Genomic DNA, 114578 nt, shown 5'->3' with positions numbered 1-114578 from the left:
AGCGACTGCTTTATCCTGGTCAGTGTTGTGATGGACCTGAAGCCTATCTCATTAACACTAGGAATGAGACAGTTTTCCACTCTGGATGGGGCACCAGGGACATTCGTTCACATTTATGTTACAGTTAAAGCAGGAGGTAGGAAACTGGAGAGTTCATGGGCAAAATACATGAAACCACATACAGGCACAGAATCGAAGCAGGTATCTTGGATCTGTGACGCAGCAACGCTACCCACAGTAACCACCCACAATGCTAAATGTTTATAAATAAGCAAAGATTTTTTTCTGGAATAATTCTTTTTTTGTTTATTTCTTTTATTTAACAAAGCTACAAATCAATTAGAAAAATGAACTAATTGAATAGAAAACAACTGATTTCCACCCTCAGATCTCTCAAATTAAGTTGCTAGCCATTAAATGCTAATCAGAGTCAAGATCATATTCCAATGCAAATATATAAAGTGTTATAACCACTTAAAGTGACTTTAAAGGTTTTTTCGGCTTGCCGCACCAGAGGAACCCAAGGTTTTATATACAGTAAAACCCTATGACAGTGTTTCCCCAGGAGAAAGAAATCCAAGTAGAACGTGTTTTTTATGTCTTAACTATTGACTAATTTATTTTTAATTAATGATCTTGTTCATAGTAAGTCATGGTAAGAATAATTGTCAGGTACGAATTTGACCTCTGATTGTTTGCCTTAAAGAATCAAATGAGGAAATGCATTAAAGCCTTGACAGGACTTTATCAGTGGAAAATAAATCTGTAGGAAGTAATTACGTCAGAACCTAATACAATCAAGTGACATCTCTGTAGTGTGACTGTTTAACAACACACAGATCATTCTTTAAGAAGAATCGTAGTGATCAAATCTAAATTTTGGAATATTTGCTTTAAAAATTAAAAGAACAAACAACAAATCATCAACAAACACTTTGCTGGCTAAACACGTGACCTGAAGAGCATCAGCGAAATGTTTTATTGTGATCTCTCTGTAAAGTCTTTCTTCAGTAAAGTTTATGTGGTGTTTTATTTTACAGTATGTAGGCCTGTGCGTGAGAGTGCTCAACATACTAAAATGTCATCTCTGTTGACATAATCTGTTTGAACTCTTCGTTTTTGCTAAGTAGGGCTTTATTGGCCTTTTTTCTGCTTGGCCGCCTAATTGACAGAGCCATTGGCGAGAACGTAATCTCGCAAGGAAGTAATTACATAGATAGCCTTGGCAGAATTGTCTCACAACCTACATGAGCTTCTTAAAGGGGGGAAGAGGAGGGGGGAACTGACTGGTTAGCAGGGATGCAGAGATGATTAATGGAGACATTTGTGGCCACCCACACTGAATTTCAGTCGGTAACTCATCATCACGTTCGTCTTCACCATCAACTACAACATTCTGGAAGTTTGTGGAATGGTTTATGGATTGTTCCAGTCTCTTTTTGTGAGATGAAGTCTACGCAACAAGAGCAGTTCAACTAGAATGAGTCTACACTTGAGTAGAAAGCAGGGTAATAGCTTGGAAAAGACCAGGCATACTTCCTGTGGCGAAAATGACTAGCTCAGTACCACTGCATGTTCAAAGGTCTTTTGTAGGAGTATTCTCACAGCTGAAAAACTTACGGATAAGTGCCCATGGCAGCAATCATAAAGGAGCTCTGGCAGACCTTTCAAATGAAACGAAGACTATGATCTTTTAAAGAATTATTCCTGTCCATGCAGCTTACAGTAAATATTTATCAGATAATGAAGAAGATAAACTACTCATTGATTCAGTAAGCACAAAATGCTCACAGTTTGTACGATCCGACATAATAAGCTGTGCTTTTTAGGCTCCTTTATAAGGGAAAGTTTTGCTCAGCTTCAGAACAGCATGTAAGCACAAATTTGAAGCATTTAAAAAGTCAACATTCATATTCTTAGGAACTTGAGCTTTAAACGGCAACAATTCCCTGTATTGTATTCAAACATTTACAGCATTTACAGCAATTACACCCTTATCCATTGCTACTTACATTTTGATCTCATTTTATACAACTGAGCAACCGAGGGCCTTCTCAGTGGCCCAGCAGTGGCAGCCCATTGGACATGGGAATTGAACTCACAACCTTCTTAAGGCCAAACGTACATTTGGTTTGGGGTGATAATGTAATATGTAAAACAAGATACATCTGACTGCATTTAAGACATTTTCAGTTGCTGAGATTTCTTTTGTACTGTATTGAAGAAACTACAGCAGACTATAATTAACTCACATGTCTCTAAAGTATATAAATCCCTGTGCAATGTACTCAAAAAATCCTAGTGTTTCCTTAACTATACAAAGAACCCTTGAAGATTCCTTTTTGTCCAGTAGTGAAAGCTCGGTCTGTAATTTATAATATCTCATATATTTCACTGGATGTTAGACTATATAATAAACTGGTTGTATTTGTTTTAAAGTCTGTTCCAATGTGAGAGATGGTATTTACCCTTCTGTCATGGCCTGGCATCCCATCAAGGAAAAACGTCTATTTTCATCCCATCGTATGAAAATAGACACTCTGGGATTTAAGAATTTAAGTTTTTCATTAGTTTTCTATCTTTAGCTAGCCTACTTGTAACAAAATTTTTATAGAAAAGCTCCAAAAAAAACCAAATGTCTTTAAAATAAATGGTGATATCAAACTTATTTTTGCTTTTTGAGACTTTAAAATGCTTCTTCATAAAGCATCTAAAATTCAGAGCTGTTGTCTGTAAGTATTAAAATTCAGTGTAAGGTTAACTGTAAGGTTAACTCAACAGAGGTCTCATGTCTCACACTGAAAGCCAACAGTGTATTGATTAATTTGACATCACACTTGAAAAACATTATTTATCATGCATTGTTTATATTGATAGAAAATGTCTGATTATTTGATTTTTATCCCAGCAGCAGGATGGAATGCGAATGCACTGGTAAAAAGTGTTAAGAAAAGAAAACATTGCTAAAGTAATGACAATAAATAAATAAATAAATAAATAAATAGGAAGCTATGCTTGACTGGTCCATTTGACCAGTTACCACTCTTCTAAGATAAATACTGATATTTTCTTTTCCACCATCAGAAGCATTCATTTGCCGTAAAAGACTATGTAGTTGTGTTTATTCTAGCTGAGAAAAGATTGCTGCAGCTTAACCTCGGCTTGGAAATGGAACTGGATTTATTCTAAATCATGTTTGTAGAAGAAACTTGCATGACTATAATTTGAAAGCAAGCAGGTCTGCTATGTTTAAAAATATTACGTTATTTCCAGATGGCTGATTACTGTGCATGACATTAATTTGCAAATATTTAGCTTGTACAAGGCCCTACAAAGCCCTGCAGACTAATGTGCTGCCCTGAGACCATGCAAAGAGTGGTGAGGATACATGTTGAACAAGAAAGGGCAGGCGGCGGGCCAAACGATGTCTTTCCTCAAAGGGTACGGCATTACCAACATGATGTTTTAGTAATGAGCCCGAAGCCATATTTGCGTCTCTTCCTGCACTGCATGGATCACAGTGGGTCGATAGGAGGATAGAGTCAGGGCAACGGGGAGATCAGACAGAAGCGGGGGCAGAAAAAATAATTAATCGCATTCGTCTATAATTAATGACTTTCTCTTTCTCTTAATCAAAGAAACACATCCTGAGGTTATCAATGAGGATGCATGGGAGAAAGCCATAGGCTGTTTATTTAGATCATGCTTGTGTGTAGGAGGTCACCCACTATGACATTAATTATTAACGATTCATGGCATGTGAAGGGTGGAGAACAACATCAAATACAATAATTACATATTGTCAAGACATAGTGAAACATTGGTTAACATTATTTGCTTCCTGCCTTTTCAGGCAGGACTGCCTGGTTTGGACTGACTGACTGGTTTGAGTAAGATGGCCCATATCTATCAAACGTAATTATAACCATGATCATAACCTGCTGCTTCGCATGTAGACGCCCTAACAACTAACACTCAGTATGCAGATCTCTTTGTAGAAGCCTACAGTTTCCTTAACTATCCACATTGAAATAGTTTTTTTTCTAATAGTGTAAGCTTTGTCTGTAATTTATAATAACAATATCTAACATATTATATTGCATTTTAGAGTATAATGAAGAATCTAGTATCTAGTCAGTACTTTTTAACATCTATTCCGATGTTCAATGCTTAATACTGACACCAAACGCATCAGTGTTTCAGGTATGCATGTTTTAGCATGCAATTGTACTAAATAAACATATTTAATAATAATTTTGTCCTGGTTAGGGGTTTGGTGGATCCAGAAAACTGAGTTCAAGTCAGGAGTTCACCCTCTATGGGATCCCAGGCCATCACAGGAGGGTAGTTACAGACACTCTACAGATTTCATGAGGTGTATGTTTGGTGATACAGATGTTCAAAATCAAAAGTTATACCAACCAATTCTGAAATAATTCTTTGTCCAGTGACGATGAGTAAAACCTTTAGAAGTTTCTCCTTTGTGTTCTTGTTCAGTAGAGAATAAAGTGATTCAGCCTGTCAAAGGATCTGGTTGGCAAGATTGGTTCAAATAGCCAAGAGCTCTTTACACCTTGCTAACATCATTTGTTCATAGACAGTTTGCTCTCTGGTGAGAAAGAGAAAACGTGAATATGATATGACAGTTGATGTGATGGAGGCTGGCAGATTAGACTGATGGTCACAATGCTGGACTCAATAATAGCAGGGTGCTGTTAAGGGACTCACTCTGGGTCTGCATTAAAGAACACTGAGACCATTGATCAGTAAGATGTCAAAGAAGTAAGCTCCTGTTACAACACTGAGTCAAGTCTTAAGACTCCAGTATAGTCACCAAGTCCAGATCCATGTCACTGGCAGCTTCTGAGACATTCAAGGTCCAGAAATTTGGTCTAAGACAAAGCCTGGACAATTATGCTTATTTCAAGCTTGAAATTTTGTTAATTTATAGTACATAAATCCAGAAAGAAGCAAAATTATCTACAGCTAACAGAATAAAAAACTTTAAGCTTAAAAATATTAGGAAAAGTAAAGGAAATAGTAATAATATAGTCATATATATTATACTTTCATAGAGAAATAAGCAACAAAGGGGTGGTATGATGCAACACAGTAATTTCTTCCACCAATACCACAGGATTGTTAAAGAATTATTAATTCTTTTTCATTAAATTTTCCTATTTTTAACCAGTGATAGTAATCCTTGTTATATGGTTATGACCTGTTCTGCAGGAACTACGTATTGTGACATACAACTCATACACACTGTGTGAAGGAAAATCAATGCGTCATTAATGAATTGAAACCCTAGATAAAGAAGATCACACTGAGTTATGAATAAATCACTACACACGCAGGGAGCTAACAGGAAGCTGTTGATGCTCTGATGGCTGTAACTAGCTATGAGGACAAGAGGTTCTCAGGATTTTAGGCTTTTTAACAGCATTGCATAGTTGTTTTTTGTCTGAAAACTCCTTTTCAGGTCAAATTAAACATGGGATGGAAATCACTGACATCTTAATAATATAGTGGAGAATGTCTGGAGAACGATGGACAAAAACCCAGTCAACAGTAATGTCTGGATCTTAACTGACCTCAGAGCAGCCGAGGAGGACGCTTTACATTTGCCTGTAGACTTAATCAGCCATTATGTTTGGCTTTCCTGAGATGCTCCTCTATTACCTCTTATTGAAAGGTAAAGAACACAACATAACTTACTTATATTTTACTTTAATGTAACAGTCATGTGGGAGCACTTTAAATAAATAAAGAGAAGCAATGAGAAAAGGAGGAAATTAGAGCAATTTAATGAAAAATGGAAATATAACCTTACAGAGATCAAACAATTACAACTTCAACTGTGTTTTGTATAATAATATCCTTTACATTTTGTTTACTTCTGTTGTAGATTGTACGAAAGTGCCTCACTATCAACCTGACAAAGTTTGGAAGCCTGACCCTCATTTTTTGTTACAGTTCAATTATTATAACGTCTGAAAAATCTCTGATTTAACAAATTAATTGGTCATAATCCTCTTCTTAGTAGGTATGCACATGAATTTCTGTCATACAGTATCAAACGCTCATCTCCATTTGATAAAGGACACTGCATTGAAGTGCTGAAAATTTGAAGCAACCTTGATTGCCGGACTGGAAGAAAGGATACCAGGAAATACGATTTAGATTTGTGAACTCACAGGTCTGTGAGTTGATCATGTGTGTATAGTGAATGCGTGGCAGAAGCAAACAGGCTGTGTGTGTTCACCTCCCATTGTGTTGGCAGCCAAAGCGAAAGACCTCAAACTCCTAACACTTTGCGCTGGACTTTTGCACAAAGAGCATGCAAAGACTTATTACAGTGTAAAAAACCTGTGTCTACTGCAGTATTACAAAACACAATTGCTGAAAGGATGACATGATGCTTCTGCAGCTTGTCTTTCTCCTCAACACAGATTCACAATGGCTTTTAGGGTTACAGGTAGAGGAGAGAACAGTACATGACGTTCAAGTCATTCTCAGCTTTCTTATTTCTCTTTAGGTTTTATTTAATGTCTAGAAATGGACATCTCATTATGTAGGAAAACTAATGTCTTATGTTCAGAGAGACATGGCATGTTAAAAACAAGCGTGGCTACAAAACATCATAATAAATAAAAGAATCCAGTAAGATTAAGTAAAAAATACAGATTGGTACGTGCAAAGTCATTTATCGCTTATGAGACTACAAGAAGGAGCCAAAGAAATATAATTTATAGTCAAATAGCACGTCTTAAGTAAGGTATAAATTGCATACCCTGTTGTTATAGGAAAATGACCAATGATGGAGTTTTGTGATTGCCACCACTGGTCATGATCTATATTATTCTTCTTACAGATTGTGTGTTTTTTTTCTCATCAATCATTGTGCCCATTTATATTTACAGCATTTGGTAGACTCCCTCATCCAAAGCGACTTATATAACTCATTTTATATACCTGAGCAAGCAGGAGATAAAGGCCTTGCCCAGGGGCTCAGCAGTAGCACCTTATTGGACCTTGGACTGGAACTCATCACCTTCCAATTGCTGGTCGTACACGTTTAATCACCAAGCTACAACATCCACCTTATAATTTACTTTTAATGCTAAGTAAGGCATGTGAAGTTAGATCCTGTTGTCACTTCATTCAAGCTTAAAAGATAAACAACATTTGCAGCTTATCATGATACACAGATAAACCGAAGACCTCGTTCCAAAAATAAAGACAGAAAGCTTCACATTGTTATGACTAATAATAATAGGCACGTTTTTTAAATCCATAAAAGAAATAATCTAAGTTGTTACTATTGAAACATATCAGTCGTTAAGCACATAAGTGCATTAATATAAATCTTTCATCCTGTTGACAGAACTGCTTTTATAGGAAATGATATCACAATGCAGATAATGCTTGTGTCTGATAATGCTTGTGTCTAACCCTAAGGTTGTGGGTTCAAGTCTCGGTCCGGCAATACCACGACTGAGGTGCCCTTGAGCAAGGCACCAAACCCCCCCAACTGCTCCCCGGGCACCGCAGCATAAATGGCTGCCCACTGCTCCAGGTGTGTGTTAATGGTGTGTGTGTTCACTGCTGTGTGTGTGTGCACTTTGGATGGGTTAAATGCAGAGAACGAATTCTGAGTACTTAGCTGTATATCCACTCACTAAGGACAGACTCCATATCATCTAAAACTAGTAATGAATGAATTTTACAAACATATATGTTCTTTGGTAATGTAAAACCTATAATTGCTTTTGTTGTAACATTTTTTTTTTTGGGAGACGTTTATCGAACCTTTATGGAAGCAGCCTCAGTAGTAAGTGCTTTTAGAAGAGGGGGGGTATGGCTGGCAAGGGAATGACTAATGATCACAGCTATAATGTATGTGAGAACAGGAATTAACTTGTCTCTCAGACATTCCACAACATTAAATCAAACTATGTGATTTTCCTGGTCTTTAGTCGAATAACATGGAAGCCACCATGTTATATTTATTTAAATATATGAATTATAATTCTTTAGAAAAAAATACTCCAAACATTTACACCTTAACAAGGGAAAATATCTTGAATTATAGTTACAACAATCCATTATTTCTTATTCTTAAATAATATTGAAAGAAGCATTCTTATAAGGGTTATTAAAAGCCAGAGCAGAGACCATGTCACAGTGTGCATGGACAGGCTTCTGCAGGGCAGCAGGGGATTGATGGCAAGTGAAGTCTGAGGTGTGATATAACGTGTAAGAGAACGTGTCAAACGGGGAGGGGAGCTGACTGAGCGACATGGAGATGCTCTGAGTTGCGTGCTGCTCTCTGCTCTCAGTGGTGACACGACAAGGCCAAAAATAAAGGCAGCAAGAAGAAACCCGGACCTCCCCATTGTACGTGAAACTTCAGACAGTCTCCGTGCTAATTGGATTAATTGGTTTTGATGCACCGAGGGACTTCGCAGACACTCTATCTGGCTTGGGATAAATCACAGCAACAAAAGATTCTGGAGACATGCTACCGGATCTCCATTTATTAAGTGCTTTCATTAAAAGTATATATAATATATATAATATATATACACACACATATATATGAATTGGACTGCTTATGCACATTAAAAATAGCAAGGTCTCAGAATAAAAGGGGTTAAGATGTAAATCAAGACCAGTGAGACCTAAATGTCTGTAATTTCTACAAATAGTTGAACAAACCTGAAAAGAAGACTTCAGGCAGAAAATCTCTTCAGTAAGGAATAAAAAAACAAGTTGATCACTTCACTTCAGGAGTCAGTGAGGAATAGATCAAGGTGGATCCAGAGCCTGTCATGGGGATGAGGATGAGGTAGGAAAATACATTGGAAAGACACCTTACAGAACACTATGCACACACTCATTCACATCCAGACATTTTAAAGTTGACAATTCACCTACGCCATGTTTTTAAATTTGGCATGAAGCAGGAGAAAAGCCACACAGACAATAACCCAAGCTCACAATACCTACAATAACTATAGCAAACCTAAAAATAATCTAGCTGTTACACACACTTTCTTCATGCACACAGTTTTAGACAGAGGAGTTCTTTTGAGAGTTCTTCAGAGATTCTCAGTGGCATGTGGTATTGGATGGATGCCAACTTTGTTCCAGAAACAGCTCAGTTGGGTTCAGGTTATGTAACTTCACAGTAAAGCATGTGAAAGCTTTCACGCTTCCATATTAGTAGGGAAAAAGGCAACAATGTGACTAGCAGTTTTTCAAAATTTATTTCTTATCAGTTATATAGTCCCCTCTGAAACTATTGGAATAGCATGACCAACTCATTTGTTTGTTCTGTACACCAAATAATGATTGGTTTCAGATCAAAACATGGATATAAGGTGAGAGTTTATGATTTTAGTATTTATTTTCTGGTCTTTACGTGGAGATGTATTAAACAATATAAAACAAAAACTTCAGGCAAGCAAAAGTATAGAAATAGATAAGTAAATAAATGTGAATAACTGTTTGGTAGCATATCCATTGCATGCAAACTGTTTGCTCCTTTGTTTCTACTTTTGTGATGCTTTTTCAGGCTTGTAACCCAGCTTCATCTTGTTGTTCTTCAGATGGTGAAATACTGCTAAGTTGTTTTGGTTGAGGTCTGGTGATTGATGGCCAGAAAAAAACTTTAACTTTTTCCACTGATGAAGTCCTTTGTTGAGATGACAGTGTGTTTTGGATCATGGCCTGTCTACATGATGAAGTGACTCTGAATTTAAATGAATTTAAATACATTTCTCTTTAATAAATTTTTCTCAGACAAATGTTTCTTGTAAACTTCTAGAAGCAGCCATGCAAGCCCAAGCCATGACACTACCTCCACCATGTTTCACAGATATTGACTATGATATCTTCACCCCTACCCTGTGACTGTTGTTTACGGGTCTTATTTCACAGCTCTCGCAAAGAGTCTGTCACCAGCTGTTGTTGTTTTCCTTGGCCGACTTGTTGGGGATGTGTTGCTCAGTACACCAGTTTTTTTTTTCTTTTTCAGAACATTGCACTGGCTATGCCCACTGTTGATCAAATACCTATCACCTATGGCTTCGAAATGCCTTACTTTTCACCCATAGACAGCCTTCTAATCTTCATGTTAGCAAATCCTTTATAACAACAAATGAAGTTGTCACAGATGAATCTGGTGGCTAAAACCAAGAGTGGATATTCAGAGTTATTTATTGTTTAAATGATCAGTCAAACAGGACACAAATGGGTAACACGAAACACCTTCGAGTCATATGTACAAATATTTTTGCTCGACTAAAAACTTAGTGGTCTGATACAAAATAAAATATAAATACCAGGAAAAAAGCTGAAATTCTAAATTGTCTTCTCATAGTCATTGATGTCACCCCAAATGTATTCAATCTACCTTCAATGTACAGCAAAAACAAATCGCCTTGCTGTACCAATAGGTTTGAAATGCCTTGTTCAAATTTGGTATTAACCTAAAATTTCCCAGAATGGCCAGACGAGGCCATTTAAGCTAAATATTATGTGTGTACATTTGTGCCCAATAGCAACAATTAAACAAAGTGTATATAGTCACCAGACAGCATTTTATAAAATAAACCATCAGGCACTTGAATTAGCTAATAGAAGAAATGCTCACACGGTCAATGGCAACCTGGTAACACGGGATACCTTGATGTCAAGGCTGCATCAGGACACATTAGCGTTCACACTACAAATATACTGTGTCCATATACATCATATAATACCAGGACTGAGCAGCGCCTTATACTAATTTTAAATCCTTGGCGTGTGTTGTGTGTTAATTCAGAATTAATAGCATCCTCATGTATTAAAGTACCAACATTGTACACCCTTCTGTAGTCAATCAAGACAATCAAGACAATCTCAAACACCATCACTGGGTTGTTATGTATTCTACTCACTGTGTTCTGCCATTCACACTATGCCATGTGACAGGATTCAATCTGTGAACCTTAGAAAAAACACCACTCTGGTTTTGATTTGGCTCTTCAAAAAAGCTATCAGAGACCGACACTGTTCTTCTTCCATTTTCTACTCATTGTCTCTCAGGGTAGAGTTGAAAACAGTGCAGTGATGTTATTGGATGTGCATTTAATCATTTGCTCCTTGTCTTTTAAAGAGGTAATCAGTCTTTTCTATCTATTTTTTTTTTTTTTATTTGAAGTCCATTTCCCAGAAATTTCCATTTCCCTGTTGGGCACTGATCAGCCTCTTGAGCTGTTTGTCCTGCAGGTGGGATATTGTTGGATTAATTTGGAAAAAACAGGGATTGATTTTAATGTTATTGCCAGTAAGCAGTTATTTATCATTTTTAAGCTTGTTTTACAGGGTTTGACATTGTGATTGTTTAACTTGGATTTTAAAAATCCTGAGCAGAATTTGGACAGGTGCAATAGTAGTTTTTGACTTGTGCATCCTACCATTCTTTAATATTACAGTAATTTAATCAACAAAAGTTGATTAAAAGCTTTTTAAAATGCTCTCTGCTCTTTGCGTTTCTAAAATGCTAAGTGCTCAGACCATGTTTCATCAACTGCTCAGATTAAGATGGACTGAATATTTTAGGACCGTTAATTGAAATTTGTTCAGTTAAGATTGGATAACCAGGATAATGAGTAAAAGGTGAAAAACTAATACATTTGTTCTGGTAAATTGTTTTGTGTAAGAAGTGCTTCCTAAAAGCAAAAATACTACAACAAATATACTGTATGACATAAAACATATTTTACTGCTTGTAAATGCAGTAGTTTGCATTGCATCTATTTCTGTAAAAGTCTCAATTACTTTACACAAAGACTTTAGCATTAAGGGCTAAAGTTCAACAAAATTTGAAAAGACTCCTAAACCTAATCATTAATCATGAGTACAATCAGGTGTCTCTGAACAAGAGAAATTACCAAACTATAGTGGCAAAAAAAATCTTTAAATAAAACATTTTTAAAAATATAAATTAAAGAAAATATTTTTTTTCCTAAAGCTTGTGAACTGAGCCAATATATGGCAGAACTTCTTAGATAAACCTCAATTCTCAACAAATGTTCTCAACATTCATAGTTATCACTAGCCAGCAAGCTATCATATTCTATTCTGACAGAAATTATGAGTATTACAATTAATTATAAAAAACCTAATTTAACACTACCAGCAATTAACACTAACCAGCTAGCTAACATGAACTATCTTGAAAGAATTTGATACTTATAAGCAATAATAAATGTTTATTTATAAAAATAACTAAAAATCAACGATCTAGTTAACATGACCTCTCGGAATTTGTAAGAGGAATATATTTATGATAAATGTTTCCCATGTTCATCTCTAACAATAACAAGACATGTCCTAATCTGACAGATTTTCTATTCATAATATGTATCATAATCATTCTTAATGCTAGCTGACATCTCACAGAATTTCTGAGAGAATTTTTTTTTATAATAACCATTAATCATTAATGTTCACTGCTAGTGTTAGTTACAAGGTTAAAATATACTAACAAGAGATTTTAGAATAATCTTTGAACTACAATTGTTAAATTACTCAGGCACATTAGAAGCCATGTCTGAGTCTATACATGATCTTAAAGACTTGTCAAAGGAGTTGAATAACACTTCAATCCCTCTATCCTTTGATCAATTTTAGCTTATGCTACTTTAGGCTACACAAGGACAATGACAGTGAATGTAAGAGTAAATTGATCTTCTCTTGTTCTCAGGAACCAGGCATTGACACAACTGCCAGCAGTGATCAGGAGCTCTAAATATACACTTGCCCTGAAGGAGAGAGAGGCTAGCGCTAGCCTATGCACTGCAGTGTTCCCTGAGTTGCCTTATGTCTCAATGGAAAAGAAGTTAATGAGCAAAGTGAAGACATCAGGTTTAACCAGTGTTTTCTGTCATGCATCACTAGTTTATTTTGAAAATCTGCACTCTTTGAAACATCATAATGCTTTAACAATATCAAAAACACACAAGTTATCAGGCGGACCACTCTGCATCCTGAAAAAAATCATTCTGGGTTGTGTGTGCGTGGGAGAATATAAAGGTCTCCAGGGATCCTGAGGAGAAGCTGAAATGTGTTTAAGAGGCAGTCTCACCACTTACTGAAGAGGCGTGAATTAAATTTCTTTGTCCAGTGATGTGCACTATCCTTCTTCTGCATTTATTTCCCCTTTAGAAAATGTTCAGCTCACATTTGCACTGCCATTGTAGTATCTGTTTTAATGGAATTAGTAATTAAAACATATATTTATAGCCCAGGGAAAAAAGTTGTTGTGGTGTGGGTTGGTGAAAGGTTTGAAATGGATAAAAGCTTACACTAGGAATTTTTACACCTTGATAGCTTTTTGGGTAATTAGTTATTGAATGCTCTGCATATAAAGTTGGAGGCTTGAAAAACTTGCACCAAAGACCCTGGAATTTGTTAAGATTCAATTACATAAGCAGTGTAAGCAACTCAAGGCAGCTACTTACATAAAAATTAATCAGAATCAGGTTAATTGGCCAAGTACTGGCTGTTCAAAAAGACCATCAAAAGTACAGACACAAAGCTATACAGATAAATTAAATAAATACCACAATATACATAATGCAATGTATATAATGTATACATAGCAATGTATATAAAGTTTGCTAGTGCATTGGAAATAACAGTAGTGTACAATGATTAATGATTAGTGTACATTGTTTTTTCATAGTCACGTTTCAAGTTACCATGTTAGCACCACAGAAACTGATGAGACATCGGTTGTACAATATTAAAAAAAGTAAAATACTTTACTGAAAGCATGTGCAAATTTTCCCTTTTCTGAGCCCAAAGCTAAACAATTTACATAAATGTATGCAAAAAAAAAGATCTTCTACAGCAGCCTAGATGGTTCTTGTTTAAAAATCTGAACTGTGGCCAAGGATTTCATACATTTATCACAACTCTATTACTACAGACATTTTCAAGAACTTGTCCATTCCATTAAAACTCCCTGGTTCTGCATCCAGACCTCAGTTTGCCAGTTTAGTTGATACTCTCTACCGTAAATCCTCAGTTCTGAATGACTTAATTTCTACAAACTCCAAAAATTTAGTTCCCCAATAGTCACTCCCTTGCAGAAACAGTTATTGCTCCTGTAGACCACTTACAGGCGAATACAGATTAATTCACAAAATCAGCAGATGTTTGTTCATACAATAAATATGAATTTTTACACACAGACCACAGACAAAAATAAAAAATGCAAAGTTTGGGGAAATTCTGGTGCTTTGTCATTGGTGTATTGCAATGACTGATTTGAATGGCATTACATGAAATGAATCTTTTTTGCATCTTTTTTGATAGAGCTGTAGAGCCGTTTGTCTTATTACTGCCATCACATTTCTGCATTTTGTATGTGTCTGCTTGGTCCTGCTGACCTCTCTCTCTGGCAGTGTGTTCCTCAGCATCGATCAGAAATGTTTAAGGGAAATTGTGGCATCCGTGGGATCAAGCCGGGCCAAGCAATAGAAGGAAAAGAGATTGGAGAGGATTTAACTTATGCGTTTACTGATTGCAGCAAAGAGAGCAATCTTTACCTCATTGTGTTTTTTTCCTCATTTCTCTCTCTCTTCTTTCTTTGTGTGGATTCATCATAATGCTGAAATTGGACACTACTTCACATATACAGTATGATATAGTGCCTATGGCTTTAAGGAGACTGTCAGAGAAGTGCTATTAATCAATGTTTACTATGAATAAGCCTTCCTGGGGACTGGCTTACACCAATAATATGACCTAAAGCAAACAAAATTGTACTTATTAGGTTATGATTTTTTTTTTTTACATCTGAAACCTAAGGGTTTAATGTGTCTGTAAGAGGGATGAGGATGTGCATTTACAGGTGTTGTGGGCAGAGTTTGGATAAATAGTAATGCATGTGATGTATTATCTTGTCCAAACATTTCTTCTACAGGGGTACTGGCCATGGGTGTAGAGGCAATATCAAAAGCAATAATCTAGTGCTTCTTTACTTATTCCTCTTGACATTTCTGTCTTTGGTTTCTTTTTTTCAGGGGATGACAAAAGAGAGTAAAGTCTATTAAACACATTATTCATGTATCTCCAACCGCTTCAGATCCATTAGACTTAAATAGGTAAGGTTATTGCTTCTATGACATTTTGGAGTTGATCCTTGATGGATTTTGGCATAGCACCTCCTAAAATTATGTACTAAATTATTTCAGTTAGGATGTTCAGCCATGCCAATGGTAATATTAGCTGAAAAAATACAAAGTGGACACTTTTATAATACTCCAGAATAAGAGAAGGATTGCCAATTTTATATTAGTTAAGAATATGCCTTGTCATTACAGAACAATTTTCCAGTTGTTTAAACATAAAGATTAGACCTTGAGGCAGAGCAGGACTAGAATCAACACACAGTATTCAACAATGTCTCATGTGTGCAAATGAATCACTAAAACCAATTATACATACTGCTTTGGACAGTGGTTGCTCAAGTGGTTAAGGCTCTGGGTTGTTGATTGGAAGGCTGGGGTTCAAGCCCCAAGTGGCCACTGTTGGGCCCCTGAGCAAGGCCTTTAACCCTGTCTGCTTCCAGGGCTGCTGACCCTGTGCTCTGACTCCAACCTTCAAGCTGACATGGAAATATTTGTTTATTCTGAAACATTTCTTTATTCTGAAATCTTGCCTATTTCATTATATTATTTGGTTCCAAACCAACTTAACCAGTAAAAGCAGTCAGTCTGAGTAAAAGTGTCTAAAACCTCACTAGATACGAGTAAGTTTCATACACAATATATGTAGGTCAACAGTTAAGGCACTGGACTACAGGTTCTACCTTACAATTCCAGCATTTGGCAGACACAGTTATTCTGAGCAATCTCATTTTTATAGAACTGAGCAATGGAGGGTTAAGAGTCTTGCACAGGGACCCAGCAGTGGCAGCTTGGTGGACCTGGGATTTGAACTTGCAACCTTCCAAAGGGTAGTCCAACACCTTAAACTTTAATCTACCACATTCCGAAGATTTAAAGATTGGTCTACACTCTCAACTGCGCAGATGAGGTCAATGTAAGTCACTCTGGATAAGGGCATCTGCCAAATTCCATAAATGTGTTACTCTTTGAAGCTGCTGTGTAATTCCATGCCATAGTAAAAGTGACAGAAGACTAATCAAAACGTTTAGAACAAATAGTATCTGTCAAAATGTTTGCAATGATCAAAACAGAAACTAGACACTTGGAGATTGGAAAACCGCCATTGGCTCCCTGTAACCTCAGACTCCTGTTTTGCATGACAGCATTGACACCCAAAGTAGACTGTAGACCCCTGATGTAGACCGATGAATGTTTGAGATGTTTTCTGAGATGCTTTTCTGTTCACCGTGGTTGTTAAGAGCGGTTATTTGAGATACCCTAGCTTTTCTGTCTTCTCTTCTGACTGCTGATGTAGAACTGTAAATCACATCTGTTTTTATGTTTAACTTTATACTCTACAGACAATTTGCAGGAAATCAGAAGATTCTGAACTACTCAAACCACCTCAACTAGTACAAAATATTGTACTAGTTGAAAAATATATCACATGACATTATTGCAATCTGTATAATTCATTGAGATTTACTTCTCATCTAAGACTTGTAATATAGAATTCATTTTCACATGTTTTTCACAAGTAATTACACATTGCTCAGATCATCAGGAGATAAAAACTGTTATGATGTTTCTTAACATCCTAACATAAAATGTGTGAAGGACTTATGCTTAGTAATGGACACTTCAAGTATTTAAGGAATAAGGAAAAGACTAAATGTGAAGCTGGATGTAAGCCAAGGTCAGAAAGGAGCTGCTAAAGGAGAAAAATGAACGACGGCCATTAATATTCACTTGTTTGTTTGTGCTAAATTTGAATTCAGAATAAAAGATGTTCACGGTATTGACACAGGCGTGGTTTGAACTTGTGTCAGCTAACAAGCAAGCAAACTGAATAATCTGTGTACACCACACTCACAATGCAAATGAAGAGAAAAGAATTGATTCTGCAAACATGCTTTCTGGTTCTTGTACACAGTGTTGTTTGTATAGTTGAGCGGGTTCATATAAATCCTTACATGCGGCAGAAAATCAATAGCAGGTGCAAAAATTGGCCACTATATTAGCAGTCAAATACTGTATATCAATCTACTTTTCAATTTAGCTGTAAAGAAGCATTTTACATGCTTTAATGCCATCAGATTATTTGTAGAGATATTCATTAAAGAGTAACATGCTTTTGTGTGAGCTGAAAAGAGCCACCTCACCTCATAAATATTTGAATAGGAAACGTCATAGAGTTTGACTAAGAACTTAAGTAAGTAAGGCTTATATTAATAATTTCTTGTTTGCTGGGCTGTAAAATAAATGTTATATATTTAATTAAATATTTCAGTGTTCCTGAGATGATAGTCAGCGCCAGTCAGTTTAGGCAGTATTAGCAGGAATACTTTCATAGCATATTAACCTTCAAATAATTGCACTGAGGACAATTCAGATAGCTACAACAATAAACAGCAATGTAATCACGGTAAAATAAAATTAGTCGAATCTCTCCAGCTATCTAGACAGACAGGTGTACGAAAGAGTCTCATTAAGCCGTCTGTGCATATATCATATAACAACCAAATGTACTCGCTATCTGTTTTCCATTTGCTCGCTAACCGAGTTAAATTATCAATTAGTCTCATGGAGATGGACAATTAGTCTCATAGATGATCTCCACAGCTTTACTTCATACAACAGTGAACTGAGTGAGATAAGATGACAACTCTAATTCATCATCAAACCTTACGTAATCCATTCTCTAACATTAATTAACCCATTTTTTATATATGGATGCTTGTGAGCGTATGCAAATAAGTAAAAAGGATGAATGAAATATGTACAATATAACAGAATGAAACTAATCTAATCTGATGGGTCGGAAAATATTGATTAATTATCTATAACAGCAACTATATATTTTCACTATGTTATTGTTTCTAAATCTAGCCATGGGGGTCACAGTCCAGTGACTTCTGTGCCGGTCCCAAGCCCAGATAAATAGAGAGTTTTGCGTCAGGAAGGGCATCCGGCATAAAACATTGCCAAATCTAACCATGCGAGTTGTCAGTAAGAATTTCATACCGGATCGGTCGAGGCCCGGGTTAACAACGACCGCCATCGGCGCCGTTGACCTACAGGGCGCCGGTGGAAATTGGGCTACTGTTGGTCGAAGGAGTAGAGGAGGGAGGAGAGTGCACAGACAGAGAGAGAAGAGGAAAGGTAAGAGTGTAGGACTGAGAATAGGGACTCTGAATGTTGGTACTATGACAGGGAAAGGTAGAGAGCTGGCTGATATGATGGAGAGAAGGAAGGTGGATATACTGTGTGTACAGGAGACCAAGTGGAAGGGTAGCAAGGCTCGTAGTATAGGAGCAGGATTCAAGCTGTTTTATTATGGTGTGGATAGTAAGAGAAATGGGGTAGGTGTGGTCCTGAAGGAGGAGTTTGTGAGGAATGTTCTGGAGGTGAAGAGAGTGTCAGACAGGGTGATGAGTCTGAAGTTAGAGATTGAAGGGGTGATGTTGAATGTTGTTAGTGGTTATGCCCCGCAGGTAGGTTGTGAGTTAGAGGAGAAAGAGAGATTCTGGTGTGAATTCGATGAGGTGATTGAGAGTATTCCCAAGGGTGAGAGAGTGGTGATAGGAGCGGATTTTAATGGACATGTTGGTGAGGGGAACACAGGTGATGAGGAGGTGATGGGCAAGTTTGGAGTTAAGGAAAGGAACCTTGAAGGACAGATGGTAGTAGACTTTGCTAAGAGGATGGACATGGCTGTGGTTAACACGTATTTTCAGAAGAGGGAGGAACATAGAGTGACTTACAAGAGTGGAGGTAGGAGAACACAGGTAGACTACATCCTTTGTAGAAGAGGCAATCTGAAAGAGATTAGTGACTGTAAAGTGGTAGTGGGAGAGAGTGTAGCCAGACAGCATAGGATGGTGGTGTGTAGGATGACTCTGATGGTCTGTAAGAGGAAGAGGTCAAAGATAGAGAAGAAAACTAAGTGGTGGAAGCTGAAAAAGGAGGAATGTTGTGAGGAATTTAGACAGAAGTTGAGGCAGGCTCTGGGTGGTCAGGTAGTGCTGCCGGATGACTGGGAAACTACAGCAGAAGTGATCAGGGAGACAGGGAGAAAGGTGCTGGGTGTGTCATCCGGAAGGAGGAAAGAAGATAAGGAGACTTGGTGGTGGAATGAGGAAGTTCAGGATAGTATCCAGAGGAAGAGATTAGCCAAGAAGAAGTGGGATATGGACAGGACTGAAGAGAATAGACAGGAATACAAGGAGTTACAGCGCAGAGTGAAGAGGGAGGTGTCTAAGGCCAAGCAGAAGGCATATGAAGAGTTGTACACTAGGTTAGACACTAGAGAAGGAGAGAAGGACTTGTACAGGTTAGCTAGACAGAGGGATCGAGATGGGAAGGATGTGCAGCAAGTTAGAATTATTAAGGATAGAGATGGAAGGGTGCTCACAAGTGAGGAGAGTGTTCAGAGGAGATGGAAGGAATACTTTGAGGAGCTGATGAATGAGGAAAATCAGAGGGAAAAAAGAGTAGAAGGGGTGAACTCTGTGGAACAGGAAGTAGATAAGATTAGAAAGGATGAAGTCAGGAAGGCTTTGAAGAGGATGAAAAGTGGAAAGGCAGTTGGTCCTGACGACATCCCGGTAGAGGTCTGGAAGTGTCTAGGAGAGGGAGCAGTGGAATTTTTAACTAGTTTGTTCAACAGGGTATTAGAAAGTGAGAGGATGCCTGAGGAATGGAGAAGGAGTGTGTTAGTGCCGATCTTTAAGAATAAGGGTGACGTGCAGAGTTGCAGCAACTATAGGGGGATAAAGTTGATGAGCCATACAATGAAGTTGTGGGAAAGAGTAGTGGAAGCTAGGTTAAGGAAGGTGGTGGAAATTTGTGAGCAGCAGTATGGATTCATGCCCAGAAAGAGCACAACAGATGCAATTTTTGCTCTGAGAATGTTGATGGAGAAGTATAGGGATGGTCAGAGGGAGTTGCACTGTGTGTTTGTAGACTTAGAGAAAGCGTATGACAGGGTGCCAAGAGAAGAGCTGTGGTACTGTATGAGGAAGTCAGGAGTAGCAGAGAAGTATGTCAGAGTGGTGCAGGACATGTATGAGAGGAGCAGGACAGTGGTGAGGTGTGCTGTAGGTCAGACAGAGGAGTTCACAGTGGAGGTGGGACTGCATCAGGGATCGGCTCTGAGCCCCTTCCTGTTTGCTATAGTGATGGACCAGTTTTCAGAGGAGGTCAGACAGGAGTCTCCTTGGACGATGATGTTTGCAGATGACATTGTGATCTGTAGTGAGAGCAGGGAGCAGGTGGAGGAAAACCTGGAGAGGTGGAGGTTTGTGCTGGAGAGAAGAGGAATGAAAGTCAGTCGTAGTAAGACTGAGTACATGTGTGTGAATGAAAGGAAGGGAAGTGGAACAGTAAGGTTACAGGGTGAAGAGGTGAAGAAGGTACAGGAGTTTAAGTACTTGGGGTCAACAGTCCAGAGTAATGGAGAGAGTGGGAAAGAAGTAAAGAAGCGAGTGCAGGCAGGTTGGAGAGGGTGGAGAAAGGTGTCAGGAGTTCTGTGTGATAGGAAACTATCAGCAAGAATCAAGGGGAAGGTGTACAGGACAGTGGTGAGACCGGCCATGCTGTATGGTTTAGAGACAGTGTCACTGAAGAAGAGACAGGAGTCGGAGCTAGAGGTAGCCGAACTGAAGATGTTGAGGTTCTCTTTGGGTGTGACAAGATTGGACAGTATTAGGAACGAGTACATCAGAGGGACAGCCCATGTTGGACGTTTGGGGGACAAAGTTAGGGAGGCAAGATTAAGATGGTTTGGACATGTTCAGAGGAGGGAGAGTGAATATATTGGTAGGAAAATGTTGGACATGGAGCTGCCAGGCAGGAGGCAAAGAGGAAGGCCAAAGAGGAGGTATATGGATGTAATTAATGAGGATTTGAAGCTAGTGGGTGCAAGTGTTGAGGATGCAGAAGATAGGGTTAGGTGGAGAGAGATGATTCGCTGTGGCGACCCCTGAAGGGAAAAGCCGAAAGAAGAAGAAGAAGATGTTATTGTTTCTATAGTAATGTCATTCCAACATAATGTAAGGACATTTATGGAAGGAGTCTTTAGTGTCTGCACTTTGCAACAGCACGTTAATAACAGGGACTAACTTGGTTCATGGACTTTTTAACATTTTGTCATGGGTTTGCAGATGAAAAATTGTTTCTTTGGCTAACTCTGGCACATTTACAGCCATGTTTATTAATTTGCATTGTCCCTGAAACAACTAAAGTAAACTTAACTAAGCTAAATATAGTGTGGTAGAAAATATATAATTTTATTTAAAATAAATATGAAGTAAAACAAAAACTCAGATGATTAAAGATGCTTAAAAACAGTAATAATACTAACTACTAATACCATATAAACACGTTCCTCCTATTGACCTGATGTAGTACATGTGTATTAGATAAAGGTCAGGTTTTTGTTTTCCATAAATAATTGGGAATTTCTGAACTGCTTATCCTACACAGAGTCACATGGAACAATTTAGAGATGTCATTCAGCCTACAACGCATGTCTTTGGACTAAGTGAGGAAACTGAAGTAGCTGGAGAAAACCCCTGAAGCACAGTGAGAATATGCGAATGTCACATTCTCAGGGCAGAGACAAGAATTTAACCCCGAACTCTGAGTTGTGAGACCCTGAAATAATAAATTAATAAATAAATAAATAAATAAATAAATAAATAAATAAATGGGGGGGGGGGGGATCGACGGTGGCTTAGTGGTTAGCACGTTCGCCTCACACCTCCAGGGTTGGGGGTTCGATTCCCGCCTCCGCCTTGTGTGTGTGGAGTTTGCATGTTCTCCCCGTGCCTCGGGGGTTTCCTCTGGGAACTCCAGGTTTCCTCCCCCGGTCCAAAGACATGCATGGTAGGTTGATTGACATCTCTGGAATTTTGTGAGTGAATGAGAGTGTGTGTGCCCTGTGATGGGTTGGCACTCAGTCCAGGGTGTATCCTGCCTTGATGCCCAATGACGCCTGAGATAGGCACAGGCTCCCCGTGACCCGAGGTAGTTCGGATAAGCAGTAGAAAATGAATGAATGAATAAATAAATAAATAAATAAAACAAATCCACACAAAGCAGCACAAAATGTTACTGTAAATGCTGTAATTGTACTTGATAGTTCTTGTTTCTTTTAAAACTTTCATGAGCAATATTTCTGAAAACAAAATTGTGCACATAGATAAAGAATACACCACTTATTTGCGGGTTTAAATATGCATGACGGATGGATGAAACTAACTTCATTTACTGTTGAGAAGCATGAGAAGAAACTGTGGAGAAGCATGAGAAGAAAGTGATTTCTTCCACATTTTAATTATATAATTTGCTTAATGTCATTCAAAAAATGATCTGTTTTAGTTTGTCAACCTCTAGGCAGGAAAAAGAGTTACAGTAATTTCTCGTCCACATATTTACCAGAGGTGTTGGCTTTCCTACAAGTATTCACAGCTTCAGCAGGAGATGTTGGTTGGAGCCACTGATTAAAAACAGATTAATGATTTCTTCATGAAAATATTTAGAACTGTTTATTTATTTCTTTTAAAAAAGGACATTTAAAACTGGACAGTAACATTATAGTTGATGTTTTATGTAAGTTAAAGTTATATTGAATCAAATCCATTAAATTCTTCCAATTAATTCATCCATAAACCAAATCATTCAATCGTCTCTCTGCTGTAGTGATCCAGCCGCACTGTTCCTGAGTGCTCGAACACCAGCGCATCTGCTCTTTGTAGATGTTCTTTCTTTGGTATTATTTGCTTTCATATAACAGGGTGACTCATTTGTGGGCCAGTGAATAGTTTTTTGATTGTTTGTTTATTACAATATGTGATAATGCACAACCATATGTGTGGGGAAAAAAACGTTTTTAGCCTCTTAAAGTTGAGTTTATCTGCTAATAAAATAGCCTGAATGTACGAGCCATGTTACGTGTATGTCATGTGACGTTGGGAGAATAGGGGCGTCAGTAATTATGTAAGGTTAAAACACATGTGTGTAGCTTTGGAAGCATTTGGGTCAGTGCAGGAGCACATATTTTTTGGTTGACCGTATAATCCCTGTATAATAATAATATATTATATACATTGAGATGCAGTATTGTTGACCTTGAGCAAATCACTATTATACATTGCTATATTAAAACAATCTTCAAATAGATGGAGAATAAACACTAAAATGCAAGAACGATTAACGTGTCACGATTTTATTGCTTCCCACTCAGCTCCTTGGAGGTTTTAAGATTATTGTGCCGCTACACTGACAGTTATACTTAAAACTTATTAATGTATAAATGTCTGCTCTCTCTTTATATACACTTGCTTGTGCTTGTATTGCCAGTGCTCAAATGTTCATCATAGCAGAGAAAGCAGTTTTCTTGTTAATAATATTTGCTTTCAAAAAACAGACCGACTCATCTGAGCGAGAACTGGGCAAGAACTGTTAGCGTCCCACTGTGGTGCCTCTTGAGTGTCAGTGTGTATGAAGAGTTTAGTCTAATTACAGTACCAGTGTAAATACTTTGTACTTGAACTCATGTGCTTAAACCCAAATAATATAAAATGAGCCATCTGCATTGTTCAGTCTGAGCGAATAAATAGACTGAGTAAGAATTAGAGAAACAAGATCATGTGAAAGCACATGCATGTAGACACTAAGCTAACCTACAGCCAAAGAAAAAAATAATCTTTCTTCTGTGTGTGAGGAAACTTTCTATTTTCCAGATAATTATGATATAAACCATAACACAGTGCACAGAGCTGAATATTGTGTGTTGTGTTGTTTATCAGGATGCTTGGTGAATTTGCTCATTTATTAAGATGGCCTCTTGAGGCACAAATCTGGCAAAATAAATGATTATTTCAATCTTCCCTAGAGTCTTGCACATTTCCTGTACTTGTTGTCTGGTGAATTATACCATTTCCTATTTTTCCTCATGGCTTAACCTTACATAATTATCATTATTTCCCTCACATACATTCCACATGATCATGTGCAATTCATCTGTAAATTCATTATGTGAATAATACTTGATACACATATGACAAGCGATGAAATTCAGTGATAAATTGTAAAGCCTAGAGTGAGAATGCAACAACAAGGACATGTAAATAATAAACTCATCTGTTCTACACTATGTGGCCAAACCTCTGAAGTCACCTGACCATTACAACAATATTTGCAAAGCCTATCTTTGCTGTCAAATAAGCTCCACTAGATTTTTGGTTCATTCAGCTACAAGAGCATTAATGGGGTCAAGCACTGATCATCTCAGGGTAAGGACGTCTGTGATTCTGTCACGTTCCAGTTCATTCCAAAGGTCTTCAGTGAGGTTGAGGTCAGGGCTCTGTTCAAGCCACTTGAGTTTTTCCATTCTACTCTTGACAGACCTTGCTTTGTGCACAGGAGCATTGTCATGCATGTTCCAGTGAAGGGAAACTATAAAGCTAAAGCATACAAAGACATTCTACACAATTGTGTGATTCCATCTTTGTTGCAGCACTTCATTATTGAACAACTTCATTTCGTTGTGATGGTCAGGTGTCTACAACCGTTCTGAAATAAAAGTGTATTTGTTCAAACAAATTTATGTGTAACAAAAAAAATCACATGTGAAAAATGAAACATAAAAACCAAATTAGATGAATAAATAATGCGAAAAAAGAATCAGTGAATAATCTCAATGTGCCACTGCTGTAATCATAAAGAATGTCCTGTGCTCATTCCCGGTTTCTTATTCACAACCTTTTCATACTGAACATCCTTTCAACATACTTTGTGCTGTTTGCCTTTTACTTTTCTACAACTGTCTAATCTCTCCATTCTGTGGCACCCAGAGTTCTTTTTGAGTCTGATTCCTCTCAGCGTTTCTTCCTCATGTAAATGTTCTCCACCATTGTCAACTCCGGCTTGCTCAGATGGGATCTAAATCTACATCAAGATGCGTGTAAAGCTGCATTGTGACAAGGTCTATGGTTAAAAGCTCTGTATGACTAAAATGTAATTGAAAATTGAATATGGAAATACTGAAAGCTACAAGACATCTGTGCTGCTGCTGAAATCTCGTTCTGGAGTGATGTCCGTTGGTATTAGGGAGATGATGCTCTTTAACCTTATCCACCATTTCCAATCAAAATCCGCTTAGAGCCACATGGTGTTGCATTAATAACAACATCTGGCATAACGACAGCACAATTAGTGGACACATGACCTACGGTAAACAGTTGATATGCAATACCTTAGTGACGTGATACATACAAATGCAATCGCGTGTACAGTATAAGTGACACAGTGAATAATTAAAATATTAATTTCAAAAAATTAACCCAACATGAGCCACGAGGATCTGCGTCCTGGTCCTGGCATTTCTTTTATATGAATGGATACAGAATATCATTTCATTTATCTCGTCTTAAATGAATTATCGTGACGTGATTGCATTTGCGATGCAACGCTCATTCCTCATGTACATGTCAGTGTGTGATGGGCGTAAAAAAACAACCCTTCCTTTTTCATTTGCATGCATTTTACAAGCATTTAAGACAGTTTCATAAACAGAATATCTACTGGACAATGAGAGGATTCAGTGAAAAACGAAGTGGTGTCAAGGTTGAAAATAAGCTCGTATCTTGTTCCTCTAATAGTCTGAATACTGGTTCAGCCTTAAAATGTCTGGTGAATGTTTACATGCATTTTGGCAGCTAATGGAGTCCATTTTGTAAGGGCAAAGCCTGAACCTATCAATCTTAGCCACTTTTCCACTTCATGAGATGTACAGTAGTATTACTAATGTGACACCCCCCCTCCACACACACACATGCTATCTTTCTCCTCGTCTTGTCTCTTTCCCTCTGAAGCAGATGCGACCAGGAAAGCCATGAATATGTGAGCCTCAGCATGCTGCTATTTTCATTTCATTTTGTCTGTCTGTCGAACTCTTTCTCTTGTCAGAAGACATGCTCATAAGATCAAGGCATGTACAACTCATGATACACATCTGATATACACTTTGTTTGACAAAGCATTGTATTGTATGTCCTTGTACAGTGGTGCAATATTATCTCTGGCCACATCTGGAACATCTGGTCATCTGCTCAGTTAATTATCCAATCTGCCAATCATGCCGATAAATGTTAACATGAATAAATAAATAAGCAATTCAATAAAAACAGCACATCAAACATCAGAATGCAGGGAAAATATGATTTATAATTTTTAATGACCATAAACATCTAAGGGGGCACGGTGGCTTAGTGGTTAGCACGTTCGCCTCACACCTCCAGGGTCGGGGTTCGATTCCCACCTCCGCCTTGTGTGTGTGGAGTTTGCATGTTCTCCCCGTGCCTCGGGGGTTTCCTCCGGGTACTCCGGTTTCCTCCACCGGTCCAAAGACATGCATGGTAGGTTGATTGGCATCTCTGGAAAATTGTCCCTAGTGTGTGATTGCGTGAGTGAATGAGAGTGTGTGTGTGCCTGTGATGGGTTGGCACTCCGTCCAGGGTGTATCCTGCCTTGATGCCCGATGACGCCTGAGATAGGCACAGGCTCCCCGTGACCCGAGGTAGTTCGGATAAGCAGTAGAAGATGAATGAATGAATGAATGATAAACATCTAACAGTCTCCTGGAATTTTTATTTCATTTCTATAACAGATTTTAGAGTTACACAGAACGGTACAGAAAAACCCTCCAGTGAGCAACGCTGGAAACACTGGAGCAACAATGGAAACGCCTTGCTGGTGAGAGACGTGAGATGAGAATGGCGAGACTGGATTCAGCTGACAGGAAATCTACATTAACTGAAATCTTTCACTCTGGGCTGGTAGATGATGATGGAGGCATTTTAACACTCGTAGCTACAAAAAAAGGCTGTCAATAGCAGTTTGATTTGTGGAGCTGGAATTAAATCTGCATATGGGATTTTCTTTTTCCTTTTTCACTTTCAGGTGTAACCAGATTTTAAAATGCTACTACTTTACTCTTGGTTGAGATACATGGAAAAGAGAAAAATTGACTATCATGTGAAGGCTTCTCTAAAGCTTGTGGCATACGTAATGGGGCTTTCTGGGGATTTCTGCATTTTGTAGTATAACAGCATGAAACTTAAATGCACTGGGAATCTACACACAATAGTACAAAATATTGAAATAGAGCTCACATTATATACAAACAAAAACGTTAAAGTTGTGATTTCCATTAAAAGCCACATAATTAGCTGGATTGGATGTAGTTGACCTTAAGTGTCACATGGGCTCTATATAAAATGAAGACTAATGAGCTGAAAACCAAGTACTAGACAAAGTTCTTTGGAAAGTATCAGTCAGGGTTAGGTTATGAAAAAGTTTTCAAAGTTTTACAGACGGAACCAAGAGGCCAAGAGGTAGTTCTGAAGAAGGCACTGAACAATAAAATGTAAATAAAATGTAATTAATTTAAATGCTGATGCATTGTTTATGTGCTATCAACATGCTGTTGGTTTGTACTTAGAGTCTGTAATTAATATCTGTAAAGAATTATTTTTTAATTCAATTCAATTTTATTTTATTTGTATAGCTCGTTTAACAATGGACATTGTCTCAATGCTGGTACAATCTCTGGATGCTTCGGGATGGGTAGAAGAAGAGAAGTAAGTGGAGAGGAATTAGCATAGCTTCTGTTTCTAATATTAGCAAGCACTAGATGATAATGTGCATGTACTAGAGCACGATTATGGGATGTATTATGTGTGTAATATTTATCATCAAGTGACCAGGTTAAACAGGTTAGAGAAAACTGTTTTCATAGTTTAGAGATCGTTCAGTTCTCTGTAGTATATCTTTTTATACAGCGTTATGTGAAATCCGCAAGGTAGAAACACATCAATGCACAACACACAGCTCTGAGCTGGCTTTAGAAATGTAGCCCACTGTCAGGAAGCATTAGTCATTTATACTGTCTTTTACACTGAAAAGCACTGAAAGCCATGACTTTACCTTGAACTACCTTCTAAGAAGAGTGAGGATAAAAATCAGAGAACAGCATTGCCATGGGTCAGCATTCTGGCCTCTGAGAGAGAATAAAGCTATTTAACAAAGTATACATACACAACATCATCCCTTAGCAAGTTCCCCAAAGAAATATCTTAAAGACATTTAGAAAATCCAGCCATGCATGAAGTAAAGCTTATTGGATTCTTATTGGTAGGGTTATCAAGGATACTTGATTCACTGCTGCATGTTGGGAAAACCGAACATAGTTTGTGTTATTTATTTATTTTATTTTTTTACTCATGCATTTGTCACATCCTATTAAAATTCTAAAAATATTAATGTGATATTAATGTCATTTTAACCTTCTCACTGAATCACTACAGCTCTGAACACAAGTTCATTTCAGCCTGATAATAAGGAAGGAATAAATCCGTTAAAAAAAGTGTTACAGCTGTAAAGAAATAAAGAAATAAAGAAATAATACAATAGTGTGATGTGGCGCAATGCAGAGCCAAAACCTTCATGAAAAATTTAATTAACCTTATACCACTATAACACATTTCATTTTGTCTGTGAATAGTTATAGTAATAACATGTAGTTATTAAGTTATTATGAGACATTAAGTTATTATTATAAGACATTAAGTTATTAACATGTAGAACCATCATTTTCTCACCAGCCTCATGATAAATTTTTTGGTTATGTAATTGCAATTTTTGACCATATATTAAAAGGGATCGATTAATAATCACACTGTCTAATGCAACCAGATGAGGATGGGTTCTGTTTTGCATCTGCTTCCTCATTTCGTCTGTGGCTTACTCAATTGTGTCTTGAATTCATAGTTTTCTGCAACTCTGCTTTGTGACAATGTCCATTGTTAAAAGTACTATACAAATAAAAGATAGAATTGACTATCTGGTTGGTGTGTAGATAATCTTCCCCTTACCTGTCAAATTTTGAGATGTTTCTAAATCTAGCAGTTACACTTATGTGTGTTAAAAGCCTAGTGATGAGACTGATACACACACACACACACACACACACACACACGCAATACCACATCTCCGATTTGTTAAGAAAGATCTGTTACCTAAAAAAAAATTGCTTAGCAGTGATCCTACAGCGATCCTGTCTACTAATGGACCGAGAAAATGAAGGGCTGATAAATTTTGTCCATAGCAACAAATGAACTACATTAGTTATATACATATAAACTGCTTGTACATGGTTGTTGTACATGATCTAATAAGATAATACATTTTGTATGGGCCTGTGTATATTTGTGCTTGTAACTTGTAAATGCACATCAGATACATTAGATCCTTGATACTGTGACCATCAATATCAAACAAAATGCTCTTAAAGCCATTAGTAATGATAGTGGGGTGTATCACACTCCTGAAGTGTGTCAAAGTGCTGGTACAAAGCATTGGTACCAAATCCCACTCTCATCATCATATCCCACAAATCCTCTTACGGGATGGAACCAAACATGATATCATACAGCACTATACAGCTCTACACTTCTTCAGATGTATCATGGCTTGTCTGCACATCAAGGTAGAAATCTTAGCATTATGAAGAAAATATTACTGTGCAAATAAAAGCTTCGAAGAAATCGCTGATACCCAAAGACCTTCATCAACTCTTGCTCTTCATATAAAGTGGAAAATACAATAAAACTGCAATGTGGTGAGAGTCAAATCGTTCCTAATTTCCTTTCATATAGAATAAACCAAGGGACTATATTCTTAGACTATCTTCTGCTATCTTAGTAAATCTTTCATTCTCAAACAACCTCTTATTTTTGGGGGGATTGAAACTTTTATGAGAGTTTGAGAAAGGGTTCATAAACACATGGATCACCCAATTCTCTATGTTGCTGTATTAAGATATTCGTTTTGTAAGATCCTGTTTTGTATAGTTGTATTAAATACAGAGGTATAAGCTGCCACAAGATGCATGTGTCTAATGTGCACTCAGTATATAGTTTAAATAAATGAGACTGTGACTGCGTTGAGTGTCTGGTGTAATACCGCCATCTTGCGGTCAGTAACGTTAATGCCGTTTAAATAAATTGTGCTTGCTGCCCCCTAGCGTTTAAAATGCAAGTCTACTGCAACAAATTTGATGAACTTCCTATCTTGGCTATATGTGTATTATTTTAACTGTACTTGGTTACCATTTAACACGTGTTTCCGTCCTGCCCACGTAAAACACTGCTGCAGATGTTGCACTTGATTTTAATGAAAGATCTTGAAGCAATTTGCAATATGTAACATACCTTAATTATATCTTAATTAATTTAACCAGTTTCCTGTAGGCATGCACAGTGCAAAATGGCACCACAGTTTTAAACTTTTATTTTGGAAAATACGAGTATACATTTTATTTGTATAGCACGTTTCGATAAAGCATCTTTACAGAAATATGGCTGCAATTTTAGGAACCAGACTAAAAAAATACAAATCAAACACACTATTCTGGGTGACACTAGAATATTAGAAACCACACACTTCTGCAATTGATTTCAGAATTTAATATGAGGAAATTGTGAATAAAAGTTGATGATTACAGCAGCAGTCTATTTAAATGAGATTATCCACTGAAGTAAGGGTTTTAAACAAGATCTAATATACTCAAAATGTTTACAATCATAATTGTTGACCTTATCTGTCAAAGAACTTAGAATAAATTAAAGCAGACTCATTTGAATTAGGTTTAATAGTCTTTATTGATTTATAGACATTTTTTCCCTGTGGTAACTCCAGGTTTCTTTTAATATCAATAATATTTTCCATAAAGTTCTGTTTTATTTAAATTACATCTATAGTATTTTACTCACATAGGCTATGCATTTATTGGTTGATCTCCTTATTGCAATAAACAAGAGTAGCCGGTATGGGTTGAATATTGCTACGGTTCACCATACATACTCTTTTTGCCCCTCTGACAAATTCAAAAATAACTTTATTGGCAAGACAAGGTTTGACCAAAAGCTTCTCAGGGTTTTCATTTTCTCTGCTCCTGTAGAGGCTTAGGGTGGAATAAGGCTACGGCTAAAACACACTTCATCACTAACATTACACCCGCCCTGAAATATTGGATGAATCTAACAAAGGACTCCCAAACATTTATGTACACTGACAATGCTCCTTCTGGGGATGACTACAGGATGAACGTATTCTTTATAGAGTTCACAGATGGATCTAAGTGTGTCCGTATCATGCTTATGGACTATGCTGGGAAGTGAATCGCTGTTACTCCTTGGAGATTGCAGCCTGACATGGCATCGCTGAAGCTTCTGTGTGATTGGTGTTTACTGCAGATCAGTGAACACAGCACTACAATCAGCTGCACTCTGATACAAGTCATTCATTCCTGCTTGATGGAATCTGTCTGATATTCACACAAATGTTAAAAGATATACAATGACAAGAACTATAGCACCCTTGCTAGTGCCTCACTAATTAATGAGAAAAATAAAATCTCTAACATCTCCTAACAGAGATCACTTTAACCAAAGCACAATGGTGGATGCTAACACAGGTTAGCATTTCTGTAATGGCATTATCATGATAATGGTACTGTACTTACGAAACCTGCTGACCACACACACAAAAACGCAACAATGAAATCTTGAAACTTAGCTACATATGCTATGCAAACAGTATGGCAGACTATATATCAATTTCACTCAGATTTCCTGTATTTTGTGCCCCATCAAAGATTCATAAGGCCCTTTTTTATGTGAAGGGCGAGTGAGAGTCCATCACAGCCCTTCCTGCTGCACTGAGAAGGAAAACATCGCCATGGACGAACAAATATTCCTATCAGTAGGCACACACAATTCAGTTTACAGAATTCTGTACATTTGGTTAATGTTCATCTAGAGCATGTCACATAATTTGATTGCTTATTGCATTGAAAATATCCAAAAACTAAGACATTTAGCGCATCACTTGTCATGGAAGGGCTTTAGGTGTGTCCATCAGTACCTTATGGAAAATCCCTTCAATGTTACGACTGGTCTTGTTTTCTAAATTAATATTTATCCCCACTGGATTTCATCCCATGGTTCTCGACTCAAAAAAATATTTTTGGATGTATTTTTCCCCCTCCAGTCTTCACATCACTAATTGTGTAATCAATAAAACAGTGTTTTATGAAAATGGAAAAGAAAAAACCAACATCAAAACAATAACCACAAAAAATACTACAAAAAATAACATAAAATCAACCATAGTAAAAGAATAGAAATTATATGCATTGCATGGCTTTAGATTCAAGATAGGAAGTTCAGACCAAATAAGAGAACACTGGAGAACAGTCAGGTCCCCTTGCAATGTCACTGTAATTCTTCCTGTTTAGTTATTATTCATTCCCTGTTCCTCTCCTTAAAGCGTTGTCCTTTCCTCCACTCCTCACAGATACAGGTGACAGGGTTCAGGATTGATTTTTAGCTGGGATGCAGGAGAAAATGATAGCAAAAGATCAGGGTTCATATTGCTGGCCTTTCTGTTGAGGTTGCATAACTCGGGTATATGAGAGTGAGTGAGAGAGAGAGAGAGAGAGAGAGAGAGAGAGAGAGAGAGAGAGAGGTGGGGTGGACACAGGAGTCTGTGCGAGTCCAAACCTTTGCTTATATTGCAGGGGTGTCCAAACATTTTTTTTTGGTAGTAGGATAGGGAAAATTATAATCAGCCACAGGCCACATATGCAGTAGTACAATTATTAGACCAATATTTAATTCCATATTCATTTAGTTGATCTTATATGGCGAGTTATATGCATTTTAATTCACTCATTATATTCATTCACAGGAGCTGAATTCTAAATGAAATACGCACATTTTCCTCTGAGCTCAGTCCAGCAATGGCCTGTGACTGTCGAGTCTGGTGGGGCATGACAACATTAATAACAATATAGCCTCAAGCTAAATGAACTTGATAGGCTATCACACTTGACTTACACTGAGTTTGCTATTAGTTGTGTTCAGTTTCCTGTGTGCAAGATGAATTCTGTATAGCTAATATATTACTCCCGATTTCCAGGTTTCAGCATCAACACAATAGACTTAAACCTAACCTAAAATATTCAGTATTAGAAACAGTAGGAACATTTTGCATATTTTTTTTCACATTTTATGCCTGTGAAACAAGGTCCCCATGAATGTACGGTCCACGGTAACCTCATTACCTGCTTTGTCTGCATTTCTTCCCCTGAGATCCGTGCCCAATTCTGGCCGTTATTAGCACTTCTTGAAGTTCACACAGATTTTTTGACACACTACGTGCAGTAGCAAGTGCTGAAATGAATGTGTTGCCCCATGGTTGTGCAACATTAAGGAAAGATGTGGGTTATATCAATTCATTCATAAATTTATTTTCTTCCGCTTATCCAAACTACCTCGGGTCACGGGGAGCCTGTGCCTATCTCAGGCGTCATCGGGCATCAAGGCAGGATACACCCTGGACGGAGTGCCAACCCATCGCAGGGCACACACACACTCTCATTCACTCACACAATCACACACTACGGACAATTTTCCAGAGATGCCAATCAACCTACCATGCATGTCTTTGGACCGGGGGAGGAAACCGGAGTACCCGGAGGAAACCCCCGAGGCACGGGGAGAACATGCAAACTCCACACACAAACACACAAACACACAAACACACAAACACACAAACACACAAACACACACACACAAGGCGGAGGTGGGAATCGAACCCCCAACCCTGGAGGTGTGAGGCGAACGTGCTAACCACTAAGCCACCGTGCCCCGGTTATATCAATTAAATATCAATAACAAATCTGTACTAGCAACACTCAATATTAGTCACAGTCACTATTTTAGTGGAATTTAAAAGGGAACATTAATGTTTGTTATATAGCTGAATATATTTTTATAAGTGTCAGGCTCTGCCCCACCTGCCTCTATGGACAAGCCACCACAGATTCAGTACTCATTTTGCCAGCATACATGTATCTACATTCCTTTTCTTTTTTTGTCAGGAATTTGTGGTGTCTTTTGTGACACATTGTTAATATAGACCTGTAGAATTAACCATAAAAACGTTGTGAAAAGTGGAAAGGTTTTTAGATTCAAATTTACACAATAGTGACACCCGCTGGTCAAAGTACGTATGTCACATGCAAATGTTCATTCTTAAGCCAATCTATTTAAAGCTAAATAGGCTAAATAGAAAGCAGTTTGGACACCCCTGTTATATAACCTTTCTCTGAAAGAACCCCACTGTCCATCTATTACCATCATCATTAAGCTAACAGCTATTCCATCTTCTCTATAACACACATATATATATTTTTTGTTTATGTAATACTACCAATATCAGCCAACTTGGAAGTTTTGGACTATGCTACACTGCACAAGAATAAATAAAGTCTTCCTTTAGGAACTGAAGATTGATTTCTACTAAATAGCAGATCGTCAGCTCATATCTTCCTCTCACTCGTAGAGAAGATGAAAGTTGGTGGATTTTTTCCCCCAGGAAGATTTGATGTTAGTGTTTGTTCTGAATCCAAACTGTAGTACCCACTTAGTGTTGTGAGTATGTTTCCCCATACTTCCATGAAACCAGATTTCCTTCTACTCACGCACACACACAGGCACAACATCCTCTCTGGTTGTATTCTCACTTCTTGAATGCTGTAGTTCTTCCGAGGGACCGATCTCTGTATATTATACAGAGCTGCTTCTCCACACTGTAAAGATTCTAACAGTGTCTTACAGGGCAGAATGTCATAGGACATGGATTGATTAAAGAGGAGATCACTTGAAGCAGCTATCCTACTCACAGAATGTGTTTCTGTTGTTTTTTTCCAAGGTGCATAGGGCTCAGGACACGCTGAACATGACAAAGAGAAAGAACTTGTACTGTGGTACACAGTACATACTGTATGGAAACAGTTAGAAGTAGTAGTCTTTTAGTATATGTGCGTTTTTGGGTATGTTACATGTTATACAACTCACCAGCAGTTTGTTTCTTCCATCCGGTTCCTATCTGACTGCTTCTGTCTTACAGAGTGTGTGTGTGTGACAAGAAGGGAAAGATAGATGCTGAGCTGAAGTAATTACTGTATACCATCTTTCTATTCATTGCTAATCACTCACTCCAAAGCAAATAGAAGGGTAGGGACAGGGAAAGAAGGAATAAACATCTTGTCAGATCTTTTCCCTTTGTTGTCCTCCATTTCCTTTTGTTCCAGCTTTTTTATAATTGAGCAGTTGGTGGATGAGATAATTCTAGTCATTGCTGTGTGGTTTGATATTTAGTTTTCTACTTGTTTCTTCACAGTGTGCTTTTGGAGTTTGCTCCTGGCTGGCTGAAGTGCACAAGGGTGTGTCAGTAGGGTGAGAAAAGAATGGGCCCGTGTGAGGTACGGATTGGCCCCGGGGCCGGTCTCAGGATAGCATGGCTAAGGTGTGGGGCCTGTAATAGATGATGATGAGGGTGTGGGGTGGGAGCTGCGGCACGGAGAGCTAGCGGATTGGATGAGGCGGCAGCTGCCATAGCTGCAGCTACAGCCAGAGGACTGGGCAGGAGGCCAGCACCCAGTGCTTTGGTGAGATCCTGAGGAAAGGACAGAGAAGGTCGATTATGCAACACAGCTAAATCTGACATGCACTTAGCAAGCTTCATCAATAAATCTGACTATCCTTGCTTACCCTTTTAATGTGCCAAAGCAGAGCTATGGCTTGTTAGACAACGCAATAAATGAAACAAAGTGTACCAACGTTACGGTGGATTTATGCTATGTATAAATAGATAGAAATGAGTTGCGACCTCTGTTGTAATAAAAGATAATTATAAGTTACTTTAAGAAAAAGTAAGGACAAGTCTTCTCTAAATAGAGTCCTTCAGCCAGGTGTAATACAGGTAAAATCTCTGATCCATTCAGCTAGTTCACCTCTTAATTAGCTTTCACATATAGCTGGCAGGTTTGTTAGTGAAGTGTGCAAGAGTGACTAGTCCTGAATTTGCTATTAAAACTTGAAAGGCATGCAATAACAAGCTCACCGTGAGGTCTGCACCCCTGTGCTTTTTGTGTCGGCTCAGGAGTGGGTTGGGCTTCCCTGCTACTCCATCCCGGTGCCTTCGACTTGATATGTGCTAGGGATTCAAACACATACAGCTGTCAGTAGAGTAACTATAAAATTAAAATTTTGTGCATGGCAATCTTATAATTTATCTGTGTGTGTGTGCATGCATGTGTAAAAAGATGAAAAAGATTTAAAGTTTTTAAAGATTAAAAATTTATTTAGAAAGACATGGTTTCTGTGTGTTAGTAACTACAATTGACTGAATGTGCACTCTTCTCAAACTTCACTAGGCTTTTCCTTTCACCTGTTTGAGCTGCAGTTCTGAATTGACCCGCACATTGCAGATCTCACAGTGGAAGGTGCGTTCCTGAGTGTTCGGGTCTGTAGGCCCACTCTCTCCACTGGGCTTGGGCCCCAGACGAGGATACGCCTTAATGGGACCCAGTCCACTCCGAGCCTCGAGAATGGTTTTGTGTTTGGTGCCTGAGAGATATAGAGACATGAGTTAAGACAGGTGGTATGGAATAAATCACACTGTTAACACAAGTGAAAGGAAGATATATTAGCGGAATAGGACCTAGAGCTATATTGTCACCACTTAAACTAAGTCCATCTGTTTTATCACCGTAAACTCATCACCATTTTTTGTAAAGGAGTGACAGGGATTTGGACTACATATTTTTCTGATTTAATTCAACACCGGTATAAATTGTGACCGCTGACTTGGCCACAAGGTGGCTCCATTGTCAAGCATCACCCCATTGTACTAACAATGCCAGTCTACATACAGTATATCAATCAGTTTGCTATATTCACGTTACACAAAATGATGTAAGATTTACATAACAAATCATAGCACAAAAATATTTTTGTTTGGATAAAAATAAAATTAATTGTGTAGAATTTTCTAGTTTCTAACCTTAAAGACAAAACCACATCATTGCTCTACTCTAGTTGCAATTCTTCAGTTTCTGAAAACAGTTCATAACTTACTATTTTGCCAAGTATTATCTTCATGAACTTTTGTTGTGGTGTTTAGTAAAGCCTAACACATGTTTCTTTTAAATATCTGAGTGTTATGTGAGGCTTTCGAGATTGGAAACACAACTAAACCTCTTAGACAAACAGTGTACAATAAGAACATTTTGGCTGGAAACCAAATAAGTAAATAAATAAATCCACCACATCCTGCCGAGAAACCACCATCAGGAATCGCCATCAAGAAGCCTTACTTTGACCCCAAGTCAACCTTTAACCCCCTGATTTCTGAGTGATGTCAGTGTAGAGTTTAAGTTACAGTAAGGGGATAAGCAGGGGACAAGGGGAAGCTCAGAAGATCAGAGTGCACAATCTAGAGCATTCTGGTTAAACATTCCCTTTAAATGCTTGCCTAAATTTTTTTAATAAGACGAGCATGTCTGTATGTCTGCATCTGTAACAAACAGATGGAAGATAAATAAACAGATGAGACGATTTTGGTCAGCAAACTATGCACACCAGCAGAGCTGTCACAATATGAGCAAACAGTCAACTCTTTCAGCTTCTTGCACTTTTTTTTTTTCCCACTCTGCTGTAAAACATGTGCTTTTATTTTTGGGCCTCACTAGCTTTTTGAGATTAGCTTGATGAAATAGTTGTGTAACTTCCAGATTGCGAGGCGCTGCTTAAGCCTTGATTATTGCTTCTCCTCCCTGCTACAACATATCATTCCAATCAATCTGCAAAGTTTGTTTTCAAAGCCTGCTTGTGTGTGCATAGAAAGTCAGAGCATGGGCTTCTTTCCAAGAAACAGTATTTTAAAATGCATCACACAAGGTTGATCGAAAAGCTGATTCAGTTGATGAAATTATGCGGAAATTATAATGGTTTAAAACACTGCTTATTTAACTAGCTTGGCCATGCTTTCTGCTCTAACCAACCTACAGTATCATGTGCACTTTAATTTGCTGCTTCATGGCAAATGCACAGATAAAGGCATGAGTACACAAACAGATGTAGCCATATGGTGAACTAACTTAAGAAGAGCGGTCTTGATGCAATGCATTTATCATGACTCTTCTCTGTCCTGGAAGAATGAATGTCCTTGCTGTTCGAACAGCTGAGTCACTGAACTCTTTACTAAGCACTTAAATCAGCTCCAGTTTAAACAAAACAACCTCTTGCACCTCTTGCTATACTAACTCCTCTTTGGCAGGGTTTTAATTTAATATTCTTAGACCTTGAAGCATTAAACTAGCATATGTTTATGTAAACACTCATGTAATCATTAATGTAAAACATAAATGTATCATTGTAGAGACCTCTGCTGGCTTTGTAGAAAATTGCTAAAAATGAAAAAACCCCTCCTCGTAACTGTTCCCATCTCCTCCGCTAAAACTTGCCGTATTTCATGTTCATGTTTGTTTTTTGTTTTGTTTTGTTCGGAGAAGGATGGTTGCTGAGCAGTGAAGTTCAGAATGTGGGCGGAGCCAAAAATAAATAACCTAAAACAAAGAATCAATTGAGATCCTTTGCATGACACTTTTTCCATTGCAAATTACTTATTTATGGTCTTTGAATTGATATTATTGTGACTTTAAAGATCTAGATTTAGGCCCAGAAAACCTCTTAATGTTACAAACTGCACATTTAAAGAAAAGCACCTTTTTTTCTGTATGCATTACTACAAAATCCTGGTGGTCCTCTTTCATCTCATACACAAAAAAGTTAACAGTAAAAACAGATACAGTGATAACTGCAGCCTCTCCACAAACAATGACTCAATAACAAGGTTTTGTGTCACCTCTAGCATTGTAGCGGAGCCTAGTTGTGTGTAAATCACAATTAAGCAAGGTACAGTAAAGCTATCCAAGAGAGACCTAGCATGATAACTATCCGAGTTTAGACCTCTAAACAGCTGTTTCATGGTGGCTGTAATTGCTAGTGTTACTCTGAGACTCGGGTCAAGTGTGTAGGCTTGAAAGCATGTTTCTGCGGTTCAAATGCAAGTCGAACCATGCATTTTTCAACAAGGTGTTAATTTTAATAATTAGGATTTCAGTAGGGCAGGTATGCAGGCTCCTGACAGCTACTGTAAGAAGGAACATTGTCTCATTTTGGTGCAACTGCAACTGATTTCATTTTTTTTTTAAAAATCCATAATGCATTTTTTTCTGCATTAATTATTTATGATGTGCACTGCTGTGTAGATGTAGAAGCTTGTGTCTGGGTGTCAGATAAGCAACTCAGATTAGTGAAAAAGCTCACCTTTATTGTGAGCCTCCAGCTGAGAGAGAGAGTTGACGGCCACTTTGCACAGCGAGCAGTACAGCAGTTTCTTGGCTTTGTCCTCCTCCGTCTCTCCGTTGCCAGGAGTAGCTGCAGTCCCCCCTGGTGCTCCAGCAGGCTCTGAGTTCGAAGACCCACAACCAGGTGAGGAGCTGCTTGCAGGCTGAGGAAGAGGAGTGGTAGGGCTTGGCATGAGGGCAGCAGAAGAGGAAGCAGGGGAGTCCGGGGTAGGGGGAGCCGACACAGGCGCAGACCCTTGCGCTACCACAGGCCTGCTCAGCTGTGACACAGGTTGCGTCTCTTCTATAAAACAATACAGCAACAATACAATGTTCTTTGTTTTTGCATTTCTGACAATTAAAATGCTGGACTGGAATCTGAGGTTTTTAAGTATGCACCACAGGAATAGTTTAGTTTTTCAGACTGAAGCGAGGTTGAGTGAATTCATTGCCAAGTAATGTGCACTACAAAGTTTATGGAGCATTATAATAGTTTGTAAAAATACCAAGCCATGAACTTTTGTGATTAAAAGCTACATGAAACTGTTAAATGATTTTTTGAATTTGTTCATCAAAATTAAACAGGTCTTGACAGAGTTAACATTTAGTTTAAAAAGAAATGAATTACAGGAATGTTTATTTGCATTTCTTATTACTTGCAGGGAAAAAAACAATGCTTCACATGAACTGGCATGTATGCCTTAATATTCCATTGACCCAAATATTCATGCAAATACTGTACCTGATGCTATGCTACATTTACAGCATTTGGCATTTGACTCCCATAATCCGAACAACATACTTTTTTTTTTAATCTATTTCACACAATCAGGGGTTAAGGGCCCAGCAAGGCAGCATGGTGGGCTTGGGATTTGAACTCACAACCTTCCAACCACTAAGCTACCACAATCCTCTCCGTACTACACATGATACACCTCTGTCCTAACACAAGCATAACATCAGAAACCAAAAGAACTGTTATTTTTTTATTTATTTTAAATGCATCGGAATTCACACACACACACACACACACACACACACACACACACACACACACACACACACAGAGCTCTATGAGTAATGCATTTGGAATTCACTCAGATTTAGAAATAAAATGAGGACCAGCTACATTTAGGTGGAGACCCCATGTATGTGGTTGGAGACTATTACAGAGAAACACATTTTAAGGTTTCTCACCAGACAGACAAACAAATGAACACGAAGATGCCAGATGGAGTGAATGCTTGTAACATACAGAGATCGAGAGAGCACGAGAGAGAGAGAGAGAGAGAGAGAGAGAGAGAGAGAGAGAGAGAAATTGTTCTGAGATAAAATCAATCCCAGATTATGCTTTTTGAACGGAATGTGCACTTGTGCATTGCGTTGTTGCGAGGAACTAAAATATTTCCTTATTAATACATCAACCAATCAGTTTCCTTTTCCTGGTTATATGTTGGATTTTTCTATCCAGCTCCCCTCTATCTGATAATCTCACTCATATAGAGACTCTGACATGCCCTAAATGTGAAGCTTCACCTTACTGTACATAAGAGATGGGTTTTATGTAGTGGAAACATTCAGGCTGAGCGTCTACATTGGCTTCATACTGGAAGCCCTCAAAGTCTGATATCTATTCATCATTCTTCACAATTCACAGATTTGATATGAATGTGTGGCTTGCAGCATCACGTTTATGTTGTGTGTGCTGCAGGTACACACAGGATATTTACGTTTGAGTGGCCCATTACTCTCAAAAGGTGGGATGAATAAATGCCTCTGTGTGCACAAACAGCACTGTGTATTTTCAGCAAACCAAAAAAGTGAATACATGGGAAAAATTGTGCTTTTTTAATGAGCTCCATGCTACAAGAGGTGTGACTTAAAAAAGGAACAGAATCCCCACTCTGTAATATTATACTCCCAGGACTGCTCACACAGAACCATTCATCATCTGGACTTCTATATAAAATCATAAAAACAAATGTGTGCACAATAAAATATGCTAAAACTTTGAAGCTTGGTGTTAAAAGATGCATTAGTATAAGGGGTGGTGAGATACCGCAGGATCTGCAGAGCGCAAGTGGTTTGGGTAGAACTGTCGAGGTGAAGAGAACTACTGAATGTGTGTGTGTGTGTCTCAGGTGAACTGAAGTGCCACTGAAGGCATTGCTGAGCCTCACAGGTGGATCAGGTGTTGGAGAGGTCAGATAGAATCGAGGGCCAGTCGTCTGCCATCCCACTTCCTCAGACTCATCATTAATCATGCATAAGCTCTGAAACCACTAAGCCCATATGAGCTCTGCGACTGATTAATTATAAAGAGGACTGCGTTTACTCAGACGTTTACTTTTCTCTCTTTTTTATGCACACCTTACATAAAAGAAGTTTCCTGTCATATTTATAGACTCTAAATGTTCTGCCACTGTAGCTTCATTACCCTGGATCATGACACAACAAAATTATCTGAAGAGATATTTGCAGAAGATCAGAGATTTGGTTATGGAATATTTGGTTTATGTTTGGAAATGAAGCAGATACATTGCTATTTCCATTTCTATATTCAGCTTCAAAACAGTTACAAAGTTCTGTCTTCCCTGCAAGCCAGATGAATCCATCCCAACTATTGTCTGGAAGTCTAAAAGCTGTGGAGTGGTTTGAAAGCATACAGGCTTTTACAGGGTTTTAGTGTAGGCCTTCATTAGAAAGGGAGGGACAGGGAACGAGAAAGCCAAAAGGGAGTAAACAGAGAGTCTGGAGAGCCGCCTCTCACATTTACATCCCCCCAAGGCCCGGCATGGCCTCGTCCCCAGAGTCTTGAGCTAATCCAGTGTCCAGGAAACAAGCTCTATTTCTTGTGGAGAATTAATCAATTGGCTGTACTGACAGCAGGCTGAAACTATACACCCGTGCTGGTTAAAAGGTGATGCGACGAATCTTTGTATTGTTTTTCCAACTTCTCCAAGGAGCAGCTCCATTGATGCATGCAAGCCAACCAATAAATAATTAAGTAAACAGTTCAAGGTCCAGCACATATCAGCAGCTCTCATGAAAGCGTGGGAGTTTTCCATGTTCTTTCCAAAATACAGGAAGCCCCACACTCAAGCTTCACGCTAACACATTAGCAGTGTAACGAAAAATCTCTCTCTCTCTCTTTCTCTCGCTCTCTCTTTCTCTTTCTCTCGCTCTCTATTTGGAGTGTAAACCTAAACACGTATATGGATATTTGGAGCTCTAACACACATACTCTCTCTTTCTCTCTCTCTCTCTCTCTCTCTCTCTCTCATAAAAAAAATAAATAAATAAAAACAGACATTACAGCATTGTCAGCATGGTGTGTGCAATAATTCTGGCTCTGATAGTTCATTAACATTAGCTACAACACTTGAGTTGATCCTTTTTTGTGTCACATTTATGCACACCTGCCTCTAGGCTCAACCAGATCAGGTACATTACATCTTTCTGGTAATAATCAGTGTGCCTCCCATTTGTATCTTTGTATAACATATTACTTTCCTCTATCACAAAATCAAACATGCACACACACATTCAGGCTGTGGTGTGACATAATGAAGAAAAACCTCATTAAAATTTGAAGCACAACATAAATCCTCCAAAATGTTGTAGCACATCAAACACACCACAGTCCATTTATACTTACTGTGAACCCTAATCGAAACCCGAATAAAGTTTGCTGCACTATAAGCGTACTCTAAAATCAAGTTAAAGAAACCTCAGGGAACTCTGAATGTCGAGATTATTCTTTTAAACTGTTATGGCACTCGCACACACCATTATTCTTTTCTAGCCCTAGATACAGGGCTTCAAGCAGCCAGATGGGACTGCAGCTGTTGACTCCTTTGCGGTTGTCAGCTCTGTGGATTCTCCGTTGCGAAACTGATATTAAGGAAATGTTGCTGAGAGGCTGACTGTAGATATGAGATAGCAGGCAAATCACTGGAATTCTATAAATGTGTGTGTGTGTGTGTGTGTGCGTGCTAGGGCAAAGGGTCACAGGATGGAGGTTTGGATGGAAAAAGGCATTCTTTCGCATGTATCTGGTTACACATTTAGATCATAGCTGGCTTGTTTTGGCTCTCTACTGCTGGAACTCATCCTGTCCTGACCTTATGAATGTGCAAACAAATCCCTGGTTGATACACTGTCCCGTCTTTTCTGTCCTCTCATTTTCTGTCCTCTCATACTTACGTTAAGTGCATGATTATTGTTTTGCCTTCACATTCACGAAAGTATGCCAGTGAAAAGGTAAATGCCTGTCTAGATGATCTTTTCAGATTATAACTGTAATGGCATTCAGAAAAGCTAACAAGGACGGTCTTTGGAAAATCCAGCTTTGTGCGATTCCCACTTTCCTAATAGTTTGATCCAACTTTGGGTTTGACAAGATGAGTTAATGGAAAGTGAACATCAGAGAAGGAACGCTGGTGTCACCCTTTTTAATCCTTCTCTACAGCGTTTTATCCTCTCAACTCAACCTGCTGTCTGAATCAACAGTCCACATTTAATCACTTTTAATTAGACAAAGATCAGCTGTGATGTTTCAGCCATGCTACAGTATATCACGTCTCTTTTGCAAGCTAATCCCCTCAGACTTGTGAAATTTCTGTTCCCAAATGGAGTTTTTTTCATCCACAGTCTCTCAGTCTCACACCATTGCCATCTTTCTGTTTCACTATTAACCAAGTGCTGATAGCTTTAGCCCTTGGAATCCAACAGTTTATTTTGAATGATAGACAAATTGACTTCTAATACCCAGTCCCACCACCATGTACAGGGCTGCACACTCATCAGCTGCTTCACTTAATAAAGATCCCAAACAACTGACATGCATTAAAGCAACAAGCAAAGTCACACCATTCATGTGAGATTGACCTTTAAATGGGAATCAGTTGTTTCAAGCCTTGGCTCCTAGACTAAAGATTCCCGCGCTCTGTCTATGATATTAACAGAATGGATGTCAGGGTTCAGGACTTGTTCCTCTGAACTCTCAGCCCTAGAGTCAGTAAAGTATCTCTTGTAGCTCCTATTAAACTGCAAAGGCAAAAAAAAAAAACAAAAAAACACTTTAATGAGCTGAAGTACGTAATGGAAATGTTTGTACTGTTTTTCTATTTGAAGCCCTGAGTCATTTGCTAAGGGTCCTAGGTGATTCACGTGAATCTTTATTAGTTGTAAAGAGCACTGGCAATTGAGATGAAAGGAATGGATGAGAAGTTGAATTTAATTCAATAAAGACACAGAAAAAGACCATTTGCTCAGATTTTTTCTGCCTGACCAACTAGAATAGCAGGTGATGATGTGGTGGATTTAGTACGACCGAGAGTTAGGAACAATTACACCATTGCATACACTGCAAAAACTCCAAGATTGCAAAAACTTCCAGTGACATAAGCTCACCGGCCACTGTAATAGGTACACCTATATATGTGCACATTTTTTGCAACTATTCAATTAGCTTATCATGTAGCAGCATCACGAAGCATACAATTGTGTTAAACCAGGATAAGAGCTTCAGTTAATGTTGATGTCATGCATCAGAATGAGGGAAATGTGATTTAAATGACTCGACCAAGTCAAGAAAGTCCTGTTACACCAAGTACGCTCCACAGTACTACATAAAGCGCATGTGTTCAAACGGTACAAGACAGACAGTACAACATAATCATACATCATACAACACAATAGTGTGCAAAGTTCAGTGCCGACCAGTACACAGTTCTGTATTGACTAAAGTGCAACAGTAAAAATGTGATGGATATACAAATAAAGGACAGTTCATGGTATTTGGTGCCAGATGATCTGGTTTGAGTATTTCAGACTGCTGATCTTCTGGGATTTTCTACAGTATACAGACTACAGTACAGGATATGCTGTGTTAGTTTAGAGTGTGTAGACTCTAATCATCACCTGTTTTGCTGGAGTCAGTGTCTGTATTGGCTGTCGGGGCTCCTGGGGGTGATGGGGAGGAAGTAGGTCCAGGAGGAGGCTTGTCACTTTCCTGTGGACGAGTCTTAGAGGTCTCAATGCCTTTCACTCTCCTGGCATGCCGGTTCCCCTTATAGTGGGCCTCTGCTTGACTCTGAAATGAAAAAGAAGTTTTAAACTACTGATGTTGGCTCAGTATTGCCCAAAACTACCTTATACTTAGAGCTGAAATACTGCAGTGTAAAAATAATCACCCAAGACTGACAAATGCTTATTAAACAAGCAACCCTTTCATTATACAATGTAAAATTCCAAAGTGACCGTCATGATGTCATGCCACAGGGACACCAGCTTGGTCACACTGAGCATAATGAACACTTTCTAAGTAAGGCCTGTCCGTGTTGTGGGTGCCGTCCTTTATCCATAAAGAACAAGAGAGTTTCAGTGTATACTCAAAAAAACATCTGCGCCATCTGAGTTGATATGAGCATCACTGGTATTAGTACTGAACTTCAAAGATCACTTTTTTTGTCTATCTGCTCCAGCACTCAATACAGTGTACAGTGGCTAACATGTCATTACTGGTGTTGAGGGAGTCATTCATACAGAAATTTAATTAGGAACAGGTATAACATCTGGTCCATGTTGGATGAATTATAAAAAATATTACTGGATTTGAATGTAATCTACTTTTTTTTAAATACACAATGTCTAGTCATCAAATAGGTATTAACCCACGTATGAAAAAATGTCTGCTACAGTACATTTCAGTGTGAACGCTAATGTGAACGGAGTAAACCTGGAACTGAGTGTAATCTGGAACCTAAGTCTTTTATAATTTTTTTTAAGATGATGATAAATATGAGATCAAGGTTTGCACAAATTCAGCTGCAGCTCCTGAAAAAATATACTGATTTTTCAACCATACCGTCATCCTCCTTTACAGTCTCCCTCTTGGTATTTTTAAAAAACACAAAGAGATCTATATATGGCACTAATGAGTTTAAACTAGCAACTAGCTAACCAATAATTACTGATTCGTGCACACACACACACACACACACAAATATATAAATATAAAACAAACAACATACACAGTCCCTATAAGTCCCACACATTCATATACGAGTCCAGTTCCTCAAAGACTGTTGGTAGGTCAGGCTGTTTAAGATGTTCTGGTGTAATTGCTTGTATTGAAGAACACATTTGTCAGAGAATGTCAGTGGGTAGCACAATATATTTAGTTGTCCCAATGGATGTACAGACAGTTGTGTGTTCCTTCATTTTCAGAAGCAGTACAAGTTCTGATATGTGGAATGGTACACACCAGTCATCCATCTTTCTCATGATTTGACCTCTGGTGAGGATACCGGTTGTATGTTTCCAGAAATTCACATTTAGAAACTGCCACCTGAGGTCAACATCGTTATAGAGAAGAGAAATGGTCACCGTGACCCACATGCATGTCATTATTATTTGGACGAATGTCCTGCGGTCTCTCTCCTACAAGAAGTGAGAGCTAATGACAGCTGGCATTGAGATACACCGAGAGAAAGAATTCCTGGAAATGGTGACAAAAGAAGACCTGACATGATCCCAGCTCATCTGTGTGACAACACTGCACACATATTGGGGTGAAATCGGGCCACTTCTCCCTGTCCATGATGACAGGCTGTGGGCTGTAATTGGCGATGACAAAGCTGTATATAGCTGGATGCCTGTAATCAAAGCTCTCTAAGGCACTTAAGGGGTTGTCTGTCTAAAGACATGAGATCAGATTTGGGGTCATAGAGGCAGAGGAGAGAGGTCACTGCTTAACGAGCTCAGATATCTGGGATCTTTGAGAAATACCCATGTTTCTGAAAGGCTCTGAACCATCCACAAGGAAGATGCAAATAGGTGTTGGTGTTGAGGTGTCTATATAAACAACACAGAAAACCTTGAGGTGGATGGGATACAACAGCAGGTGTGCAGGCGTTCCTAATAAAGTGGTTGGTGAACATATAACGATACTAACAACTTTGGAACTATTTTAAGATTAACACTTAACTCTGTTCCACTGCTAAGACTGTTACCTCAAATGGCTTAAATGTAATACCTGCCCATTGTGCATGGAATTCCGGTAACTTTTAGGCTTTAAAGACACTCCAGCGTATTGTGAGTCTACTCAAATCTTCAAGCCTAAGATGCACCAGGAGGTTGTATAAGGTTGAACTGAAGGTTAACAGCAATATGGCAACAGCTCATGGAGCTGAATGAAAACAAGCTTACACAGTTCTTTTAAAGGGCTAATAAGGGCAAACTCCTACAGTGAGCTACACGATAATAGATTACTGTTTCTCACAAAACTATTGTAAGTGTGGGCAGAATGACAGATGCAATAAAAAAAAAGAAAAACCCAACAGAAAAAAAAAAAAATCAAAACATGGCAACGAGTGTGGCAACAGGGGGAGCAGGAGTCACACTCATTTCACAGCTCTGATATAAAGCCCTGCTTATTTTCGAGAGGTGATTTTAAGCTCCAGCAGTGATAGAGAGAGCCCAGGTCCAGTGACTGACAGCCAGCCTTAGAGGAGGGCAAGTGCAGGAGGAGGAAACAGCATGTATTCAACCCTATCTTGCAGCAACAGTAGCACAAAGCAATGACATCACTCCTGCAGCACAGCAAGGTTATACGTCCAGCTCACGTGACAGACGCAGGGACGCGGGGACACTGCAAACTGCTGCCTACAACAGCACAGCAACGCAGTGCCACAAAGCTCCCGGCTTCTGGTTTGATGAATGCAGCGCGTGATAAATGCTGGCAGCCAATCTGCAGCTGCTCTGTTATCACAGAGCGGGGATTAGAAATATACAGATCCATAATGAAGCGTGAAATGATGGTGGCATGGGGCGGATGGAGGATGGATTTTAAAGGAATCAGCGTGATGCTGTCTTCGAAAGAAGCTGCTGCATTCACTCACGCAGGGATTGTAATGTGATCTTTCTAAAAGTGGTAATGCCAAACACAGCAAATATTAAAGCTAGGAAATCTGAAATGCTGAATGACTGACGCAGTGGAGTTTCTGTGAAATCATGAACAACTTAACCGATACTTCATCCCAAGGTCGTTTTCATGCTGATTGATTAGCAATATGTCTCTATCGACCGCCTGCAGCAACAAAACAACGTACGTCACGATACATTATATAAACACAATACACACAAATGCATTAGAAATAGTTGTGTGTGTATGTGTATGTGTGTCTTGTGGGATTCACAAAGCAAGCATATCTTGAAAAGAAGCAATAATCCTACCAGAAATGTATACAATTATTGAAACTATTTCTAGACATTATTTGTATATAATCTTAACAAGCCAGTTTTGTTTATTTCAGAAAATAAGCAAGGGTTCTGAAATGCAAAATTTTTAAAAAGTTAAACAAATAAACAAATAATTTACTAAATTAAATTACTCCTTAAACACATAAATTGAACTATTCTAATACTGTGCACATTATTTATTAGTTAAATATTAATTACTTATTTTCAACTCTTACAATATAAATATATTTCTTTAATCTAATATCAAAATGTTGAGATCCATGGGCTTAAAGGAAGTAAAAAGACGCCAAAAGGAATAAACGACGTGTTGAGACAACTACAACTAAAACTGATTATATCTATAAAGGAAAAACAAATATATCTTATATCTAAATAGTTAAATAATTTGATCCTTTGAATTGGGTGTATTTGTGTGGACACAGCACAAATCAGCCCAAAGCAGCTGCTGGTGTCAGAGACTACTAAAAAGTGTGTTGCATCATCTTTTATATTTTGGAATGTGTCAATCTTTCCAAGTATGCTTGCTTTACAACGCTTAAGCTTTTTCAGAAAACATGGAATCAATACAGAATTCACAGCTAAGACAACTACAACAACAATCTGGACCAGCAATAAGCAAAAGAAGCCATTACGTGTCGAATGGGACCTATATTTAGCCACACAAGGTTCTAAAATAAATGTCACCCCGATAAAAAGATATGTTGCTATGTCTTTATCTTAATGCCAGCTGGCCGGGCTCAGTGTGCCTCCCTGTAAATCATTTGTTACTGCTTTGTCCCAACAGCTTAACAGGCCTCCGCAGACAGACTAGAGTTGTTGGGCTTGCCCTCGTCTCTCGGTGTCTGTGGCACGGGCTCAATGTGAGCTGTGCATCTGCTGAGTGAAGCTTAAAATTACAGCCTTCCTCCAAGAACAACATATTGTGGCCATGATTACAGTGTTGCTCAATAAAAAATAGCGCAGGATTACAGGATACTCCCAGACCTTGCTTTGGAACTAACCTCATGGACTATGTACCTTTTATTACAGTTACCATCTGATAGCAGGGGTGGAAGAAAACTTGTTTTAACTTAGAATTAAATAAGGGTGAATACATTTCTAGCACAATTTCTAGCGTATGGACAAGAAGGTTCAACAATGCCTATTTCCTTGCACAACAATCGTGTATCTGAAATATGTATGTTTACACGTTGCCTGGTTTTACAAAAAGTTGTCAAATACCTCTGTTTAGCACAATACAAAACCTCAGGGTTTAAAAACAAGGACAGTCATCAGGCAAAAATATCTTCTACTTGAAGCTGAAATATTGTTTCCCTTAACTCTAATGTGCTTAACTAGCTGATCATACCCTCACTACATTATGCTAGCTCTCACTTTTTAAGCAGCTAATCATTTTTTTTGCCACCTTTGAGAAAATCAATGTGTAATGGACCATATTTTTCTTGTTTTCACTTTCTTTTGTAACAGATAAATGTTAAACAACATCATACACGGGAAGAAAATTGCTGCCTGTAAGCCTTATGATCTAAATCAACTCTGCATACTGATATGAAGTTTAAGAATCTATTTGATATACAGCATAGTAGCGCTGATCTGACATGCTAAGCCTCCACAGCAACAACAAAACAACACACAGTTCCATAGTACATCTGCACGGAGGTGGAGCGGCTATGTTCTCCTCCTGAATCTAAATGCGGTTTCAGCAAGCTGGAGCAGGACAGCCTTCATCTGGATGAATCATATTTTCAAACATGTCTGTTTTTTTTTTGTAGCTACCGCATTGTTTGTTATGAACAAGAACGTCCAAACAGAACGTTCAAAGAAAAAAGTGTCCAACTAAAGCAACTGCTTAGATAATGCACCTCTGAGTTGAACCGAATCTGGCAGACATTACAGGAGATGATGGGCCGCTTGGTCTTAACCAGTGGGACTCCGAAGGTGTGGTTGATCACTGCCTTCTGAACAGGATCCATCTGGAAGAGAGAAAGAGTGAGAGTTAGACAAATGGAGAGAGAGAATTGAAACAGCTGTTGTTGACGGAAACCATATCCATAAGGCACAGTCCTATAAATCATGTTGATTGAGAGGTCTGAATGGCCCTCGGGTTAGAGAGCACCAGAGAGAGAGAGGGGGTTATGGACAGCAGAGGGTCAGGACACCGTGAGTAGCTCTCTGCACATATTAAATAGATCAAGTTATACTTTTTTTTAGCAGATCAACGCCTTAGCTAATTAATCAACATGACCCAACTCATTTCCTGATATTAATTAAGCCACTGTCATGTCTTTGAAGATAATTAGCAGATTAGCAATTTAAATTCACATCAAATTCAATTGGATGAGTTTTAGGCCTGAATTTCAACACAGAATGACAAGCAAACACAATTGTTCAGGAAATTACTGGATGCGATAAAAAAAAGATCTAACTACTTTGCCAAGAGGTAAGTTTTCCTGGAACCTGTTAATCTTTACGGTGTTTGAATAAGCTCACTGCGAGCTCATCTGTCAGATGATCCTGAGCGGAGGTGTATCTTATGACATCACTCCACAATAGATATCATTTCTCCCCCTCTTTCTGAAAAGTAGTTGGCTTGAACAAGACACATCTACTTGAAAATAAGCTCCTTGCAAATACAAACCGAATTTTTCTAATACTATCTAAACAATTTTCTTTCTTTCTTTATTTTATGTATCAATTCCAACACACAATACAATATCTCCATGTCATATAACAGCTACCAAGCGGGATAACACGAAGTGTTTCCTGGTGAAACCAACCATTGACAAATTTTTCAAACTGCTGCTTATGTTGCATCAAAGGACAGCATAACATGATCAGAAGTAGTGTTATCTGCCCTCTTCCTCATATATGCCCGTGATTGGTTGGTGTCTTTGTGATTGACAGGGAAGAGACAGGATGCCATCCCTCCCACCCAAATTTGCTTTTATGTCCCCTGGTCATGGATGGCTGTGGACATACAAACTCTGGGATACAATTTCGTAATCTACAGATGATCAGCATGAGCATGAACATTCATTCATTCATTCATTCTCTACCGCTTATCCGAACTACCTCGGGTCACAGGGAGCCTGTGCCTATCTCAGGCGTCATCGGGCATCAAGGCAGGGTACACCCTGGACGGAGTGCCAACCCATCACAGGGCACACACACACACTCTCATTCACTCACGCACTCACACACTACGGACAATTTTTCCGAGGCACGTGGAGAACATGCAAACTCCACACACAAGACGGAAGCGGGAATCGAACCCCCAACCCTGGAGGTGTGAGGCAAACGTTCTAACCACTAAGCCACCCTGCCCCCCCGAGCATGAACATGTTCCTTTTCATTATGGTACACATTTCATATATGGTTCCCAGTTCTCCTCGAGGTATGATTTGTAGAAATGAGCAACACATTTTATACAGCATTTACACTAAAGTTCTTATTTAGAGTGTCTCTGACAAAAAGCATATCCACACTTTAGTACAAAATGTCACTAGTCTAAGAATACCATAAGATTAAAATGCTGTTACGCAGGAGAGTAGTGTGTTAAGACAGCAAATTAAACAGTACAATTATAACATTGTGATGTAATGTTTATTTAGAAATGCCAGCATACACTAAGAACATGCTATTCTACACAAGGCACTTCAAACACTTCAAAGCCTATTTCCAGTGACAGCTATGCCTTTCACTTTAACTTCTAGGATTGATTGGATCTGACAAACCCGCCTATGACAGCCTCCCTTGGCTGGATGAAAGGAGAAAGGCCGCAATGAATATTCGCCAACCCAAACAAAAAACAGTTTGAAACTCCGCACGGGTGTGGTATCCAGGCAACCGTTGATAAAAAGTAAATAATCAGTGAAGTTAAGCCATAGAGCAAGGCGTGATGGCACAGGCAAACCCCATATAAAGAGGAACAGACCGACATCTTTAGATTGCTTTTATCTCAGTACTCATCCCAAACACAGACATAATATTGCACAGTCTAGAAGAGTGCTGGATTAGTTACTATGTCTGCACTGTCATGACTCTCCAAGGAATTAAATGCAGATGGCAGTCATTTGGCTTAATCCAAACACCTCAAGCTAGAGCGTGGCAACAAAAAGAATATAATAGTCAGCACTAATCAGATGAGTCTGGTCTTTGGAGCTGTGTACAGAAAGACGAGTGAAACGCTGGCAAATATGGATACCGTGATCTTAATGACAACATGATATATTTTTGTGTCATTATTATCATCATCATCATCATCATCATCATCATCAGGTGTCATGAGAAACTATTTATCCACCAGTGGTTTCATTCTTTGTTCTTCTTCAAGCATTACTTAAAAATGTTATAAATGCTAGACAAAGATCCCTGAACCTACAGTGGCCCTTGCTGGTGGTTTGTAAGCCAAACTCCAGCAAAATGATTTATTTTTGTACAGTAAGCACTGGGATGATATTTTGGCCAAATCGCCCACCCATACTGGAAGAGCCTCTCATTAGCCCCAGATTAGTTACAGGGCACTGATGCTTTTTACACTCCATTTTAAAGCACTTTGAATCCACCCACATGATGAATTAATAGCAAACAGATTCCTAAATGTCAAATTGCTGCTCCATCCCAAATTCCAGGGAGTCGTCCCTTAGGGCCTCGAGAATCAGAACAAAAATAGCTGGATAACGTCTAAAACAGCATTATTACTTAGTGTAAAGGACAAAGACATGAGGCCATATGGCATCAATAAAGAGGAATGATCTCACTAATATAAAGCTCCGCTCCTGACTAAAGTAAAGCTAATATATCACATATTCTGCTATAGCATAAATAAGATATTAATCTTGAGAGATAATGTCCTCGGAACCAATCTTCCAGACAACCACTCCACGTTTTCATAACTACATGAATTTCCTATTCGTTTTAGTGCAGTTAGTGAATAATTCATGGTAACGACTGAATAATATGAAGTGTATAATTGATTAAAAGAAATTCTGCATCTATTAAGCAGGATACAGTACTGTTACAGAGAACTGATTTTATTTATTCCTTTTTTATATCCGAATATCAAATTCTACTTACAACATTGTTATTGATTTTGACTCTGTTCCACAATCACATGACAATTTAACAAAACTGAACTAGGTGAAAGTTTAAAGATAAAAAAAAAAACTTAGTTCTTAGAGGCAAACTCAGACTTAGTACCCGACAAAATTAAGGTAAAAGTTTTTATTTTTGTAGCACCTAACAATGCCTGTGTCAACACTGTACACATCAACACAGTGATCCGCTGTGCAGCAAGACATTTATCATCTGTGGTGTCAAGATGGTACGGCAAGTAAACCGGACACTGCTATCTCGTCATGTACAGGGAGAAAACACATTCTAATCTATAGGGCATAATACCTCACACAAACACACACACATTTTGAGTTTCTGTGAAATCACACAAAACACACACAAATTTTAAGCACATTTGCACTCGAACAAAACATCTTTAATTAAATGACGGCATGAGGCTGACATAATCACACACATTCCACACACCAGAGACAAGTGAAACTCTTCACTCTGCTCTCTCTTTGTAAATACGTCTTTCTCTAAGGATATCCGACATGCACTAATTGACCCGTAGGAATATTCCAGCTACATCAACACAGATATAAAAGCACCTCTCTCTGCCTGAGAAACTCACCTTTCTGTCCTCAGCACACACAGCCACATCCGTCCCCCTGTCAGAGCACACACACACACACACGTGTGCTTGTGTGTTAGCTTGCAGGAAGGGATGTGTAAATGGAGTGATGAACTTATCCAGAAGCGATTCCACCTGATTCTCCCACACTCACTTGTTCTTACATACACTAATCCGAACGCTTACACAAACCCTGTGGGGTTTACAGATCATTACAGGAGTCTGTTTGTCCTTTTCTTCCTGTCGTCTGTCCACACACTGAGCATTAATGTTAAGATCTTTCTCTCTCTCTCTCTCTGCTTCTATGTGAGCCTTCTGACTCCTGATATTCCTATTCTCTCTCTGTCTCTCTCTCTCTCTCTCTCTCTCTCACACACACTTATTAATAGCATTGCTCTTTTCATTTTCTCCTTCCTTGTCCAACTTTCTTCCATCTCTTCGTCTCACACAAGCTCTCATTCATATTTACACCCCCCACCCCCACCATCACACACAAACACACACACACCCCAACACCCCCACCCATACTTACTCAAGCTGTCCAGATGCAGAGGAAATGTCTTACACTCTTCCACTCTTCCACCCTCTCTCCTATTCCCTCCTGTCACCCTCTTTTTCTTTCTTCTCTTTCAGAGTGTCTGTCTTTCTTCTACGCCCCCACTGTATCAGCGCACGACTCTGCACAGCTTGCCGGATTCACCCCTCCCCCAGCTCCCCCATAGTGACTCAAACTCTCATACTAAATACATCCCAAACTCCAAAAGATCTCAAGCAGCTGCTACTCAGCCTCAATCAGAGGAACATAGACCATAAAGCCTTATGGTTCAGCTTTCTGAATGAAACTCTTGCCAAAAGAATTGTCTTGAAAGAGCAATCTTGGTTACCATTAGATATCTTATGACTGTGGCAGTCAGCATAAACATAATATAACCATTTATATCTTTAATAAGATTCAATAACATTTCTGAAGTTGATCGTATGACTGTATCTTATACCACAGCAATTACTAAAAATAATGTTAGCAAAACTGTCTATACTAACATTTTATTCATTTTTATTTATCCTTTTTACATACTTTTATTCATTAAAGATCAACCCGTTATATGCTTTATCTATAATTATTCTCTATATCTATATTCTCTATATCTATATCTATATATTTTGAAGTTAATTGTAATGCTGTGGAATTTCAACTAGCATAGCATATGAAGCTAGTTCTTGTTAAGTAACATAAGTAAATAATGTCTAAAGACTTCCCAAATTAGCTGTAAGTGTTGTTATAGCAGCTCTTGAATAATTGCTAAGTCATTCACTCACTCTTACTTTTTTCTCTCTTGAAGTTAACAAGACAAAAAACCTAAACAATTTCATGTTACCAGGAAACCGCAAAGCCTTCTTGTCTACTACAGCTTTACCTCTGACACTGAAGACTCCGCCAATGCTAAATAAATATCTTCTTACAAGCAGTGTAATCATATCAAGGACAACTCGTGTTTCTAATGTGTTTATGAAGCGCATCTTATATACTTTTTTAATGTAAAACAAGCATTTTACATTTAAATTTCTCATTTTTATCTCATTTTATACAACTGAACAATTGAGGATTAAACGACCTGCTCAGGGGCCCAACATTGGAAGGTTGTGAGTTTGAATACCAGGTCCATGAAGCTGTCAATCAGTAGCCCAATGCCTTTCCACCATGCTACCATATCCCCAAGCACATTAAACCAAACCCAGGATTTGTTTACTTCTGTTAGAGCTGTCCAAGATGCAATAGAAAATTAATCAACATCTTCTGACCGATCAGAATTGAGAATTCAGTAGGTGTTTGGTACACCTTACTCTGGCTCACAGACTAAAATCTTCACATTAACGTTTGGGAAGATTTGGGCTCATTTAACTTCCATGCATTCACATGGAAATGCAGTACACTGACAAAGGAATTTTTAAAATACGGAAAGTCTCAGGAATTTACAAGTTTCTACATGCCTGATTTTGTTTGCAGAGGAGATGTTTCATAAGCCCAAGTCTTTCCACACAAAGTGTTAATATCAATGTTACTACAGATAGAGGTGGGTTAGGGTGAAATACGGTATCCATCCTTTCGTGTGAAAGTTTGATATGTTTCTGTGAAACCTATGTGTATGTGCTGCATGTCGATATTCAGTGTATAGAAGTTGCACCTGAATGTAATTTTCTGTGGGATTGAGTTGGTTAAATTATATGTGAGTCATAGTTAACAGTGAAATCATGGCAATATTAAACCAAAGTTGATTGTGTGCTATAATAAAAATGATTGGAAAGTATTTTGTGTGAAGACTTCATGCACTTCAAGAAACCACCAATCGTAGAACATGCAGCAGGTGAACAGAAACAAGTCCACATTTATCCTCCTGATTCACTGACTTTGAGAGGAAATTCCTGATTCTGCAGTGTAAGCGTGTGCCAAGCTTTCCTAAACCCCTGTGCTCCAGCCAGCTAAGGTAAATTATGCAGGAACGTCACCCACACATGAACACATTGATTCAGACAAGCAGGTACATGGCAGGGCACATTAAAGTCACATTAAATCTCTTGTGTCTGTTCAGTACCCAAGACCAGGTCTAATTTAAACAGAAGTGTATAACTATGGTGAATGCTGTAAACATTGTGGCGAATGATGTGAACTCAGCCAGAATATCTCCAGCAGGGTGTTTTATGTGTCAGCATAAATCATTTGACCTGTTTAACAGTTACAGGAGACTCTCTTAAAGAAACAGTCTGATTCTTTTCAGTGGTGGTGCATGGAGGTGATTGCTCCGACAAGTGGACGCCAAAGCCAGAGATTTCGCGACAGCTGTTTACAGATTCCTTCCCTGTCGCCAAGCCAGGAAGGACACAAGAACTAAATATTTCATGTAGATCATAGTTTTAACACTGGTTTGAACTTCAGATAAAACTGGTTTAAACTTCATATTTCATCTATCACAAAAAGACAGCACAATTGATCAATTCTTCAGCTTAAAGCATGTATTGGTAACTACTAGGAAATAATCAATAACAAAAAAAATTGCATTAGAAAAGATTTGTCAACAGCAAATTATGGAGCTGTGTAATTTATTTATTTGAATTATTTGAGCTCGCTCATCATTTCTGCCTATTTACACAAAGCTCTGCTACAGAACTAGAGTTAGCATGCTACCTTGAGTTAGCATTAGCAAAGACTGTCATGACATCATTTTCAAGCACGCTCAGACATTAAGCAGCTTCAAAGCCAAGTTATAACACTGAACTAAACATGAACTTTGGTTCATGCTGAACGGTCAAGAGTGTCTTGTTTTTCTTTGTAAGGTGCTTTCATTAGATTTAAGCTCCAGTTTAGTTAGCATAGTAAGCTACATGATAGCCCACACTGATTCACCATGATGTAATTGATTAGTTATGTAAAGTCGGTCATTATTTACATATATGTAAATAAATATATATATATATATATATATATATATATATATATATATATATATATACACAGCTTCATCACCTTAAACGATAATAAATTACTTCATTATGGAATAGCACTGCCAGTGTTTATACAGGTTTATCATGTATTTCTTGTCATATTAATTTCTTGAAGCATAACATGTTATTTTTGCTCATCGGGAAAGTACTCACTGGCTGTGCTGAACACTTTCTGCCATGTTTTTCTCTCTAAACAAAACTTTAAGAGAGGAAGCAGTTAATTAATTAGCTTAAAATTTTATATTTAATCTCCAACTAACTAAAGGCTTGTGCTTGCATTTTGACTCTCAGAAAGTATCTTACACAAGCTATAGTTTTTATATATTATATTATATTTCAGGGTCCCAGTGCTGTTTTATTGGACTGCTAACTGCTGCACTCTTCAAGACAACGTCCAGGTGTGCCGCCCTGTCCATTAAAAACCAAGGTCATGAAATTCTTAGAAATTCCATTAGGTAATGCACCGACACTGCAGTGTGCTTTCAGCAGTGTCCTAGACAGGAGGTCAGACCATCCTTCCAGTCTCTCCAACACCCCCATCTGCTGGGCAGCAGGCACATCTCCCCATCAGCTTCACCAGCCTGTCCCACCACACACAGCCTCAGGGAGCAGGAACCACAGATTTATAGGCCACAAAATGCCAAACTACCAAAAACATAGCTGAACAAAAATGGCAAGTTGAAAAGACAAGAGTTACAATTTAGTTTTTTTTAGACACACAAAAGACAGAAAAAACATCTGGTTGAAAGATGTTCTAATGAAACAGATGTGATTAAAACCATAATTTTATAATTTCCAAAATTGGAGAGAAAGTTTTGCTTTCAACTGCAGCTGTAAAGTCAATAGGCTATAACTCATTTCAATGAATCCTAGATACTTAAAAGATTAAAATGTCACTGGGCTTTCTTAGTAAAGTATAATTTAAAGGATTTGGAAGAACAATGGGCAGTTTGCTTTAGATTAAATGATCTGGCACAGAAATTGTACTTTCCTCCATCTGTGCTATCATACTGTAAATAGCCAAAGGGCAAAGCAACTTTTACACTGGCAATAAGTGTGAGCAAACATTAGACATCTAAGCCAACATTCGAACCACAAGTTAAAATTAGGTTTGACACAAAACTTAAAGCAGCTGTCTTTTTTAAAACATGTTCTTTAAAAAGCACCCTGTAGACATGGAGGAGAAACTGAAATGATTAGCCATAAATCAGCTCATGTTTATTCATGACCCAGGGCAAATCAATGCCACGCGCCAATGCAAACAACCGGCAGACATTTTATAAGGTTTCAGATGACATTTAACATAATGGTGATGGCAAAACATCATTATCTGGGATGTTAGAATGATTTAAGCAACAATGTTCTAGCACACGCTATCAGAGGCTGTCTGCAGTGAATCAGACACCTTGGCTGGTTGATCAGAATCGATCTAAGATAGATTTATCTAGAGATATGAGGCATGGATTAAGATGAAGCATTTCCATTGTGAAATTATGAAAGGAGCAGGACAAGGCAGTCTTTACTCACTGTGTTAAAATTGTGGAAGAGTCCAACACTGTGAGGCGGAGGTGTTTCCATGGGGAACTGCAGGAAGGTCTTCATGTCCAGATGAGGCTGGATCATTGTGGGGGTCCGCAAAAATGTTGGGACTGCCCCCGTTCGGTTGATACTTCCTGTGGAAAATAAAAGGGAGATTTTATGTGAGAACATGATCATTCGAATGTAAACAGGTTTGGATTGGAGATTCTGAAATAAGGTCCAGGCATTCAATGTGTAGGGATTAAATGCATACATTAAGGTTGAGACACAATTCAAAAAACACTATCTGTAATTGTATAATGTTTATTGCTACAAATATCCATGTCTGTAATGAAATTTAATTCCGAAGTTGGTGTGGCCCAACTCAGAAAAGATGTATATTTTTTTAAATCTCACCTTTTTCATTTGTATTAATTTATTTTTCTTTGTAATTGCCAACCTTACCAAGACCTTGAAAAAAATCTACATTGCCAGCCCATATTTGTATCTGTTCATCCCAATAAATGTATTTGTATTTGATTACATTGTCTATGGTGCCTTACATGGAAATGTAAGAATGTCATCAAATATTCCAAACAGAATTCTGATTTGAAAAGAAACGTTCAGACCTCAACGAAAAATCAGCATATCATTGTGATTCCTATGTCCTTGTCTCACTAAGCCTCTCACTCTCTCTCTTCATCCACTTCCTCACTCTTCCAATCTCTTCTGCACCTTCTCTCTTTTCCTCACTCTGTCTCTCTTCATTAATCCCCTCCACCACTGCAACCTTGTGGATAAGTTTCTAAAATGAGCTGCTCTCCAGAATGCAGCTTTACCAAGTAGTTACTTAAAGCTGCTTAATTTTCACAGTTGGATTTTCCTCGCCTCCGGTTCCCAGGAGTCCTAAATCTTTTCTTCTCTTCTGGGTTGCTCTCTCTCATCTCCACCTCTCTATTTCTCCCAGACATTTTCTCCACTTCATTTTTTTCCTAATTTGTTTGTCAGCCTCTTTTTTTTATTCTACAGTGCACATCTCAGACGGGTTTCTCAGCAAGAGCCAACAGTGGGTAGGGCGGGGTAGAAAGCCTGGGCCTGCTGGGAATGCTTCTGTCACTGAAGGTAGCTGACAGGATGTGATGAGAAGAGAGGAAAAACTGGTAGGAAAAAGGAGAGGAGAGCAAGCTGTGTTTGAAGGGAAAAATGTGTTTGTTCGATGCTGTACAATTTCAGGTTATGGTTATGTGCTCATCATGTTCCTTTTCTGTTTTGTATACTCAGGCACAAATAAGTCTTTGCTTCATTAAGTGATAGCTAGTTTGCAGACCTGCAGGTCAGTATACACACAGCACATGAGAAAGGAGGTGGAACAGAGAGAAATCAGTGGTGGATATAGAACTGGAAAGCAAAAGAAAGAAAATCTTGGTGATAAAACAGACGAGAAAGCTTGTGAATAATGCTTAATCTCTCGTTAACAAACAAAACATTTTGTCCTTTTTTCACAGGCAAGTGACCGGAGGCTGTATCCTCACAGTTGCTGAAACCACTGTGTGGCTTTTTGCTTAGGTTTGCGCATGTGGGTATGTTGGATGGTGTGTAGAGTGTGTGCATATGCGTGTATATATATATATATATAATATATATATATATATATATATATATATATATATATATATATATATATATATATATATATATATGAAGTAAAGCTAGATTTGGGGAAAAAAGTTCAACATTCAGAATAAAAAGCCAAAAGTAATAAAAACTATTAGTGTCTATCATTATTGTCTCAGATAATAGATCTGTAGTCATAGCCATCCAAGACCAGGTCTTAAAGGGTCAAGGCAAGTCAAGATCAAGTCCAAATGGAAGCAAGACAGAATGAAACTGAGACCAAAAGCCATTAAATCGGTTTCAAGCCCAATCAATCGTCTAATTTACAGTAACTAGTTGGCTTCATTATGCATTGTGGCACATGATTGTCTTCAAGAGTTTCAAGAGTATTTCAGGAATTATTTTGTGCATGCGGAAGAAAAAAATATATTCACAAATCCTCAAGTTAGACCAAGGCATATTTATCAAGGTTGAGGCTTGAGACAAATGGCAATAGATTAAAGACATGTCCAAGTCTAAACAGATGACATTGCGTGACTGGACTTGAGTCTTGAGACTCTGTCCTTTGTATGCATAACTACAAGTGGTAAAATATGTTCTCAAAGTCAAAAGTACAACCTCCGGATTTGTAAAATCGTTAAAGGATGGAATTATCTTTGTTCATTAGTAATATGTCACATCTGATTATGGCACCATGGAAACCCAGAAATGTTCCTTGGCTCTAAGAAATAGCACAATCTCCTGCAGGTGTAGCAGAGGAAACACAGCTGCAGGTAATGAAGCAAAGCAGTGGAAAAGGGAGGAGTTTATCTTTGTGTGTGTGTGTGTGTGTGTGTGTGTCATGACCAGCCTCTGAGTGCAGTTGTCCTTACAGTCCCAGGAGTCATAATATGTTTGACAGTGCAACACAGCCACAGTATATAAATCAGGTCCCTTCCTCACCCCAGTGTATAATTACATCATTAAAATTAAAGCACCCTTTCGAGACCTGGTCCTCACTATAAATCACATTTGTAAATGTCCATGCAGGCATTTGTGAGAGATTATATACAGTACAGAGCTTAAGTGCAATATAACACGTTTGTACACATCACATGAAAACATAAAATAAACTCTTGTGTAATGTCATGATAGGTGGATTAGGTTTTAATCATCAGCAACATTACATACAATAACAAAAAACATGTACATAATCACATGGACAGCTGTCCCAGATCAAAGTGTTACACATCCATTCAAACAAGAGTGCTGATTAGCCATCACAGCATGATCAGATGCTCTGCTGAAAGACAAACAGCCTTGATGATGATACTGTGGTCTTAACAGCCTCATCAAACCTCCACAGAGTGCACGTAGCTATGTTGTTGTGTCTCAGGATCTAAAGCCTCCCTTAGCTGCCCCAGAGAACCTGATCAGGGCCGTGGGGTGAATGATGGACAGGGCTATCTGGGGAGACAGGGAGGGGGACGGTGCAGCATTTGGAAGTTGATAAAACTTTGTGACATGCCAGGAATCCTGCAACACATGCAGAGGGCCATAATCACGCCTTTTAAACAACCCTCAGTGCAGGGACCGTGCCAGTGACCACAATATTACAGCCAACATAGTGTTAGTGTATACTAGTACAAACATGGCAAGAGGAAGTGGTTGGAGCTAATGTGAATATTTGAAAAAGCTGGAAGGGGGATTGAGGTGCTGGGTGCGAATAATAGAGGGTTGAGTTTGGGAAAGAATAAGCAGACATAAGAGCAAGGAGAAGATCATAGTTACAGGAAAGCAATTCAAACTCAAATGACTCTATTTAATTCTGAAAAATGGGGATCGGTCTTTTAATAACCAACACTCACTACTTTGGTGCATTTGTTATTCAAACTGATCTTGTCAACTGAACTAAAATGGGATGAACACATTCATTCATTCATTCATTCATCTTCTACCGCTTATCCGAACTACCTCGGGTCACGGGGAGCCTGTGCCTATCTCAGGTGTCATCGGGCATCAAGGCAGGATACACCCTGGACAGAGTGCCAACCCATCGCAGGGCACACACACACACTCTCATTCACTCACGCACTCACACACTACGGACAATTTTCCAGAGATGCCAATCAACCTACCATGCATGGCTTTGAACTGGAGGAAACCGGAGTACCCAGAGGAAACCCCAGAGGCACGGGGAGAACATGCAAACTCCACACACACACAAGGCGGAGGCGGGAATCGAACCCCCAAACCCTGGAGATGTGAGGCGAACGTGCGAACCACTAAGTCACTGTGCCCCCAAAGTAATCATGGAAGTGGTAAATAAAGTAAAATGGTGAGATTTCTGATATCGAAGAAATTTAAGAATTAAAAATTTATCAATAATTCATATGCAGTTAAATACAGTGGGTCTTTTGGGATTCTTTGAATTTTCACACTGTCTTGTTTCTTGTGATTGAGTGGTTTGTTCAAATTAGTGCCCTCAGGGGCAACAAAGCATGGTTTTTAGACATGGGGTGGCAAAGGGCCAAGTTACACAATACGTGAAATCAAACTATACATCCAAATGTATATGAACATCACACCTATATATTACGTGTTGCCACAAATTTTGAAAGCACCCAACTGTCTAGAAATCTGTGTGTTTTTAGAATTAAGATTACCAATTCAACCTATAGCTCAATAAATTCTAAGTTTCATCTGCTAAATGGTTGAACTGGTCAAGATATATTAAATACTAATGGATACATAGAAGAATACTATATATATTTAAAAGAGCTTTTGTCTTATTCACCATGTTTCATGTTTTCATTAATAAAAATCAGGTGGAGACGTAGTGTACACATTTTTGAAAATTTTGGACTCAAAGCTGTAAAATGTGATGGAGAGATATGACAGAAAGACTTGGTCTGCCTATATAGTAATCTATGAGATGTCAAGCATGATGGTGTGGAAGGAAGTATACAGATCAAAATTGAAGCTTTGGAACCTGATCTGTTTCAGCAGATTGTACAGATGAGGAACTACAGTAAGGGAACGGGATAGGTCTATGCACTACAACATCGCTCTCTTCAGGCAGAGGTGGAGAATGAGATAAATGTCACCGGCACCACTATCAGCAGGCAGATAAACAGTATTGTGGTAAACAACTCTAAATTTCATTACAAAATAAAACTTGGACACCACTAAAGATCACATTCATTGTAATGATTAACAGGCAGTTTGTTCAGAGTGGATTTTTCCTTTAAGTCTGCCAGTCCAGTCATTTGTCCACATTTCACAATGCCCCAAACTCCAGGATGGTAGCACAGGACTTGGCCATGCTGTTCTGTTCAGTTCAGCAAATCATTATGTGAATAGTTTTGTTCTGCTGGAATCTGGGAGCTGAACTCCTCAAACACTCACTGTGTTGCTGTAGTCTCTTTCTTAGTCTCTATCCACATCAGAGACAAAGAGCTAAACAAGAAATATTTAATACAAAATGAGAAAAACCAATGAGAGATGGAAAAAGAGTGATAATTTAAAGAAAATAAAGGAGGATGGCAGAATTTTTTTTTTCTGTGGAAGAATAAAGAAGAATAAGAATATTATTCCCCCCATGCATCCCTGAGAAAAAACTAGTATACAATTAAGTGTGGACTTGAAGGAGAACCTCGGCTCAGGGTGCCATTTGCTATGGGGTTATGGGTGGGTGTCCTGTTTCCTTGTCATTTTCAAATTGCCCTGTCAGGAAACAGAGTTTGGTCATTTCTTTCACCAAAATGAAATGAAGCACATAATAACACTGGCAAATTAAAGTGATCTTCGAATCAAATGAAATAAAGGCAAAATTTTCAAACAGGTTTTTATTGTACTAGGTTCAATCACCTGATTTATACTGTACTGTACACGCCAATGACACTTCACCCAAAAGAGCTAAATGGCTCACAAAGGAATGGATGAGATTCAAGAAAATAAGAGATACTGGATGTTTACGTCATTTGGCAGACGCCTTCTATCCATATCGACTTACAGAAGTGAAAGGGCATTACATTTTACATTTATCTCATTTACACAACAGAGCAGTTGAAGGTTAAGGGCCTTGCTTAAAAGCTCAACAGGGGCAGCTAGGCGGTTCTGAGATTTGAACTCATGACCTTCCAATCAGTAGTCCACTGCTGTCACATTGTTTTTGCACAAATTCTGTATTATTCATCAATAAATGGAGTTGTAAATCAACTGAGGTTTGGGGAAAAAAGACCATGTGTGAAGCTTAAAAAGAAAGCCTTTATTATTGCTATGCATTACTGTGGAATTCTTTTCTTCAGAATTCCACAGTAATGCATAGGGTCAGAGCCCAGGGTCAGAGCACAGGGTCAGACATGATACAATGACGCTTGCATCATTAGAGATGAACAAAGCAAAAACGGATGACCAAGGTACTCCAGTCAAACAGCCGAAGAGAGGAACAATGTGGGGCCAGGAAGTCCGTTGTAATTACTGGTGCAGTGTACTATGGTAGGCAAGTAACACCTTTCTCACTGTTCAAAAGACCGCTGTAAGCAGGAACATTTGGTGCATGTTTGAGACAGCAATCAGCAAGGGAAAAGATGTGTTCACTCATCATCATTATTTTACTACAGAATACACAATGGCTGTCTCTTCTGACAGTTTAATTATTAAAGGATGGGACTTTGAGCTGTGATATTCCTAACAAGAAACCATGCACAGTTAAATAGCCTCTGAATGGGAGAGACGTGGAACTCTTAACTATTATGCAGAGTAGGTCATTTCTTTGTTTTATGATCAGCCATCTAAAGACTAGAATCACTTATAGCGTCAAAAAAATAAAAACAATGCAAATGTAATGTGCTTGTTTAATTTTAATGCACACATGCAAGTGTGACTTTATACATCCACAGATACCTAGGTAACTTCTCAATGTAAATTAAAATATTATTATTTACTCATTATTAGTATTACTATTTATTCCTTAAGTATTCAAAAAAGAGAAATATATACAGTACACTATGCTGTTGTTAGTAAAGGTGTGTGTAAGGTGTGTGTATGTTACATTTATTGTAATATTATAACATGAGTAAAACATGAGTGGAACCTGTGATTTAGCACTAGTTATAGCTGTAGAGCTTTGATGGTGTTTCAGACTACAGACTATTAAGATTAGCACAAATTACTGTTGAATCCTTTAGATCTCCTTCCCAAGCTCATTAATACCTGTGTCCTTTCAGGTGTCCCATCCTTTACAAAATCTGACACAGCAAATAAAATTCAACAGTAGATCTGCTTTATAGTCCAGACACCATGCCATTTCTAGGCCGCTAGTTCTCTCATGTCTGTAGCTGTCTTGTGCTCAGCTGTGGCTCAGGCTGGAGGAATATCTCATTCATTTAGCTAGTTTAGAGCTAATTAGCATAGCACCAGCACATCTCTGCTTTGTATTCAATCACCGTCTCTGCACAGAGGTAGGGGAGAGCCAGAACCTTCACCTGACCACCTAGACCATACGTCATCCAAACAAACCCTCCAAACTAAACCCTGCTGCTGTGTCATTGTGGCACTCCATCTCACAAAAACTCTGCATGGACTGAACCTGGATAGTGTCTTCTTTCACCTGCATGAATACCGCTGCTTCATGCTGCATTCCTGGGTTGCAGATTTACTGCAGCACATCTGTTATGAGTGCGTGGGTCAACAACACATAAAGCACTGCAGGCAATCCCATTACCTCACTGCCAGCACATAAAAGCCATACCAGGCCTCTAGAGAAAGTTCCTCATTAAAGATGTACATTTAATTAACTGGAATCCTTGGAACCGGTTTCAGAAAGTCCTCACAGATGCTTATCCTCACAGCCTCAAATGTGCGTCTGAGTTCAGAAAGCATTACTGCCCATTAAAAATAATAACAGAAGCATTAAGTAATGCAAGCTATAAAAACTATGATGCACACAATGAGACTGTTGTTGGATTGCAATTATTGATGTGGAACAATTGATATTCAATGTGCCTCCTGAGTGTTTTCTGAAATTCTTCACGCTAATTGTTTAGCAGGAAGAGTATTTGAAATATATTGACTGTTATTCATATTAAAAAATTAAGCCAAATGAACATAAGGACAATCTAAGTCTGTTTACAGGTTTATTGAATAAGTATGATACTCTTACATTTGTTGTGCTTCCAGAAGTTTCTTTCTCAAATGTTCTCCATTTTTAGTGTGTAATGATAAAATAGGATCAGATGGAGTGAAACCCATGTGCAGAGAATTATCTGAAGAAACACAGGCAATATTAACCAAAAAACACAATGCAAGTGCAAAACCAGGAAACAGGCACAATAATCCAAAATACCAACAAAGCAGTCTGTGGAGCAAACACATCCAAATCGCAAATACAAGGAGCAAAATCAGAGAAAACAGAACACTAGATCATACACAGAAAGCAAACATCGAATATATTGAATATTATTAGTGATTATTATATTGAATTAAAATATTAAAGAAATATTAGAGGAAACCTTTAAGACTCCAGATGACATTTTGAACTAGCAATCTGCAAAATAATAAAAGTGTCAAGATCTATGATTGTACATAAATAAGCGTCTTCAAGCAAACTTGAATATCATAATATTACTAACGTTAGCTATCATCGCCAACTGGCTAGTTTACTTGCTCTGCAAACAGTAGCCTCATTTCGCATTGTCATTATCAGTTATTTATTTCAAACTAACAAACATGTCAAGAAAAACCTTATCAGTTATGCGATCAATTACATTAAACATATTAGCTAGCTAACCAGTTATCAAGCAGTGGCTAAGGCTAAAAGTTTTCAGCTAGAACATTTTCACAAAGAACTGTATAAAATGAGATAAATTAAGAAAATGAGAAAAGAAAATGTTTTGTTTATCCAATTAAATGTAGCTTTTAGAATTTTCAAGAAAATTCTGTAGTCATTGTATGGTACGTTTTTTCCCCCTATGTTTTATTTGAAAGGATTAATTTACTCTCTGTACTAGCTGCTCTATATTTGAATTAAATCCTAGTTACCTGGTCTTTAATGTCTTCTACAGTTTCTGGAGACTAACAATGGGTATAAACACGAGCCCTGGATGTTCTTTACATACACAATATAAAGAGACACCCTCTCTCCAGGGCTTAAAAATAAATCTAGGTTGTGTACACTAGATTTTTTTTTTTTTTTTAGTAAATCCTGTACTTGTCTATTCTTGTATGTGTATCTTTGACATTTGCTGGTTCCACAAGCACTTCACTGGAAGTAAACTGGGAGTAATTCTGATCACACCTAAGAGGTAGGGGGAAAGACATGGCCAACAGTATGTCTAAGTCTTTAATGATTCAGAGACATCCAAATTTGGGGTGTATATATATATATATATATATATATATATATATATATATATATATATATATATATATATATATATATATATATATAAAATGAGAAGTTAAATGCTGTTTGAGCATGTCAGGCATGGTCAGTACTCAGTTACTCAGTTACAGTTACATAACCGCAGCACTAGTCAAAATTGAATCACAATATTTCTGCTTTCAGGTATATAGATTTATAGACACCGATCTTCTCTTTCCTAGTCCGAGAAAATAATAGCACTGAATGAACTTTATTGCAGCGTCAATCCAGCTCTCTAGATATTCAATCAGTGATTATTACAACCTGGTGTACTGAATGATTCATTCGACTTGGCCTGGTTCTTCATGAATGCATTAGCATAGACCTACTTTCATATGTATCTACGGTACTGTACAAAAGTCTTAGCTGGCGTTTTTTTTGCATAACTTCTGTTTCGTATCTTTGTTTTATACACTATACAGCTAAAGGTTTGTGGACACCTTACCATCACACATACTATTCCAGATTTATTCCCTCTTTTGCACTCAACTCTTCTAAGAAGGGCTTCAACTAAATTTTGGTTTGTAGAAATTTGTAATCATTTAGATAAAAAGAAATTAGTAAGATCAGATACTGATATCAGTTGAGGAGATCTGGGGTTCAGTAGGTGCTCCAGTTCATCCTAAAGATGTTCAGTGAATCAAGTTCTTGTAGCTCTGTGCTTTGTGCACAGGAACATTGTCATGCGGGAGCAGGTTTGTGCCTCTCAGTTCAAGTAAAGGGAAGTTGTGCTTCCTAATTATTGCCAACACTTTGGCGAAGAACCCTGTATGGATGCGATGGTGAGCTATCTACAAACTTTTGACAATGTAGGGTCCTGTATAGTATATTCAGCAGAAAAAGAAAAGGAGAAAAGCACATTTTAGATTTCCAAATATTTAGCAAATAAATGTTATAAACCTAGAAATATTTGGATGTCATTAAAGAACGTAAGTAAGTAAGAGGCCGGTTTTCTTTGATAAACTTAATAAAGGTTGATTTGCATATAAGAAAAACGAGAAAGTGCAATAGACAAAGTCTACTGATGCGATTTAAATTACAAAGTTAATTATTATATGCAGAACTGTATAAACAAAATTTTGTAATGCAAATATAATAATAATAATAATAATGTATGTTGATATAATACAGTTGCTCTGTAAACTCTGATTATTAGCATGTTATGGCATGTAATAGAGACGCTTTCATAATTGTGATTCCTAAAAGGTTATTTTTTTATTCTATATCCTATTCATTCATTACCTTTTTGCAATGCTGAACTATTTTGGATGTAATTAATTTGTTTTGTTTGCTAAGAAGCAAAGTGTCTTTTGTCCACAAGGAGGTGCTAGCATAATTGTTCCTACATGGCTAGATTATAAATAAAGTACTGTCCTCTCTAGAGTTTATCACTTTATTGTTTAATCAGTCTGTTTTCCTCCTCCTAACTTATGGCTCCCTGTTGTTTAAATTGCTTAAAACTTTAAGAAGCAGATCGTATTTCACTGGTACACAGTAAACCTCTAGAGTCAGGTTCTGGAGTATATGATGAATGATTCTAGATGAAGCAGGTTGGACTGTAAATAGTTTGCTGCCTCTTCAACATAATTTCATCTACGAGTTCCATGTGAATAGAGTTCAGTGCCTGCAGGTAAGTGAATGGGTTTGAAAATGAGTAGGAAGCCTGAAGCGCAGTTGAGAGCAGAATGAGTCTCAGCATGTTTGTCTTTAATCCCAGCACAAATCCATGTACAGGGTTTCTTCTGTGTGTGTGTATATGTGTGTGTATTTGAAAGTCAGAGAGAGAGAGACAGAGAGAGAGAGAGAGAGAGAGAGAGAGAGAGAGCAAAAAATAGACAGCAAGATATAAAATGTGTGTCTGTGCACACTGACAGACCTGTAAATTGTAAATGTCACTACAAATTATATACCTACATGAGATGCTGCATCACAATGGCTCTGACGTAATTTACCAGTGCTGTAATTTCTCTATTTTTTATCTTGATTTAATGCCTTTTTGAGGCATATCGTGAAAGGAAATCCCTATAATTCATGTATTCCTTCTACAAAAAACGTCAACAAAACATTAAAATAAAAAAATAAAAAAAGATTTTGAACAGTAAAATCTGCTGCAGTCCCTTTCTCAAAGTCTCAGTGTGCTGAAAGCAAACCTAGAAAAAACATCCCTGTAAAACATCAAGCAGATCTCTACATTTCCTGGGTTTGTCTCGTACTCAAAAAGACTAGCACATATAGCAACACGGATGCTATTTTAAGACATTTGGGCTGCAAACACCCACATATATGTGGATGAAATAATATATAGTATGCAGATTAGGTGTGTAATGATATCCTGGAGAGATAATAACATGACTGCAACTCAAAAGTCCCCACTGAGAACTGAGGCTTGATCTTGTAAGTAGGTGAATCCAGACAGTAAGGCTTTAATTACCAGTCTGTCTCTCTGTTAAATAAGTGTTGAGTCTGTCTCCTGGCATACAGGCCACCTGCACACAAGCTTTAGGAAGCTGCCCTAAGCTAAGCAATGTTTAGAAGTTTACAGGTGTTTTCCACATCTATGCCGTCCTTGTGTTGCGCCCAATCATAGGTTCTGCTTGTGTTTCCCAAGTTTAGAAGCAGATGCATACTTTAATCTTTTGATAAATCTGATAAGGGTTGCTTATCTCTGATCTAGGCTACATTGAGAGTAGTTCTGTCTCCCTCGCACCAGTGTGGAGCAACGTTGGTGGCATTTGTTATGTTTTTCAGAGTCTATTTCCTTCAATCTCAGGAATTCAGAGCAAAGCAGTGCATCGTGCACTGGCCAGTGATATACACTAGAGACAGGTCCACACAAGAAAATATAACAACTTGGAACATGCTCTGATTATACAGTTAGAGTTTTAGCAATGAAGCTTTTGTTAATGCATTAATGTCGAGTCAGATTTGGCACAAAGCACAATCTGTTTGGTTTTATTGGCATGTGAGGTTTGGTGGTTTTAACAATAAGTAGCCAAGAGATGAAAGATAATTATTCACTGGGTTGCATAGCCAGGTGATGTGTGGTTTTATTTATATGTAATTATATGAGATATATTATATAATTATTATAAGTATTTAACATGAGAGTAGTGATCACAATTAACTTAAAGCAAATTTGGTATCACTGTGACAGCTATTACATGATTATTATACATATAACCTTAACAGTAGTATATTATTTTAATATAAAACATATTAAATAGTAACAATTGTATAATTGTATACCTCACGGGATGTATTCAGCACAACCCAACATGCACTGTACTGTATAAGCAAACCCGTGTGTGAGTTCATACACGTACACACCAGTTTTATATTTCATGGCCTCAAGGTACCAGTATGTATTACAGTGAATACCTTTATTGTGTAGGTGCCATGTTTTAACTGTTCAAGAAAATACCATGGACCCAAACCATGCTAAAGTGCTGTAAAAGCAACAAATACATATTCTAATTATTCTGCATTAACTTCCACATAATATATTATTACTTTTCCATACTTCCTTCTCTCTACCTACTTCCTTACAGTTAATGATACTCAACTATCTGTCATTATTTCAGCATTTATTCTGTCTTCCAAATGATCTGAGTTTGGCAGGCGGACAGCTTGGCTGGTAAGATTATCTGCTTTTAGCTACTGCTTGTTCTTAGCTGTAAGGCTCATCTGATTGACTCAGTGAAGCCTGGAGTCTGCTGTGAAGCTCAAGGCGTTTCACTGACTGTGAAATGAGAATGATCCATGTCAAAGAAAGAGTGTGTTTAGGAACCTGTGCAGTTTATTCACACATTGTCATTATAGCTACTCAGTGGAGATTGTGAGAGTGACCAGCAATATTCTATTTACACAGTGGCAAATAACTAGTGTTGGTTCAACAACCAAAAAAGAAAAGAATTCTGGTGTACTGTACACATCAAGAGAAGGGTTGGATTACTGTAGGTGGATTAATTAGCATGCAGGGATGACTATCTTTTTTAGTATCAGGAACAAAACATAGGACTGGGCAGTCCATTTGAATTTTTACTTGCTCACTGGGATAACTATAAATTTATGATTGATCTGCTTCGGTTACAGATCCAATAGTTACAGCTCCACTCTCCTGTTTTATCTCTTGCTTTTCCTCATGCTTCAAAAACTTGAGCCATTTTTGAATTCCTTTTCCCTGCACAAGCGACAGAAACATTCCATCCTTGATCATTGTTGTGGAACAGAGCCACTCCTTCAACCCCTTCTTCCACCTGGCTGAGATTCGCCTGCAGGCTTTTCTCATCTCTCTGACCTCCACCCACCCTCCCCCAATCGTCTCATCTAACTTCTAAAAGTCAGGAGTGCACACCCAGACAAAACAATGGCCATCTTTTCTTTCCCACCCACCTCCTGAATGCCTCCTGCCTTCAGGTATGAAATCCTATCATTCAGCACAAATAGCTGGACTACCCAAATTCATCTAAGAGGCGGAGACAGAGATTCCTTTACAGATAACAGTTAGTGCCACAGGTAACACAATCCCCTCCTGCTCTGGCTATAAGTACTTTCTGGAAGCTTGAGAGTCCAACATTGTTGATCAGAAAAATAAAGTTAATTACAACGCAAGTCAACATAATCCACAGAATTTTATGAATCACAGAAAAGAGTATAAAGTTTTGTCCTTATTTTAAGAAGCAGGTTGTCTTTTATTAATATGTATCTGGTTGACAAATGAGTCCTTGGCACAAGATGCCAGTCTGTGTATGTGTGTCTATTCTATTAGCTTGAGTCCAATCTTGCTAAGTGCACTGGACCAAATGAATGTCACTTCTTCTTGGTATATGGCCACAAATGACAAGTCAGTTTTATATTGCATGCAGTAAGGGCATTTTACGTTGCTTTTTCTTTTATATAAAAAATGTTATAATAACACAGAATTTCTTTGAGAGATAAATCATTTAGCCAAGAAAAAAAGTGACAGTGAGGTTTCAACATTTTTCTGTAAAGCACAAAATGCTGGGGGATATTTGTGTGGGTGGGTGCATGTGTGTGTGTGTGTATGCTTTTTTTTGTTGTTTTTTTTAAAAACACAGAGCCAATCTAGGTTGGCCCTGAAACACATCTTTGAAAGTAAGCACCCCACAGCCAGCATGTAAGATAAAGGATCCTGAGCAGACTGGGAATCCTTGCTCGCTTGGCAGAAAGTTGCAGAGCTTTGTCACTTCATATATCTGAGGGGGAATACAGTTGTGCATATGAGCCCTTGAGTTTGCGTTTCACTTCCATTAATACACGGTTCCTAGCAGAAGGCAATAGTCTATAAATAGACCTTCTCTTTGCTTCTTCATACCCTCTAAAAAACAGATCCTCACCCCACCCCCCACCCACAAGGATAACGTTCTCATTTAACCTTGAGTGTATGCATTCTGTTTCGCTTCCTGCTGCACACATGCTGAGCCATAACGCCAGAACAACTGCAGCAGTGTATGCAAACATATTAGAAATGCATGCTGGCACACTCGTTACATAAGCTGGCTTGATATACCGTTTGAAAAAAAAAAAACAGGACAGGAAGGACAAAATAGAGATCGAATACCGAGTTAGTTTACACACTGTCATTGTTTACACCTAGATTCCATCTCACGCTTAATTTCTCTTCTCGTCTCCCCTTTCTTCGTCTCCTAAGAGCAGTGAAAATTAGAGTTTGACTAAGAGAGAGCAATGAAGTGATGCTGATTCTTTCTTGTTGTTATGATTTCTTTTTCAATGTGTGCGCTGCCCTCCCTCTCCTATACAAATGCCTGATTGAATGTGGCATTGTGTTAGCACGTAAAAGAGTCAGGAGTTCATCTGTGAGCTGCTGACTGGCAGCTGATATCATCTGGGTCAGTATTCAGTCCAGGAGACAGTCACTGGGAGTTTTGATTTCATAAGGTGGTCTACCTTTTACCCAGTAGAGTACAACAGACACATTGAAACAGTTCTACTGACATATACTGCATGGTTGTTGTTGCCTTCATGACACACACATACACACACACACACACACACACCTGGCTCTCTGCGTCAGCTCTGCAGCAGTGCTCACTGCCTGCCTGCATATCCGGACACCCCCCAACACTTCATCCTCTCTGCATCACTATCCCCCCCACCCACCACCCCTTCACAGTTCCCTGTACTCTTTCTCTAACTCTATCTTTGAGCCTCTGCAGTAAATGATGATTGAGCAAACACACTGAAGAGAAAAGCTGCAGAAAAGATGGTTATCCAGCCTCCACGTGTCCTGCATCCCATATCAGCCCTCCCTCTTTTCTTCTTCTTCTTCAGCTTCTCGATCTCTCCCTAGCTCTCCACTCTACAAGTATCTCACTTTCGCTTACACTTATGTCTTCTTCTCCATAACCCCTGATAATGGACTGATAAAATTGTGCTGGGTTCATAGGTGCTACATTTGCCCAAACCAATCCAACCAATCCTTCTCCCTTCCAACCCAAACAGTCCAATCCCAGTTTAACGAAACTATTCTATTTAATCTGTTAATCAGTCTAATCCAGACCAACTATGATACAACCATCTTGAAATAATTCAACCCTAAATTCCCTCAACTAGACTAATACAATCCAAGCATCCTACTCAGTTCTGACTCAGTACATCCATCCAACCCAAGTCTTTATCCTTACAAATCTATTAATCCCACATCAGTCTTACCTAATCCAACCACCGTACACCAAATTAACCAGATGTTTACATTTTCTCCCCCGGTCTAATGCATCTTACCCAACCTAACTACAGCCAAAACACCCGGTCCAATCCAATTCATCCATCCCTCATATGGAAATAAAAGTGTTAAATTAAGAACAGTAAGGAAGAAGTAAATAAACATAAATTTAACAGTATGTTAAGCCACATGTTAACATTATAAGTATGCAAGTCAGGGATTTGCAATAAAAAAGCTCATTCATTATGACAAAAAATACCAACCAGATCACTGCGAAATGGTTCCAGAATTAAAATGCTTGTTTGATTTATAATCTTATTTATTTATCCAGTTTCAAGAAAGCACAAGTCTAAACCTAAATATTTTATCAGGAGGACATAATTGCTGTACAGAAATTGTCACAGACTATAGTTTATAATCAGAAAATGTGCAACAGGCTCTAGTGTAATTTATCAGAGGATTGTCTGCAAAAATACAGCAGTACTGTATACTGGCTGACTGTTGTATCAGCTAGAATGCAAATAAAACAGTGCAATATACCAAATGCCTGTCCATACCTTTACATAAAAAGGCAGTAAACTAAACTAAGGGTTTTCTTTGACAATGTTTATGTTGTACCATTCTACCCCGATCTAACCATTCTACCCCATTCCAACCTTAGCTAAAGATTTTCCCCAATTTCAATCAACCTATTCTACTGTTCTTTTAACCATATTAAGTGATCCTACCCTTATCTACTAAGCAATCTGCCATATTCCAACATGCATTCCTCAGACTAGACAATCAGACCAGATGCTAGGCTAAGCCATTCTCTTTATGATCAGAGACTAATATAAAGCCATACTCAGGAGCAGTATGTAAATGCAGGAACATAGCCAGTGCTCTGGTCATTTGAATTGTCCTTTAAATAGAAAGGGATGGATGGTCGGAAACATGTATTGTATTGTTACAGTATGTTTCAGAGGACATTCAGTTTTATGGAGAAAGTGTTGAAAGCAGAAATAGAATTTAATGGAAACATTTGTGAATAATACTCAGGTGTTTTACTTCCATGTGCTGATTCAGGGCACATCTGACAGATTTGAGAGGATTCATGAGCTAGTATTTTTGCTTTTGAGGCATGGGCACTTGTAAAGCGGTCAAAGCTCTACTCTGCATCTTTCACTTTACATCTCTCAGCATGGCATTAAAGCATGGTTATAGTCCTTGATGCGAGAGTAATAGGTGATAACCAAAGGGGTCTTCTGACTGTGCCAAATGTACCAAGCAGACACCAGCCATCTCTCTCTCTCTCTCTCTCTCTCTCTCTCTCTCTCTCTCTCTCTCTCTCTCTCTCTCTCTGGCCTTTCTACACTAATCTTGCCACAATATCAATAATTTCTTACATTAAACCTGGATTAAGAGTAGAGAGCCAAATTTTACACTCTAATACAAGATGTCTTTCACATAAATGTTTATATGTTTGTGCTTTAATGAAATACATTTCTCTCCATTAGGGATTTTTTTTAATTAAAATATGAATATTCTAACCAGAAACACTGAAAACAAATAGAAATAGCAGCAGAAACTGTCAGTAGAATTTTCTTAGCCTCAGTATTTTTTTAATTAAAAAAAAAGGTTTCCAAACTATAAACAAATGAAAGGCTTAATTGAAATTATTGCAGCCTTGGCCAGACAGGTAGGATGAATGAAATAGACTTTCATCCGTATCTGATGTTATCGTTGTTTGCTTCCTGTAGGATCCCAGGCCTGTGCCCACCCTCTAATCTCAACCATTTGAGATTTCCGGTTCTAATTTGTATCTGTATCTGTTTAGAACAGATTGTCTGTTCAATCGAAATAATTTATTTGCATCCCTGATCTCTAGCCAGTTTAGCAAGCTTGTCTAAAAGAACACTAACCTTTGTGGAAGCAGTTGTTTATTTTATGTAATGATAATCAATATGCACGACACACACACATATACATATTATATATACATTACATTTTATATATATAAAATAACCCTCTGAGTGTGTTTTTCCCATTAATTCCCCCTTTTGCCTGCTCATATTCCATCTCGTCTTCACCTGTCCCAGTGCTATTTTGAGATCTGCAAGCAGGAGCAGCAAAATAGACAGCTTATTTCATCTCAGAGGTCATGCAGCTGGGTGGGCTGGATGCATGGATTCATTTGGTCATCGAAATTCAAGACACTTCCATGCTGGAGGACCTAGGACATCTAGTGAAATTAGCCTAATGACCAGACAGATGTGTATAGCCAGCAGGCAGGAGACAAGACATGAACAGTATGTTCTCTTTCCTATTCCCAGTGATGGAATGCAATTCTGCATCACTATCATTTCAGTACAGGGCAAAAGGAAAGACAGATTTGACACACTGGTGAGATGGACTTCAATTCAAAACAGTCTCCTTTTTGCTTTCATTTCTCTTTTCAGCCACCCCACCCCCCCTTCCCTCGCTTTCTCTCTCTCTCGGTCTCTCTCTCTCTCTCTCTCTCTCTCTCTCTCTCTCTCTCTCTCTCTCTCTCTCTCTCTCTCTCTCTCTCTCTCTCTCTCTCTCTCTTGGTCTCTCTCTCTCTTTCTCTCTGCCCTCCCTCCACAGATCTACCCATGTCTGTGATTGCGGCAGTGCTGGGTAGTCAGTTGGAAAATCCACTGATTGTTTCTGACAAAAAAAGAGAAGGGTGAGGGTGAATAGAGAAACACAGAGAGAGACAGAGAGAGAGAGAAATAAGAAAAGGAAAAATAATATAAGGTGAGAATGGCACATCAATACTAGAAAGAACACAGAGCACATAGTTGAAAAAAAGACTATTTGAAAGGTCACTGATTTTAAAAGATGAAACGCAGTTCCGACAATACGACCTGATGGAAATCCCCCAAAGTGAGCAGAGACCTTGTTACATGCTGAATTTGCACCATGCACGCTACATTTACTCCCACTACCTCTAGAAACAAATGAATCGTGATCATATAAAAAAAATGATAAGCACGTGCTCATTACCTTGTTTCGTTACAGTATCCATAGATGTCTGCAGAACTAAAAAGTGTAGCTATCTTCATCAGTCACTTAATTTTTTATTAATTTTTTATTTTATTTTATTATGACTAAATATCAAATCGAAGAAATCTAGCTAATTATATTCAAAAAAACACAAACCAATTTTTGACTAATTTAAACCACCATGACACTGATCAGGCAGATACTAATGATGAATGAAGAAAGGTCATTGTTAAATAATGTCACTGTTTATGAACATAAAAATAGCTTTCTGATTTGTTTGTTGTGTCAGTCCCAATGCACCACTAGTGTCAACCAGATGAACTTTCCGAGGAGCTTCCAAAAAACATTTAGTGTATATGTTTATAGAAGATGATTTATTTTTCTCTGAAAATTGTGTTTGTTTTTAGTTACATTTAGGGTTTTCTTGTCAGTGTATGTTGTTTTTTGATACTTATAGACATAACGCAGTAGATCAGCTCTCGCTCTCTCTCTCTCTCTCTCTCTCTCTGGTGTCTTAGGCTCCATGCTGTGAAGGTCATCCTACTAACAGCTATAGATTTCATAGCCATGCAAACTCAGGCAAAATTAGATACTGCCCTTGAGGGAAGGTTTGTCTGATACATCCACCCCCAGCAAAGGTGCTAAGACCCAATCCATCCATTTGAAGGTGCATGATAGTCACTCAGCATGTGTGTACTCTGGATACAGTTTGTTTTCTCTGTTGGTTTCATTTCACTATTAATGCAGTGATCTTATAGATGCTGTGAAAACAAACAGACATTCTGGAGAAAGTGTCTTAAACTTTCCGGATGAAGTAGATTAAATACATCCCAGAGCTGTGACTGAAATAGGCTCAAAACACAGCGGCAGTACTTTACAAAGATGCTGGATGAGTCATTCCAATTCTGTACCATTCAGAGTCAATATTCTCTCTCACTCTCTTTCTCTGTCTGATATCAAAGCCCAGGCTCAGTGTTGCAATAACCCACCACATCACTGGGCATCCATCATCCCAATTTTCTGTCCTTTATAGTCAAAGACACAATCATCACCTTTCATCACTGGGCAAAGAACAAGGAGCATTTTGGTCTCTAGTGGGGTTTGGGGGTTATATATAAATAACCTCTGAGAGTCTTACAGTGACACAGATAACATGGTGAAGCTGCGTGTTGATCTGGTGTTTGGTTAGAGAGGATCAGGTTGGTAGTAGAGAGCCAGTCTAGGTCAGATTTTATAAGATGTCCACTGCCTGCTGTGACCTTAATTTGTTCTGCCTCGAGTCGGCGGCCTGCAGAGGCACTGATGCACGTCGAGGGCACAAATGTACAGCTTGGATGGCAGATGTCTCCGAGTGTTGGTGTATTGTAACTTTGTTTTAACGTGTGTCCAAAGTGAGAGAGTAGTCTAAATGGATGTGACAGGAAGAGAGAAAGGAGTGGATGAAGCGGAGGCGGAGGGGTGAAAAAAAGAGAGCAGGATCCATCTCCCACAGCTAATGCTTTAATGAAGATGTGTGGCACTGTCTGTGCTGTGATTATTGGGGTGCTGCAGAGCCAAATCATTCCTTTCACCCAGGACTGAAATACTTACATATGGAATAAGAACAACAGAAGCGCAGAATCCACAAAACGCTTTTTAATTGCTACCACACAATAAATACACTCATTGTCCACTTATTAGGAACATCTACATACCTGTGATGTTTTTCAAATTTTACATATATGGAATTTGGAACACATCCTTATCCAGAGCGACTTACATACAGTATATTTCATTTATACAACTGAGCAATTGAGGGTTAAGGGCCTCGGTCCTGGGATTTGAGCTCACAACCTTCTGATCAGCAGTCTAACATAAGCTGTAGCCTTAGCCTCCTGTTCTTCTGAATGGATGGATTTTTTTTCTTCACAGTATTCTATATAAACCCTAGAGACAGATGTATGTGAAAGTCAGCAGTTTTCTCTGGGAGTTTTTGCTTGCCATCGTTATCCCATTAGGGATGAATTTAAATGAATCATTTATATTCTGAATTTATATAGTCCTGTAAAGCTGCAATACAAAACAACTGAATTGAACTGGTAGCTTAAACCATCAAAATCCTCATTCCGATGGCTGATGTGATCATTAGCTGTTATTGTCATGTATCTATATGATTTTATACACTGTGCTGCTACATAATTGGCTGTTTGGAAAAAGTGCCTGAATGTGCAATTTTAGTATCCATTAAGTGTATACATGTTCTACTTTAGAAGAAAAGCAGAAAATACTTCAATTCACTGCGTAAACAATTCACTTTTATAAATGTGTTGCTAGGATTAGTAGATTCCTAACATGGTTCGATTCCTAAAAGCATATTTTCTTTGTCGGTTTTCTCTCATCTCAGCCCAGAGCTGCATCTCACCTCCATTTTGCAAGCTAATTTTATGAAAATGGCTTGTTTCTTTGTTACTTGTCATCATGAAATTCACCAAATGTGTTAACAGCCACCATGTGGAGTGGATAAACGAGAGATGCATCACAGCAGGTTTGCTAAACACTTTAGTAAACCATTTAGGAGCTTTCTGAACACAAGAGACAAAAGAGATGTGGCTATAAAACGAGATCAAAAACATCTTCAGTTTATGGTTGTGTTTACTCCAGTTACACTCACAAGCTTGACATGAGCTGAAACAATGAAACTCTACATTGTTTTTAGACTATTCTCACTTTTCAAAGTCTGGGAGATGCAAAACTTTCCGGTTTCAGTTTTTTTTATACTTAAGAAAACTGCCAATTTTCTGCTGTCTTCATAGTACATTTAGAGAAAAAAGCAGATGACTTGTCCCATTTCCTGGTTAATTTCTCTCTATACAAGTTTAATATATAAATCAGATTTCATTCATCATCTTTGCTGGTGATGCATACAGTGATAATTTAGACACATTTATAATAAAACATGGTAGTGTGATGTGACCAGACACAAAAACTAAGGAGCGTTACCACCGGGATGCTGATTATTTTCCAACAACAGTGCTATCTAATGTGTTTTATTGATCTTATACTGTATCTATGCCAGAGATTCTAGTTTTTAATGTATTAATGACCAAGATCTCATTCTTTTTTTAGTTATAAATAAAATTGTGGAACATCTGCAAGATATTAAACTGTAATAATACTGTGCTAATTTTGGTCACAATAATAAACTCTATAATCAAATTTACAGCAACCACAGAACAGAATTGTGTTAAACATGTGAACAGAGATTTCAGGGACCAAAGTCAAATAATCCCTGATATCTAATGCTAGTTAGCTAAATGTAGGTTGATTTCTGGTCACATGCCTGAATGGGTCTTCAAACACTTTCCTGTACATTGATCCATAATTATTGGCCTTTAAACTGCACTGGATTGTGGATAATTTCCTAGTGCACCAGTGCACCTGGCTAGCCGTGTCAGCCTAGAGCACCTCTCACACTCTCTCTCACACACACACACACACACACACACACACCCTCTCTCTCCTCAGGGCTGGGGCACGTCTCTGCATGGTCCCTGACATCCTCTGCTTTAAGCCAGCAGTAGGAGGGAGGACATACAGGGGAAGCAGGAAGGAGTGGAAGACAGGTGTACATACCAGACGCTTATAACAGGTCCACCACGCCGATGCCGAAAAAGCTACCTTCTAGCCAACCCTGGCGCAGGATCAAAATGTAAATGTACGATGTAAATGTATGCTATCATTTTCAGCAGCAGCACTCACAGAGCTGAGGGCAGGTCTGAACCTAACCCTCATAACTCACTTGGTAATGCTTGTTAATAAATCATCCTTTATAGCAGTTTTGGTCTTAATCCTTTAAACTTGTTTTTCAAACAGCAGATTTTGTTGTCTGTACCCTGAAACTGAAACAAAGATGACTATGTAGATTCATGGTCTCAGTAAAAAATAAAGTAATTATCAAAAATAAGTAAAAATCAGGGTCACGCCTGATTGCCATTCTGTGATCTTGTTAGGAGTTTATTCAGCACTGCTCCCTACTGGCTCTCTCATATGCATGAGTCAGACTGTGCATTCAAAAATATACTGCAGGCTTTGTATTGATTCTGCCTTGTATTTTATACTTACAGTTAGCCCCAAAATTGCATTTTTATGAACCAAATGCACACAACATACAAAAGTGTACTATATTGCTCATGTGATCAATGCTCGTCTCTATAATATGTCATCCTGCTTCTCTGCCTGTCTTCCCATCTTGCGTAGCCACATGTAGTGACCTTGCAGGGTTTCACTGTGAATTGATCTTTTTTCTTTTTTTATGCTGCAAAATCCTTTCTGGAAGCCATTAGGACACAACAAAGTAATTCTCCATGGAAATGCAGAGCAATTTTTAGATCTCCTTGTATGAGGATGCAATCTATTGTTTCCCAAAATTTCACTGCCATCATTTATTCTGCCATTCTGCCTTGTCAGCTGTTTGGTCTGAATCCACTGATAAATATGTCTGACTGCTTGTGTCCACTTCTGTGTTTATCGTCCATCCAGATTGGCACATTTCATAAGCGTTCTACTGAACTGTCTGTCTGGTTACTGAGTCACAGGTGCTGATGATCCATTTGTTTACTGAGCTTTTCTACAGAAAGCAAACATAGCGTCCTTTTTCCAGACCGAACGCTGCATGCTCACACAATGTCCCTTATAGTGTGTGTGTACATTCAACAATACACAACAGTGCACTCTCGCAGTAAATGCTCCATGAGATTTGATCCCTCTGAGGATGAGGCTCTTTGGCCTGCTCTATTGGACACCTGGCACTCATACGCACTACAGTTAAAGCATTAAAGAGCTCAAGCAGGCAGGACAGGCACAATACTTGGCCTCTGTGTGCGTTTGTGTGTGTGTGTGTGTATGTGTGTGGTAGAAACCTTCCAGTGCTACAGTATAGCACACCCTCCCAGGCCTCTCACATTGTGTAACACATTCCTCCCTCCCAAAGCTCCACTTATTGCCATTTCATTAGTGTCTATTACACCAGCTATTGACTAACGTCTGACACCCAGACAGCAGTCAGTCAGCCAGCGAGGCATAACATGCGAGATGGTGTGTGAGACAGTACAGTGTGAAGATTACACTAAGATGTCAAAGGCATACAATATGGAAAGGCATTCAGTCAGTGCCATGAGCACAGTGCCATGAAACGTGGGAGACTACTGCATGTTAGAGAAAGCAATTCAGTTTTGCCGGCACTGAAAAATGCACTTCCTTCCTCCCCACCTTTGCTCTTCCTTCCTTCGTCGTTTTTTTCTTCACCATTCCTTCCTTGTCTTTAATTCGCCCTTTCTTCCTTCCTTCCTTCCTTCATAGCCTTTCCCCCTTTGCCCTTCCTTCCTCGCCCTTCCTTTCCCCCTTCCTTCCTTCTATTCCCCTTTGCCCTTCCTTCCATCCTTTCCCCCTTTGCCCTTCCTTCCGTTCCCACTTTGCCCTTCCTTCCTTCCCTTCTTCCTTCCTTCCTTCCTTCCTTCCTTCCTTCCTTTACCCCTTTGCCCTTCCTTCCTTTCATCCTTCCTTTCCTCATTTCCCCCTTTGCCCTTCCTTTCCCCTCTTTGCCCTTCCTTCCTTCCTTTGCCCTTCCTTCCTTCCTTTCCCCCTTTGCCCTTCCTTTCCCCTCTTTGCCCTTCCTTCCTTCCTTTGCCCTTCCTTCCTTCCTTTGCCCCTTTGCCCTTCCTTTCCCTCTTTGCCCTTCCTTCATTCCTTCCGTTGCCCTTCCTTTGTTCCTTCCTTCGCCCTTCCTTCCATTTCCCCTTTGCCCTTCCTTCCATTTCCCCTTTGCCCTTCCTTCCATTTCCCCTTTGCCCTTCCTTCCATTTCCCCTTTGCCCTTCCTTCCTTCCATCCTTCCCCCTTTGCCCCCCTTCCTTCCTTTACCCCTCTGCCCCCCTTCCTTCCTTTACCCCCTTTGCTCTTCCTATCTTCCTTCCTAGCTCTCTATTAAAAATGCTGTTTAAATGCTGCAACTTCTTAAATATCGAACACAACATGAGAAGTTCAGTGCTTGCAGAACATGACAGCAACCCATATAAACAGAGGTTACTACAACGATAAAAACAAGCAACACATTGCTACGCTAAGAAAGAATGCTAAGTCCAAAAGAGCCAAGACGCTAATCATAAAAGGAACAAGGACACTCCAGGGGATCATCGGTATCCAAATTATCTTCACTCAGTGATGCTACAATATTTATTTGATAGAAATATTTTACTCTGTGAATTAACTGTTTTTCTCAGTCGAATTCAGATCCACTCAAAAACTTTGGCACCCCTCGTAAATGAGTGATGCATAAGTATGAATTGAGACGCCATATGATTATGATTATCATTACTTGACCTGGATGTGAGGATGAAATGATTTAGACTGCATCAGGGACACTTATGAATGAATAATCATTATGAATAACATTATGTGCCTGAAAAAAATCACACACATTCACTATGTGTAGAATTGTAAACATGCATTTTCTTCCTTTTTATCTTTCAATAATTTATTGCCTCATATTCCCCGAATTGACAGTTTGGTTACAGAGCAAAGGAGCGATTCTTTGCATAAATGTTATGATGTTAATTACAGAATAAGAACGAAGGTCTACAATAATTTATTCCCTCCATTAACAGGAAGTTGAAGCCCACCTTGGGTGTGCTGCATATTAAACCAAGCAAATGTGCATGAATTTCAGAAGCAGATGCAAAGAAAGCAAACAAAAAAAAAAACATTTATTATGCAGAGTAAGAGCATGCAAATGCCATTCTTTTCAGATCTACTTGCTGTGGCTTAAGCTGGAAAGGTTATACATACAAAAGAGAATTCTGCATTGAGAACAGCTAAGAAGATCATGTCAGAAATGAATACACAACTTTTAATATGCATGTATTTGGCAGTAAGGAGATTTGCAGGCCGGTGTATAATTTGAATCATGCTTTTTGAAGATTTGCACAGCATGGATGTAAGTATGGTCTAGATCTGTGTTAAATTTGAGTTGGGACTTGGCCATGTAGATGAGTATGCTAAGCTGTAGTCAGGTTTTGTGAGCAGAATTCATAATCGCTGTGTCAGGATAAAACAAAGAAGGGACAGAAGGAAGGGAGGCAAAAAAAAAAAAAAAAGCTTACTGAACAAAATACACACTTTTGTTGCCTTCTTGTCTGACCTCCACAGAGAGCTGATGGTACAGACAGAGAGAGAGAGAGAGAGAGAGAGAGAGAGAGAGAGAGAGAGAGACTGTCTTTGATAGACTGATGAGCAGAAAATCAACAGGCATTATAGAGACAGATGTGTCTGCAATGAACATAAACTCTCAGAGACAAATAGACAGAAAGACAGATAACACAACAGTTAACCCTGAGCACTGTGCCTAAATGCCACAAACGATTTCCCAAGATCAAAGCGATCTTTGATTCTTTATTTAAAATTATAATTTATTGTCCCACCGTGATCGCCGAGCAGTCCTTCGTACAGTATAAACAGAATTAAATGATGGAACTTCATTCGTTCTTTGGCAGACGAGCATTCTCACAACAACAGTGTGCGTGTGTGTGTGTGTAGGGCAGCATTATTTAAACAGCTCAATATAACTGAGACACTGATGAAGAGCTACAGCTGTGTTCATGTAAAACACTACAGTCATATAAAATTCCTTGCTTACAAAGGATAAGCTTCTAACATGATTGAAAAGTGACAAGAATCAGCTTTTAATGCTTAACCAAGAGTAATTATCACTATGAAACCAAACAATCATTCAAAGTGGTTATGTTTTGTTTCACAGTGACACCTCGTTACCGACTATGGACTCTAAACTGATAAGATAATATGCATTTTGTCTTTAAACACCACGTCGTTATTTCACAAATCTTTAGGCCAGACGGTGTAAAATGACACACCTATGTGTGATGTCTCTAGCTGTGCAGATAGTCTCTAGTACGATGAGCTGCCTTCAGGTAAATAATAGACATAAATCGGAGTAGAAAATCCTAGTAGCTGAACTACTGACACTAGTATCAGTTCTGCAACAGTATCTTGTTTGTGGCATAAAAATACTTCACTGGGTCTGCGTCTAGAATGCAGTCCACCAGAGGCTACAGGATGACAACACGTTCTTTATGTATAGCGATTAGCTCTAATCTCTATCTGTACACCTCAATGTTGGTCAAATACCACCTTATGGAAACCACCATATGGCTGTCCTGTGTTGGCCGTGATGGTTGCTTTCCACTGGTCTATGTGGAAGAAAGGCACTGATAAAGCATCCACATACTGTATGGTCTACTGTACTATTACACAGTGACTTATTATTCATTCATTCATTCATTTTCTACCGCTTATCTGAACTACTTCGGGTCACGGGGAGCCTGTGCCTATCTCAGGCATCATCAGGCATCAAGGCAGGATACATCCTGGACGGAGTGCCAACCCATCACAGGGCACACACACACACACACTTTCATTCACTCACGCAATCACACACTACGGACAATTTTCCAGAGATGCCAATCAACCTACCATGCATGTCTTTGGACCGGGGGAGGAAACCGGAGTACCCAGAGGAAACCCCCGAGGCACGGGGAGAACATGCAAACTCCACACACACAAGGCGGAGGCGGGAATCGAACCCCCAACCCTGGAGGTGTGAGGCGAACGTGCTAACCACTAAGCCACTGTGCCCTCAGTGACTTATTAATGTGTGATAAAATTAAATCTATAGTTATTTGACAGAGCTAAGATACAGTAAGCTAATAATCTGGCAACTCAGTGTCTGGATGGGAATAAAAAAAAGACCGTGAGATAGTGGAAGCAAGAGGAAGCGAGTTTTCTGAGAAAGCCACGCTGTAGTGAATTTACGTCCCTTAATCAAACTTGACACTCTCATCTTAATCAAGCAGACCAACTTTCTCATCCTGCTCATTTTTAAGAGACAGCTAGAAAAACAGAAAAAGAAGTGTGATGGAGAAACAGAGTAGAGGGTAGGGAATAATGAGTGGATTTATTCAAGGTCATTTAAAATTCATGCAGACGATGAGTACGCGCGCACACACACACACACACACACACACAGTGTGAAGAGAGACAGAATTTAAGAAATTCATTGCCATATCCCAAGTGCACCTTTACACAGTGTGTGTGTGTGTGTGTGTGTGTGTGTGTGTGTGTGTGTGTGGTCATTTGTATTTCGTGAAGTGTGAAAAGGCACAGCGGAGGAGATCTGACTGCGTCGGCATTCTAAAGGTCATTGCAATGACAAGAGCCTCTGAGGGAATAGCAGCGTGCCAACGCATCAAGCAAACAGCAGAACATAAATTACAAAGGCAGGAACACTAAAGGTACAAATTCAGATAAGGATCACTTCTCTGTAATGAAATCTTGAATTAATAGTATGCCCCTCTGTTAAAACTGGTTGCATCAGTCAGAAAATCCCATGCAATATAACCAATATGGGTTATATACTGTAGGTAGGTCTGTACTGTATGTGTTTGTATTAGCTAAACACTAATTACACAGTATCAACTAGAACGGAGTAAAAATAAGTGTAAGATGCAGCAAGAAGCAATGCTGAGTGATTAGCTTGTAGGAGGACAGCTGTTATTAGAGGGTTAATGATGCTATTAACACATCTCTCTAGTCACTAATGCTTCCTCTGTGTCTGGTGGTGTGTGTGGAGTGGATCTGTTATCGTCTGTCTGTTAAATGAGGATGAAATCAGGTTCTGCATCCTAGCATCAAGAGCAGAAAACAGACACCCACACATATATTTAACACACACACGCACAGACACACACAAACACGCACCATAAAAACCTGAATGGAAAACTGAATGAAAAGGTGGTTGCATGTTATAAACAAAGCCGATGCTGGACTTCGACAGAATGTGTTAAGCATGACAGAAATCCTGATAGTTCAGGGACACTTCCAGGTCAACACAAACATGGCACCAGAGCCTGCCATTACTGAGCAAACACCTGCCCTAAACAGCCAGTGAAACAGAAGTCTTCAATAAAAGTGTGTCTTTGTGATCGTCTCGGTCTTAAACACACCACATCACAGACCCTATAATCATTACAGTCGGCTCTCTGAAAATCATGCCCTGAGGAAAGTAGCAGCGTCGCTGCTGAATTAGCCCAGGCATGCGTAAAGTAAAGCAGTCTGCACTGGTGCGTACACACGACAATAGAATAAAGCCGGAACAGGACTATATATGGATCCAGTATAGACTCGTACAGGTCAGGACAAAGCACCCACACACCCACAACCATGTCAAGTAAACAAATAAATCATTAAAAAACAAAACAGGAAAAATCTGTGAATGAGATCATTTTGTTTAAGGAAGCTAAAGAGTGACAGTGTTGCTGCAGATCAATAATATTTTTTATTAGTTTACTGTATATGCAATAATGTAAACATGGACTCAGTAACTGCAGTACACATCAGTAATAAATAGAGCGATATTCAAAACTGTGGTGTGGTACATAAAGTTTACAGGTATACTAATATATTTACAACTGTTCCAGCAAAGTGAGCATTATGAATCATTTTATAAGAATAGCTGATATATTAAAGGAAAAGAACTCTATTTAAATGTTAATTAAATGTTAGCTTGGTGTTGAGCACAAAAAAAAATCTACGAAAAAAAAAAAGAAGAAAGAACCTTCAAGTTAAAGTACAAGTGTCTGGAACTGTACTGAAGGATGAACACTGATCTTCAGAAAGCTATTCACTCAGTTTATATTTTGATGTGATGTCCTGTCTAACCGTCTGCTCGAAAATCTCCTATAGCTGTTCACTTGGGTTGAGATCTGGTGGCATATGAAGGCCATAGCATATGATTTGCATAGTTATTATGCATGTTTTATGCAAGAGTATGAGTCAGGGAGTATGAGTTCATACAGATGCAGCTCCTATATACACATCTCAGCTTACAGATCAGCTAGAAACTTCTAGCAAAATATCTCAATCAAGCACTCAGTAGTTCACCAGGATATGATTAACCGGCATGTCGATACCATACATACACTGACCTTGCATTTCATTAGTTACTAGACTAGGTATACCTAATAAAGTGTCAGTCATTTAATGCAGATTATTAGGTACTGGGTATTAGGTACAATGGTCATAAAATGAATAACATGGCAATTCAGTGAATAAAGCGTGACATTTTAAATTGGTATGAAGCCTTAAATATGACATGAGATGATGCATAATTTTGGACCTTATTCAAAGAATAATCAAGGTAAATTCTTTGCCATTGTTAATGTGAAACCAGACAAAACCTCCAAATTTTAGCGCAGGCTCCATGACCTTTACTGCCAGAACACATTCACCCTAAAGAAAACTTGCCAGGGGGCCAAGCACCCTGCCACTCTTATCAAATACTGTGGAGTTATTCAATCAGACAGTGAATGAGTGTGTGCATGTGTGTAGAGAGAGAGAGAGAGAGACAGAGAGAGAGAGAGAGAGAGAGATTCATAGTTCTATGCATTTAAACCATGAAAGGATTCAATACAAATGTTGAACCTAGAGAAAAATGCCCAGATGAAACTTACCCAATATCATCCTGACAAACTTGGCCGGCTTCTTTCCCGCTGAGTTCGTAGACGCTCCTGGAGAGCCTGATTCCAAATTCTTCTCTGCGCTCCTCTTTTCCTCTCCTCTCCGAAAAAAAGAGGCAGATCAAGCAGCAAACACTATCTGAGTGCTGAGAGCATAGCTGCAGTCCATTGTGTGTCCCTTGTCTTGTGCCTGCTCTGTCCAGGTGAACAGTAGAGAGGAGGAGGAGGAGGAGGAGGAGGAGGAGGAGGAAGAGGTGGAAGTATTTTTGGGGGTGGGGGTTGTTACAGGTCCTCTGCTCCTCTCAGGTGAGATGGAGGGCAGTTAGTTAGACATCGGGGAGGGGCATTTGTGAGGGTGGTGAAGACACAGCAAAGCTCCAGTCAGTGAGTGAGTTACATCCAGGGAAGTCGAAAGCCGGATGGATAATGTGTCCCTACAGACAGCTGATTAGCTATTTCCCTTCAACAGTGCCATTCATCAGAGAGTGTGGACAAAATGCCTTAGTAACACTGTCAAGCTGGTGCCTGTTCTGCTCTGCTCAGCTCTGCTCAGCTCTGCTCAGATCCCCCCCTCTCTCTCTCTCTCTCTCTCTTTCTCCCTCCTTCTTGTTTTGGGGTTGGGTATAATCTAAAGGCACCTTACATGCCTTCATGCTGATTGGAGGCTTTCCCGGCCAATCAGGAAAAGGCAGCCGCCACTTGTCATTCCGCAGAGTGGGAAGCACGCAGGAGACAGCATTGGACCCAGAACGCCATCATCCCCTTCTCCTTGTTTCTTCCTCTGTCTTGTCCTCGATCTCCTTCTCTGGCTTTCACCAGCTCATCATCTAACTGTTTATAGAAGTCAGGGTAACTCACATGACCCTCTCCAATCCCTCTCCCCCTCCCCCCTCTTGCTCTCATTCATCTGCCAGCCTGCTCCCTCTCATCTCTGACTCCATGTGACACTGGACTTGAAAAGGGGATTACCGTCCATCCGCTGTTCACATCTCGTTCGCTAGTTCGAGCTGCATCTTTGTGTGCAGGATTATGCTTCCTGCTTCTACATCTTTCAGCTCATACACTAGATGAATTTTTGGGTAAGGGGCAGGAGTAAACAAGAGACGGAATAGAAGGTGACAGGGCAGAGGAGCTGAAAGAGATTATACTAAATCCAAACTGACAGAGGAATGAGGAGATGTGGCATGATGGGAGAAAAGACTTGGGGGGGGTGAAACAGAGAGATTGAAAGAAACAAACAGCCAGAAAAGACGAGAACACAAACATAAGCAAGATGAGCGGTAATTAACTGCAATAACTCAGTGTAATGAATGAAAAAAAACCTTTCCTGGATTGAATGGGGCTCGTAAAGCTCTGTAAATAGACCATCTAAGGTATGAGTTGGCACTTAAAAAAGGACAGATACTTACTCTGTAAGTGTGCAAACACATAAAAATGACTTACACAAATCTGAGCCGGAAGATGGATTAAAATGTCTTTTATCTAGTACCTAATTTTTCCTTATTCACCCCTTTTCCTTTTCCTTGTCTCAGACTTGAGCAGTGAGTCAGTGAGTAGTGAAGGGAATACTAAAGAGGCCAGCTGACACTCATAATAGCCCAGTACACAGCACATAAGGGTGAGAGACAGACAGACAGACACAGAGAGAGAGAGAGAGAGAGAGAGAGAGAGAGAGAGAGAGAGAGAGAGAGAGAGAGGGGACAAAAGGCACAGCCATTTTATGTGCAATACAGTATGTCTACTGACATAACATAATAGCACATCTATACAAGTACACGCACACGCAAAACACAAAACACGTGTACACAGAAACACACCCACCCCTGTACCCGTGCTGTCATCTGATGCCAGACATTGCTCATACTGTACACCATCACCTGAGCAAACAACATTGTTTTGAGGGCAAATGTCAGCTCCAGAGAATGAGAACTATGAGAAAGCTCGCTCACAGATCTTAATTGAGTGTGCACTCATGGTCCCTGGGATTTATTATCTGCTCTTTATCAGAGCTTTGACAAAAGGATGCGTCATTGCAGCTTGGTTTGGACTTTCCGCCTCCTGCACCCACAAGTCGATCCACACCTGCCTCAGGTTGCACAAAGGCAACAGGGAGCTCTATATCACTTGGCTTAGTCTTCGTGTTAAACTTTGTTTTCGTTATATCTCTTCCCGATTACTCTGATTCTACAAAAAAGGGAAGTGTTCAGGATAAAGAAATACTACTGCATGTTACAACCAGGTCTTTAATCATAGCAACATGTTCCTCTATGCCTACTGGTGAAACACAGCCTGGGTGTGAACCAAGCAATTTTTTTCTGTAGTTCAAAATAAGTACTAAATAAACACTAACCAATGTGGAAAAATGTCATTGCAGTTCACAGACTCCACTGTTTTAAAGATGAACTTGGAGTTTCTGTAGCAGATCATTAGTTATCTTCTCAAATTAGAAAAGTGAGGACTTGTTTTGTGAGGGGGACGACGTAGCTTAGTGGTTACGGTGTTGGACTACTGATCTCCGAGGTTGTGAGTTTGAATCCCAGGGCCACTAAGCTGCTAACCCTGGGCCCTTGAGCAAGCCCTAAAACCTATAATAAATGAGATAAATGTAAGTCGCTCTGGATAAGGGCGTCTGCCAAATGCCACAAATGTGAAAATAAAATGGCAACAAATCAAAGACAATATTTTCTTTTTAGATAAGATAGACAGTTGCATAAATGCTGTTTAGCATCTACCAGAAGTGCAGAAATTGCCCAAACTGAACAAGTGCAGATAAATGTTATTCGCATATTATATATCTTATTATTTATTCTCCACTTCCTGCTGAAATCAATTTCAGAATGTTTTTTCTCTGTTCAGTGTCAAGTGTTAACATGAAGCGCTAATGCAAAACAAAACATAATGCCACTTCACTATGTCTTCATTATAGCTTGATCAATCATTAATGGGTAAATATTAAAAGGTAACTTTTGTTGCTTTGCAGTCATGTTAGTTGTTTATCTGCTTCTTTCTAAGCAAATAGGTATATATTTTTTTTTTTCAGTAAAGTTTTTCAGTTCAGATACGGTATACAGAGATTCAGTGGAAAATGCTGGAGTATTTCTTTAATATGTTCCATAATAATAATAATAATAATAATAATAATAATAATATACAGAATAAAATAATATACAGCATCTTATACTGTCATTTTGATTCTTCAATAAAATATGTACAGTAGTTAAAAAGTGTGGGTTTGTGCACTGAAAGCTCAATTTGTAATAAATTGCTGTACACAAAAAAAAGTAATACAAAATGAGTAATACACGGAAAATAAAAGATAAACAGATGTAAATGTACACAATTATACAATGATTCGGATATATAATAGTTTTAAGACTAAAATGACAAACGTATAATAAAATACAGAAAATCAAACTAAAGCAAACAGAGCGGTTATTTTCATCTTTTAAAAATGCGTTTCTAACCGCGTCGATCAATAGATTGTTAAAGAAAGACTATAGCTGCACTTAGACTTTTGTTAGAAATAAGCCAGATTTTAAGTTAGATTATGTTCTTTTCTTTAACATAAAGTAATCACACATACACTAGTGATTAAATTCTAAAATGCTGAAGTATTTATTTAAGTGTCTCGAGCAAGAGTGCGATAGCTAATGTATTGTTTACCGTATTGTTGCTAGCAATGCAATGGAAAAATTAACTAGCTGTAGAAAAGATTTATTCTGGCGATCATCCAGTTAAAAGTTTAGAAAGAATGTATTGATTTTAAGCATTTTCTGATACTTTTGCTTCTTTTGCACCAAAGCAGGTGATCTATGAACAATAGGCCATTTTGAAATGTTATCAGATGCCCTCGACTTTAGCTAGCATCTCTGTTTGCTCTGTTTAGGTGCAGGACGGCAGGTGTGCTGAAAGACGATTGTGTCATCTGTGTGTATGTGTGTGTGTGTGTGTGTGTGTGTAGGAGTGTGTGTTTGAGGAGGGTTAAGGAGTGGAAGCCGCTATGTGTCAGCAGCAATGGTGATCGTGTTTCCTCATTAGTTGTGTTGGTATCAATAATTCAGTGCCGGGCCTTGTTGAGCTCAATGGGCCGATTGCTAATGTGCTGTCTACCCGCTGGGGCTTTGGACCCAGCAGGACTTTAATGGATGTCATGATGAGAGGGTGAAATCCAAGAACAGGGATCTTCTGTCACCCCCTAGTGCAATGTGTGTGTGTTTGTGTGTGTTTGTGTGTGTGTTTGTGCTGAGAAGGCAAATATGGTCACAGAGAGACAGAGTGGGCATCGATGGACAGGTGTGAGGATGGGAGGATTAATCAGAGAAGGCGGAGAAGAGAATGAGGCAGATGAGGCTTTCCCATGCCGGAGTATTCGTTCACATTAATCCATTATTGTGGTCACAGTGTATTTGAAAGCAGAGCTTTACTGTTAACAAAACATCTGGGTCACATACTAGTGTACTTTGCAAAAGACACAAAAAGTAAAAGGACAACGTTGTCTCATCTTTTTCCAATCTTCACGCCCAATGAAGGCAACGAATGTCTCATCTTTTTCCAATCTTCACGCCCAATGAAGGCACGCCTACATTTACTTCAATTTTACAGAAATATAAAAATTCTGAATAAAAGGTTACATGGTATTTTAGACTCCTTAGATTCCTGAGAAGTGGAACCTGATGTCGTAGCCCATCTGCTTCACAGTTCTAAGGGTTGGTGTTCTGAGCTGCTTCTTTGCTCACCACGTTCATGCTGTAAAGATTGATGATTTGAGTTACCGTAGCCTTCCTGCCATCCTGAACTATTCTGTTAAATCTGCTTTATCCTCTAAAATAAACAATTCTGTTTGTTTGGATTTTTGCAATTATCAAGTTCCTTTTTTTTTTTTTTTGGACATTAGCTGAAGCTCTGGACCTGTATCTGCATAATATTATGCATTTCACTGCTGTGACATAGTTAGCTGTTTGGACAAATGCATGAGTATGACATAACTAACTGGCTAAAGTTACATAACACAGTGAGTATGACAAGTGCATTAAGTCTGGAGCTCTGTGTTCTGGGGTTCATTGGTCTGTGGTAGCTCAGTGGTTAAGGTGTTCGACTACTGATCGGATGGTCATTGGTTCGAATCCCAGGTCCACCAAGTTGCCACTGCAGGGCCCCTGAGCAAGGCCCTTAACCCTCAATTGCTCATGTGTATAAACTGAAATAAGACAATGTAAGTCACTCTGGATTGCTGAGTGGTCTGTGTCTCTCTAGAATCAGAAATGAAGCCATGAAAACGCATTGTGATACTCCGAGTCACAAATACAAACTCAAAGTAGATTTTCAAGAAGAAATATTCATAGTTAAAGGTTAGAAAAGCATCTGAAAATCCAGAGTCCTGTTCACGTATATAGATGCAGCAGGCTTTGCCAAACAGCAGCAGCCTGAGAGTAGAGCAGTAATCTGACGTCTGAGAGTAAAAGAGTCAGGTGTTACTGTAGTAATCCTTGCCACCAGTTGAAAATAGAGAGACAGAGAGAGAGTACACATTGTATGTCCACTAAAAGCCTTGTGCCGGGCTGAAGCTGCACTGCGACACAAGGGAAAGGACCTTCACTCATGTCCCTGAGTTCTCACCATTATCTGCAACTACACTGATATACTGTATAATGTGCTCTAATGGGATGCTGTAATAATGATGTGAAAGCGCACTGCTGCCCCCTGCAGGTACACTCAGGTTAATTCACACATCACTTACCGAGTTGGGTTTTCAATTTCAAATTTTATTGGTCACATACACAACCATACACAGTGAAATGCACTTTTCAACTGTCTGTAACAAAAGGTAGAATAAGAATTTACCCATACAGCTAGAAAGTGCAATTGTTGTGCATTTTTCAATGCAATATAATATTGCATTGAGTGCTGTTAATGAAGTCTCTGTGTGCATGCAGTGTTCATTTTAAAAGCAGAAACTATATGTTGGACAGATAGATTTAGCTAGATTTCTAGATTTATCTGTCTATTCATCATTGCGATAGAAAGACAGATAAATACGTAAACAGACAGAGGAACAAGCAAGATGACAGGCCTGTGTTGAAAACTATCACCTGGCTATTTAGGGATTTTTGCTCTTTGTAATGGCCACAATTTACCACAATTCTGCTTTATTTATTCATCTGTTTTTAGACGTCGACATGGACGGCTCCCTCCACCACCCTCCAACCACTTTCCACCATCCTCCAACACAAGTGCAAGTGAAGAACCACAAAAGTAAACTTGGAGTGGCTCCAGACTGGAAATCAACTCCAACTACCTACTGACATGACCAGGCGAGCGCCCAACCATCTGGACATAAACCAGACTTGAAGACAGGATAATAAGTGGTATGGACAGTGGTTAATAACCACAGTTACTTCTGATTTGAGTAATGTCACTCTTAACAACGTAGTTGCATATTATTACAAAGGGTGCTTCTCAATAGTTCATATCTTTCTAATTAGGTTCTTTCTGTAAACAAGGCTTGACAGGAAAACCCTCCAGTTTCAGTGTTCAGTGGGTTCAGTGTTCACGGGGTTCAGTTTAGAACCCAGGGATTCTTTGGTTTGTTTACAGGATGAATCTCCTTGCTGAGAGAGTTAAGAGAGTGTGACCGAGCTGACAGAAGGGATATAATAAATCAAATAATCATTTATATTGTTTGTAATGTTTATACTAGATTTTGATTATGTGTTGCAGCAACATACAAGTCATGATGAATATAAAGCGGCCATTTGAATTACAGCCGACTATATGACTATATTTTCATTTGAGATCATTTTTGTCTGTTGTATGCTTGATTAATATATCTTATCTTAGTTGTAAGTCACTCTGTTAGAAAGCATCTGCCAAATTAGCAAGCATGTGCTTTTACACAGATCCTCCATATAAACCCCTAAGTATTAACAATTTTTATAGAAACCACAAAAGTGATGCCAGATAAGTGTAAACAGATAACACAGATTAACACTACAACACCTTCTACTTAACCAAAACTTCCAGCAGCCGTAGCAGATTTTGGAGCGCTGATGCTTCCTCAGCACTGGGGCAAACTGGAGCGTGCCATGGAAGAAAGCCAGGGGATTTGAAGTAGCTCAAGAAGGCTTGTCTGTCCTGCCTCTTCCTGAATGTCAGAATGGAGAGGAGCGCATGGAAAATTAAACACGGCCACTGGTTTGGACTGTCAACCAGATACTGGATACATATTATCTTATTCCTCGGGGTGGAGGCCTGTGTAAATCTACTGGCAAGCCTTTCATCACCAGGTCAACCATTATTATGATTAATCATCACCAACATTCTCTCTCTCTCTCTCTCTCTTTTACGCACATTGTCTTTCTCTCTCTGACATTCTTTCCAAGCATTTATTGGGTAAAAAGATCAACGTGTGATTCAGAAAGCTTTTTTATTTTTTTCCTACATTCTATCAAACATAGTTGTACATACATTTCTAAAGAATTTGCTGGAAATGTCAGATATGACAAGTACATGCTTGACAAGACAGTCAACAAATGCCCTAGAAAGCAGTAGCAAACTGTCAAATCCTAATCTAGGTCACATATGGTCATATTTTGGCTCCTGCATTCACTTGTAACAACAGTAAAGGGTTACTATCGAGTGTACCGATTCACAGATGGATAGAACTGCTGTGAAAGTGTTTCAAATGAGCCTCAAAGAGTTCAGAAGTTGCATACAGGAAGAGGTCAGGTTCAACCACAGTCCTGATGCAGACCAAGTAACGTATTTAAGTGGATGAAATAAAGCACTTGAAAACTCCTGTAGCTGATCTGATCAACTCCATTGTTGTGTTTTGTCCAGTCACATGTGTTTGTGTCAATCATTTAGCTAAATGCAGCTCAATGAGAACCGAAAGAGATTCCGCACACTTTTATAGATTTTATTTAATTTGCCTTGTCTGGTCTAATTATTTTAACAACATGGCTTACAGGATGTAGAAGTATGCTTGTCAACTTTATTTATCTAGTTTATAGTTATAGACATATAACCTGGTTAAGCATTAAGGTCACGGTTTTCATCATTCGGGCATCTTAGTTGCTTATCCGGAACTTTATATAGAAGGAATTCTATGTAACCTGACCTTCACAATTTTTAGCCGAATGCCTCAGCTATACACCATTCATGTGTATGATGTACATTTCACAACTGCATGCTAGGTCTCGTCTTCAGGATTCTGTGCAATGAAAAGGCCTAGTGTATGTTCAAAGTGCTCCAAGCAGGTATCACTGGGTGATCAGCAGTACCATGTGTTCTGGCATGGATATGGTGAATTTAGAGTCTGCACTGAAAAGTCAGAGGTGAAGCCGAGCCCTGGGTTCATCTTCACATACATTACACATCTAAATGCATCATCAGATATATACGTTTCATAAAAAGATGCAATGCTGATTAGAAACATTTCTATAGATTATTTAGTTATTGGCTCAGTTAGATGTATGGGAGGGTTTTGTTACATTTTTTAAAAAGGTATGCTGTACTGGATCCACTACTATTTGACTGTGCATTGCATCAATTCTACCTTTTCTCTTGCCACAATTAAACTGATATCTAACTAGCTATTCAATGAATAAATGCATGAACACTATTTGTATTCTAACAATTTGCCATATCAATGTTTTGCCTTTCTTTATTTTTTAAAGATTTCTTTAGGATATTTCAGAAGCATTTATGTTTTTAAATAAATTGCCATTGTCTTCATTTTGCCCTTGAAAAGCACAGAGTCAGTATGTCTGGCATATGGAGATCGGTTTGCATGGTGGTGCATGATCACACTAAGATTAGAATATCGATCATGGGCGGTTAGATATGCACGTTTTCTCTGCAACAAGAAAAAGAAACGATGTGAAAGTCAGATGAAAAATTTGTTCCAGGGCCTCCAAATGTTTAGCCTCCGAGTCTCTACTAGGTGTGTATGGGGGAGAATGTTGATGTTGACTGCCACTCTCACACACAGACACTAATTTCACACCTACAACTATTAATTTCTCCGACACACTCTCTCTCTCTCTCTCTCTCTCTCTCTCTCTCTCTCTCTCTCTCTCATTACTGATTTTATTGTTATTTCATCTTAAAAATAAAAATAAAAATAAATAACAATAAAATAAGTAATGTAACATGAAGTGGTATAAAATGTGTAAGAAATTTGAAAAAAAAAAAAATCTCTTTATTACCTTTAAGACATAGAAAAAAGGTCTACTGTGACCATATAAAAGCCATAAAAAAATATAATCTATATATTTAAGGGCCCACTCAGCATGGACTTGGACCATTTAATTTTATGAGTCAATCTAAGTCCAGTAATCATCATCCATTTATGTTTCTGGTCAGTCAGAGATCACTTGGAGACACACACACACAGACACACACACACACTTAAACACAACCTAATAGAAATATCTGAAGTCCCTTCGTCATGCTTCATCACAAAGATTTTGAATCAAGCACCTTCATCCATCACACACACACACACTCTCTTTAATGACCTCTTGGGTCAAACTCACTGTGCTATTTGCCAGATGGACAGCTGTGTGTGAGTTTAAGCTGACCGCAGATGTGAGGGTAAAAAAAGGAATCAAGCTTCTCAAAAAAGCTGCTCCCTGATGGTAATCCAGATCAGAGATGGATTTGTTCAGACCACAGGACAGCGAGGGCTGTAAACTCATAATATCTATCATGTTACCTACTATCTGTTTATGTCTTACATGATGTGTAGTTTACATCATCACGTCAACACTTCTAAAAATAATTTCCTTTCAGTGTGTCTGTTAGGAACAGTTAGGAAGACTTCAATCCCTAAACAGTTGTGTTTCAAAAGTAAAAGAGTTTAGTATTGTGGATGTTTCAAAAGCACACTACTAAACCCTACTACCTACATTAAAACTTAATTTGCTTTCACTGAGGTCTTAATTTGGGAATAAAAACAGCATAAAGCTTTATATAGTCCTATCGCCTTTACACCGCTTTATCCTTGGTGGGAATAAATGACAGTCCTTACCTGAGCCCCACATTAAACTCTCTTCCTCTGCTTCTTCCCTTTCTCTTTATCGCATCCGCACCAAATTTGGTATAGAATTCCTTTCTGTCATGAACAAACCTGACTCCCGAAGATCTCTCACAGCACCCTGATAAAGAACTATAGCTGCAACACAGGGCGGTCCTTATGGGTTACCTCCAAGTGATAGCCAGGCTCTGTCTTGTACACAGCAGGTTGTGTTTGTAGAGACACAGGCCATGTGGTGGGGGAAAAAAATCAAAAAGTCCAAGCAAACACATCGCCCCCTTGCGTCCCTCCCTTTGGCCCTCCTCTCGATCTCACCACACTGAGAATACAGAACAAGTGCAAGAGATTCCTGAAGCTAATCACAGCAGAACCTTAATAAGTGAGGACAACTGTGCCTGCAGGGAAGAGGGGGGGGAGAGATGGATAGGGAGCAAGTGATAGGGTGAGAGAGCAAGGAGGAGTGCGAGAGGCTTTAGAGTCAAGTGTCAATGATATGAGAGATATACACAGACACATACAGTACATGGAGGCCAAGAGACATAATTTCAGCAGAGAAGACATGGCAACACAGCAGTGCCTACATCTCAACCCATGTGTTTTGTTCTTTACTCTTGAAAAAAAAGGCTCTAAATTACACTTCCTATGAACAAATTATGAAAATAATGACCCATGGATGCATTCATTATATATATTTGCAGAACAGCATTAAAGTTTATAGCCAGGTTGTGTTTATGAATCAAATCTATTATTATGCAATGTTTCTCATCTATTACACTGTAGCATCAGCCCTGGCTTGCTTAGTGCATTATATTTAGCCAAAAATACACTTTGTTCTGTTCACGGTACTCGTTCACACTTATGGGCAATCAGTCATAGTCAATTTGCAAACCTGCATGTTTTTAGACTGTAAGAGGAAACCGGAGAGTCCAGAGGAAACCCACACATGAACGTCAAGAGAACATGTGAAATGCCAGACTGACAGTAACCTGAGCTCAGGATTAAACCCAGAACCCTGGAGCTGAGAGGATGCAACATGACCTGATACACATCTATGCCATCCAGTTGTGCGTAGATTTAGAGTACAAACTTTCGAACGATTTTGAAGCTTTTTTAGTTGCATATACGTATATTACAGTATAGTGAAATTTCTCATCACATATTCCAGCTTGTTTGGAAGCTGGGGTCAGACAAGACACAGTGCCCCTGGATCAGAAACGGTTCAGGGTCTTGCTCAGGGGCCCAACAGAGGCAACTCCTAAGCCTAACCTTCTGATCAGCAACACATACCATTAACCGCTGCACCACTACTGCCCTTGTGTAATATGCTGTATTAGCTTTAACCTTAGTTTAACATTTCTTGATCAGTTCTCTATTGTAATTCAATTATTAAGGAAAAACCAAACCAAGTCACGTATCATAATCTATTAAGCAATGTTGAACTGGGTTTCTTTACTATTAATGATGCAAAATGTAATAAATACTCCTTAATATTATCCTTATCTTATTTTAAGAGTGTACTTATAAGTGGTGTTCCTGTTGACCCACATCCAATGTGACCGACATGCAGAATTCACTTAAAATATATACATTTTGTCTTATCACCATTTATACACCTTATACACATTTCAAACACGACTGATGGAAATGGTTTATCACATATATGGGCTCCTCCTTAGGCTTCCTTATCATATTTATTATATATATATATATACTCAATTTAGATTTTAAATTGGGCCTGAGGTCTCTACTTTCTATTAACAAATAGAAATCCATGAAGTTTCCACCTGCTGTTGCAAGCCACCAGGAATAAGCATGACATCTACGGTAGCACAGCCACTGGTCACATACACCCACTCAACATCTAAGACACATCAACAAGGATTAGAAGAGGTCCAAAATGAATGTGCCAAATGTCATGCCTAATATGACACACTAGACAGAATACCAAGTGACGTAAACTATCCCGCAGCGCCCCTGGGCAGGTGTGTACACAGATCAGTAGGCATAAAAAAGGAAACGGCCATGCCATCAACGTTCCATAAATTGACGTCCTCATTGAAAAAGCTCACGTTAAGGAAGCTTTCAAGCCCACACACTTTGCATGACTTTCCTGGAGAAGGGCACATGGCTGTATTTTGGGCGAGTAAGCACATTTCATCAGCCGGGTGCAGAGAGGGATAGAGTTACAGGAACACAGAGGTAGTCCCAGGCCTTCTGGGAGTCTGCCTGACAAAAACAGATAGCAAACGTTATCAGCATAATCCTTCCAGACACTCCCAGAGACCATGCATTATCATTACTGATATTGTCTGCTTTATTCTTTCATTGCCAATGGTGATAATGTGGGGGTAAATGATGCAGTAGTAAAGATGCATAAAATGCATAAGCTTCAGCCACACACCAGTGCCAACACATTGTTAATATCATGTTGGAATGATCATAATCCTACAATAAGACACGACTACCAACATTATTGGTCACTATGTACTGACACTGCAATGACACAGCTGCAGATTTAGAGCAGGTGACAGATGAGTGTCGTATTTTTAATGCGTACCACAGTGTTTTCATAGTCGCACAGAGCGAATGTGAAAGTGTGCCAAGCTGTAAACTTAGTTTCTCGTCGTAAAAGGGAAATTTATGTGAAGCACGTGGACGGCTGAAACATAATCACCGTCTGTCGTGCAGTACTTCATCTCTCCAGCAGAGGGAGACATTTGGATTCTGTCGTGTTACAATACAGTACTTGCTTTAAGCTAAAAGTATCAAGAAAATATTTGTTTTTGATCACAACATAATATCTGAGCAAGTAAACACCTTTTGAATACAATTCAGCAGGTTCATTTACTACATTGAGTATAGTTTACTTGTGGGTCACTTTAGAGAAGTTTGGAGTTAATTTATTGTAAAACACAATTTTACTCAAACAATAAAACTATGAATCAAAAAATAAAAAAAGTCTGAACAGTTTTGTTAAATGAACCGATACATTAAAGGATACAGTACAAGAACAGTACAAACCATCAGACCCATTCAAGCAAAGTACAAGTTGTCTATAATCACATTTAAAATGCAAGAGTTAAACTGATTGTACAAATGCAATGCAAAGATATTTCAATACGTTCTACAATAAAAAACATCCCAAAATTGTATTTTTTTATATTATACTTTTTTTGTAGGTTTTGTAGGTTCATGGCATTCAATTATGTGGAATATGTAAAACCAGTAAATTCTGGAAAACTGTCTTCCTTTCAAGACTTCCTGAAATATATTGTAATAAATCTCTCTGACATTTTGTTTAAAATCATGTCTAGTAGTAGTGGGTTTAAGAGAAGGTTAACTGGGGACTGACTTTGTAATCTTAACTGAAAAATGCCTATGCAAATGACTTTTAGTTTCACTAAAATTATATTCAGTTTAATTTTTTTTCTTGTGCCTGAATATAAATTGCTGTGCATTGCATCACACCTTAGATACAATACATAAAACACATAATATTGCTTTAACGATTAAGATTATTTGTCCAATGTAACGTTATAGTTTTTCAATGTCATCATTTTTGTTAAACAATGCAAGAGGTAGAAATAATTTGAGAGAGAGAGAATTCTTCCCATGCAGAGGGAGACATTTACATCTTTAAATTGTAATTTTCTCATTTCAAAATGCCTCATTTGAAGCCAAAACCTGTTATTCTACATTTTGCAACACCAATTAGAAGCCTCGACTGCCATGGCTATATATATATATATATATATATATATATATATATATATAGATATATATATATATATATAGATATATATATATATAGATAGATATAGAGATAGATAGATAGATAGATATAGATAGATAGATAGATAGATAGATAGATAGATAGATAGAGATAGAGAGAGAGAGAGAGAGAGAGAGAGAGAGAGAGAGAGAGAGAGAGAGAGAGAGTGCCTGGTAAAATATGTAAGTAGTTAGTTTGTGTTGTGATGACCAAAGACAATGTGTTTCTGACACAAATTAGATATAGAATTAGATATAGAAATTCTGCTAAACTTTAATAAAAAAATTATTTATTTTTTTTTCAGAAAATTAACAATAAGCATTCAGTGAATTAAAATTATTCAGTGATTATTCACCTTGCAACATCATGCAACTTTATGAGAAATCTGCCAAATCCTTTCTGCAAGTTTGCACATATATGTGTTTGTCCAAGTCGGTCTGGTTGTAAGCAATTCCTCATCAACAGTCATGTAAAACTGTTTGCTGTAGGTGTCAGTCATATTGACAGACACCATGATATTTTCTTCAGAAAATCAGAAGGTGCACCCCAAATTACATACTTCTTATTTTCATTCATCTTCTACCGCTTATCCGAACTACCTCGGGTCACGGGGAGCCTGTGCCTATCTCAGGCGTCATCGGGCATCAAGGCAGGATACACCCTGGACAGAGTGCCAACCCATCACAGGGCACACACACACTCATTCACTCACGCAATCACACACTAGGGACAATTTTCCAGAGATGCCAATCAACCTACCATGCATGTCTTTGGACCGGGGGAGGAAACCGGAGTACCCAGAGGAAACCCCCGAGGCACGGGGAGAACATGCAAACTCCACACACACAAGGTGGAGGCGGGAATCGAACCCCAACCCTGGAGGTGTGAGGCGAACGTGCTAACCACTAAGCCACCGTGCCCCCTACTTCTTATTTATTATTCTGTTTTTTCTTTTTTTGGTAGTATGAATAGTGGGAGTATTTGAAGTGCATTTTAAGTACCAGGACGATGCACATTTAATTGAGAAACAAACAATGTGTATTGTTGGACACTTCATGTAAAGTGTCAATGGTCAGTTTTGCTTATACAGGGGAAGGGCAACCAGATCCTGGCACTGGATGAGAAAATATTTATAAGACCGACAAAGACACTTCAGTGGACAAAATATATTACAAATGTATTTATTTTAGCCTACATTGTGTGTTTATTTTCAAAAATTTAAATAATGTCACATTATGATGATGTCACGTTTTAACAGCTTATATACTGTATAGAATTCATACACTAAATAGTGGAGTGAATAGTGCAAGTGCATAGTATACAGCATGTCATTTAGGACACAGCCAGAGCTAAATACAAGCGCTCTTACCTTTTAATAAAGATATTTCAAAATGGACAGTTCAGTTTTTTCTGTAGTTTATTCCTTTTAAACACAACTTTAAGAGTTAAGCGATTTATGGTCAAATTTAGTGGCTTTAATGTGTTAATCAGTAGCCACACTTTGAAAAATAACAAGCTTTTACCTCAGCTGAACCTTGTAAACAATCATGGCTGCTTAATTAGACCCGCTTTTTTGGTGGGGGGGTTAAGTGCTTTTGCGACGGCACAAAAATTGCGTTGTGTTCTCATTGCAAGCGGTTTTATATTAAACTTATGCACAGTTATGTCTCATTCAGACGTTATTGCTGCTAGATTCCTGGCTTTTGATCAAATGTACAGATATGAGAGGCGTTTAGAGACGTTTGCAGATTGGCCTTTCCGTGAGGATTGTCAGTGCACACCAGAGCTGGTGAGTTCAGATAACGTTGCTCACTGGGCTGCTAGTGAATAAAACATTCCTGCTGTTAGTCTAATGTCCTGGGGTCTGATTTCCTTTCACTCGACTTATTAATGAGTTGGTGTCGTGCTGTAATCTTTACTCCTAACAGCACACTCATTAGCTCTCTAATAGGTGTTGGGTTTTGTGGTAACTACTCTGTGGTTGACTGTTGCTAACAAACAGGTCCATTTTAACCACCAGCCCATCTAAAGTTCATTCAGGTAGGTCAAAGCTTGCTATAAACATACCAATGTTGGGCATTTGGTAGCTTATTGGTTAAGGTGTTGGGCTACTAATCAGAAGGTTGTGAGTTTTACTTAACCCTCAATGTATTGGGCCCCTGAGCAAGGTTCTTAACCTGTTTTTGCCGTATAAAAATCTCTGAATAAGTGCGTCTGCCTAATGCTGGAAATGTAAATGCAAGGTCCAGTTGTAGGAAAAATACCCCAAGTGTCAAGTACAGCAACATTTACGTTTGATATAGCTTGCAAGAATATCTTGGTATATTTGAATTTCCATGTACCCTGTATAACAATACTGTAAACAAAACAGGCTCTGGGTTTTCATTCTTTCTTTTCCAGTAACCACTGGTCACAGCCATCAGCTTATCCTGAGAGCACTAGACAGGAATACACCCAGGAGGGATTCCAGTCTAGCTAAGGTCAACAATTAGAGGATGTTTTATCATGGAAATTGCATCTAGATGCATGTTTTAGGAAAGAAAGTGAAGACCCTGGAGTAAAGTCATGCAGACATGAAAAAATGGGGAAATGCCACACCGGCAACTGGCGCTGTCGAAGCACTGTGCCATACTGTTCATACTTATTTATACAGTTATTTATGATTGTATGATTTTAAACCAGTATAACATGCACTATGCTTAATCATTTTATCAGACTTGTGAAGACATTTTAAATTCTGTATTCTCAACTATGAATCTTGTAAACAAGACAGCATATTCTCTCCGGTATGTTTGCCCTGACCCCTCCAGATTGATGGATTTGGTGCAATAAGGTAGAAGTAGGATGGGAATGGTGGGGGGGTGTATATATTTTAGTCCTTGTTCATATACACTAAGTGGGATGTTTTTCCATTAATTGTGTATTTCAAAGTAAATGCAAATAAACTGTTAATGAACTTGGTATAGTTTTTGAAAATTCAGTCTGTATGAAGTAAAGCCTAGTCCAAATGTTATCTTTCACTACTTATTTTACTTTTGCTTTACTATTGCTTTGAGTGATGTAGAAAAATATTGTTCATTACTGTTTGTGTTAAGTCCTACAGAATTTTCTTTCATTACCTTTAGATGGCCAAGGCAGGTTTTGTACACTGTCCTAGTGAGAATGAGCCTGATGTGGCCTGCTGTTTCTACTGCCTCAAAGAGCTGGAAGGCTGGGAGCCAGAAGATATTCCCTGGTAGGCCTTCCTTCATTAGCAGTGAATAAATAACTATTCTTTGCTGTCCTCAACACTGTCACAAATTAGAGCAGGGATGTCCATCTGAGCTACAGCAAAGGTGTTTTTTTTTTTTTTTCCCCCTTTTTCCTTCCTTCTTCCCTGTTTTAAAATAAATGATTACCTCTGAGTGTTTTGGAGCAAAAACTAATACTGTTGAATGGGTTTTTTTTATTTTTATTTATTTTTTTTCTTCTTCTTCTTTTGCAAGGTCTGAGCATGCGAAACGTTCTCCAGACTGTGGATTCTTGCAGATTAAATCTGTTCAGAAGGTCACTGCCATTGAGTTTTTCCGTCTTGAGCATGGGCGGATTCGCAATTACATCGTAAGGAATGATGCTTACACTTTTTTTTTTTTTTTTTTTCTCTCTCCCCCCTCTCTTCTTTTTAAAGACAGCAAAAATTCTCTACTCACTCACTGCAACTTGTCTTTTCAACTCAGAGGAAAATGGCACACATGAAGATTGCATACTTCCGTGATGAAGTGGAAAGCACCAGCAAAAATTTGAAAGTTCTTTTTGATATCTTGTAGTTTTGTTTTAACTGTAATTGTTTTGTCTATCAATAAACTTTGTCTTTTCAAATCCATGTTTAATTTGCTGTGCTGTGTCAGCAGGCCACAGGGAGGCAGTGTCATGCAGGGGTCTTTGCTTGACCAGAGCAATGTGAGGAGGGGGGGAACTGAATCCTAGCAGTATTTGCTTTGCTTTACCACAAATCCTGATCAAATCCTGCAGGCATTTGACGGAACTGAATAAATGAAACGTTTACCACATGTTTAGCCAAACTTGCCACACTTATTTTTTTTTTAAAGCCCCCACTCATCCAAACCTTGACCCTGGGCAGATGGCCTTAAGCTCCTCCCCCTTAATACCAACTGTTGCCCCAGCAACATCTGTCACTTTGGACACTGCATATAGGAGGGGACACAAACAGTGCATCCAAAACTATCACTACATATTTGTGTGATGGTAGATCATTATCATCATGAGCATCTTCTTACCTGTTAATTTACCTTAATGTAACAAGTGTTTTTATTAAATATAAAGTAACCTCTGATGGATTATGGTCATCTATAAAACATTAGATTTGTACATTTTCTGTAATTGTAGTACTCAATCTTCTGCATTTTGAGAAATGTTACTAGGGGTTTACATTTTTCAGTTGTGGAAACTGAAGCCCAACTAATAATTTTATAAACAATGTCCTGTGGGTTGAATGAAATGCAATGAAAAACCACAATATCTTGCACTTTGAACTAATGTGCCTGGCAGTCACACACAATAGATTATAGATTTATAGTAAATGTTCCTGTATAATATATGTATTCAAGAAAACATTTTAAATGGGATTATCAGAAAAGCAGTCTTGTTGATAGATTTTTATTATTCATTTTTGCTGTATGGTTATTCACGTCCTTTCTTATTCCACTGGATCCTATTTTGTTTTTCTATGATTTGTGGCATAGTTTACTAAACTAGATGAGTGGGGAGTGAGGGGGGGGCAGTATTGAGAAGGATGTAGGATTAGAGGTACTATCCCATCTCCCCCTTACTCTTTTCTGGATTAATATGTAATTCAGCTCTGGACACAGAACCTCAATCAGCAGCTTAATTCTGCTTTATTCCCTCGGTACAGAACAAATAGAAAAATAAGATTTTTTTGGAGAGTGACATAACGGTCACAAGGAAACTACTGCATAATCACTTAGGAAAACATTTTTGTGTTTAAGACGCAATGTAGTGCAACTGCCAAGTACAATATTTAGGGTGTATGTTAATCAGGGAATTAATGTCCTTCTGATTGATTTTCATCCCCATATCAGCAAACTAATATGCGCTAACTACCTCTGGGTGATGAGTTTGGTGAGTGTCTGTTCTTCATACAGGGGCTGGTTAGCAAGTCATTTTGGTCATGCGAGTATGTGGCATATGGACAAACGGACAGATGTTCCCAACAGAAAGTTTACAACCTGAGAGCACCATTGGGGCCCATCTGTTGCTGTGTGCGGGTCCTCCCTCCCAGTCCCTCAGCTCTCCTCATCTTACACTGGAGGGGCCTTTCCCCATCTCCCTCACCTCGGCTCATCACCCCCCCCCCCCCTTCATCCAACCCCATAATCAAAGCCATTCAGTGCTTATTACATGCGGCGCAAATTAATGATGAGGACCTCACCTGGAGGTGTGGGGTTAAACTCACAAGAGCACATGAGGCCCGCTCAATGAAGGCTGTGCACTTGTGTCACAAATGAATCTGGTTTAAGTGACAATTGTAGTTTTAGGAAGTATAAGTAGATCACTTTTATGGCAGCTTGCTTTCACAGAACGGCGCTTCTTTTTCACTCCCGTATATTACGAAGGTATCGGCTATGATCTTTTTAGATGGATTGTATTTTAAATGCATTATTAATAGAGTATTGAGATAATACACAGTGTTTTAGTTTGCCTGTAATGCATTTAATCTGCTGCACAATATTGAATTATTAACACTAGATCTTTGATGGTAGATTAAATATTTAATAGGCAGCCAAACGTCAATGTAGATCTATTTTCAAACACTGACTAGCAAGAAGAGTGTAGATGTGTTGATTGCCCTGAGGAGCATGAAAAGTAATGCGCATATATATATATAAGTAATGCGATATAATACGTTACTAGTGTTTCAGTATTACATAAATATGTTTTTCACATTTCACACACTTTATTTTAACACGATTCATTTATTCGTGTTTTTGTTTTTTCTTATTGAATTCACAAGTGGAATTTTAAGGCATAATAATAATCCTCACACAATTTTTCCACCATAAGGTACAGCTACTTTATGAATAAACTCTCTTTCCATTATCTTCCCTTGAAATACCCATCATAATCTGTTTGGATTCATTCCATATGTATTATATTGTTCTTATATTATAACAATCCTGCATTTTAGTAGAAAATAGTTAATACCCATACTGAGCATAAACATCTGTTAATTGCAAAATCTAGAGCCGATCCGTCACCTTTTCCAGGTGACCGTAAGCTCATTATCATTCTCATTATATTGCTTGCTCCAGGCAAATCTAGGCAGATACTGTATTCCATAGTGGGTATAGACTATAATCTATTGCACTCCAAATCCCGCTGTGACCTCTTGCCCTCCCCTTTTCCATTTCTTTCTTTTCTTTCCATTGCTTTCTCTTTATTTCTCCATTTCTTTGCACGGTGAGCAGCGTGAGCAGGACGGAGGATTCCCTCTCTCACACGGCCTGGCCCTCCTACCTTGCCTTCTTTTTGTGCCTCCATCCATCTGTCCCTCCTCTCCAGCCATTGTAGTGGCTCAAAGCTGGGCCACGTCTACAATGCAGTAGGCGTGTGGAGGGGGAAGGCAGGGTAAACACGACAGCATCCCCATCCCATTAGAAGCTCTTTAACTCTGACACCCTAGCACTCTGTCAGGGGCCTGCGCTCACGGCCTCGGTTCAACCTTTGAGCCTCACCTCACAATATCACACTGCAAAGCCTTGTCTTTATTCTGCTTTAATGCTCAACTGAAAACTTTCCTAAACAAAAAGTATTATACAGAGAGTTTATGACTTGACACACAGTGACTGCATCATTGATTTTTATCATAAACTTGAAGGTTGTTTGTTTACATATTTGTGAGCTAGAAGTTCAAATCTTGAAAACACAAATAAATGTGACGTGGACGTGAATCATCACACGCTGTCATTTTTTTTTTCTCTTTTCCCGTCACTCCAACTTTTCCTTTTATTTCTGCCTCTCTTTGTTTTTTCCTTTCCCAAAGCTCCTGTTCCCTCGGGCCCCACATCTCCCTCGTTTCTCCTCGCAGCTGCTCCCGGGGTCTCACTCGCTCCATCTCGATTTCACTGGGCTCCTGCTCTGGCACCTTGGCCATCTTTTATCGAGTGTGTGTAAGAGTGTGAGTGACCGAGGAGGAGGGAGGATCACAGTGTTAGCAGCAGCTTAAAGGCAAGGGATTAAGGCAGCACAACCACTGATTAAAGCCTTCCAGCCTCCTATGGCCCCATTAATACAATCTTAATCACGATGCTTTATCCCTCATCTCGCCCCTGTGGATCAGGACCTTTCATTTACTGGGAGTTCGTGTTGTTTGCCCAGTGGATTAGTGCCACAGAGAGACAAAAAATTGAGGGAGAAAAAGAGCGAGGTTTGAGACTGCACTTTAATGTCCAATTGCTCGCTCTTCATCTCTCCTTTACTATTATTTTTTCAACCACAACTCCCATCCTGTCTGCCCACTAGAACAAAAGAGACTCCCGGAAGGGAAACAGGCTTTATTATGCCATCTTTCTAGTATATAAACCAAATATCTTCACTATTGTACGGCGGCGAAGAAGGGAGATGGTAAGGGAAGGTTTTGTGATGACCACACATGATAGGATTGTTAAGTTATGGCAATTCAGTTCAAATATTTTAGTTTTTGTCATTAAATATCATATGTGAAATTCTTACATGTGAGATTATATTAGAGATAATCCACAGACCTTATAAGTTTCTTCAAGGTTGTTTTTGTTTATTTCTTTGTTTATTACAGGAAGGAACTAAATGAAATATATGAATATTGTTTTAATTTATGTTCCACCTAAAATCTCAAAGTGCTTCATATAATAAAAATAAAAACAGATTCAATAGGGAAGTAAAAATCTATATGACAATATAATAACAAAATAATAGTATAAAAAGATAATCGTATCGTTTGTGTCCGCTGACTGTATAAAAGCTTACACAGGTTGTTTCTTTCTTTATGAAGAACATCTCCGACATTGCAGGTGATACTACAGATAAACAGAGGAGAGTTGTTAAGGTGGTTTATTTTGCATTAACTAAGCAAAAAGTCATGAGCAGAACTTTGTGGTTACTGCAGAATTCATCACATCCTCAAGTTTGTGCTTGTATACTGAGGAATGATGAAGATGAAAAAACATAAAGTGTGTAAAATGAACAGATTTGTTACACCAGTGGCACAGATTGTGTACATATCCACAACTACAATGAACATCATGCACACAAAAAAACTATTCCCTCACTTGGTGTTATGGTGATGATGATGATGATGAGGATGATGATTATGCGGATGAGGATGATGGCTCAATATATGTTCAATAGGGTAGAGATCTGATAGCTGTGAAGCACATAACTTACACTCTTTTTTTAGTTCATTTTGCATTTGTATATTTAATAATTGCATTTGTTTTTGTAGATTTCAAACTTGATCATATATTTTATCTCTCTCTATTTTCGCCGGTCTGAAAGTATGTGAACTGCGTAAGAGGTGATGCTGCAGGCAGAGGTCACAGCGATTGCAGCAGCTCCCCTGGGACAGAGCCACAGGGCAGATCCTCAGTCAGCGCAACACGTTTCTGTTCCCATCGGCTTTTAAGCGTCTCGTGTCAGCACAGTCAGACAGCAGCTGATCACTCTCAAACCCTCTTCATCTACTCTGGTGAGAGTGTCGCACATGCCACCGCTCTTTTGTCTTTATCTATGAAAAGAACGAAAAAAATGGATTAGAAATCTCATCTTTTACTAAATTAATTTCAGGGATGAAAACATTTTTTATAACGGAGAAATTTTACCTAATTGTCATATGTCAAGAAATATTTATATGTTAAACATTCAACCAACACATACGTCCAGTTCTCCTGTACATCTATAGCAGACCTCGCAGATTACTTTATGCTCAAAATCCACAACTTAAAGCCTAAACTTTTCTACCATCTGAGATTTAACTACTGTTTCCAAACACAAAAGATTCCAAAGGTTGCTTTGTTCATCAGAGCACAGTGACCATTTCATTTTATACAAACTTTCCAACGGAGTCAAAAAGTTGTGTAATTATTTTACTTTCAATACTGTGTATTTACAATCCTCACTCACTCTCACTCCTTTTCTACTGCTTATCCGAACTACCTCGGGTCACGGGGAGCCTGTGCCTATCTCAGGCGTCATCGGGCATCAAGGCAGGATACACCCTGGACGGAGTGCCAACCCATCGCAGGGCACACACACACACTCATTCACTCACGCAATCACACACTAGGGACAATTTTCCAGAGATGCCAATCAACCTACCATGCATGTCTTTGGACCGGGGGAGGAAACCGGAGTACCCGGAGGAAACCCCCGAGGCACGGGGAGAACATGCAAACTCCACACACACAAGGCGGAGGCGGGAATCGAACCCTCAACCCTGGAGGTGTGAGGCCAACGTGCTAACCACTAAGCCACCGTGCCACCCTTATTTACAATCCTGAAATATTGTAATAAAATAAATACTCTGAAGGATTTTACTTGAATTTTTGTGATTCAGATGTGTGCATCAGCTGCACTTAAGTGAAAATTGTTGCTTCATAAATTCCTCTCTCATACTCAATTCATGTTTGTTTGCTGTGTGTGAATGAAGTGCTTTACCTGAACTACTTTGATGCGGTTTATGTCCTTTGTTTTCTTACAGCCAACATGATTTAATCATGAATTTAATGCCATGGAATAAACTCAGGATAAAACACAACCCTTTGCACTGCCAGGCATGTCGTAATTTTATCATCTTAACAGTTTAATGCTGATCTCTTTATCTGGCAAGATGATTGGATCGCATTAATACTAGGTCATGGGATCACACTTTAAATTCAACTTAGTGTAATGAAATCATGTTTAAGGAATTAATATTTTAATACAACCCTCAAGAATTCTCTTAAATCACATATTCCCATTTTTGAGTGCCTTCTTCTTCTTCTTCTTCTTCTTCTTCCGGCTTTTCCTGTTAGAGTTCACCACAGCAAATCATTTGTTTCCACCTAACTCTATCCTCGGCATCCCCTACTCTCGCACCAATTACCTTCATGTCCTCGTTTAACACATCCATATATCTCCTCTTTGGCCTTCCTCTTGACCTCTTACCTGGCAGCTCCATCTCCAACATCCTTCTACCAATATAACCATCTCCCTCCTCTGTACATGTCCAAACCATCTCAATCTATCCTCTCTGACCTTGTCCCCAAAACAGACAACCTGAGCTGTACCTCTGATGTGCTCGCTCCTAATCCTGTCCATCCTCGTCACTCCTAAAGAGAACCTCAACATCCTCATCTCTGCTACCTCCATCTCTGCCTCATGTCAGAGTGTACTTTACAAAATTAACAAAAAACATTAATGACCATCTTGATCTAATCATCTGGAAACTTTCAGTATCTATGAAAGAAATGCTACCTTGGAGTTATTACTTTGGAAGTCTCGCTCAGAGATATCTCCTTATGATTTATTGTCCAATCGCAATGTATTGATTTATTTTGCCTCACATGCAGTGAATATCGGTGCATTTCAATCAGCTCTGTAATTCAGTAGTCGGGATGATTGTTTATAAAGTTTGTCTCAATCGCCAAAGCCCGTCCCTTGCACCGAAAAAAAAATCCCACAATGTTCTGCAAATTCTAGGAAAAATCAACTCTCACTATGTTTACTTACAGGAAATGACTTCATATTTTCTAAAGCCTCGGTTTTGTCCTTATGTTAGCAAATTTTAACTTCATTTGATGTTCTATATACCTTTTGTTTGAGTCTAACAACATTTAAGTGTTTAAAGATTTTTAAAAAATCCACTAGCTTGAATCTTGCAAGGAGCAATCAAATTATTTTCCAAAATGTACTTTAAACATCATAAAATAATAATGTCAGAATGATATCAGTGATATAAATAATGATATAAATAAATA

At 38.7% G+C, this 114578-nt stretch overlaps 2 protein-coding genes across 5 annotated transcripts; one reads left to right on the top strand and one right to left on the bottom strand.

The window, feature by feature from the left end:
- Positions 1 to 33585: 33585 nt before the first annotated feature.
- Positions 33586 to 90324, bottom strand: znf385a (zinc finger protein 385A). 3 transcript variants are annotated; one of them, XM_060894157.1, is made up of 8 exons: positions 89756 to 90324; positions 59480 to 59625; positions 50628 to 50738; positions 45424 to 45595; positions 39479 to 39802; positions 36537 to 36715; positions 36210 to 36302; positions 33586 to 35762 (listed from the first exon to the last, which is right to left on the bottom strand). In XM_060894157.1, exons 1-8 carry the CDS (start codon positions 89763 to 89765, stop codon positions 35535 to 35537), a joined length of 1263 nt encoding a protein of 420 aa, XP_060750140.1. In that variant the 5' UTR covers positions 89766 to 90324; the 3' UTR covers positions 33586 to 35534. The 3 variants fall into 3 exon arrangements, with proteins under 3 accessions (XP_060750140.1, XP_060750141.1, XP_060750142.1); XM_060894158.1 differs by lacking the exons at positions 59480 to 59625; positions 89756 to 90324 and adding an exon at positions 54987 to 55095; XM_060894159.1 differs by lacking the exons at positions 59480 to 59625; positions 89756 to 90324 and adding an exon at positions 54455 to 54879.
- Positions 90325 to 105164: 14840 nt separating this feature from the next.
- birc5b (baculoviral IAP repeat containing 5b) lies at positions 105165 to 112404 on the top strand. 2 transcript variants are annotated; one of them, XM_060894311.1, is made up of 4 exons: positions 105165 to 105358; positions 106695 to 106804; positions 107055 to 107169; positions 112120 to 112404. In XM_060894311.1, exons 1-4 carry the CDS (start codon positions 105233 to 105235, stop codon positions 112375 to 112377), a joined length of 609 nt encoding a protein of 202 aa, XP_060750294.1. In that variant the 5' UTR covers positions 105165 to 105232; the 3' UTR covers positions 112378 to 112404. The 2 variants fall into 2 exon arrangements, with proteins under 2 accessions (XP_060750294.1, XP_060750295.1); XM_060894312.1 differs by lacking the exon at positions 112120 to 112404 and adding an exon at positions 107286 to 107621.
- The last annotated feature ends 2174 nt before the right edge of the window (positions 112405 to 114578 follow it).

The sequence above is a fragment of the Tachysurus vachellii genome, chromosome 19 (assembly GCF_030014155.1).
Source record: "Tachysurus vachellii isolate PV-2020 chromosome 19, HZAU_Pvac_v1, whole genome shotgun sequence".
Classification (NCBI taxonomy): Eukaryota; Metazoa; Chordata; class Actinopteri; order Siluriformes; family Bagridae; genus Tachysurus; species Tachysurus vachellii.
This window is presented reverse-complemented; position numbering and strand designations above follow the sequence as displayed.

What these genes read in the sequence shown, in the direction of transcription:
- znf385a (XM_060894157.1), bottom strand. An exon ending in TCTTCCACAATTTTAACACA is followed by an intron (nt 50,739 to 59,479) that starts GTGAGTAAAGAC and finishes TCTCTCTTCCAG; the next exon opens with ATGGATCCTGTTCAGAAGGC. An exon ending in CAGAACTGCAGCTCAAACAG is followed by an intron (nt 36,303 to 36,536) that starts GTGAAAGGAAAA and finishes TTGAATCCCTAG; the next exon opens with CACATATCAAGTCGAAGGCA.
- birc5b (XM_060894311.1), top strand. Translation starts at nt 105,233, where the DNA reads ATGTCTCATTCAGACGTTATTGCTGCTAGATTCCTGGCTTTTGATCAA. An exon ending in GAGCCAGAAGATATTCCCTG is followed by an intron (nt 106,805 to 107,054) that starts GTAGGCCTTCCT and finishes TTCTTTTGCAAG; the next exon opens with GTCTGAGCATGCGAAACGTT. An exon ending in GGCGGATTCGCAATTACATC is followed by an intron (nt 107,170 to 112,119) that starts GTAAGGAATGAT and finishes CCGGTCTGAAAG; the next exon opens with TATGTGAACTGCGTAAGAGG.